At 33.8% G+C, this 144179-nt stretch overlaps 1 protein-coding gene across 2 annotated transcripts; it reads left to right on the top strand.

Moving 5' to 3' along the window:
* The first annotated feature begins 42305 nt into the window (after positions 1 to 42305).
* LOC131844923 (protein vein) lies at positions 42306 to 142525 on the top strand. Of its 2 annotated transcripts, XM_059193920.1 has the most exons (6): positions 42306 to 43392; positions 129361 to 129529; positions 132686 to 132855; positions 135761 to 135863; positions 136776 to 136838; positions 142341 to 142525. In XM_059193920.1, exons 1-6 carry the CDS (start codon positions 42972 to 42974, stop codon positions 142342 to 142344), a joined length of 930 nt encoding a protein of 309 aa, XP_059049903.1. In that variant the 5' UTR covers positions 42306 to 42971; the 3' UTR covers positions 142345 to 142525. The 2 variants fall into 2 exon arrangements, with proteins under 2 accessions (XP_059049903.1, XP_059049902.1); XM_059193919.1 differs by lacking the exon at positions 142341 to 142525 and having other exon boundaries at positions 136776 to 137604.
* The last annotated feature ends 1654 nt before the right edge of the window (positions 142526 to 144179 follow it).

Genomic DNA, 144179 nt, shown 5'->3' with positions numbered 1-144179 from the left:
TTAAGCTTAAAGATTAAGAACATTAATAAACAATTAGTCCGGTCATAGAACCTAAAAGGACTTAACTGTGCCCTAACAATCACAAAAATCAAATACCTATCTAACTTATATTTAAATCAGTCGGAAACTTCTTTAGTAACATCAGTATTTAAAAAGATTACAAGTTCTTCTTCTTCTTCTTTGTAAAAGTCACCGATTAACAATTTTTTTAGAGCTTATCTTCCTTACAGGTTTCTGTGTCAGGAGTTTTAGGAGATAGAAGTATATTACTGAAAATTTTAATTTTATTTTCTTTTGATTTCCACTAAATCACAGCCTGTCTTTGTGCATTTTACACTCAATTCCTTATCATATTCATAATTTTTCTTCTTTGTAGTCTCCTTCACTTTACTTTTGGTAGAATCTAGATCTGCTTTTTTTCTTTTTTTTGTATAAAAAACAATTTAAATATGGACGGTTGAATACTGGGTCTACTTTCACCAGTACTCAGCCAGGTAACAAACTCTAACTATTTTAGTGGCCGACTATTGAGTTTTTGGCAAACAGCGTTAAAACCAGTAGTCAGCCAGGGGTGGTTGAGTACTAGATAATGTATATAAAAATGGGACCCAGTAGTCGGCCACCTCATTATTTAATAATTCTTAAGAAAAACACGATACTTTTCATTGCTTACAATGCCAAAACTCTTAATTAATGTAAATTTTAATACAATGTGGCCTAAAACTAACAAAAAAATGAAATAAATTACCATTTCTGTGAACGCTTCTCACTAATAAAAAAATGGCGCGCACGCCGCATGTCGCCTCGTCAGCCGATGACGTCGAAATAGATTCATATTTAATGTACTTCGCAGCCACGTAGCTATTATGTTTGGATTTAATTCTACCAATGAGTAGTCATAGAAGCAATTTAAAATAATTTGATTAGGTATTTTCTGTTATAGCGCTATTCCTATTGGTTTTAAACCGAAAAAGGCTGAGTACTGGTGCGGGGCCGACTACTAGTGCCAGTACCCTACCTACTAATAACGTCTTTTGTAAAGTCAGAGTCATCAGTTACCGGTGTTATTGTGTAGTAGGTATATCGGTAGCATATTAAGTAAATGAAGGTGAGAACTACTATAATTCTTTTCCCTTTTCTTGATTTTTACTAACCCCATATTATGAAGGTGTAAATGACAATAGAAAACTATAAAATAATTCTAAGACACAAATTCTTAGAGAATATAATGCTTTTAGTATACTACTGCCATCTTGCGATATTTAGCAAAAACAATTGACGATAATGTAGAGAGCTTTTGGAACTGAATATAATTGTGGCGCCATCTAGTAAAACGTAATGTAACTAGTACTTTTCTACGTCAGTATCCAGAACTGTTTAATTTACGAATCCGCCAATAGATGGCGCAAATTAGTAATAAGTACTATGGCATATTTTTCCTATTTTCTACATGCACTTTATTCAAATTTGAAATTTAATGTAATTGATACGAAATTCGTATTATTCATATTATAGAACTTAGAATCAGATATAATAAAATACTTAAAATTAAATAATTTTAAGTATACTATACATATGTATTTTAGAATCATTACATTGTTTTCATGGCTAATTTAATTCCGGCAGTTTCAATTAGATTTTCCTTTATTTGCTCTGTGGCCTATTCCTATTTCCTTTAGTTGATCTGTGACTTATTTCCTTATAACTCAGAAAACGATGTTCCACATTGACTATATATTCTTTAATATACACGTGTGTATTTGTATTATCCACAAAAACGCTTCGTAAAGAGACATCTCTATTTAGATTTTACGACTAAGGTGTCCACAGAACAACTATAAAATGGTTGTCCACAAAAAGTAGGACACACGTTCTAAATCGGAGTGATCAAAGCAGTATTATGCGGATACGGAAGTATCTAGCAGGCTGCATTAGAAATATTGTCGACTCCACACTATAACGGCCCATTAGGGTTTAGGAATCCGTTGCAACGAGTTGTATTTTTTTTATATACCTAGTATGGGAAAGCTCACGACGATGGTATGTCGTAACCATCGCAGAAATTCAAATTCAAAATATATTTATTCATTTAGGTCTATAACAGACTCTTATGATATGTCAAATCTACATAATATTTTTTTTCTTAAATATAATATATTTATTTATTTATTTAAAACTTTATTGACCAATAAATTATGGTACAAAAGGCGGACCTAATGCTATAGGCATTCTCTATCAGACAACCTTCAGGAAGTGCAGAAATACTTGATGGTGGCTTAACATTAATTATATAAATAACATATACACACAACATACATACAATACATAATATATGTACATACATTCATTATGATGAATACATTACTTGTTCTATGACAATAAACTTAGAAGATGAGCATGAACATTTTTTTTAAAAGTATACTTATTTATTACAACTTTAATGCATAAATAAAGGTGCACATGACGGTCTTAACATCTAGAGGTATTTTCTCCCAGTCAACTATAGGGCAAACAGAGATTAATGTGGGCGGTGCATTATGATTAACATGTAATACATAATACTTACATAACTTAATAATATATATACATATCTACCAATACATATACAATATATATACAAATCAACAATGAAAGTCAGGTTCCTGAATGAGGAGGGGTAGAGGAATATTATACATAGAAAACACCCAGACCGATACAAACAATAATACTCATCAATACAAATGTTTGTGCCGTGCGAGCAATCAAACCTGCGACCATTGGAAGTAAGGCGGTGTGCTAAACCACTGGACCACCTAGGTCGTCTGATTGTTTTATTGATTAACCTGTTAACCGAGCGGGACGTATAAATACGTCAAACGTGAAACTTTTTTGTGCATGTAGGACATATGTATACCTACATTTTTTAATTTCTGTGTCCTGGAACCTGGAGAGGGTGGAATATTTCATATCAAAATTATATTGTGCTGACGTACTGACACCTCCTAGTGATTTTGTTTTTCGGACTACTCTAATGCTGTTGGCCGCAGCTGGCCTTTACAGCTTCACCGGACGTTAGGGGGCGAGTGCAGATGGCACTCCAAACCCGCGGAAGTACTTATGGAGCGGCTGAAGGCCAACTCCTGCCTGACGGATACGACTTTAGTCTCAGGGCACCACTAGGGGTTCGAACCTCGGCTCAGGCCGTCGTAAATTCGAACCCCGTTTGAATTGGACGGGGGATCGATCGGAGGGGTCCTAGTGAAAGACAGTGCCCATTATATGGTGCGTAATTAAAAAAGGAATTACCTGGTTAACGGGTTAATGTTTGAATTCTGCAGAACCACCACTCGTAAAATATATTTCAATATACAATATATACTATATTTAATAGTAAACTAGATAAATATTGCTCTAAATCCTTTCAATAAAATCATATAATACTCATAATTGACGTGCGAATGCTCATAGATCTTCATATATGAAATCAAAGTAAACATCGTTCCGTATAGGCTTAGAAAATAAACCTACCAAATATTGTTGTTACTATTTTTGACGGCCTCGTTGGTTAAGTGGTTTAGTACACCGCTTTACTTCCGATGGTCGCGGATTCAATTCCTCGCACTGCACAAACGTTTGTATTCATGAGTATGATTGTTTGTTTCGGTCTGGGTGTTTTCTATGTATAATATATATGTATGTATTTGTATCAGTTATCTAGTACTCATAACACAAACTTTAGGTAGCTTAACTCAGATAGTCGCTGGTTTAATAAGGTGGAGGAATCGAACCCGCTACTGGTCGCGGGTTCGATTCCTACACCACTAGACCACCGAGACAAACATTTGTATTTATGTTTGTTTCTTTATACTATGTTTTTTTTTCAGAGATGTTAATGGAATGGTGCACCCGCCTGCGCTAACAGTGTACGCTGGCGGGGCACCAGTGGAAGATAATTGTATGAGCGTGGAGTGAGGTCAGGTGGTCTAGCGGTTTAGCATACCGCTTTACTTACAGTGGTTGCGGGTTCGATTCCTCGCACGATGCAAACATTTGTATTCATGAGAACGATTGTTTGTATCAGTTTGGGCGTTTTCTATGTATATTATATATGTATTTACAAAAAAAAATACAAAACAAAATAATATTCATAGTATGTAAGTACAGAAGGCGGTCTTATCGCTTAAGAGATTTCTTCCAGATAACCTTTGGGTAAGGAGAAACGACATAAGGTGGTGGATGGCGCATGATGGAATGAATAAACATAAATAATAATAGTAATATATCAAATATAGTGTAAATATAATATACATACATACATAAATATATAATTTAAAATTAAAAAAACATCTACACACAGTAATTAAAAATCTATATCAGTTGTCTAGGACACAAAACACAAACTCTGCTCACCATGGGACTAGATGGCGCTGTGTTAATTGTCCAGGGTTATTTGTTTATGATTATCATTATATAGTATAAAACAAAGTCGCTGTCGTTGTCTGTCCCTATATATGCTTAAATCTTTAAAACTACGCAACGGATTTTGAAGCGGTTTTTTTTTAATAGATAGAGTGATTCAAGAGGAAGGTTTATTTAATACATGTACACCCGTGCGAATCCGGGATGAGTAGCTAGTTTAATATAAAAGTGAAGTGGGGAAGTTAGGGGACTACAGGTGTTCTTCCTCGACGGAGTCTATTTCGGGGCGCGTTGTTACCGCGAGGAGATCTGGGTCATCCGGACTACTCCGCCGCTACACGGACTATTTTGGGCAACATTTTTCATTTCTATATTTCCCCGTTTGATTTTAGTCCACGATGTTCTTTTTGGGGTTCCGCGTCTTGATCAAATTTAACAGGTTGAAGAAATAGAAATAGAAATTAGTAGCTATGTACGGTCAGGTTGATCTCCACGCGGTTCCCCTCGGAAAACATCGTGATAAATTCCTGTCATATTGGTCAGAGGAATAGGATTGTTAGTAATGTGGATTAATAAGCCCATTCCTAGAGGAATATTTAAGCGGTACAAAATAGAATTCAGCAACATCGTCTCTGAAAAGCACTAGAAATAGAAATAATCTTTAATCAAATAAACTCATTACAAGCACTTTTGAATAGTCATATTTTGATTCTACCACTCATTCGGAATGCAGATTCATCACAAGAAGAATGAGCAAGAAACTTGTGTGTTGCTCTTTTTAATAGGTGTTTTTTTTTTAATATAAATAATTACAGTATAACAAGTAAGAGGCATGCGATAATCAACATAGAAGTCGCTACGCACTCATTATTAATGTAATCAGATAATGTTGTCAGTGCTATAGATTTAAAGTCTTTCTATAAAAACATTATTATCGTTAACGAATTCTTCAATTTTATAGTAAGCTTTTTTGCGAAGGAACTGTTTTATTTGACATTTAAATCTTTTTTCTGGCATATTTATAACAGACTCTGGTATTTTATTGTAAAACCTTACGCAATTGCCATAAAACGAATTACTAACTTTAGCCAAACGACATTTAGGTAAAATCAGTTTGTTATTGTTACGTAAGCTTTTATTAGTGCAATCACTAACTCTTTTGAAACTGTCTATATTCCTTCTGGCATAGATGATATTTTTATAGCATAGAAGAATATTATTTCTCACATAGAAACCGGATTTTTTTTATTGTTAACTAGCTGTTTCCACAACTGTGAAGGATGGAGACCAAGATGACGAGCAAAAGTAAAACGGCACCGGTAGTTGAAGAATATTTTTGTATTAAATTGACTTATATAATATAAAAACAATATAATATTATAAAAAAAACATAAATAATAAAAAAGGTGAACCCACCCGTGAAGCACTTTGCTACACAATTGTGTCTTGGTGCAATAGGGCCAGTTTGCGCACGGGTCTCCTCAGCGTGCCCCCTTTGGTGGCCACATCTGCTACTCGCACGACTCCATCTTTGCCTGGGAAGACCCTGGTTACTCTTCCCATAGGCCACACTCCTCGTGGTAAATCCGGCTCGAAGGACCAAATGTGAAGGATGGAGACCAAGATGACGAGCAAAAGTAAAAAAAAATTTTGTATTAAATTGACTTATATCATATAAAACAATATAATATTATAAAAAAACAAGTAATAAAAAAGGTATAAAAATAGTTTGCAACAGCGTCCGAGTGGTTATACTTTATTTTTCTAAAATAAAAGTAGCCTAAGTTACTTCTTATTACAAAAGCTACCTACCAATAGAAGTCTCGTCAAAATCGGTCCAGCCATTTCTGAGTTTAGCCACAAACAGACAGACAGACAGACAAAAATTGTAAAAAAAAAATATTTTGGTGTATGTACCGTATTTATATTCGTATGCATGTAGTAAAAAACGGTTATTTCAATATTACAAACAGACACTCCAATTTTATTTATATGTATAGATTAATGGCGTTATGTGAATTGTTCAGGGGTATTGTTATTATTATTATTACTTCTGAACTAGAGATCGGCTTTCCATTGTTGTCTTAGTGCTGATAAAATAGAATAGAATAGAAAACTTTCTTTATTCAAATAAACTTAAATCTAAGTAATTTTGAATAGTTATACTTATTTTTTTTAATAACGCTCTTTCGTAAAGCTCGTCCATATAGAGATCAAAAAGAAAAAGCGTGTTGCTCTTTTGAATAAATGTTGTTCTAAATAAATACACATTAACAAGGATTAGGCATGCGACAATCAACATGAACTCGCTACGCACGCATTCCTTGTGTCCTTGTGCAATCAGATTATTGTCAGCGCTATGAATTTTAAAAGTTTTTTCTACAAAAAATGTTTTATCATATACAACCTCTTCAATTCTAGCCTAGCTTCACATTAAACATTGAAACGTTTAGTTGTGATATAGTCCAAGAGACAGATTCTTATTTATAATGTTGCTATGTAATGGATGACTGTAGAAACGTAAAAATGGCGACTTGCCCTTAAATTACTTAAATTCAGGAATTTGGCCCAGAAATCAACTGCAATACCAATTTCACCACAACTCTCGTTTAATCAAAATAATTAACTACTCAAATGATTTATTACCTCCGATCGGGGGGAGCGGCGCGGGGTGGCGCGGGGTGGAGGGGGGAGAAAATATCCGCCACCGGCGACGATGTGAAATGCGTCTGATAACGCGTCAATTTTTATCATTCCCGGTATTACAGTTACTGGCTAACCTATCCGTTATATTGGTGTTCTGCATCTCGCTATTAAAGTTTTTTTGTAATTAGCTATATTAAATGTACGTGTCGTGCTTATAGTGGCACAATTTTCTCGGGTACACAGATAAAGAAAGAAATATACATAGATCAAGTACAATAGATGTACTCCGTAATTAAATATATATAAATATATATATTTATATTATGTATATTTCTTCCTTTATCTGTGCACCCGAGAAAATTGTGCCAAATGAGTATGACAAATACTTATAATATATATATGTATATATAAATACATATATACATATACTATCTACTCGCCCCGGCTTCGCACGGATACATGTATTATTATATATGAAAACCTTTCTCTTTAAACACTCTATCTATTAAAGTAACCGCTTGAAAATCCGTTGCGTAGTTTTAAAGATTTAAGCATACATAGTGACGGACAGCGACAGCGACTTTGTTTTATACTATGTAATGATGAAGATTATATATATAACAATAACTATGACTGTAATAGATGTACACCCCTCAGATCGATCCCCCGTCGGATTCAAATGAGGATCGAAATTACGACATCCTGAGCCCGAGCCTCGAACCCCTACTAGCCCGGGGGGTGCCCTCAGAATAAAGTTGTATCCGTGACGTAGTTGGTCTTCAGCCATTCTAAGTTCTTGCACGGGTTTGTAGTGCCATCTGCCATCGTCCAGTGAAGCTGTAAAGTCCAGGTGCAGCCAACAGCATTAGAGTAGTCCGAAAAAAAAAAGATAGATGTAAAAAAATGTACCTTATTATTATGTGCAATTGGTCTATTTAAAATATTTATAAATTTGATCTATTTATAATTGTCGGTTATGATGAGGGGCAAAGAGAGTATTTTTTGGCTTGGGTAAAAAAATTAACGAACACGCGACTTCGTCCGCGTGGAATTTAACTTTATTTTTCTAAAATAAAAGTAGCCTAAGTTACTCCTTATTACATCAGCTTCCAGCCAAAAAAGTCCCGTCAAAATCGGTCCAGCCATTCAGAGATTAGCCGGAACAAACAGACAAACAAAAATTGTAAAAAATGTTATTTTGGCGCATGTACTGTATTTATATTCATATACATGTAGTAAAAAAACAGTTAAGTCAATATTACAAACAGACACTCAAATTTAATTTTAATGTATAGATGTATAGATAATGCAAGCAAACTAATAAAGCAATATGCTTAAAGACAGAAAAGAGGTGGAGGAGCACGTCCAGATTTCATACAAATAATGCTGTTGTTTCTATGATATAGTATAATCATAGTAAATGATATAATGTTTATAGTATACAGGAATTATTAATTTCTTATTCCCCAGGAATAGCCGATAAAGCATGAACGGAAGCCACGTCCCCTTCCGTTCAAGTCCCGAGTCCATTAGTTCTGTCCATACAATTTTGGTCGTGGTAATCCATGACCAAAACTGTATGAAGATAGAGAAGAATACAATATTTTTTTAATAATAATAAACACTAATCTCAATCTTTAATTCCTTAATTCCTTAATCCTTACTAATTTGTTACGCTTTCCCGCAAAAACTACTGAACCGATCATCATGAAATTTGGTACACATGTTCTTGGAGGTATTAGAATGAACATAGGATACTTTATATTGAAAAAAAATAATAATTTTTTTATTTAATGGATTCAATGCAAGCGAAGCCGCGGGTAAGAGCTAGTAACATTATAAACGCAAAAGTTTGTGAGTATCGATGTTTGTTACTCTTTCACGCAAAAAAACCAAACCTTACAGTAATATAATAATAATAATAATAATCGCAGGACAATTCACACAGCGCCATCTAGACCGAAGTTAAGCTAGCTAAAGCTTGTGTTATGGTTCCTAGACAACTGATACAAATACACAGATAATTATTTTTTTGTAAATACATACATATTGTACATAGAAAATACCCAGACCGATACAAACAATCATACTCATGACTACAAATGTTTGTGCCGTGCGAATCGAACCCGCGACCATCGGACGGAAAGCGGTGTGCTAGACCACTAGACCACCGAGGACGCCGCATCAGAATAACACATAGGCTATATTTTTTATTGAAATTTAACGCAGGTAAAACCGCGAGCACAGTTAGTACTATACAAAAAGGTACAGCCGTACCAACCGGTCACCCTTCACCCAAAATTATCGTTCACATTTAAACTCCCATATTATGTGGAAGATTGAGCACTTTAATTATAAACATCGATTATTAAGACGCCGAAACGAGCACCTCGCGACTTCGAAATCGGTTAATAAATAAATAAACATACAAGTGATTACCGCCGGCCGCCGACCGCCGGGGAGCGGCGAAAAGGAAAAAAACATCGCCAAAGCCGTACAACTCAATTTTGGAGGCGCAGCGCGGTAGAAATAAAGTGGAAAAAAAACACCACGCGGTCCTTTATTAGTGTCCTATCAGCTTAAACCAATATTCTTATATATATAAATAATAAATAAACAAATAAACCTGGACAATTAACACAGCATAGTTCCACGGTAAGCAGAGCTCGTGTTATGGGTAACTAATATGAATATTAAGATTTTTTTTGTAAATATCTTGTGATCAACTCACCACGCGGTTTTATTAGTGTCCTATCAGAGGCCAATATTCTTATATATATAAATAATAAATAAACAAATAAACCTGGACAATCAACACAGCATAGTGACAAGAAATTAAAATATGAATATTAAGATTTTTTTGTAAAAAGCACAGAAATTAAATGGTAGAAAAAAGCACCACGCGGGCCTTTATTACTGTCCTGTGAGCTTAAACCAATTTTCTCTCATATATAGCTACTCGCCACGGTTTTGCACGGGTGTATATGTATTATATATATATATATAGCTTCTAGCTATCTATAAAAAAAACCGCTTCAAAATCCATTGCGTAGTTTTAAAGATTTAAGCATACGTAGGGACAGACAGCGACAGCGATTTTGTTTTAGACTATGTAATGAAGATTTATATATAAGAGATATATTAATATTATAAACCCGAAAGTTTGTGAGTATGGATGGATGTTTGCTACTCTTTCACGCAAAAACTACTGAACTGATTTTGATGAATCTTTACAGTAATATAACTTATACATCAGAATAACATATAGGCTATAAATTTCACGCGAGTAAAACCGCGGACACAGCTAGTAATAAATAAATAAATTACCCTGGATAATAATTAACACAGCGCCATCTAGTCCGACGGTAAGCAGACCTGGGTGTTGTGTTCTGGGTACTAGACAACTGATATAAATATTAAGATTTTTTTATAAATATCTCGTGAAAGCCATACAGCCGGTACAGCTCAATTTTAGAGGCGTAGCGCGGTAGAAATAAAGTGGAAAAAAACACTACGCAGCCCTTTATTAGTGTCCTGTGAGCTTAAACCAATTATTTCTTATATATACATACTAACTGTGCCCGCGCTTTTACCTGCGCATAAAACAATATTGCGACTATAAATTGAGATGTAAGCTATCCTATCTTTCAAGTTGGATCATGTTGCACACGATGTGCAAATCAAAAATGCAATCGATTCAGTAGTTTAGGACCATCCATCGCGGACAAACAACGTGACACGTAATTTTTATAAGGATATAGAGAAACTAAGTCGTGCACCCTAATCTTTGACATTAGGGTACACTACTTTATAATGACCAATTTAAGTGCAATTTTCAGTATTTTTAATTTACTTTAATCCAAACGTTTAACAAACAACAAAATTATACTCGCATGAAGACGCGGTCTCAGCTTTTTAATAAAGTGAGACATATTTTGATGACTGGTAAAAAGTAACAATGAGCTGGTCCATCGTGAGAAAGTACACGAAACACAGTTCTCTGCAATAATGTATTTAAATATACAAAAATATTTACATACTTGCTTTTGTATAGTTTGCATAGAATGATGTTGAAATTAAAAAGAAATTTTAAGTAACAGGTGCGTAAAAGAAAATTGTAACTTAAGTTATGTTATTAAAAATTTATAATTAAAATTATATTTAGTTTTTTCTTATTGCCTAGTTTCCAAACCCTTTCTTATTATAAGCAGGTTGTAATACAGGCTCACTAACTAAAAGAAAGAGCGTTCAACAATACTGGCCACTATAAAACCCATGGCCACTTGAATTTAGAATAAAAGTTTTTAATCTATAATTAGAATTTGTCACTAAGACTCCTTTTAATATATTTCTTAGTGAGATAGAGATCTTAGTGAGACTTACTGATACTAGCCACCTAGAAAAGTTACTTGAATTTAGAAAAACATACATATATAATTAAAAATTAGAATAGTTGCAACAAGAATGCTTAGAATTTATTATTTTACATATTCAAATAATATATGTTTAATTTCAATTTTATCCTGTTGCAATCCTGTAAGCAATATTTTAAAGAATACAGAATTTGACTGTCCATGCCTATACATATTGGTGCTATTAACAGAGTTTGTAAAAAGTATTGTTGGTAGTGAGACTAGGGAGAATCGAGACCCTATGATTACCTTAACATAATAAAACCTACCCTTAATATTGTGAAGCATATAACTCTTTGCCCAATAGTTTAAAGAAAACACATAATTGGAAGCTTTTTAGGGAGAGGTTGCGTTGTCTGTTGGAGCAATCCTATTACAGTGTTGAAAATTTTCTTAGCAGCAAAAATTGTATAATTTCAAACACAATATACACTGTTACTGAAGAAATATCATATATCAAAAATTAAGCCTACAGTCTCTAGAGTAGGTGGCCATTAAACATAGAAACGTTTAAAGGTGAGTGAGTTTGGATGATGATGAGTTTGTTTTACTTTGTAGTAAGTAGTGGAGGATGACTTGACAGCATGAAGTCATGTCTGTTAGTCCATCCTTAACTTCATCAGGATTTAACCACGATTGTTTCCAGGATTAACCGCTTGGTTGGTTTAAAATTAAACATATATTATTTTAATATGTAAAATAATAAATTCTAAGCATTCTTGTCGCAATTATTCTAATTCCTCCTTCAAGCGAAGGTCGATCTGTTAGGGATTTATTGCTATTGCATGTAACATTCTCAATTCAGAATAAATCAGTCAACACAATGAGTATCCGATCGGTCGAACTCGTGAACGGGTGCTGCTTGTGGGGACTGGTCTGTTCGGGTTGTGAACACTGGTTACACTATTTGCTTTTGCAATAGCAGATGCTGGTGGATACTCTATTCTCCCAAATATTCTTGAAATTAAAAATGTATCTGTATTATCGTAAACATGTAGACACATTTATTTGAAAAGAATACGAGTAGAGTTTCTTGTCAGATCTTCTTATCTTCTTCCGAACTGACGGTAGATTTGACATATCATAAGGGTCTGTAATATAATAATAATAAACCTGGACAATTAACACATTGCAATCTAGTCCCACGGCAAGCAGAACTTGTGTTATGGGTACTAGACAACTGATATAAATATTTAGATTTTTTTGTAAATACATACAAATATACATAGAAAACACCCAGAGCAATACAAACAGCCATACTCACGAATACAAACGTTTGTACCGTGCGAGGAATCGAACCCGAGACCACCGAGGAATAAAGGTAGAATTAAATATAATAAAAATCCTTCACAAATGGCACAGTAACAAAGTCCTCCCTTTAGTGCGTTGCGCGCGCACTCAGATTACAGAACGGCGCGCGCGGCGGTGGTCCGCCCCGCTCGCCCCCGCACCCCCGCCCCTCGCCCCTCGCACCTAACGAGCCGGGATTACGGGGAGCCCGATTAATTTGCGAGCCCGGCTGTTTGTGCACTGGTTAAGGGCAGGCTCTGTATGTAGGTATGCGTGGAATTCAGTTTTTTTTTTAATGTTTGAATATGGAATGCACCAGTTTGTGGTAACGGTATATGCTAGGCTGCCAGTGATGATGATGAGCATGAAGGTCAGGTCCGTCCTGGATTAAGTGAATTAATACCGGTGATCTAGCGGTTAGCACACCGCCTTACTCCCGATGGTCGCGGATACAATGATAGGGATGAGAAACATATGTACTTTTATATAAAAAAAAATGTATTTAAGGGATGAGAAACATAATTGTTAAAATAAACAATAATCCTAGTTTTATCTCTCATAAAAAAAAATGTATATAAGTATTTATGTCACCCATAAAATACAAGATTTGTAAGCTGCGTAGCTTGGGACTAGAAAACGGGTCAACTAGTGTTACATAAATTGACGCGGGTGATTCCTCAATTGTATTTATGACTGTTAATTGTTATATATATTATAAACAATATATATATCCAAGTAGTTATATCAGAAAAAAAATATCTGTGTATTTGTATCATCGAATACTATATATAGGCCATAACATCACGTGATCAATAGGAGCGGAGCATGACACAAGTCTTTTCTTCTGACGATCTAGATTAACTTGGTATGTATTTACGAAAAAAATTCTAGATGGCGCTGTGTTAATTGTCCAGGGTTATTTAAAAAAAAGTGTTGCAAAAACGGCTAAAGTTGAATATTGAATGTTATATAAGACAACCGATTCAGAATTATAGGATTACCTCATTTCCACATCTAGAATTCAAAACTAATTGACAACTTCAAGCCATTTTCGAGATGTGATTGACAAGTGGAGCACAATTACCACGTTTCTTGATGTAACACAGGTAACAAACACAAATCACAGTGACACGCTGGTTATATTTAATTAAGTATAACAATAATTAAAGTAATTTATAAGGAGGTATTACATTATCAAATGTTAAGAGATCAAGTGTTAGGGAGGAAAGAAAAAAAGAACATTTTTGACAACTATTGTATTCACATGTTCATATAATAACAACTAAACATTAAGATATACATACTGACATATATATAGCATTACATAGTATAAAACAAATAGTGATAAGGGTTGTCCACCCCTAGCATTTTAGTTTTATTATTTGGACATAATTTTATTATTTTATGTATTATAAACCTTTCTCTTGAATCACTCTATCTATTAAAAAAACCGCTTCAAAATCCGTTGAGTAGTTTTAAAGTTTTAGGCATACATAGACAGACAGCGACAGCGACTTTATTTTATACTATGTAATGATTACACTAGCTGTGCTCGCGGTTTCACTCGCCTGAAATTTCTAGCCTGTCATTCTGATATATCTTAATAATATTATATACGCGAAACTTTGTGAGTAAGGATGGATGTTCGTTACTCTCTCACGCAAAAACTACTGACCGAATTTTGATGAAACTTTACAGCAATATAGCTTATATATCAGCATAACATATTTGCTATAAATTTAATGCGAGTCCACGGGCACAGCTAGCTATATTACTGTAAAGTTTCAACAAAATGAATTTAGTCATTTTTGTGTGAAAGTGTAACAAACATACATCCATCCATACTCACAAATTTTTGTCTTTATAATATTAGAAAGTTTATATTTCATTTATATTGTTATTTATTTATTTTGATAATATCATACCCTCTTAATTAAATCAAGGGTATACAATAGTGTCAGGTTTTTTTAGTTTGTAACTATTTCATCATAGCCAAGGACGGAACACGGTAATATAGGTGACCACTGCCACTTACCATCTAATGGTAAATCAGCTCGTTAACCATTTGAATCTAAATATTTTACAAGAAAAAATTAAGAAAGATTTCTTTTTCCATAAAGCTAATGAGTAAATATTTTACATGAAGAAAAAGTTAAGGAAGTTACGCGGATTTCTTTTTCCATAAAGCTAATGAGTAAATATTTTACATGAAGTAAAAATTAAGAAAGATACGCGGATTTCTTTTTCCATAAAGCTAATGAGTAAATATTTTACATAAAGAAAAAATTAAGAAAGTTACGCGGATTTCTTTTTCCATAAAGCTAATGAGTAAATATTTTACATAAAGAAAAAATTAAGAAAGTTACGTGGATTTCTTTAGCCATAAAGCTAATGAGTAAATATTTTACAAAAATATTTTAAAAATGTAAATTTTTGTAGTCATATCTTTCTCTCTCTCTTTTATTCTTTTTTATTTAATATAAGAACAATACACAATATCTTACACAACTAAAATTTCAAATAAATTCAAATAAATATACAATTACATTATTTTTGCATACAATAAGCTTGTTTGTTTTAATTGCAAAGGACACTAAATAAATAAACTACTTAAATTAAAATAAATATAAAATAACAATTTTGTAGTCTGATCTCTCTCTCTCTCTTTTATTCTTTTTTATTTAATATAAGAACAATACACAATATTTTACACAATAAAATTTCAATAAATATACATTTACATTATTTTTGCTTACAATAAGCTTGTTTGTTTTAATTGCGTAAGACACTAAAGAAATAAACAACTTAAAAGAAAATAAAAATAAAAGAAATTGAATAAGAAAAGAATAGAATAGAAATCATTTATTCAAATAAACTTAAATTTAAGTACTGTTGAATAGTCATTACTTATTTTTTTAATCTACCGCTCATTCGGAAAGCTGTCTTATCACGAGAAGAACAAGGGATGGTAGCCCCATTGCTATCAATATACCATGTCATGCCGACCTCCACGCGGTCCCCCCTGGAGACCATTGTGGTCAGTTTATATTATATTATATATTTATAAGTTTATCAATCTATGACATATCAACATTCAAATACAATGTACATTGTTCATGAATAAATATATAAAAAATCTTATATATCTTATAATTTAGCCACGGACAAACTGACCTGACTTAAAACACATCCTATCATCCTCCACTGGTGCCCCGCCAGCGTATACCGTTAGCGCAAGCGGGTTCACCATATCCTTATCATCTCTGAAAAAAAAACCATCACTTCGAGCAGAGAGGAATAAATATAGATGAAGCTGTACTGTACATGATGAAACAAATACAGAAAAATGCTCTATTAATACTCTATTCATTACGAAATATTATAAGGCTATTTTATTGTTTTTTTTTATAATAATAATAATAATAATAATCTTAGGACAATTCACACAGCGCCATCTAGACCCAAGTTAAGCTAGCTAAAGCTTGTCTTATGGGTACTAGATGACAGATACAAATACATAGATTTTTTTCCAAATACATAGAAAACACCCAGACCGATACAAACAATCATACTCATTAATACAAATGTGCATGCGAGGAATCGAACCCGCGACCATCGGATAATAAACCACCACCACCACCACTAGACCACAAACAAACATTTTCTAGATTCACAATTATAACGTCCTTCACTTTCGCCGCGCCTAATTGTGTTACAGTAAATTCGTGACTACCGACAAACGGCGAAACGTCCAAAAAAACAACAAACGCCGCCGAGAGGTCCAGACGTGTCCTTTTCGGATTCCCAAAACGTCTTTACACAAACGTTGGTACCAATACTCCAATACATTTTCATAATTTATAATCCTCGGCTATGTTTCATGGACACGTACGTTTGAATTTGAAATATCTATTAGATCAGGGGTGTGCAACCTTTTTAATCTACGGGCCATTTTTTTTAGCGGGCCGCACTTAAATTATTAACTAATTGGTAATAATGCACAAAACTTTAATAATACATTAAACATTAGAATAAAATCAAATTTAAAAAGTAAAGATTTTCTATTTAAATTTTAACACTCCAATACATTTTTATAGTTCATAATCCTCGGTTATGTTTCATGGGCACGTTCGTTTTCGGTGAGAAGTCATTGAGCGTGAATATAATTTGATATATCTATTAGATCAGGGGTGAGCAACCTTTTTAATTTAAAGCAAATTGAAATTTTAAAAAAATATGCCGGTCCGCACTAATTTCTAGTACCAATTAATGATGTATTTATAATGATCATTACAGTAAAAAAATATGAAATTTTAAAATGGATAAAAATCCTATACAACTGTTAATGTAAACTTACGTATTGCATGTTTGAACAAGAGGCCGACAAATGAGTAACTCATCACAAAAAAATTATTTCGGTTTAGTATGCACTTACATGCCATTTTCATTATAATTAATTTTGTAACAATATGTTGAGGAGAGAAATTAGAAAAAATAAATTCAAATATAGAAGTGCTAGGCGGGCCGCATAAACATGTTTAATGGGCCGCAAACGGCCCGCGGCCCGCATGTTCTTCATCCCTGTATTAGATGATGATTTGAATGAACCTAGATCCTTAAAAAACAATACTGTGCCATCGACTAAATACGTGTGGTATTCATAAAAACTTTTTTTGTGAACCAGTTAGAACTTACTAAAAATATTTCGATTATGAGATGTACTAAAATTTTATTGTAATTAATTTTATACCAAAATGTTGATGAGAGAAAGTAGAATAAATATATTTAATTGTACAAAGCTTGGCGGGCCGCATAAACATGTTTAACGGGCCGCAAGCAGCCCGCGGGCCGCATGTTGCTCAGCCCTGTTAGATGATAATTTGAATGAACCAAGATCCTTAAAAAACACTAACTGTGCCATCGACTAAGTACGTGTGTTATTACTTACTAAAACTATGTAATATTTTATCTTATCTGTGTTAAAACTAAGAATACACATATACAAACATGAACATAAATATTTGCAGTGTGCGAGGAATCAAACCCGCAACCTTCAGAAGTAAGGCTGTATACCGCTAAATCGCTAGACCACCGAGGACATTAAAAAAATAAATAATAATTAATTTGTTTTCTTTATCCAGTCGTAGTAAACCATTATTTTTTTAAATAATTTATAAAAATATACATGTAAATAAAATAACCTATTATTTTTCCAACAACAAAAATTGCCATATACGCACATATATAAATAAAAGACGCAACAACAAATACGAGATATACAAACTTTGTCCCACTAGAGGCTGCGTCGGCGCGTCCCAAGACCATTCGATGCAAATTCTCACATCGGCCGTTTTGTAGCTTGGCCCAAGGCACAAGCGAGCGACGTTTAATGAAATATTTATCTTAGTCCTTACTCATATTTTAAATTCGAAAGTAACTCTGTCTGTCTCGCATTCACGTCAGAACTACTGAACCGATTTATATGAAATTTGGTAGACTGATAGTCTAAACCCTGAGAACGGTCATAGGCTATGTTTAATGCAATAAAAAGGTTGTAAGGGGTTGAACGGGGAGATGAAAGGTTGTATGTATGTGAATATCGTCATTTTACATGGACGAAGTCGTGGATACAGCTAGTAATATTACAATTGCAAAAGTTTGTGTGTATGGAATTGGATGGATAGATGGATGGATCTTTATTATTAGATATCCTTTCACGCAAAAACTACTGAATAAATATTTATGAAATTTGACACTAATATAGTTGGACACAGACTTCTTTTGCGAAAAGAAAAAAAAAGAACGATTACAAATAAATATAAATAAAAACGTTTAACAGCAAATTATGATGAAACAACATATCTTTTACATCATTACTTATTACTCACTTGCATATCGCTAACAAAAAATCTTAATGCGTACTCTATTATAGAATATGTTCTTATGTATAGTTTTGTTAACAAAATAATAAAGTTAAAATAAACCACGTAACTGCTCGAGCTTAAGTTAGTCATACATCCTTCAAGTTCATTAACTAAACGTTAATGAAAAAAATAATCGGTACGCAATTATCTAAGTAATATTACTTTACACTACTCTACTTTGTAAAATATTATAGTTTTTAGTTCCAATAAAGAATTATTATACTCGTATTGTTACACAGAACCCCTATAACCGTATATTAAGGTTTCTCAAGTGTCGTCAACGCACATGTGATACTCCTGGTGTTTCAGGCGTTCATAGACTACGGTAACCATTTACCATCAAATGGGCCGTATGCTTGATTGCCACCATCGTAATAAAAATTTTTTTTTTAAAAAAAAACAGAAAACTATAGGCCTTGGATTATACGCTCTCGCCATGTACACCAAACTCGTTCCCTCTCGTAACTTGTTCCATATTAATATGGAATGTCGAGAATGCAATATTCGCTTCTACGGCGTAAGAGCTGAGTTTAAATAGCGGTGTGTGCGGATGAAGGACTATGGGAGCGAGTGGCGATTGTTTTGGTTCGTGGTATGTGTGTGAACAATTTCAAAAGCTGGCAATCACACATTTATTGTCACGTCTTTGTACTTATTTGGTTTATTAATAAACGCTTCTGCCCGTGACTTCGACCTCGTGACATTTATATACTTGCACTAGTTGTGCCCGCGGCTTTATCCACGTGTTATTCTTATATATAAGCTATATTACTGTAAAGTTTCAACAAAATCCATTCAGTAGTTTTTGTGTGAAAGAGTAATAAACATTCATCCACACTCACAAACTTTCGCGTTTATAATATTAATAAGATATATCATTTTCCTCACCATTTATATCTTTTTTTTATATAATACGATAATGAGAAACCTTATGTTGTCTCAATTGATGGTAAGTGGTAACCATCACCTATGTAATACTATAATATATATACATTCAATTCAATTCAAAATATCTTTATTCATGTAGGTCTATTACAGACTCTTATGACATGTCAAATCTACCGTCAGTTCGGAATGATTTCGAGATGAGAAGAACTGACAAGAAACTCAGCTCGTATTTTTTTTTAATGTTGTACATATTTACAATAATACTATTTCATTTAAATTCAAATTTGGGAGAATAGAGTGACCACCAGCATATGCTATATAAAAAAATCAAAAAAATCAAAAAATCTAATCAGTGTTCGCAACCTGAACAGACCAGTCCCCACAAGCAGCACCCGTTTACGAGTATGACGGATGAGCCAGCTATCATTGCACTCAACCATATTAGAGGGAGCACATCGACCCGGCCCACCACGCCGCCACAAGTTTGAACATGTAAATAAAATTGGAGTGTAAATATAGAAATAACCGTTTTTTACTACATGCATATGAATATAAATACGGTACATACACCAAAATTACATTTTTTACAATTTTAGTCTATTGTGTCAGTTTGTTCCAGCTAATCTCGGAAATGGCTGGACCGATTTTTACGGGACTTTTTTCGGCAGGTAGCTGATGTAATAAGGAGTAACTTAGGCTATTTTTATTTTTTGGAAAAATGAAGTTAAATTCCACGCGGGCGAAGTCGCGGGAACAGCTAGTAATAAGACACGATGACCACAGACTATAGACAGACAGGATGTCAGTATGCGATACCCTTACCACTTACGCATCGCCATTCTGAAGTTCTAAGATTTCATGCTTCTCTAACATGAAATCTTACTTATCAATAGAAACAAAAGTCAAACCCGATCATTAATAGTTAGAATTAAAATATATATAATAATTGATTAAGTATGAATGAAAATGAAAAAAGGAAAAAATGTTTATTTCTTTAAAAACAATTCAGTTACAATAACATAGTGTTGGGATGACCTAGTAAGCATGGAAATGCCTGTGTCAGGTACATCCCGCTCTTCCATATACATTGTCATATGTGTTTGTTTTTTTTTTAGATTATTTAAGCCATTTAATAACTAATATTATAAACTAAAGCCACGGTTACTTATTAGTATAAAAAAAAGAAAAAAAAAATATAATAATAAGTATACAAGCGGCATATTTGTATTAATATCAATGTGCTAGTTTGAATATATATAGTGTAATGTGTGTGTGTATGTGAAAGTATGTGTGCGTGATTGTGTGTGTGTATGTGAGTGTGTGTGTGTGTGTGTGTGTAGTTACTGTGGTAATTCATAGCATTGCAGTAGAGTTTCGACGTCTGTGTAGTTTTTTAAGTTTCTTAATATTAATGGATACACCTATATTTCTTTATTCATCTTAATATAGAGATCTGCAGATTTGTACATATATTGATGCCTTGCGAAAATTGTTTTCGTAACTGGTTTGCGAATTATGTTATCTTTCCTTATATATATGAATATTTATTTTATTATGTTTATTGTATATAAAGGTGTCCGCTGAAAACCAGCGTCGTGGCACCCCGTCACGACATATGCTGAGCGGAGACCTAGTTGGTACTCTAATTATTAATATAAAATGTAAATCAAATTTTAAAAATTATTTTCAGTGTACCAAATAAACAATTTTCTTTCTTTTCTTTCTTTTGAATATAAAACCTTCTTGGCCATCTAAGTATATTTTACTTTTTATTTACGTAATGATTCGAAATTCGAAATTTGAAAATTATTATAACAAAAGTTTGATACCTTAACATGGCGTATTAAAAATTCATTTTTATTTGGAAATTACTTGATTATTAAACACTAGTGAATAAAAGGAATTGCTATTATTTTATTGTTTAACGGATCCACCGTTAAGCAATAATAGTAATAAAAAAATACAAAACTTATGTAAACATTTATGCATTCAGTGGAAACCCGTAATTAAGTCAACACTATATACCTCAAAAAACTTCTTTCAAGTGATAACTAACTTCATAGTGGATGATTTGTTGGTCGATCAACAAAAAAAATTAATTTCATCAAATAAAAAGACTCTTTCTTCAGAATCCTCTTAAGAATAGGTAATGTGGATGTTTATTTCATCACCTTATTTCACCTTTCAAACTTCCAAATAAGTGAGCACAATATTTATTTACTGCTTACAATGAATCTTACAATGTAAATAAATTATATTTAAATTTAAACATTCAAGTTATCCCATGTGAGAGTTTGGAATCTGAACTAGATCGAAACCTTAACTACAGATAAGAAGGCCCTCGCAATACGTCTTTAAAAATATTAATAATGCTACGATTACATTCAGCCGCTTCCCCTGCCACTCGCGCTGCCGGAAATATTGCCGGGCGACAACTGAGCGAGAGGGCTGAATGTAAAAACACGCTGCCACTCGCGCTGCCAGTCCTTTGACTCGCGCACGAAAAACCGACAATCGAGGGAGCGCCGGGCAGCGCGAGTGGCAGCGCCAATGGCGTGGGAAGTGCTTCCAATCGTGTTTACACTCTCGCTGCTCACTTCCCTGCCCACTCGGGCTGTGTGTAAATTGGGCATTAACAAATGTGAATTAGGTAGAGACGACTTTGTGGAAAGTCTATATCAAAGTCTAATCACATCTCTATATCTTAAGGTAGCTAGGATAAAGGGCGAGTGCAGATGGCACTCCGGAGAACTTTTGTAGCGGCTGAACGCCAACTCCTGCCTGAAGGATAGGATTTCATTCTGCGAGTACTGCTAGGGGTTCTTAGTGGTCGTAATTTCGATTTACGTTTGAATTGGATGGGGGATCGATCTGTAGCGACTTGGCAATATGCCAATCATAGGCACAGTGGTCTAGCGGTATAAAACGCCGCTTTTCATCCAATAGTCGCGGGTTCAATTCCTCGCACGGTACGAACATTCATGAGTATGATTGTTTGTATCGGTCTGGGTGTTTTCTATGTACTCGTATATTATGCATGTATTTACAATAAAAAATCTAAGTATTTATATCAGTTGTCTAGTACACATAACACAAGCTGCTTACCGTGGGACTAGATGGCGCTGTGTTAATTGTGCAGGATTATTTGTTTATTTATACTTAACATATATATGTTTAGGTCGTTCGTCGCCAAAAACAATGCAATCGAATTGAAAACCGCCATATTTGGAGTCGGTCAAAATTCAAATTCAAATTCAAATTCAAAATATCTTTATTCATGTAGGTCTATTACAGACTCTTATGATATGTCAAATCTACCGTCAGTTCGGAATGATATCGAGATGAGTAGAACTGACAAGAAACTCAGCTCGTAATTTTTTTCAAATAATAGTGGAACATGTTTATGATAAATACAGTTATTAAAATTCAAATTTGGGAGAATAGAGTGACCACACAAAACACAGTCGTATACCTAAATCAACTATGCAAAGTGAGACGAAGCGTCCGATGGATTAATCTTGCGGAATCTGCGAGTTCCCACGGTCGACGGGGGCTACACGGCGCCGTTCATTTCGATTCGACGGCTCTATGGTGTATCGAATAAATTAGTGAATAATTGTTATATATATCACGGTAACGTACGTGACGAAGGAATGAAAAGGTTTCCATGTGATAAACATTAACACCGAATGGTTTTCCTACACGTGAGAATGCAGTAATTACAGTGCGAGGTTCCGTGCATAGTATTTGTTTAAATGTAACATGTAACCTGACCACCTCGGTGGTATAGCGGTCTGGCACACCGCTTTACATCCGATGATCGCGGGTTCGATTCCTCGCACGGCACAAACATTTGTATTCATTAGTACGATTGTTTGTATCGTTCTGGGTGTTTTCTATGTATAATATGTATTTACGGAAAAAAATCTATGTATTTGTATCAGTTATCTAGTACCCATAACACAAGCTTCAGCTAGCTTAACTTGGGTCTAGATGGCGCTGTGTGAAATGTCCTGAGATTATTATTATTATTATGTAGCCGTTATATTTTTTACATCATACCACATAAATTTGTTTTCCCCTCTTTCAATATATATAACTCAAAGGTGACTGACTGACATAGTGATCTATCAACGCACAGCCCAAACTGCTGGACGGATCGGACTGAAATTTGGCATGCAGGTAGATGTTATGACGTAGGCATCTGCTAAGAAAGGATTTTGATTAATTCTACCCTCAAGGGGATAAAATAGAGGATGAAAGTTTGTATGAAACTTTGTCAATATTAAACCGATCGGGCTAAGACTTTGCATGCATAAAACTACAATGACGTAGGCATCCCCTAAGAAAGGATTTTGATAAATTCCACCCCAAAGGGGATAAATTAACGCGCACGAAGCCGCGGGCAAAAGCTAGGGTATAATATAATAACAGTAATAAAAACAATTAGAAGCCTATTTTTCACTTTAATTTCGGGACATAGAAGTCAATGTTATTAGATAGATATATATAGAATATAACATAGTTTATTTGTAACGCACAGAAAAGAAAGACATAAACAATATATTAAAGAATACATCTATACTTACAATAAGGCGGCCTTATTGCTAAAAGCAATTATTCCAGGCAATCTTAGTGGAACGGATTTAAATATCGAACAAGTAGATAATATGCACATAGGAAATAAGAAAAAAATAAGAAAATTATTTATTTAATTTACAATGTTAATAATTTATGGTATTTCTTGAAACTGATGTCGATAGCGAATAGAACTCGATAGGAGCAGATTCACTTACGCACACAGCAAATAGCGCCGACGAACGACACTCGACAATGGCGTTGGGTGGTCGAGGCGAGGGGCGCGGGCCGCGGGGACTACTGGTCACTTCGAATTTTGACCAATTCGGAAACTTTACAGTCACCATTCTGGCTTCATTTCTGGCTTCTGTCATACGGCTAATGCTAGTTCAGAAGCCAGGACTACACATAAATACTGAAAGGATTGATATTGTCTGGAATGTGTACCTATTGTATAAATAATATTACCATTTTCGTCTAAAAATCAAAATTTCTCACGAAGTAAGAATACAATACTCTACTCCTTTCCTCGTATAAAACCGATTAGGCAATAGTATGCTAAATACTTTTCCCACTGTTGGGTACAGGCCTATCCTCGTAAGAATATTATTCAGGTTGATATGGTTCTTTATGTCCCCTCCGATCGATCCCAATTCAAACGGGGATCGAAATTTCGACGGCCTTATCCGAAGTTCGAGCCCCTAGCGGTGCCCTCAGACTAAAGTCGTATCCGTCAGGCGGAACTTGGCCTTCAGCCGCTTCATAAGTCTTTCCTTTGGTTTGGAGTGTCATCTGTACTCGCCCTCTATCGTCCGGTGAAGCTATAAAGGCCAGCTGCGGCCAACAGCATTAGAGTAGTCTGAAAAAAGGTGTATTTATGTTGCCATATATATTAAACAAAATCATATCACTTTGGGGTATGACAAATAATTTACGTCCTATTCTCAGACTGAACTTACCCACAAGAATTAGGCTGATGAAAAGTTTTTTTTATACAAAACAAGATCAAAGATATTTGCAAGTAAAATTTGTTGCTGTGTGCTAAAAACTAGGATAGCCTTATGCGTACACGGAGACGCAGTCTATTATGTAGTAAATAGAATAGAATAGAATAGAATAGAATAGAAAATCATTTATTAAAATAAACTTAATTTAAGCACTTTTGAATAGTCATAACATTTGTTTTTTATCTACCACTCGTTCGGAAAGCTGTCTCATCACAAGAAGAACGAGCAAGAAACTTGTGTGTTGCTCTTTTAAATAATCCTTGTAAGATTACATTTACAAGTCGAAACGTGTGAATACATAAATACATACATAAATAACATACATGTATATTAAATTTATTACAAGTATATAAATATAAAATTTTACAGAAAATTATTATTTACCATCATTAATCTACCATCATACATATTTATGATTAACAAATATGAATAATATTACTGGCATCTTGTCCACCATTCTTTTTATGATTTTTCATATTATTTTAATATCTGTTTTATGTCAGTTTATGACTTCTTGCTGTAAGTTCTTTTGGGAAATATACACATTTATTACAATTATTAAAGATTTTTATTTATAGTCATTGTGTTCCCACTCCAGGACCAATATGACTGGAGCGTGAACACAACAAATTATTCAATATTAAAATAAGAATAATTAAAATTATTCTGATGTTTAATAAAACAGTCATTGTGGGAACACAGCTCCATTCAATTTACTAAATACCTTTTAACAACTTTTTTTTTACCTTTTTTGTGTTAATATGAGTTGAAGCGATACTCGGTGTGTCTACCTTCAAAATGATCCTATTTCCGATGCACTCAAACAAAAATTATGGCATAATTTTAACTGACCATCGCTCGTTGCGTTACCAAATCACATTCGTCGTGTAAACGTGACAGTAAAAACCATCGTAAACGCTTCTTTACCACTGTACATAACGTTTTGCTGTGTTAGGAAAGGTTATAATACGATGGTAGGGTTGTCACAATGATTCATCCCAAGCTCACCACGAAGACATGGCCGGAGGTGGCGTGCAGAAGCTATTCATGCACGCCTAGATGACAGGTCCCTTCGAGGGGAACCACGCTGGTGGTCTTGGAGAATGCATGTGCGATGGCTACGGCGATCTGTTGGACGTGAATAGTCGTCAGGTTTTTGGTCGGTAAGAATCCGGCAGTCCCCATTTGGCCCCTAAGCCGGTGGGCTTCTATGAAGATTTTCCTGAAGTAAAAAAAGGGTTGTCACAAGGTCGCCGGAGTCGGTGGACTATCATTGCTATTCTCTATATATTATGTATTTATTTACAAAAAAAAAAAACAGTCGTCTAGTACCCACAACACAAGCTCTACTTACCGTGAGACTAGATGGCTCTTAGTTAATTGTCCAGGTTTAATTATTGTTGTATATTATAAATTTCAAAGGGCATCCCAAGAAGGGCTGTTTTGCCACAGTTCAAAAGAATGTTACCAGCACTCGTTTCCCCTAAGTATGTACGTTTTTAGTAACACATGAAGAAATATTTAATATTAATTCGCTATATTTTTCAATGAAAGAGATTTGTAGTTACCCTGTATAGATATTTAGAAATGACAACCCTATATTTGGTGAACACATAAAAGTATCAGTAAAATCATAAACATATGTATAAAATATAAGCGGTATAGTATAAATAATAGACGATAAGCATAATTCATAGTATAAAAGAAACAGTTAAATTAAGATTTTTTATATAACTTTTGTATATAATTTTGTATGCTGTGTTCGCCTATAAATAATTGTACAATTACACCATAACCTACATGTAATTAAATTAATTGTATAATTGTAAATTGTTGGTGATCCTGAAAAAAAAAAAATAAGCGGTGAAAATGAATACAAATGTTTGTATATCAAACCTGCGATCTTTAATGAAGCGGTGTACTAAACCGCTGGACCACCGTCACTCAATTAGTATTTGTAATTAGTTAATAAAAAAATTACTTATCTCTCAATATTATGAACTTTGTTGCACAAGTGGGAAAACTTAGTCTATCAAATTGCCAGTTTACAACTTCAGCCAACTGGTATAATATAACTAGTTATCGCCTATTAAACCGGTGCTTCACGGCGTTACAGCCTCCGCGGCGCCGGTTGGTTGCTAGGCAACGAGACGCCGCGCCGTTTGGGCGGCCGCCCGCCCTCGTTAAGGTTGTATCACAATACGACTAGAATACCGATAAGTGGCTATCAGATGTACATGTTACTTAAAAAACAATTAAGACGAGGAGAGAGGAAAGCTTTATATTTCTATATCTAAATATATATAACTCAAAAGTGACTGACATAGTGATCTATCAACGCACAGCCCAAACCACTGGACGGATCGGGCTGAAATTTGGCATGCAGGTAGATGTTATGACGTAGGCATCCGCTAAGAAAGGATTTTGATTAATTCTACCCCCAAAGGGATAAAATGGCGGATGAAAGTTTATATGAAACGTTCTCAATTTTAAACCGATTGGGCTGAGACTTTGCATGCATAAAGTTACTATGACATCCCTTAAGAAAGGATTTTGATAAATTCCACCCCTAAGGGGATAAATTAACGCGAGCGAAGCTAGTGTTATATATTTTTTAATCGATGATTATGGGATAGTGTATCCACCTGTGCTAATAGTTTACGCTGGAGGGGCACTAGTGGAGGATGATAAGATAAGCAAGAAGTTAGATCAGTTTGTCCATCATAGCAAATTCACCAGAAATAATTCCAGGGGGAACCGCGAGGAGGTCAACTTGACATGGTACATTGCTAGCAGATGACTCATCTGTCTGGGGGGAATGGGTTTGTGAGTAATGGGAACTAGTAACCCTCATTGTTGTTTTAATCATGTCCAGGTAGGTATGCTGAGCAGACCAGTACTTTTGACCCTGTGCATCCAGGGAAAGTTTACACTCTTTCCTGAGTAGATAAAAACCATCGCTCCTAAGAATATCCTTCAATTCTTGTCCCTGACGGGTCTAGGTAGCGAACTTTGAAAAAGGGCGAGCACAATAGATCTAAGTAGGTCGCAGTGCTACAGGTGCTACAAACATCTGACAATAGCCCAAACAACCCAATAAAATAAAAAAAATCCCAGTGCTAGCAATGTACCATGTTAGGTCGACCTCCACGCGGTTCCTCCTGGAAACCATCGCTATAAATTCCTAGTGAATTTGTCACGACGTGCTAACTGACCTGACCTCATATTCATCTTATCATCCTCCACTGGTGCCCCGCCAGCGTAAACCGTTAGCGCAGGCGGGAGCACCATTTCATTATCATTCACAAAAAAAAAGACTCATCTGTCTACAATCCCCCTAATATATTTAAAAAAATATAAATTCATTAAGTAATGCTATAATTGAATTGTATACCGTAAAATTGTCCTTGACGCTATATACGTACAATGGTATTGGAGAGCACTTTTTGTCTGCCAATTGCCAGACACACACTTCCGGTGCCAGTGGTCACCTGCCTACAATTTCCGGAAGTTACGCTTCAATTCACTCAATTGATAAACTTTAACAACATTCCTTGTTGCGGCCTCTTTGACAGGACTGTTTGCTTGATTCTGCGTTCTGAGTGAGTGGTAGAATAAATAAAATATGACTATTCAAAATTGCTTATATAAAGTTTATATTCTGTACATGAGAGTATTAATTTTTACTAACGTAGAATAATAAACCAAAATGACTGCAACAGTAAGTAGCTTTGCATGTGGAGACGATACGGTCGGACGCAAGGGAAGATTGCAACTGTGATAGCGAACAATGAAACCAAAGGGATGATGCTTTCACTGGGAAATGTATAATGAAAGGCCATATTTAACACTATCTGAGCCCGCGGTTTCAACCGCATGAAATTTATAGCCTACTAGCTTTTAGCTACTAGCTTTGCTCCCATAACTGCATTACTAGCTGCTAGCAAAATTCTACAAAGCAATTTGCTGTGTAAAATTTGCTTAGGGGCTTGCGGGGCGGGTATTAGATGTGATAGTGGTACTCATGCAAACGATTTAGAACCTCTACCTTAGTACAGAGTACCTATAGTATACTTTTCCGTTGACATGTATATATAAACATATTGTCGAATATGTTCCTTGTATGTAAATGATTTCTATCTGGTAGTCTGTAAGAGATTATTTATAACAAGTAAATCTATTGTAAAGTTGTTAGAATACTTTCCTGTATTTTTCGCAATATAGAGTCATTATTACATTAGACTATATTTTCTGTATCACCTTGTATAAATGAATGTCCAGCCAAACATTGCGAAGCTCGAAAACTTAATCATTCATTCTTACTTTCACACCGCCATCAAGATTCCCGTTACGGTGTGTGCGTTCGTTCCACGCTGTATAGTCTTGTGTAGTTCGCCTACGAACTAGTCCAGAAGAGCGTAGGTAAAGACGAACACTACAGACAGATCCTTCGCTCTTTGATTCATTTGATAAGATTCTATAACTATATTATTTGTGGGCTGAAAAAAGACTAAGTGGTATGTTGTAAAAATCCAAGAATTTATAGTTCTTTAGATTTTCAATACATTGAAAAATTACTAAAAATGAGAACGTATTTATTACAAGAAGATATTATTTCAGAGGTCTAAGAGAACGAAACTACATTTGTAACTTTTTTTTAGGACTCTTCTAATGCTATTCGCAATTGGCCTTTAAAGCTTCACCAGATGATAGGAAGCGAGTGCGATGGTACTACAAACCCGCGGAAGGAATTATGGAGCGGCTGAAGGCCAACATCTGCCTGATTTGTGACTTAAAACGAGCTACGAACTAAATAGATCTAAGTTTTAAACTATTACGTGCAATCTTACCATATTACATACTATAGTCGCAGTAGTAGTAGCATTAATTCCTACGGAGTAGTCAGGGATGCCTGAAGGTCAGCTCCTGCTTAATTTGCAATTTGAGAAACAAGAACATATAACCAATAAGTTGACTAGCCTCTAACTCTCTCTGATTCGAAATGGAAGCGAATGAACTACAATAGTTGAACTAACTAAACTAACTGAACTAAATTGAAGGCTCCAAGTCCCAAAGTATTACGCGCAAGCAGAAGAACTAACTGAACTAAATTGAAGGCTCCAAGTCCCAAGGTATTACGCGCAAGCAGAAGAACTAACTGAACTAAATTGAAGGCTCCAAGTCCCAAAGTATTACGCGCAAGCAGAAGAACTAACTGAACTAAATTGAAGGCTCCAAGTCCCAAAGTATTACGCGCAAGCAGAAGAACTAACTGAACTAAATTGAAGGCTCCAAGTCCCAAAGTATTACGCGCAAGCAGAAGAACTAACTGAACTAAATTGAAGGCTCCAAGTCCCAAAGTATCACGCGCAAGCAGAAGAACTAACTGAACTAAATTGAGGGTTCCAAGTCCCAAAGTATTATGCACAAGCCTACCACATTGGATACTATCGTCGCAGTAATTAGTGCGTCTGGGGGCGCGCGCCGCGATGCGTGGCGGCGAGGTCGCGACCGCGCGACCGAGACGGTTCACTGGCGGCGAATACACCGGCGGCAATGAGAGTTCAAAACGAATCTTTGAACTTAACTTTTTATCAGTATTTATAACTTTACACGTGCAAAGAAGTCAAGTAAACTAAAAAATTTAAATATCATGAAAGCCTGCCAATAGGAAATTACATAAAAATAAAAAATAAAACTAATAATAAAACGACATCCTCAACTATACTGAGATAAATGATAGTAATAATAATATCTCAAAACAATTCACACAGCACCATCTAGTCCCAAACTAAGCAATGCTTGTGTTATGTACACCAGAAAAACTGATATAATTCATAGATACCTAAATTTTTTTGTTAATATATATATATGTAATACCAGAACCAATACAAACAATCATACTCATGAATACAAATGTTAGTACCGTGTGAGGAATCAAACCCACGACTATCGAAAGTAAGGCGATATGCTGAACCGCTAGACCACCGAGACTGACAAAATTCAAAAAATTCAAAATATCTTTTTTCATGTAAGTCTATTACAGACTCTTATGATATGTGAAATCTACCGTCAGTTCGGAATGATTTCGAGACGAGAGAACTGACAGGAAACTCAGCTCGTATTCTTTTCAAACAAATGTGGTACAAGTTTACAATAATACACAGTTATTAAAATAAAAAGTTGCCAATACAAAAAATACATATAAAAACCAATATATAAATAAATACAAATATGTACAATGCACAGAAATCGAACCTCCAACCATAGTAAGATAAGGCAGTGTGCTAAAACGCTACACGATCGCGGTCAGAAAAAAAAAGAAAACACCTTTATGTTACACAAAAAGCCTAAAACACAAATGTAGTTAATTAAAATACTTCACTGTTGCATTCCAATAAATCAGCAACATTAGTTTGAATAAAGGTTTACATTTTTATTTTTGTCAACGTAGGTGGCGATTGTTCGGGATTTCAATTCGTTATTCGAAAGATAATGGAAAAACAATGACTAGCTAGTTCGAAATTCGAATTCGGTATTCGAAAAATAACGGAAAACAATGGAAATTCAATGAATAGCTATAACAGTATATAATAATACCTAAAGACTATAAAAAAAATTAAGTGCGGTCGAAGTGGGAGGCCAGGTATACCAATGAAGTCTAAAACTGCAGTAAGTTCTACACTAGAACTTATGTCAAAAGCTGCACTAGCAGGCTCCTACCAGATTTGACTGGGGACGGAGAGAAACACGAGTGGTAAAGCTGAGTGTTAAAGTACGTCCGCAACGAACACCTTTTATCTACACCCGGGTCACAAGTCCCGGGAACTGCTCGAAGTTTCCCTATCTGCCACACAATGGACCCGAAACTCGTACGGTGAATTCATGGAATGTTAAGAAAGTTTTATACTACGATGGTACCAAACAAGTATACGATCCATCTGATGGTAAACGGTTACCATGGTCGTGGCGTGAAATTACAGGGTTTAAAGGCCTTCTTAGACCTCCGCAATGGCAACTTGAGTGGTGCTGCATGATGGGCGTGATAACGTGATGTCCTTGTATATAGTGACGGTTTCTGCTTACTCACGTACGCCGTGAGCTTCTTTGTCATTTTAATAGTATAAAAAAAAATTAGTACGCTATTTTATATCCAATTAGAGAACCGAATTCATAATGGATTGGATCGGTAACGCGTACGTCACCCTGGGTACCTCAGGCATCAACCATTTACCATTAGATGGGTCGTATGCTTCTTTGCCACCATAGCAGTAGAAAACCAAATATCGAGTTAATATTTTTACTGTATCAATGCAACACTGGCTCATATTTTACAGGTCATTTGCTGATGAGATGACAGCCTTGATGGTCTAGCGATTTAGCATACTGCACCGTCTTACTTCCGATAGTCGCGAGTTGGATTCCTCGCACGACATAATTGTATTCATGAGTATGATTGTTTGTATCGGTCTGGGTATTTTCTGTGTATATGTATTTACAAAAAAATATATATATATGTATTTGTATCAGTTATCTAGTACCCATAACACAAGCTTTAGGTAGTTTAATTTGGATCTAGATGGCGCTGTGTGAATTGTGCTGAGATTATTATTATTATTATTATTTACCAACAGATGGACCGTATGTTTGTTCGCCACACATAGTAGTAGAAAACCAAATATCGAGTTAATATTTTTACTGTATCAACACAACACTGGCTCATATTTTACAGGTCATTTTTTATTGTGATATATTCGAGAAATCGATTGCCGGTGATTGGTTTACGATTTTTACAATGTTGCACTCGACACATTACCGGTTGAAATTGTTTGCATTTAAGGTTTATTAAGGTTTATCGATACAATTATCATCGTACGTGATACACGTGTAGTAATTGCCATCTGGTGATCTCAAGCTTGATTATGTAACAAGGTTGTTCAATCATTTGTCATTTGAAACAGATATGAAATGAACATTTTTGTGATATAACATACAAATAAATAACTTACTTACTTCTTACCATAATATAATAATACTAGCTTTGTCCGCGGTTTGATACGCTTGAAAATTATAGCCTATATGTTATCCTGATCATAATCTGTTCAGCAGTTTTTGCGTGAAAGAGTAACAAACATCAATCCATACTCACAAACTTTCGCTTTTATAAGTAATATACTAAAATCAAGTTATCCCTAAACAATTCACACAGATCTATCTAGTCCCAAAATAAGCAGCATGCGTTATGTGAACTATATAATTGATATATTATACATAGAAAACACTCAGATAGATTTTAATATATACACTAATACATTTAAATATTAAACATCTACATAATATACATAGAAAAACCCAAAATTTATACCGCGCGGGGAATCAAACCCGTTACCATCTTAAATACAGCCGTGTGCTAAACACCTAGACAACCCGCCCGTCAAACAAAACGTATATTTGTCTATTCTTAATCCTTATAAGACGAGGGAAAGGGGATTGTTAGTAATGGGAACTATTGTTAGTAATGTCAATGGGGGTTCTAGCAATGGAACCCCCATTAACATTACTATGTACCATGTTAGGTCGACCTCCACGCGGTTCCTCCTGGAAACCTTCGTTATAAATTCCTAGTGAATTGGTCACGACGGGCTAACTGACCTGACCTCATATTCATCTTATCATCCTCCACTGGTGTCCTGCCAGCGTAAACCGTTAGCGCAGGCGGGAGCACCATTTCATTATCATCCACAAAAAAAAATCCTTATAAGAAGATAGAAAATGATATGTCATATTATCATAATCATGATTAAATGATTTGCCTGATCTCCCCGCCGCGTACTCTGATCTGCTGCTTCTGTACTTGCACCAGACGTATAGAATATCAGCACCAGCTACCAGCATCAGGACTGTCAATACCTACGTACATGGTGGTGTGATAAAATGGTAGATTGATAGCCCCGCCGGGGCTGATAAAGTAAGTGAATAGTAACATAAGAAGAATGTGTTCTTTATCAATTCTTCTCAATTAAATCAGTTAGCCGATATACGATTTTGATAATACTTTTACTATTAGATAACCCAATGTCGCGTACAGCAAGCAGCACCAAAACGCAAACAATGGGAGCGTTCTGAATGGAGCGCACACCCATCCAATCCAATTCAGATAATGTAAAATATATAATATATATGTATATATTGGTCTAAAAATTCCATATTTACAGTTCACACAATCGGTTATTATCATAAATCGAATCGCAAAGTTCAATCAGTGTAAAGTTTTGCAATGTCGATCGGAATCGATTGGCGAAATGCTCGATTAAAATCGCGGCGGAGCACACATGACCTCCCTTTAGTTAAGGAATTTTTATATTAAAAGCGATGCTCAAACATATTTCAGTTTATATAAGAACTAGCTACTCGCCCCGGATTCACACGAGTGTACATGTATTATATATATATAAAACTTCCTCTAGAATCACTCTCTTTTAAAAAAAACCGCTTCAAAATCCGTTAGTTTTAAAGATTTAAGAACACATAGGGACAGACAGCGACAGCGACTTTTTTATACGACGTAATGATACGTATAATTAGGAAAGATCACGGGGTTTTGCCAATAGAAATAGAAATAATCTTTATTGAAATAATTCATCACAAGAAGATGGAGTGTTGCTCTTTTGAATAGATGTATTTTTATATAAATAATTGCACAATAACAAGTAAGAGGCATGCGATAATCAATATAGAAACCGCTATGCACTCATTCTTAACACGTTTTATATATTCTTATTCAGTTCCCGATATTTCGACAATATTATGTAATTATATGTAATACTGCCAATTTATTGGAAACTCTATAAAAATATATAAAACGTGATTCCTACGTGATTTTTATCTATATATATATCTTATATATATATATATATATATATATATATATATATATATATATATATATATCTAATTATATATAAATAACGACCGCGTCAAATTTAAAACAGTCAAGTCACACAGCGCCATCTAGTCCCAAGCTAAGTAGAGCTTGTGTTATGGGTACTAGACAACTGACGTAGATTTTGGTTCTAGACTATTAGGGTTTTAGAAAGACGCCTAAACTTATCTAGTTTAAAGGGGTCCCATATTCAAACAGTTCAAAAAACACTATATATGTTATAGTTATACCAGAGAACAGATTCTTTTGTTTCTTATTTCCTTTCTTTTCTTAAATAAACAGTAAATAAAGTCGTTTTAGTTATTTTTTCAATCTCGTGTAACAGTGGAGATAGACAACCTGAAATTGACACAGTCCCGTAAAAGCTTGTGTTATGGGTACTAAACAATTTTTATTGTAAATACATACATAATAAACAACAACCAGAGCAATACCTACAATCATACTCTTGGATACAAACATTTGTATCACGCGAAGAATCGAACCCGCAACTATCTGGAGTAAAACGGTGTACTAAACAAGACCACCGAGGTTTTCAAATATCTTTCATATATCACGAGCATCTCTTTCGGTGTGAACATACCGCGCGCGATATCCCCGGGGCGGTAGTCGGCCACCCGCCGAATTTATGAAAATAACGTCGTAAGGTATTATACCATACTACGTATTCAGGCTGGCCCCATCATCAGTCAATGTACAGGTGCGCGCCGACTGTTTGTAAGCAGAGAAATACGTGGAGTCGAACAGTCAGGCATCGTGTAACGGTTTTATTAAGAATTCTCATTTGAAATTGATTAAAATCACTTTGATAATTATGTGAGCAAAGGGTTAATGTTATAATCCTAGTAAATATAAATGAAAGGACGGTGGGTTTTAGGATAAACAGTATTTTTTATTAAGAATAGAATTTCACAATTATGTGAGCAAAGGGATTGTATTTTGCTAGGATATCTTACTATGAAAAAATTTTTGGTGACTACAGAAAATTTTTGTTATATAAAAAAATATAAACAGAATAGAATGTAAAAGAATTATTATATTTATATAAAACATTTTTCTATATAAAATAATAAACGAAAAACTTAAATAATGTTTAAAAATTACACAGTGAACATACAACATTATGCTTGTGGAATTTTCATACGGTTTATAAAAAATCTCTAATTGAGGTTGTCACGTCAACATATAAGATTATAAGAAATCTTTATTCAAATAAACACATTACAAGCACTTTTGAATAGTCATATTGTTTATTCTACACCTCATAAGGGACGCAGATTCACCACAAGAAGAACGAGCAAAAAACTTGTGTGTTGCTCTTTTGAATAGATGTTAGAAAAAAATATATACACACTAGGGGGAAAGAGTTTGATAGTAATGGGACTAGTAATTCCCATTGCTAACAACGTACCATGTTAGGTCCACCTCCACGCGATTCCTCCTAGAAGCCATCGTGACAAATTTCCACTGAATTTGCCACGGCATTTGGCTAATTGACCTGACCTCATATTCATCTTATCATCCTTCAAAGGTGCCCCGCCAGCATAAACCGTTTTAGCTTTTAGTTAAGTTGTATTATATAAGACAAAAAAAGAATATACAAAAATGTCTTTACACATTATTATTATTATTATTATAAACCGTTAGCTCAGGCGGATTGCGGAGGCAAAAAAAAATATACAAACGTCTCTACACATTTTTGTCCTGAGCTCTAATTAAGTCGGCCGCTGACGCGACACGCGACTTCACGCAGATGCGCGCACACCGCACACGTATACGCGCCGCCTTTTTATTTTTACCTCAAACACCGTAGTAGCCTAGTGGTTAATACCCTGGCTTGACCTCAAAAGTAGTGAGTTCGAATTTGGCTACATGAATAAAAATCAGTTTTAACTTTTTTTAAAGTGATGGAAACATCGATTATAAAAAATAATGAAATCATGATAGATAAAGATAGATAGACTCACCCTGGGATACGTTACCCTATACTGACTGTCAGTATGTATATTTATTTAACTATATGTCCTTTTGATTCTTAAAAGGTAATCCTTTAAGAACCAAAACCAAACGGAACTTAATGTATATTGAAATTTAACATGAATATAAATCACATCAGAGCGTAGGCTACCTCAAAAAAAATCTGTAAGAGGTGAAAAAATATTTGCAGACGAAGTCACGTGAAATACCTAGTATCGCAATATTTAGGGTATTTACATACACAACAACATTATGACTTATTATGTCATAATCCATATTAGTGATAGCAATTTCTAATCGAGATAAGATAGTGATGGTAGTATGTAAAGAGCGATAATAGAGATAAATATGGAAAATATACGTCACAGCCACACGTGCTCGCGAAGGTGTGAGTAGCAAATTACTGGACCAACCACGGTAACTCGATTCAATACCCATACTTACAGAGCAACACTTCAGGCCTGACAGATGCATTAAACATGTTGGCGCATACGACCATCATTACAGAGTATAAAATAAAGTCGCTGTCGTTGTCTGTCCGTCCCTGTATATGCTTAAATCTTTAAAACTACGCAACTAATTTTGAAGAGGGTTTTTTAATAGATAGAGTGATTTAAGAGAAAGTTTTATATGTATAATACATGTACACTGGCGAAGCCGGGATGAGTAGCTAGTTATTTTATAATGTATTTAGTTATACATAATGTACATATACTCAATCGTTACTCTTATATTGTTGTAATAACAAAACTCGCATTCGAGTAACTATCGAGTTGGTACCGATGGTACGGCATTCGATTCCGGCAACGTTGAAGTTATATTTACTAGCAGGCGCGAGAGAGATAAACCAAGCGCGACCTACCGACTGGATGCTTTTGGCCGAGATGTAGGTGTTGCCTGTACAGTTGGTAGCTCTTGACGGGTCCTTTGACTTCCTATGATGCCCTTGAAGTAATGTGAATCATGATTCTTTCTTTTGATGTTTATACAAAACACTAACGACCCACCTCAGGCTCACAAAACTTTCAGTGTTATTTTTTGTTTTTTTATTTATAGCAACTACTCTTTTTTTATTACAAACGAGATTGTTTGCTTGTCGGGTCACTTGATGGTAATTGACCGCCCATGAGCACCTGCAACACCAGGGTATTTGCGACTGCGTTGCCGTCCTTTTAAGAAAGAATAAGATCTTTTCTTGAAGGTTTCTATATCGTATCGGTTCGGAAATACCATTACTGGTAAGTGATAGCACAATGTTGTTGTGCGTGGCAAAAAGTTTGCATGAAATTATGAAAAAAATATTAGTTTTGTTCATCGATTAGATATCTCGTATAATAAAAGTATATTGTTAACTATCTGATCCAGCGAACTACGTTTCGCCTCACTATTAAATAATGTCAAAGAATTTTTGAAATTTAGTTACACAATCAATTTCTAAATGAAACCTATTTGATAGGTATGTACGGTTTGTATGAGGAAATAAAATTGTAATTGTATATTTTAGTACTTTCCTAGCAATTTATTCAAATTGTATCACCGTTTAAACCTTCCCTGAACTTCAACGAACATTTTAAAACTAAAATTAGCCAAATCGGTTCAGCCTTTCTCGAGTTTTAGCTAGACTAACGAACAGCAATTCATTACAGTCTGTTTATTAGATAGATATGCCTGACGTTCATAAGCGGCTAAAATGTCCTACATTAATAAATGATTTTTGAATTTGATGATTTACGTAATACACGTGATGCGTTACTATCGTGACGTTACATTGTTATGACATAGAACAGACTGGTATTGTATTGTATTGTATGTTGGACTCCAGTCTCCGCAATTAGCCTCTCATTCGGGCCGTTGTGCGTGCAGAGCCAGACTACTAAAGTAGCCAGCCAAGCTCCTCCCAGAAGCGCAGAACACTCCTGGTGTCTTCACAGGCTTCACGGAGCGACCTCACCGTTCCGAGGATTTGTGTTCGTTGTTGGGCCACTGCCGCGCACTCCAGGATTACGTGAGCAGCCGTTTCTTCAGCTTCAAAGCAGCCCCGACAAAGGGGACTGTCTGTAGCATCAATTTTGTATAAGTGTTTGTTTAAGGAACGATGGCCTGTTATTGTCCCTATTATTATTTTGAGGTTATGCCTATCTAGATTAAGTAGGCGTGTTGTTAATCGATGGTTCGTTTTTGGAATTGCCACTTTAGATTATTTGCAATCAGTGGTTAGGTTCCATCTGGTATTGCAATGATTACTACGTCAATTGATAATTCCTGTGGCTCCCCCATCTGGGGTTATAGTCGTACGAATATATACACTATCTGTGCCCGCGACTTCATCTGCGTGTAATAAACAACGAATGACGAATTTCCATACAAACATTCATCTCTTATTTTCTTTAACATATTTACAAACACTGAATGTTATATTTATTTATATTAATCAACAGCCTAAAAAATGAGTTTAAACCTTCTAGCTTTAAAAATGACGATACTACCATACAACGTTTCATCCCCTCTTTCAAGCACTTACAACCCTTTTTACACAACAAATAATAGTTTACGTCCTTTCTCAGGGTCTAGACTATCAGTGTACCAAATTTAATACAAATCGCTTCAGTAGTTTTGGCGTGAAAGCGCATTAGATAAAGTTACTTTCGCATCTATAATATTAGTAAGAAAATATGTTTTTTTTATTAAAAAAATAACTTGAATATGTAATTATAAACTAACAAATAGAGATAAATATATATTTCTAATTTACTAACACCATGATTTTGTAATAAGCAAGAAATAAAGCGGCTTATTTATTTTTATTTTTTATTATTTATTTATTATACCTATTAAAATTTTCGTATTAAAACCCGTTTAAGTTTATTGAAAATAATATAATTAATCCAACTATACTCTCCCAAGCTCCCCTCACTATATTATGTGGATCATAAATCAATCTTGTAAATGATATCAGCCGCTAAAATCAAATGTATGCCAGATAAATAAATATTTATGTAGTATGTAATGGTATGCGGGCGAAATTATACAATTGGTGAGTTTAACTGCGCTATTCGATACTAATATTTCCATAGCCTAGTTCGGACTGTTTTAAGGAAAAGACATAGATATACACGTCGTAAATATCTACTAATAAAATGGTAGTATTTTTGTAGATATTTACTTTTTAGTAGTAGTAGTAGAAAATTTAGCTAAAAACGAGTACGATTTTACCTAAATATTACTTTGGACTATTTTAAGGAAAGACATAGACGACGTAAATATCTACTAATACAGTAGTATTTTAGTAGATATTTATTTTTCAGTAGTAGTAGAAATTTTTGATAGAAACGCGTACGTTTTTAACTAAATTTTACTTCGGACTGTTTTATGGAAGAATATAGACGATGTAAATATCTACTGATACTGTAGTAGTTTAGTAGATATTTGCTTTTTAGTAATAGAGCAGTGGTAGAAAATTTAAGTAGAAACGAGTACGTTTTTACTTATATTTACTTCGGACTGTTTTAAGGAAAGATATAGACGACGTAAATATCTACTAATGGAGTAGTAGTTTAGTAGATATTTGTTTTTTAGTAGTAACAGTAGTAGAAAATTAAAAAAAAATAATTTCACGTTAAAATGAGCACGTTTCTAACGTGCTTGTTTTCAACGTAACTAATGTATTTATGTATTTATTGATGTAAATAAAGTAAATATCTATCTATATATATATTTACTAACTGTACCTGCCATTTCAACCTTGTGAAATATATAGCCTATATGTTGTTGTGATATATAAGGTATATAGTAAAGTGTAAAGTTTCATCAAAATCCGTTCAGTACTTTTTGCGTGAAAGAGTAACAAACACTCACAAACTTTCGCTTTTAATATTAATAAGATTTAAAAGAACTATGTGCATAAATATTTCTTTCGATTGTTTAACATATTACAAAATATGCTTAACTTAAGACTTAAGGAGTTATATGAATGTATTCAGTTATTATTATTATATTCTACTCCATTATTTATTTTTTATAATTCCCATGGATTTAGTTTTAGATCGTTACCAAAAGAAGTGGCCAATATTTCTCACAGTCCGAGACCTAACGGTGACCAATTTGTCTCACATCCGGCAAAAAAAGGGATAAACAAAAATGTAAACAGCCAGGTAGTAGCGTCATTCATACGTATGAATGAATGGTCATTTTTTCCCAAACACCGGAACTACCTTCATTGTGGAATTTACCTTTGAGGTACGCACGTGCGTGCAGATTGTATTGTGCCCGCAGTTTGGGAACGTAAGGTACAATTGTTTTTGACGCATTGGTTTCATGGAAGGAATGTAATTAAGATGTTATACGTTTGCCACCTTTTTCTATACAATTTGTATGGGAAAGAAGCTTACATCATATTTGTATATATCTACTAGCTTTTGCCCGCGGTTTCGCTCGTGTTAATTTATCCCCTTAGGGGTGGAATTTATCAAAATCCTTTCTTAGCGGATGCCTACGTCCTAATATCTACCTGCATGCCAAATATCAGCCCGATCCGTCCAGTTATAGCACTGTAATTTGACTACTACATTTTATCAGTCAATGAATGTCAGTCATATGAATGAATTCGAAGGACTGTAAGAATATCTAATTTACCATAAGATTATTCATGTTATATTTATTTACCACTAGCTATGCCCGCGGTTTTACGCTAATGAATCTATCAATTATATCAATTTAGAAATATACGCAACTTGTGTTCTAAATTGATATATATATATAACTAGCTGTCACGGCAAACGTAGTTTTGCCTTAAATAAAAAAAAAATAGGGGTGGACTACCCCTAACATTTAGGGGGATGAAAAATAGATGTTGGCCGATTCTCGGACCTACTTAATACGCTCACAAAATTTCATGAGAATCGGTCAAGCCGTTTCGGAGGGGTATGGGAACGAAAACTGTGACACGAGAATTTTATATATAAGATTTAGAACACAATTCGCCAAGTAACTCGCTGGCGATAGAAGTAAATAAAATATATCGGATTCGGCTGATTATCTTGACTTCATCCTTATATTCTTTTTCTTCACTAATGACTTGCCAAAGCATGCTATTTTATATATTTGCGTTTATTAACAGGTTTATCATTTCATTATCGTGTCAAAAAAAATGGCGTAGAGTACACAATAACTAATTTATTAGGATGAAACAAATGAATGTTGAATTACACATAAATTCAGTATTCGTCATATTTTATATTCAAATTATTATTGAGTGAGTACTAAAATTTATCGCGTAACTTGTTACGTCCACACTTTCAGAATTATACTTATAAGTATAACGAAAAACGATATAATATTATAATGAACATAAATAAAAAAATATTAGAGTGAAAGTAATGTTTCTATAATAAATTTGAAATTCCACTATTAGTATAAAGAAGCGTGTCTACGACAGAGGTCAAAGCTACGAGCCTACGCGCTACGGACCTCGTAGACGGCGCTACAACATGAAACTTTTACATGAAAAAATTACTACAATCTCCACTACTCGAACATACACTCACATTATACATATATCACTCCCCGAACGCCTAAAAACGTCGTCACAAGAAAATCTATAACGAAATTAATTAATTCAAAGATTAATTGAAAGTACACTACGCAAGCTTTAAAAGCAAACACGATAAGAAAACTTTTCAATACACCCTTAATCAGGTGCTAATCAAACTAATTACATGTAACAAGCGCAAATTAATCATCGGACGAGATAAATCAGAGACGCGTGCTCTACAGTGTATCGAGACTATTTCGGTGTGGGCGGGGCGAATGATTCAGTGAGTAGAGGCCACGGCAGTCGCGCGCCGGCCGCCGACGGGGTAACGACGCTTTCGTGAGCAGAGCGGAAACGAATCGCTGCGGCGATGGCGCGATGAAGACGAGCGGGCGCGCGGCGATTTGCTGGGCCCTGCTGTGCCTCGCCGCCAGCGCTGCAGCTGCGCCCCGCCGCCTCTACTGCGAGCGCTCCGACGTGGCCTGGCGAGCCTACCGCGCGCCGGCGGCCTTCGTGGCGCGCGTGCAGTCCCTCGCCAGAGACAGCGCCACCGTCAGAGTCAAGAGGGTGTTCCGCAGCCAGGGCCACTGGCCCCAGGAGGACGCCGTCATCAGCCTCAAGCTGCCGCGGCAGGGCCCCCGCGAGTGCACGGGACGACATGAAGTGCGGTTGACGATCCGACGTAAATATATCGTGTTCGCGGAGAGGCGGGATCACGCGGCAGTCGCGTTGGGACCGCCGCTGAACAATACTCCGACGCTGCGACGCAGGGTCGAAGCGGTCTACAAGCGTGGTTACAGTGAGTGTCTAGTGATAAGCGTGTTATTACGGTCGCATGCGCCGCCGCTAGCACCGACCACGGCCACATGGAACTTGGACACCGGTCGCCGATACCATTTCGGGATCACTCTTGAGGTACATTTTCCTATTCGATAATCACTTTGAAAGCATTGAAGCAAGTCTATCTCATGTTTAGAGACACTCATATGTCAATTTCCATGTGGTTTCTAACTGGTGCATGCTAACCGTTAAGATATAAACCCGTATCTATTTTTATGTTAGATTTTAAAATGATGCGAGCATATACTGCAATTGCAGAATACACGCAAATAGATTTTAAGATAGCAATTAAAGGTACTGGTAACAAATATGTGGTAACGGCAGGTGCATGGATAAAACAAGTGGCTATTATGAGTCCATTTTAGGTTGATAGTGAATAGTGGTCTAACGTGGCAAGTGCAACAAAACACAACACACTGTAGTTATAAATGCGGACCTCATTTATGCACCCTTCGTAAGTGCTGCGGAGGAAATTGTAATATAAGTTTTATTAAGTCTTCAACCCGACTGACGTTTGAATTACGGAAAGTACTAATTAATTAATCATGTGCTTAAATTATTATGAAATCTTCAATATTTTTTTTCAAAACTGTTTTAAAACGATAATAATTATAAACCACGGTAATATAATCACTGGAAGATTCTTTAAGCGGATTTACACTACATTACTTTTAACGTCTATATACTTATGTAAATTTTGACAGATACCTGTCAAAATTTTAACATTCTAACCATATCATAATTTAAGTGACTTTCATCACAATGAACTGAAAAAGATTCGATAATACAATATCAGACTCTTATTAAATTACTTGAAATCGTGAGAAGCAATGAACAATTAGTCATATTATTAAATTTATGTTCATCTTGTTTGAAATATGAAATTCAGTAATTAGCAGAATTCATTGATTCCATTTTAAAAGCTAATAGTAGCTTCTATGCGAATGTTCTTAAGGACAATAATTATATGTAGAAATAAATAGATTTCTGAATAACGACACCTATTTCCGAGACATTAGAGTACATTGAATAGAATAAAACACCGGATATAAGCAGGCAAGTGCCAAAAAACAATGAAACTGTAGCTGACAGTTCACGTAAGAGATCGTAACGCTACATTTGACAGACGGGCTGCGACAAGTCAGAACTGGAGCGTGTCGTGACGTCACCACCATTGAAGCCGTGGCAGACCCGCATCGGCAGACCAGAGATCAAAACTCCTAATTAAACTCCGCTATATGTAATCTACTATCAGATAACGAATAATTGACATTACTAATCTGAACCAATTTAAATTCTAAATTCTAAATTCCAAAGTCCAAACTAAGAACACTTAACTTGTCTCCTATATCTAATAATTCCAAATTGATATTTTTGGCATGACCAGTGGGACTAAAATCTCTTTTTAATATGCATATATTTATTGACTTACCTGGGATGAAAATTTCAAATTCCATTCAAGAATATAACTCCATGGACAATGTTTCGGCGAATGTTTAAAATTTATTCGATATCATTCAATTATAAGATCAATCAACGTAAGTACTTGGTATGTACTAAACTTGAATATTTATTGCTCGATTAATGAAATCAACTAGTCTTTCAAAATGTGGCGCTTGGTGTCTTGAGACTTTCTGTTTACACTGCCTACGTTGTTAGCAAAATGTTTATCTTTCTGGATATCATCCGTCGTTTTTTCCTTTGTTAATGTTCTTTTCGCTTTCATTATTAGATTGTAAATCTATCGCATTGATATTGATGTACGGAATACTTAAACTTTTCTCTTCAATTGCTCTGTTTAAAATTATGTCTTTAGTCTCGTTAGTTTTCAAAAGTACTTTATTCGTTTTGGCGTTTTTATTTTGTATAAAATTGACAGACATACTTACTTAATAATATTTTAATTGGAACCTTCGACCGTTAGAATTAAATAAAATAAATGAAACGAAATTTTACATACTGTTTCAAAATTATATGTATTTACTTAACAATTCATGAATGCATCATTTTGATAATGTACAAGAGATGTTATGATAAAATTATGGCAGTTACTATATCTTGGGTGTATATTTAGAAAATATCAAAGAAATGAATGATTTCCTTATCCTAATCTAATAAATTACAAAAATGAAATAATATGTCACAAGACTACGGTTAGTTCATTTTTCGGACTGTCGCTATTCGTATATCTTAAGTCTTAATAATGTTTAAATATATAAATTAATCTGAATAATACCTCAACGCCGCTAGTTCCCACCTTATGTACTTCATATTTTATTTTATTGTTCATTTTCTTTGTACTATTAACATGAGTTCTCAAGTAATTTCTTTGAATAATGAAATTAATTTCTTTCTTTGAGCATAGATTTCATGCTCGCATGTATGTACACCAAGGAACATTTATCAGTAGTAAAGTGATCTTTTAATTTTTTAATAGCAGTCTAAGCAATGTCGTTACGCCCTGCCAATTCTCCATTATTCTTGCTCCGCTCCGATGAATTTACTGTCCTATTAAAATATTAACATGCGTTAGTATTATAAATTTTATGATCAGCGTTGTTAAGATAGTAAATTAAACAGAGTTCGCTATAATAAGTACAGTAAGTGTATATTAAGGAATAAAATATATGTCTATTGATTTGGCAACGACCAAGTAATGCAATGATATGTAATTGGAATATGAAAGAACACAATGGTGCTATTGTTTAAATGATTATGAAACTGAACAGAAAATTATGTACTTGTAGTACAATCTTTTTATATCTCAAGAAGTACAATATTAAAGTTACTATTACATATGGCAATTGAGGATGACACCCGATGGAACTCAAGTTTTTTTGGTCTCCTTAGTTTTGTCTGATTCTGCATATGCCTGCTCCCAGTGTCTGTATCTACAGTACTTAACCTGTAAATTTATCGATATAGTAATAACTACGGAGCGCTGCAGATCGATCCACTAAATGGTGAAATTAAATTTGCTTGCAAAATGTATTCTTTATGTCCCCGTTATGATGCACTAATCAAAAGAAATTGAGTTCATGAGCCACAATATAAAACTAACTCCAAATGCATAAATAAAGATAAGATAAGAGATAATGTTGTGGATATAACTATAAACTATACTACATAAATAGAATCTAATTCAATACTTTCAAACAGAAAAAAATCTAAACTAATATCAACCAATCCATTTCGAAACTACATCATTACAAACCTAAAAACAGATAAAAGCGATCTTTAGCGAGTATTATAACACCACCCTTTTTTCGTCGGGATTCAAATAAACAAAATAGCAAACACTGAAACACGCAGCAGCAACGGTTACTATGCGCTAGTTCTCATTATCAAACTCACATTCTGTATATAGTTGATTAAATTCAGACATTCCTATGTGTGATTTTACGTCATCAATATATGATTTTTCCTTTAGTGTTACTTACAACCTATTCATATAATATAATAGCAAAATTAATTTGAAATCAAATCGCTGTTGCAGATTGTTTGTGTTAACTATTAAAGAAACATAAAGGCACATTACTAATCTATGTATATTGAAATCCAAAAGATCCAAAGGCAGATTTCGTATGAACTTTCTAGATTTGTGTTAGTCATACAAATGTATAAACTTCACGTGGAGCATTGTTGCTACACTACAATTATTATGTGTTCTGAAGTACTAATATGTCAGTCAATCGACATATAATAACAGTCGTGTTACCCTAAAATATATTGATCGCTGAAAATATGTGAAGACACAACTCGTCTAAATTCGATAATGTATTTACGTTCTAAAGTCTATTCCTGTGATGTTTCTGCACAAATGTAAATTCACGTAAGCGTCAGTGGATAAAGTGAATAACAATTCTTAAAGATGGAAATTGAAATTAATAATTGCTGTAAGTGTCTACTTTGGTTTTCTTTTGTTATTGGGATTAAGCCATATTGTTAATAATAGTAGGAAAACTTGGTTCATTGCTAACAAATTCAAATCTTTCCTTATTATTACAAGTATCCTTTTAGATTTGGCTATTGCCATAATCATTATATATATCTAATTTTGTACATCTAAACCATCCTAGAAGAATTTTCTAAAAATTCTCGTAGAGAAACTTTATTAAATAATTTAAATTTATTTCGACGTCTTCGGTGATTTAGTGGTTTATCATACCGCCTTACTTCCGATTATCGTGGGTTCAAATCGTTGCAATTTATAAACATTAATATTCATGAGTATGTAATACCTTTGAAACTTTAATAATGTATTTTAGTCATCATATTATTTTTTTTAAGCTGTGTGAAATGTGCTGAGTTGTTGTTGCTATTATTATTTATTTTTAAAGCTCACAATCCTAAAAATATTAGTAACAGTACATTTGGCGGATTTAACACCCTGTGGCATTTTCTGCCAGTCAACAATTCAAAAGTACAATGAATAATTGTTGGCGGTGCAAATATAATAAATTAAAAACAAAATATAAATAGATTCCATTAGATCTTAGATCAAAGTACAGCTTCCAAATTTATTGTATTCGTAATGCTTTTCAAAATATTTGGTCGTATAAAACTTAGCTATATACTGTAATATAGCTGTAATTGTACACATAACATTGCAAATATTTAAATCATCCTCGGGTAATGAAAAATTATTCGAAATGAATGTTTATTAACAAAATATTGGTATTCACAAAGTTGGTCTTCATTACTTAGTATAAAACAAAGTCACTGTCGCTGTCTGTCCGTCTCTATATATGTTTAAATCTTTACAACTACGCAACGGATTTTGAAGCGATTTTTTTAATAGATAGAGTGATTCAATAGGAAGGTTTGTTGTATAATACATGTACATTGTACACCCGTGCAAAACCGGGGCGAGTAGCTAGTATATAATAATTAACAAGTGTTCAGCAATATATACCATTTTATAGGCGTCTAAATTAAACTATACAATTATTATGTTTTATAACCGTATTTAAAAGAGAGGAGATATTAAATTCTGCTATGTTTATTTTATTTGTACGTTGCGCAACATCTTCATCAATTTCAATGGTAAAGATTGATATTTTTTATAAGTTTACTCGCACTTTCTGATGTATTATCTGTTAGTGAATGAGTATTTTCTTTCTTTCTTGTTTCTATCTCAATTATGTGTATATATTGTACATTATTTGGTTTAATTAACAGAATTTATTTAGAAGAATCGAATTTAGTTTTATGTTTGCGATCACTGATCATTTCTTTAATTGTAATACATTTTATTTTTTGTAGTCTCTTAAAAAAGGGGGGAAATGAAACGAGTTTTTCTGTGATTACAGCAGCTCATGATCACCTACAAAATCAGAGTTATTACAGGTGTTGTCGGACTTGTAGGAAGCTATATACTTCGATTTATTTATCGCATCGATTCGGAAATACCACTGCTGGAGTTAATTTCGTAGTATGGTTATGCGTGGCGAAAATTTCTGGAAATACGTTCGCGTAAGGACCGCCATCCATCCAGATGGTCAGTATGGAATTTTAATTATTGGCTTATTACGCGATGATTGAACTAAGCAGCTGTTATCAATCCGAACAATTCCTTAGTTATGGTGCTTTGTACAGCTTTAACAGATGTATTAAGTATAATAAACAATTTGCTTCGACGCTGGGTGGATGCGGATATGCGCGTTAATTACGAGTACAAGGCCACACGACCATTGTGATCGACGGTCGGTGACATGATCCTAAACGCATCAATGATGGTCGCCATGTCAACAATATCGATGCTTCGATATTTGTCGAACACAATTTCAAAAGTTATATAGATCAATTTGATACTTGAACCTCTATTTTTTTTAGAATAGAATAGAAAATCATTTATTCAAATAAACTTAATTTAATCACTTTTGAATAGTCATAGTTATCATTTTTTTAATATACCGCTCATTCGGAAAGCTGTCTTATCACAAGAAGCACGAGCAAGAAGGTTAGGTTAGGTTAGATGTGTTACACTTTTAAATAATCCTTGTAAGTTCATATTTTACAAGTCGAAACGTGTGAATACAAACTACCAACCAGCACTAATTTATTAGGGTCAAATACAAAAACACAATAAGATTAAATCAGTCGTAGTGATAAGAGCAGACCAGTCCCTACAAGCAGCACTCGTTCACGAGCATGACGGATGAGCCAGCCATCACTGTCCTCGACCATATTTTAGGGAGCCCAATCAGCCGGCCCACTACGTCGTCACATGTTTGGACATTTTAGTGAACATGACTATTGGTCAAATTTACAATATCAACACGATTATATCCTGAAGCAAATAGCCCAACTAACGTTTTGGTGAATCCAACACTTGAAATGTCCACACTTTGCTCAGTATATTTGGATCGAATGTAGCGGTGGGCGAAACTATTACCATCTATCGATTTAATTGCTATTGGAGTATCTAACACCGGATAGTCAGAATTTCAAATTAACACATGCATATTTTCGATTTCGGAGGGCTCGGCCGGTTAGTTAGGATAGTATACCAGTAATCCGCGACGCTCTCAAATTTAGAGTTTTTTATGGATGATGATGATGATGTGGTCAGCATAATGAGAATTGATAAGGTTAGAAATCCAACTTGACAAATTAATCAGAAGTTGACCATGTAGGTTACCTCTTTGTCTTGTGTTTTTTTTTATAATTTTGTTAATAAATGTCTATGTAATGGTATTTGCTGTGAGAGGAATAATAAATCTATAATAATCTCAGGACAATTCACACAGCGCCATCTAGACCCAAGTTAAGCTAGCTAAAGCTTGTATTATGGGTACTAGACAACTGATACATATGCATAGATATTTTTTTTTTTTGTAAATACATACAATTTATACATAGAAAACACCCAGACCGATACAAACAATCATACTCATGAATACAATTGTTTGTGCCGTGCGAGGAATCGAACCCGCGACCATCGGTCGTAAAGCGGTGTACTAGACCGCTAGACCACCGAGGTCGCCGAAATAAAGGAGGAATAAAGAGTTTCATTCATTCGTTCAGGTTTCCTTCGGAGACTGCAATCTTCCTGATACACCCTATATTAAACGCTTCGCATTGTGTCAAATTTTTAATTCAATTAATTGCTAAATAAATTACTTCTCAAGATTTGCACCGGATGGAGACCAAATTCAATAAAGGAGATAAGGGTTGCGGCCTGTTGATCAGTCTCCCGGTCTTATATTGGTAATTACACGCCGACGATAGTGAATTAAAACATAGTCTTTCTAATTCAGCAGCATGTGAATCGGTCGTAGTGAAAATAAATTCAACACCTGATTCAATAAAACATAACGTAAGGTTAGTTCGCAACAATACACAATAATCTATTTATCTTTGACTGTCGAATTTTACGTGTGTTTACAAAATTTGGTAAAAACCTTTGGTATTTTCGTGATAAATTATCCGTTTTTTTCGCCAGTACTGTATGGCCGTTAATTATTTACATTTAAAACATGCTGTCTGTTCTTTTTCTTATACGCTTTGTCTAAATGAATTTTATTGTATTTAGTTCATAATGATATATTGATTGTACAATAAAACATCAAAATTGGAGACCATAAATATAAATATAAATAATAATAATCTCAGGACAATTCACACAGCACCATCTAGACCCAAGTTAAGCTAGCTAAAGCTTGTGTTCTGAGCACTAGATAACTGATACAAATATATTTTTCTTCGTATATACATACATATTATACATAGAAAACATCCAGACAAAAATTTTACTCATGAATACAAATGTTTGTGCCGTGTGAGGAATCGAAGCCGTAACCATCGAAAGTAAACCACCAAGGCCGCCGAATATAATATAGTCAGAAAAACTGTGAAATTAGTAGTAATATAAGATTTATATAATTGTATATGCATATTGGTAAAAAAATCGTAATAAAGATAGGAGACACTGCATGTTGTCAACTCACCCGGCCGGCCAGCGGTGGTTCTGGGCCAGACGGATAAGGTCTGCCTTGGTGTCACTGTTAGGCAAATTGTAACATAACATCTCGGCTGGAGGCTCCTCTAGAGTTGCACAAAAGTGGAAATTAAAGAAATATAATATTAAAGTAAATTAAAAAAGGCACGAACGAATGTCTCTGGAAAAAAAATAGTCGGATACAGTATGATACTTATAATAAAGATTTTTCTATACTAATATTATAAAGAGGTAATTTTTGTTAGGTTGTAGGGGTAATAATCTCTGAATCTACTAAACCGAATTTGAAAATTATTTTACCATTTTTTTTTTAAAAGAAAGTTACTTTATTTATTAGACTAAGACTATACTACTATTAACCTCAACAATGAAAAGATTTCTGATACTCGGAAATGTTTACCACTCTACGATGTTGGTATGGGTCAGCTAGTAATTCATAAAGTACTTCCAATTATCGACGAAATCACACAATATGACTCCCGTGAAATCGGTTAAAAAGCTAAAACTGTTTACAATGAATCGCTCCTAAAATAAGATCCGTAATCGCTGAAACTATTCCCGTCACCAAACACCAGACTGCAGTGTTAATTTTTTTGCATCCAGACTCTGTTATAAATAATGTTTTTTCTAAAGTCCGCGTCTCGTACCGGACCAATATATTTAAACTGTGGAATTTTTATCTGTCACATAACGTCGTCTAGGCATTTCTGCGATTTCCAATTAGACGACGGAGCGTCTGCTCCGCTCTTGTCTGCGGTTGCGTACGGGAACGTTTGATCTTTGATATCTGGATCTGAACACGTTAGGTGTGGTCCTATAACTTTGGTAAGGTTAGTTCCTAATCTAAAGGTATCTACTCACGGTACGTGAAAAATATAATATACCTTCACATCTATTCATTAGTGTCCAGATTATGTATTCTCAGATACCTCGTATTTGCCAACTGGATAATGGCAAAACTCTCACATTTCGATATATATATATATATATAGTATATAAGCTGTGGCCGCAGTTTCACACGCGTGTAATTTATAGCCTATATGTTATTCTGATGTATAAACTATATTATTGTCAAATTTCATCAAAATCCGTTCAGTAAGTATTGCGTGAAAGAGTAACAAACATTCATCCATACTCACAAACTTTCGCATTTATAATATTAATAGGATCATAAAAAAAATACTACATATGATGAGAATATTGACAAATGATCATAAATATTTTATAGGGATTAATATTAATCAGTAATCATACTCGGGAACTTATGCTAATACAGATATAGAATCTGCTCTAGTCGCTACGACTGATTATCAATACTTAACACTAATAATACGTTTAACATCGTGATTTTTATAATTTTACTCTGTCTGGCTATTTGTATTTGCAGGTCATCAAAAGCATGTAAAGGTCCATAACTTTTGTTCAATAAAGCACCAGTCAAGTGCATTCATTTTTTTCTTAAACATTTCTTATTCTTATAGAAGCAAGAATGCGAGAATTTAATTTCAATTTGTAATTATGCACTGTTAAAAGTATAAATGTAAAATAAACAAAAAATCTAGGTCACATATACCTACGTACTTGTTTGAAATGACATCGATCAACAGGAAAAACGCTTAAGGCAATGATGCTCAATGATTCTCATCATCATACATACAATAATAGCATATACCTATAGTACATATACACTTGTAAGTATTAAAAATAATTGGTCCCGTATAAATAATTACTGATGCGAATTTTAGAAGAGAAATTGACAAAAATACAGACATTTTAAGTTAAATTAGGAAGTGAATTTTCTTATTATTGCATTTTCGTCAAAAAGAAACAAACAGAAGATCCGATTTAACAGACCAGTCCGACCGACACGTTCACGAGTATGACGGACGCCAGTCAAACTTTGTAAATAAATATATAAACTACAACAATTACTCAACTATAAAAACTACTCAGTCCGACACATACTTGTATTATTCGGGAATCAAACCAGGAACATCGGAAAGTAAGGCGTCAAATAATTATGCTTACTTGTATTGTATTTTTTTATAACTATTATATCATCGCAATATTGATGTGCTATGTCAGAAACAACTTATCATTTGTGGGAAACAAATCTATCTATATCTATGATATGGCCATATATGTGAAGTGGTGAGCAGAAGATTATAACATATACAAACAGCGTGGAGATAACAATAGAAAAACAACATGAACTTCAATACTCTATAACAATATGAACAGAGCACACTGCATTGTTATACCTACAATGCAGTAGTGCAGGAATAGCAAACTGGCTGACGCCATCTGATGGTGAATGGTAATCACCACCTATATACTTGAACAGATCGCACTTGACGCCATCATGGAACACGCGTGGTAAAGTCCTGACTTTACCCCGGGTATTGTCCCATGGGACACTTTCTGGAAATAACAAAAAGGTCGACATCACAGAAGACCGAAGAGCTGGTAGCTACCTTGGACAAAGAATTAGTCTACCCATTCAAAGAGGGAACGCTGCCAGTATCTTCGGAACCTTGCCTAATACACTCCTTTTAATAATATATTTTCGTTATATTATATTTTTAAGGTTTTTAATTTTAGGTTCTTAATTGTACTATTAATTTATTATATAATATTTTGAAATATACTAGAAATAGTCATACTTGTTTATACATATAAGTGTAATTTTATGTGATTTGTACTAATAAACTATATTAAATAATAAATTTATGTGAATTGTCCAGGGGTATTATCAACCCCTGGACAATTCACACGCTATATAACTAAATAGAGCTAGTGTTCTGGGTACTAGACAACTTATGCAAATACCTATATGGTTCTTTTGTAAATATTATTCGATACAAACGAATAAGATCTTTCGTTGGACAATCTAGTAAAGATAATGGTAGTGAGATAAATACCTTTATTTACTATAGAATTAATTGCGTTAAAATCCGGTTAACAATATAAGTAATGTATTCAAACCCTATCGAAATATTGCAAAAAGATAATAGAAGATAATAGTAATGTAATCCTATAGAAATAATAATTTTGACGGTTGACGTTTTTATGATACAAATCTTACTAACTACATGAAAACTGGAACACATTTCATGAACTCCTCTCTAGTTAACTGTTGTGAATATAATGACTGCCAACCCTGGCAAAATTAAATTTAGTTTTGAGAAAAATAGACCGTATGCTATATAACTTTAAAGTTCATTTCAATTCTTATTTAGGAACTAGAACACTTATTTTATTAACTCCACTCTATTTTGCTATCGTGAATATAATGACTGCTAGCCCTCGCAAACTTATATTTCTTTTACAATAATAGACCTTATGCACTATAACTTTAAAGTTTATATCAATTCTTATTTTGGAAACTGGAACACTCACTTTATGTACTCCACTCTATTTTACTTTGCTAACCCTCGCAAACTTATTTTTTGTGAACAATATAGACCTTATTCGTCATAACTTTAAAGTTCATATATACTGAATCCACTGCACTCTATTTTACTGCCGTGAATATAATGATTGCTAATGATAACCTGCGTACATTGCGCAACAGTTGATCAGGCTTCAGGCGGTTTCGGTAAATTTAACCCACCGCAAATGTCGAGGGCATATCGGCGTCATACAAGTCACAAACGACAGCGGGGTTGATATTTCCAAGGAAATTACAAACTGATGCGATATTTAAACCTTCAAAAAACGCTTATACCTTCTTTAAAGGCTGGCAACGCACTTGCAATTCCCCTCGTGGGCAGCGGTAATCACTTGCCATTAGGTGAGCCGCAAGATTTGTCCCTTATGATAAAAATAGTAAATACTTAAAATATAGCTATTTAAAGTATTACCTGATCGACGTAACATCATCTGTGACATAATCTCCTTGTTTTTTTTTGCAAAATTTATCTTTGCAGCTTCGCTCCTATTAGTTATAGCGTATATAACCTATATCTTTCGTCGATAGATGTGATATTCAAAACTGAAAGAATATTGGAATATGTCGATGGCGAGCGGCGTGATGGTAAAAGGTAGCCGTAGGCTGGCCAACAATTCCTCAGAACACAAAGGTGTCACATGACGATGTTATGTACATTTTAGCCATGTGTACGATAGTTCTTTCTATAATATGGTCAGGTCTATAAGGTGCTTGCAATTCCAAATGCAGAAATCAAAATTATTTATAACTAGCTTTTTCCCGCGGCTTCGCTCGCGTTAAGGAGTATTATTATTAGGTATAGTTTTTGCGGCTTTACAGTACTTTCATATAAACTTTCATCACCTATTTTATCCCCTTAGGGATGGAATTTATCAAAATCCTTTCTTAGCGGATGCCTCCGTAATAACATCTACCTGCATGCCAAATTTCAACCCGATCCGTCCAGTGGTTTGGGATGTGCGTTGATAGATCACTATGTCAGTCACCTTTGAGTTATATATATTTAGATAAATAAAAATTAAACTTAATGTTTTCATATTCATTTATCAAAACAAGTTTTCTTACTTTTATTTTAGCATCAGTACCACTTTTGTTTCTTTACTTTTATTATTTTATAACTTTTTCATAAGAAAAGGGAACTCATCATTTTTAATCCTCGCGGGGTTCGCTATTGTGTCCGCTTCAGCCTCTCACTTGTCCCAATTGAACCTGAATTCATGTGACATTTAGAATTAATTGAAGGGCGCGACCAAATGAGTGAAAATGTCTTATACGTAACGAAGGAACTTTCTTCGGCGGCTTCTTTGCGACGTATATTTTAAAAAAGGTAATTACCTACTGCCCTTTAATTCAGAACATCGGTTGTCGTGTACTGTATAATATCTGATTAATTTTTATTTATATTGGTCGCGATTTCATATTTAATTCTTATAACACCGTCTTCAGTTACTGTTAACTCAGTCGGCTCTTGACCACAGCTAGTGCAACCTAATCGAAATGTCGAGAAAGGTAAATTGTTTTATTTACCATTAAATTATTAGTTTTAAAATCCGGTTACCAATATAAATACTGTTAGATGTTTAATAGTACAATCGAGTCACTCATTTTACTAATTATGGGACACAGTCACCTAGATACATCTAAATAATAATTGCATTTAATAATGTCTAGTAAGACAAATTCAATATTGTCTACTAGGCATTATTAAATGCAATTATTATTTTGATGTATCTAGGTGACTGTGTCCCATATTATGACTCGTTTATTTTGTCACTAAATATATTTAATAATTTATTTATTTTATTAATCTTAGAAAAATATACTATCTTTTAATCTATATTCACACAAAATCTTAATATTGTGAAACTGTACACTTCTTTAAAAAAGAAACAGGTTGCTGACTTTTCATTTCAAATTAGTGGTAGAATAAGAAAAAATACTACTTAAATGTGTGTAAGATAAAATATCATTATACAAGCTTTTAACTCGTAGAGAATTATTTTGATAGAAATAGTAATAGAAATCATCTTTATTCCAATAATATTATAAAACATAAACGCGAATTATTGTGAGTATAGATGGATGGATGTATGTTTGTTACTCTTTAACACAAAAACTACTTGTAATTTTAACAAGAATTGTAAATTTTTGAATAAAGGGCTTTGTTATTATTATAATAAGTGTGCAGACGAAGTTGCGAGGGTCAGCTAGTATAAGATAAGCCCGGCACGTACGATCTGTCGCGAGATCGACAGATCAACGCCGTGGCGCCGTGCCCTATACGGATCATTGTTTTTATAATCATTTGAAAATTAATGTCACATTTTTAACCGACTCCAAAAGAGAAGGAGGTTCTTAATTTGGCTGTATTTTTTATATTAGTTACTTCATAGGTGACTTTGTAAATTGAATGTGTTTACTATCCAAAATTATGCCTGAGCATAACAACAATCTGCAGATTTTGTCAAGCTGAAGAGGAAACAATACTACACATCCTATGTGGTTGTAGCCTACTCATGCATAAACAAAATATCTCCTTTGGAAAGTATACACTCTATCCTGAGGAGATAAAAACCATCGCTCCTAAGAATATCCTTCAATTCTTGTCCCTGACGGGTTTAGGTAGCGAACTTTGAAAAAGGGTGATCACAATAGATCTGTGCAGATCGCAGTGTTACAGGTCTTAGCATCAGACAACAGCCAAAAATCCTCAACAAAAAAAAATACTTCATAACTACGTCATGTATAAACCGATTTGAATTTTTTTTTATAAGAGTATACCTATAACAGTATTTTTTTTATAATAACTTCAGGCTGATCCCATTTTAGTGTTCGGAGTCTATTTTTTTTAATTTTAGATCATATTCTTACAGAAAGTTCTGACAACTGTTATATCAACGCCCGAATTTATGTGTGTGTTTACACTTTGACATTAATTAACTAATAATTAATTAAATTTAGCGAAAGGTTTTTAATTCGGATAACAGTGTATGTTTCTAAGAAGTTGTATGTATCATTAGACATTTGAAAATAAAGTGTGTAGAAGTGGCCAAGATTACGGATTACGTGGTGACTCAAACGTACAATTTAAAGTTGCTCTAATTTTGTTATTAGTCTACTTTTAATTAATATTTCACTGGCTACTCCCCGGTGTTGTCCCCGCGCGAACCCACCATCTACCATTCCCGTGGGATTTTCTATTCTATTAATATTCTAAACGAGTATCTAAGGATAAATGTATGGATATTGTACATTTTCACATAAAAACTTACTTTTAATCAATCGAAATAGAAATCATTTTTTTTTAACTTTTAACAATCGAATTTTTTTTTATTCAAATAAACTTAATATTCATTCATGACTTTTGAATAGTCATTAATATTTTTTTAATTCTATCACTTGGATCGCAGACTCATTATAAGAAGCATCTTGTCCGTTTAAATAAATATTATTACTAATACATTATTTTTAATATAATATAATAATAATATGAATAATCATATATCTCTGATGAATATACTAGTTTAGTACTTAGATATTAATATTTGGACATGTAATAAAAGCAGATTTTCTAAGCGCCACGTATTTCATATCTTACTAAATAAAAATTTTATTAGAAAGTACTGGCTGGATTAGCATTTCATTTGGTACACAGATAAATCAAAGATTAACAATCTAGGATATCTAGAATAATTTATAGACGTAAGTGGTACTGCGGGATATTGCTAGTACGAAATAAAGAGAAATATTAAGTTAATTGGAATTATGTCAGAAAATTTAGTGGAAAAAAATACTTGGACTTTGTATAAAGTCGTTTGCGTGTGTTCTCACATCAATTTCTGCCGCCAAACAGCTTACTGTGTAAGATGTGTTTTGGTTGATAAGACATGGTAGTGAAATTACAGTACGGTATAGCTAGCACTCTACTATTGTCCTCCGGAATGGCAATATATGAGAGTATTTTTAATTCGTTTTATTTATTTAAGCTTTGCATTCCATAATTTTATAGTAGATAGATAGATCAGTATAATTCAAAGTAGTTATATTATGTACCCTGTTGGGCACAGCAAGCGGAAGAGAAGTTAAGTTTAGTGTTTACGGTTTACTCGAGGCTTGATAGTTCTGATGACATCTAACAGACTTTTTTATGGATTAAAATGGAATGACACACTCGCCTGCGCTAACGGTATACGCTGGCGGGGCATCAGTGGAGGATGATAAGATGAACATGAGGACAGATCGGTTAGCCCATCGTGATAAATTCATCAAGGATTTATCACGGTGGTTTCCACAGGGATCCGCGTGGAGGTCAATTGGTCCATTGCTCGCAATGGAGTAATTAGATCACAGAAATCTCTTTGTCAGCTGACAGTTGTTTCTAGACAGTTATAAAAAAAATCAATAAATACAGTAATATCACACGTAATAATAAATTTATTTTATTAAATAATGTTTGGATAAAGTCATATAGTAAAAAATAATTGATACTTAAAATCCTTCAGATTATTAATAACATGAGATTTTTTATCAACATCTCTGCCTTAAAACGTCATCCTAACTTTAATTATAACAGCAGTTACGCAACATCTAGAGTGGTTCGAACTGAAATATTATTTTAGGAGTTCAGAGATTACAGCCGCGGTGCATCGCCACGCGAACTATCGACCTTGTGCTTCACCTGTTAAAGTTTGTTTTGCAATGTCCTACGGGATCGTATTTACACCGTTGTGTTGGTACGACGTCGTCATGTGTCGCATATCACTCAGCGCGGCTCTTCCTTTGGCCAATAAAAAAGGAACACATTTGGAACCGGGACGATTTTAATTCAAAAAGGTGAGACATTCTTTTACGAGTTTTATATGCGATTTAATGGATTTTTGAGTGAAATTACTCGAGGGGAGGTGTCTAAATTAAATAACTTGGATACGTTTGTACACAAATATTTTAAATGCTTTAAACTTTTTTGGAACAGAATTTAAAAATTAGGTATACCAGTTGTCGGCTAGTGTTCGAAATTCAATAATTTCATTTTTAAAATAAGAATGTTGTTAATGTTCCTATGATATTGATATTACTGATGATGAATGTGCATATTTTGATTTTGGAAATGTCTCAAATTTTATCAGTTTATATATTCCAATTTTGAAATTGTCCATTCTTTAGTAAATATACAATTCTTATTTTGAATTTTTTTCTTTTATATTGGAGACACAGATTTATTATGACGATAAAAGTGCATGGCAATAGTTATTTAAGGTTATGAAGTTAGGTTATGGCAATAGATATTTAATGTTAAAAGGTAGGTTAATTAATGAATTTCAATTTATGATTTTCATTTAATGTTAGACATGGTTCCTATATAAACATTAACATTAAAATGTAAATAAAATGACTTTAAATAAACAAATTCAGTTGAGTTTCTTGCCAGTTTTTTCTCAATAGAATCTGTGTACCGAACTGGCCGGTCCGGAAAAAAATATTAATTACAAAAAACTTGACGTTCATATGATGATTTTGATTTTGTATGTTAGCTTTACTTTAATGAAATAATAAACAAATAAAGACTGAACATTTTCCCACACATTGCTTTTTGAATGTGCTACGAATGTAAAAAATAAGCATGACTCGATTTTACTCAGCTACCGTCATTAACAGTACTTTAAGTTAATGATAATTTGTCTCCGATCAATCACTCTCGCGGGCTTAATTTTCAGTTGCAAAATTGATTCAGATAAGACCCCCAGCGTTCGATAACTTGAGAATTAACGATCGATAATTATCGTACGATTTTAATTGCGTCATATTAATAATACGAAATCACGGAGATAAATCAAGACGGAATGGCCATACGGACGTGAAGTTCGTTCAACCAAGTAAATTTAGGGCAGCCTCGAAAATATTTTCGCCACCTAATCGTGTCCCCGATTTTATAATGATATCCCGTTTATTATTAACAAAAGCCATCATTCTTGGCTCAACTATATCCATAGAAATGTAGGAACAACAACATGTTATATATATTTTGTAATAATAATTTCGAATTACAAATGTAAAGTTATACTGATTATTTAAAAGAGCAACACGCAAGTTTCTTGATTGTTCTTCTTGTGATGAGACAGCTTCGAATGAGCGGTAGATTAAAAGAATGTTAACTATGACTATTCAAAAGTGCTTAAGTTAAGTTTATTTGAATAAATGATTTTCTATTCTATTCTAATTATGAAGTCTTGACGTCACTTTATTAAGCTATTATTCATTTGCCGGCCTCTATGGTCTAGCGGTTTAGCACACCGCTTTACCTCCAATGGTCGCCAGAACGATTCCGATACAAATGTTTGTGCCGAGCGAAGAATCGAACCGGCTACCATCGGAAGTAAACTGCTAGACCACCGAGACCGTGAAACTTACTGTCCGTTCATGATTTCCAACGTCTACATCCAAAATCAATGACACGTGCATAATTGTAGTACGAAGAGTTAACGGGTTCGCGGCCGGGCAGGGTATGTGTGACAGGGGCACAAAAACTAACCTTACCATAAACACCAGTAACGATTATTACCCGGCCGTATGCGGAGACAGTGGCCGTCAAACCAGGGTATTTGTCAACGCGTGCCATTTCAATTTGTCGCGGCCTACTTGCTTCTTCTCGGAGCTCTCTTGGCTTAACCAATTTTTTTTATTCGTAGTTTTATATAAAATCGCACTCGGGATAGTCGATTGTTCTGACGTTCTAGAATGATTGGTATAGTTGTTCCACGATCTAGAAGTGTGCCCAATAGACAAACTTTTAGTCTATGTGCTGCTTTTAGTTCTACACTTGGGGAGTTCATTTTAAAATATCCAAGATCCATCATCACAAGCACCACTTGGGGAGATTAAAATCTCCCCATCATCACAAGAAGAACTTGCATTTCGTGTAATGTGTCTGCTTTCTCAATGAGTGGTAGAATAAAAGAAACATTTGTCAAAACAGGGTATTTGTCAACGCGTGCCATTTGAATTTGTCGCGGCCTACTCTCTTCTCGGAGCTCTCTTTGCTTAACCATTTTTTTGTTCGTATTTTTGTAGTCGATTGTCCTAACAGATTGGTATAATAGTTCCACGATACGGAAGTGTGCCTTATAGAAAATCTTTTAGACTATCTACTTTAGTTCTACATTTGGGGAAATTAAAATCTCCCACATTATCACAAGAAGAACTTGCATTTTCTTGTGATATGTCTGCTTTCTCAATGAGTGGTAGAATAAAAGAAACATGACTGTTCAAAGTGCTTATATTAACTCTATTTGAATGAAGATTTCTATTTCTATTCCTACCATATTCCTTCCTTACCATAAACACAGTGGCCGTCAAACCAGGGTATTTGTAAACGCGAGGCATTTCAATTTGTCGCGGCTTACTTACTTCTTCTCGATGCTCACTTGGGTTAACCATTTTTTTTATTCGTACTTTCGTATAAAATCCCACGCAGGATAGTCGATTGTTCTGACATTCTAGAAAGATATAGTAGTTCCACGATCATCCAGCTGACTGTCCATGAGAAAAAACTTTTAGTCTACGTAGTTTAGATCTACACTTTCCCCAAATGTGGAAAACTAAACTCCATAGACTAAAAGTTTTTATTTTCTCCATTCGTGTTTTTATACGTAGTATAAAATATTACAATACTTTTCTCCTTTTATTTAGATATTACTCTAATTTATATTTATATATCTATTTTATATTTATATTATTTTTTAAATTGTAATTTGTGTGCGCTCAACTGAAAATCAGCTCTACTCTGCATAATGCTATATAAACTATATTTCCAGCATTATTCTGAGTTGTGTGTGGTCCACATTGATTCTGATTTGTAATGTTGCACACATTACAAATCAGAATTATTGTTTGTATTATTTTTATTGTTATTATTGTGTCAATAAATTCTATTCTATTCTATTCTAAAGCGATAACATCTTCTTAGGGTCAGCACGTCACTTGCTATGGTCAGATCCGGTTGGATAAATACTTTCTACTAACTAATCCTATTTATTGTACATTACTTTCTATAAATATTTATATATTGTATTAAGATGTACTTGATATACTAAGTCGATAATAAATTATCATATTTCACTGAATTTCCTCTTATCATCTGATATTTATTATCAATTGTGGCGCCTAGTACGTAATTTGATACGAAGAGAGTTATCCAAGAAATTGTGTAATATGATTTCTTTATTAAAATAGTTAAACGGGTTTTAATACGAATAATTTTGTGGAAAATAAAAGTTTTTGACGGCCTCGGTGGTCTAACGGTTTAGCACACCGCCTTACTTCCGATGGTCAGGGGTTCGATTCCTCGCACGGCACAAACATTTTTATTCATGAGTATGATTGTTTGTATCGTATAGGAATAAAAATATCTATGTATTTGTATTATTTATCTAGTACCCATATATTACATTTTTTGAGCTTTATAAAAAAAACGTTTTAAAACAATATTATAACTTTTAACTTTTTTTATGGGTCTAGATGGCGCTGTTTTGTAAATTGTCTAATCTAATTGTCCTAATATTATTATTATTATTATTTACCTCTCATGACGTTTCGATTAGATTGCCATGGTCTGCTCGTCATTATAGCTGGTGCTTCTATCCCTATTTTTTCCCTATCTATGTCCCTATCTTTCTGTTAGGGATACATATTCAACATTTACATTTCAATGCAGTTTTAAATTCAGAATATAACATACCTTCACGATTATTGTCATTTTTTTAGTTTTGGATGTTTCTTACGAACACATAAGGGTAGTTAGTAGGATTCTCAACTGTCGATGTTATACTGAACTCGGCACTTGATATTTGGCTGGATACCCATATCTGAATTTAATATGTTTTCTTCACTGGAGATCAGAAAGAAATGTAACGTGACAAATAAAGTTATTTTTTCTCTCTGCCAGATTTGAACTTACGACCCCTGACTTAGACCCAATAATAAAGAGTAGTGAACCAGTAGGCTACGACGCTCTCTTAAATTGAGAAACCGAAAGAAAAGCTATATTTATAGAATTGATCGGGTCGAATATACAAAAGTCAAACAAAACAGTCGAAAACATTCCTTGCGTACTCACAGAGCCATACAAAGCGGTCCGCGTTTGCCCCATAAAGGGACTGCAAGAAATTACTACTGGCTTCCCAGCGATGTGATCCGATAGTGAATACTATGGTGCATTCACACTGACAGAAACTTAAATATATCGACAAACAGAGATGTTTCATTTTTTGATTGGTAAAGATAATAATAATAATCTCAGGACAATTCACACAGCGCCATCTAGACCCAAGTTAAGCTAGCTAAAGCTTGTGTTATGGGTACTAGATAACTGATACAAATACATAGATATTTTTTTCGTAAATACATACATAATATACATAGAAAACACCCAGACCGACACAAACAATCATACTCATGAATACAAATGTTTGCGCCGTGCGAGGAATCGAACCCGCGACCATCGGACGTAAAGCGGTGTGCTAAACCGCTAGACCACCGAGGTCGTCAGATATAAACAAACTGTTTTAAAACAATATTATAACGAGGAATTATTTAATTTCCAGGATTTTTTATAAAAAGTGCTTGTACTAATTGTAATCTGTTTTGTGTGCTAATAAATAAATTAATTTCCTATTTGTAATGAATAATCGCAAAAAAAGGACCTTCGATTTGAAAAATTCTTACATGTATAATAACTACAGTATCAGTAAGCAATACCAGTTGCTGTTACTTGGGCAGCATCACACTGCTTATTAATAATAGGAATATTTTTTTACATATTCAACTTCAATGCACACAATATAGAACGTAATACAGTAAATTTTGCCTACTTAACAACATTTTTCATTATAAATTGAAAAGTATGCGTTATAAAAAATAATGTGCTTGAAATGCAGAATTGAAATTTTCATATCATACTGCAATTAAGTTAATGAGATACAATAATTCAATTAAGTTATTTTAACGTTTCAAGTCTCTCTCTTCTCTTGGCAAAGAAAATAGAAATGAGAAAAAAAATAAAATTAACAAAATAGTATCTAACTATAACTATTTTGTTAATTTCATTCACTTCACTGACCCCTTTTTTAATATTTCATTTTTGTAAATACGTAACTTAAGTACTGTTCTCCCATTATGATTACATAACTAAAATTACTCCAAATTTCTTTACAAGTTTCTGAAATAAGAGCTATGTCAGACTGACAAATCTTTAAGTTTGGAACCTTAAAAATAACCTCAAAGTTTAATTACACCTTACAATTCTTGTTTATCTATGTACAGTATTAATGTCGCGTATACCGTTCAGTGTGAATGCACCATGAGCGCTCACTTGTGGTACAGTAGGCCTCATTACGTACACGCGTCACATAGTCTGGTCACAGCCTAATATGTAAGGTCGACCTCGGATGGACCGGGGCTGTGGTGGAAGTGACAAGATTTTAGCGATTGTATAGCTTCCATATAAAAAACATATTCCGAATAAAATAAAACATTTCTCGCGGAAGACGATTTGTAAGTTGATTCAATATCATTATATACTTATAAAAATATTATTTACAATATAGGAAATCCTGTCACAACTGCTATAGCGGATAAGGTAATTTTGCAAGTACAAATATAATATACATAGAAAACATTCACACCGATAAAAATACTCATAAATACAAATGTTTGCATCATGCGAGAAATCGAACTGGCGACCATCGAAAGTAAATCGGTGTGCTACTCCGCTAGAGCACCGAGGCCGTCAAATAAAGCGTTTCGATAAATCTACTGTCACCATGATCATCAAATAATGTAGGAAATACTTATTTATTTATTTAAATTCAATGCACACAATATATAATACATAATAATAATATAATAATCTCAGAACAATTCACACAGCGCCATCTAGACCCAAGTTAAGCTAGCTAAAGCTTGTGTTATGGATACTAGATAACTGATACAAATACATAGATATATTTTTTTTTCGGAAATACATACATATTATACATAGAAAATACCCAGACCGATACAAACAATCATACTCATGAATACAAATGTTTGTGCCGTGCGAGGAATCGAACCCGCGACCATCGGTCGTAAAGCGGTAGACTAGACCGCTAGACCACCGAGGTCGTATAAAATAGTACAGTCAATTTGGAGGACTTAACACCTTGCGTCATGATGTTAATTGTTATACGGAATACGGAACTCGCTTCAGTTTATGATTTGGACACGTATAATGCGTGTCAATCAGAGTGTCTATAGAGTTATGACTTGATGACAGTTTTTGTAATGGACAGCAATCTAGAGGCTCGTGGTAAATGGTAGGCGTCACCTGCGTTGATCTCTACGGCTGGACTTGTAATTATCAGTTCCACTATTTCTTGTACTTGATACGTCCTCAGATCATATTAATAACGGTCTCAATGGCGTAGTGGATTAGCACATCGTTTTATTACCGATGGTCGCAGGTTCGATTACCCGTAAGGTACAATCATTTCGACAGAAGGAAGCGGAGTTTTCGCAAATTGAAAACCTAACTTCACACCAAAACTTCCTAAGCCATATATTTGTGGTGATAGTAAATGGTTACCGTAGCCTATGGACACCTGAAACACCAGGGGTGTCACGGTAATTGGTATTGGTTAAATATATACCTATTTTGATAAATCTATGAGTTCTTAGGTATGAGTTTTTTAAAATAAATGACTCTATAACAATTTTATAGAGTTGAGTTTGATAAATAAGATGTTGATTTACCTCTCTCAAGGTTTCGACCAGGATATACTATGCGTATTCACGAGTGACGGTTAAACATACTGTTGACACCTGACATTGCTGTATTCCAATCGTTTCGTATATTAATAAACACGAAATTGCAGATTTTGCCAAACTGAAGAGGAAACGCCACTACACATCCTATGTGGTTGTAGCCCACTTATGTATAAACGAAATATCCCTTTTGGAAAGTTTACACTCTTTCCTGGTGAGATAAAAACCTAAGAATATCCTTCAATTCTTGTCCCTGACGGGTCTAGGTAGCGATCTCTGAAAAAGGGCGAGCGCAATAGATCTATGTAGGTCGCAGTGCTACAGGTCCAGGCACCTGACAATATTCCAAATAACCCAATAATAAAAAAACACGAAATTTATAAAATCTAAAATACCCGTAATCTGCGCAGTAATCGAACAGGTGGATCACGAAACGTCTAAAAGAATAAGCAAAGATCGCAATGATTTATGAAAATTATGCAAACAAGTGTTACGCAAACACTCACAGATTCCGTATATGATGCATCAAACGGAGAGTGCACGCTCTGACTAATACAGATCTCTTGTATTTATAATTCGACACTGAACGTTTGGCTTCATCTCAACTGTTCGATACGTTGTCACCATTGACGCATTATGTTACTAAAGTAGTAGAGAAGGTGCTCCTTGTGGTAGTAAAATAAGACTACAGCGATTTCAGTGAAAAAAGTTAGTTACGTCGGTAGCCCTTTTTATCACTAGGATACTTGTTACGTGTACGTCGTACGTTTGTGTTAATGTGAGTAAATCGATATATAGCGAATGAAGTATTTGTAAGAGAAGAAATAGTTGAAATAAAACTGCTTACCAAATATTCTACGATAGGAAACATAATCACTTGTATGAATATTTATGTCTAACAATATTGGTGAACAAATGGCAATTAACAAAATCTCTGTCTAACTATTAAATACAATTATTAAATTTTCTGTCCTGTAACAGAGTTTTAAGAATTGTAATCAAAGTTTCGATTTTCTGTAAAATCAACAGTTTGATTACAATTTTCATTTGAATACATTTTACGAATTAATTATATATTTTTATATTGCACTGCTATGTACAATATTTTACGTATATATCTAGTCTTGTATAAAAATGTATCATCATGTTAATAAGATACTAGCGAATGGTTTTAAGAATTGTAGTGACAACACCGCAATTGCGATGTCTTCTCTTATACATTAATACATAATACCTCAATGGATGTGGCAGAAATATCACCATATTCTTGCTTCAATTTATCCTACCTGTACAAGTCCAGTCGTAACTATACTCAGTTTATTGCTTCTGTATGAAATGGAGAGAATACCCTTGTAAAGGTGACCGCACACTTAACACTTTGAACTTAAGCATTGCTGATGCATCGTATGAGGAATAAATATCACGGTATATATATAAATGTATCTGACTAATGACTCGCCCCGGTTTTACACGCAATCATAATAGGCATTTCATTTTTTTTTTCATAAATTATAACTAATATTACTTACTGAGTAATATAACTTTCTATAGGTCAAAGATATTTTAAGATCAAGTAAAATCCCATCTTATTAAAACAACAATAGTTTTTATGGTATCTGTATTACAGTTTCTTATTTGTGATTCTTATTTAAGCACCTCAGTAGTCTAGCGGTTTAGCGCACCGGTTACGATGGTCGCAGTTTCGATTCCTCGCACTGTACAAACCTTAATATACCACAAACCTTGTAATATATACATGAGTACGATTTTTTGTATCCGTCTGAATGTTTTCTATGTGTAGTATGTGTGTGTTTACAAAAAAATAATAACTATATATTTATATCAAAGGTCTAGTACCCATAATACAAGCTCTGCTTAGCTAGCAACAAGATCTGCTTAGCGTATTAGAACAGTCCTATGATATAAAAAAAAAGAAAATTGTTACGTAACAATTTTCTTACGTACGTACAAATTGTTACGGTAGGGACCGTAATAATTTTCTTGTTTGTAATAATAAAAAAAATTACAGGCATAAGAATCCGAATGTGTCTTGTATGAATTAACAATTTTAACTTTGACTGTGACAATTATATAAAAAAACACCCAATTTTACTTCTCTTGCACTGGTTTTTAAAAAAAATATTCTTTCCTCTTGCGGCATAATTTTCCAGGCAAAAAATATGGACACATTCTGCATTCTACACATTATTTGGTTTAATTTGATTATCAAAAGCATATTTCTAAAAGAATGTACATTAACAACTTTCTTAATTGAGATATAAAGCAAATATATAGAACAACTAGGGTTGCCAGTAATAGAAATAGACTCTACTACGTGAGTAAAAAAACTCATCTACTACGTGAGTACCTCAGTCTCACCTATTTCAGCTAAGCAGCTTGCTTTGTAAGCTGTTTCGATTGTAGTGTGCAGATTAGGTAATGAAATAATCTTATATATAAAATTCTCGTGTTACTTACCAGACTCCTCCGAAACGGCTCGATCGAATTTTATGAAAATGTTCAGTAGGTTTGAGAATCGGCTACTATCTATTTTTCATACCCCTAACTGATAAGGGTTGTCCACCTCTAACATTTTTTTTATATTTTTATAGTGTGGCATTAAAAAATACATACAACCCTCTATTTTCACCCTTCTTTCACCAACCCCTATTTCTTAATAACGATTTTAATTTATATGGCAAAACTACATTTACGGGATCAGCTAGTAAGATATAAAATAAGAGAATAAGAGGTATGACAGTTTAGTAATCATAATGAAATAATTAAAATAATAAATAATGAAAACCATATTATGTAATTACAATTCTTTTCATTAAATTATAAATATTATACAAAATCTTTTCGTCCAAAAAGTTTCCGCAGTGTCTCAAGACGAAGGTTTACGACCAATGTGTGTTGCCAGTGATGACTTACGGAACAGAGACGTGGTCGCTAACTATAGGCCCCATCAACAAGCTCAGTCATTCAGAGGGCAATGGAGAGGGCTATGCTCGGAGTTACTCTGCGTGATCGAATCAGAAATGAGGAGATCCGCAGAAGAACCAGAGTGACCGACATAGCCCGAAGAATTGCGACTTTGAAGTGGCAATGGGCAGGGCACATAGCTCGTAGGACAGATGGCCGTTGGGGCAGTAAAGTCCTCGAGTGGCGACCACGGACCGGAAGACGCCGCGTGGGAAGGCCTCCAGCAAGGTGGACCGACGATCTGGTCAAGATCGCTGGAAGGCATTGGATGCGAGCAGCGCAGGACCGATCGTCGTGGAGATCTTTGGGGGAGGCCTATGTCGAGCAGTGGACGTCTTCCGGGCTGCGATGATGAATATTGACTACTACAATAGATCAAATACATCACAATATTCCACCAATGTCAATAAATATTATTAAAGTATAATTATTTAAAGTCAAAATTGACAACCCTGAGTACAACGAGCAGTCTAGACGCGGTGCAATCGTAAATTCTTCTCATATACCAGCATTACAATTTTTTTTTGGGTTTATGTAACGTAAACATATGGGTCAACGTAACAAAAGTTTATTCCAAGAAAACAACGCGATTCGCACAATAATATGATTTTAATAACCACGATCAAGGTAGATGGATCGTAAAGCAGCCTACGCTTTGTTCCATTTTTAGAGATCCCTTACGGTAAGGGAGTACAGAACCCTCAGTGTCGTTCTATGACCATCTATTTATCAGTTTGTCATAGCATACTTAAGACATTAAATTTAACTTAATTAATATGTATGTAATAATTATATGATGAGACTCAATTCTCTCATCTAAGAAATGAAACAACGATTACTTAGATAATTTACGATTTAATAATTAATATAAATAACCACGTAACGTCAGTTCCCTTTGGACCACAAGCTGTTGGGTCAAGTCACGCAAAACCAACCATTCCCAATAACGGACCTCATTTACGACAGATATACTGACGTCGTGATTGACTGGAGACTGACAGTGTCTATTGTCGTAGAATGACACTATCAACGTAACGTATGACATGACACAATTATTACAAATATTACTGAAGACAATGGCTGTATGGGCTGAGTCCTTTTGCCTTTCCCTAAAAAGGTAAAAAGCGAAACAAAAAAAAAATATGTACATAGTTATTATATAGTTATTTATATAATATAGTATTATTGTCACAGTTTTCCGCCATTACTGCCCTACAATGCTTTCTATTTCCACCTAGGTATATGGTAGCTGGTAGAGAATACCATACGGCATGAAACTCGCATGTTATACACGAGTTATTGTACAATAACAAAAATTACTATAAAAATAAGTATAATATATTGAATTAAAGTTACCGGAAGGATTTTATAATATCAGTTATATTATTACATTGGTTAATAATAATAATCATATAAGTTTATTTCATCATCTCAGCCCGGAAGACGTCCATTGCTGAACAAAGACCTCCCCCAAAGATCCCATAAGTTTATTTGTTATTAAGTATATCTTATATATAAAATTCTCGTGTCACAGTTTTCGTTCCCATACTCCTCCGAAACGGCTTGACCGATTCTCATGAAATTTTGTGAGCGTATTGAGTAGGTCTGAGAATCGACCAACATCTATTTTTCATCCCCCTAAATGTTAGGAGTAGTCCACCCCTAAATTTTTATTTTTTATTTTTTAGACAAAATTTTTAGTTTCTATTTTTTTATGTTACATCATACAATCCTAAATTTTCACCCTTCTATTATCAACCCCTATTTTTTTATAGCGTTATTAATTTATATGGCAAAACAACGTTTGCTGGGACAGCTAGTTTTAATTTATAATTAAGTATATTTGCTAACAAATTCTACCTCAACATTTGTATACAAAATATTAAAAAGTAAATATAATTGCATCATACTCAGCAATAGCAACACACGCAACGTTCTTCTTGTGATGAGTCTGCGTTCCGAATGAGTGGTAGAATAAAAAAAATTAACTATTGAAAAGTGTAAATAAAGATTATTTCTATTTCACATTTGTCCAGAACCCTCGGTTTGCGTGTCCGACTCGCCAATCTTAATTTTCCGGTTATTTCAATCGGTTTCGTGAGAGGTAGGACGTGGGCTGGTCTGACGAAAATCAAACAAGGTAATGTTTATTTGATTAGTACAAACAAACGTACACAATTATTGATGTAGTGACTTTCTGCGGTCTATTTATGCTGAAAACGCTGAAACAACATCGTCATATTCAATTGGAATCAGTCGACTGCTAGACAAAGGCCTTTCTAATGTTTTATATAATACTAGCTGACTCGCGCAACTTCGTCTGCGTTTCATTACCCCACCTTTTGCAATATTTTTCATTGCAGCTCCGATCCTATTTGTCGTAGCGTAGTGTCTATCCAAAACAAAAAAAAAATTCAGTTCGAACCAGTAGTTCCTGAGATTAGCGCGTTCAAACAGACTCTTCAGCTTTATAATATAATAATATTATTATATTATTATTATAGATTATTATAGATAACAAGGATCACCTGTTGGTGATTACTGCCCATTTACAGGGTGCGTAGTAATCAAATCAAATCAAAAATAAAAAAATGCGCTGTATGAATAAATTACTTTTGATTTAAATTGATTTGTGTACTTGATCTGTCCTTCACCATATGAAAATCGTGGTATTAGATTTCGTTCTTATTTCACATCTTACAATTTTCATCAATATAAAAAGCTCGCCAGTTACGCGTACTTGTAATTTGTAAACATCTATACTCGCGCTTAATGCGCAGTTTACCTTCCTACATGTATTGTGAACATTACTGAAATTATAACAAAAACTTATTTTCCTCCATTTTTATACTTATAGACCACGCCGAAGAGTTTTTTGCTTGACTGAATCTCGTCTCTAGAGACTAGCCAGAGTTCACACCCCCTCCTATGGGGAGGGATGAGGATTGTTAGCAATGTGGACTGTTGATCCTATTGATAGGAATGTACCATGTCAGGTTGCACTCCTGGAAACCATAGTAACAAATTCCTGGTCAATTTGTCACGATGGGCTAACTGACCTGACCTCATGCGCATTTTATCATCCTCCACTGGTGCCCCGCCAGCGTAATCCGTTAGCGCATGCGGGGACACCATTCCATTAATGTAACTTAAAAAAAACCGCTCCTAAGATGCCGTGCAGTCGTCAAATAGGATGACGACGGCGGTAATCAAGGGGAAGTTGAGGTTCCGTGGATCACAACGGAAGAGTTCCCTGCCCTGGACAAGCTCCGGGGCAAGAAAACTGCTCCGGGACCTGATGGTGTTCCCAGCTGGGTTCTGTGACTCTAGTCTCTAAAGACTAGCGTCATTCAAGCAAACAAACTCTTATTCAAATCCTACCTACTTCTAGGATTTGAAGAAATCTGTATTGCGTTTTTAATGTATGATAATGTAATAGTACATCCGCTTACGCTAATAGTATACGCTGGTACCAGGTTGATGACGTGAGGTCAAGTTATGACCTGATCTTATGCTCATAGTATCATACTCATAAACTAGCGTAAGCCAATCGTGAAAAATTTAACAGGAATTTATCATGATAATTTCCAAGGGCAACCGCGTGGAGGTCAACCTGATATGGTACATTGCTAGCAATGGTTAACAATCCACATTCCTAAACAATGCCCTTTCCTCTAATCTTTTTGCATTGAATATCATTAAATAGTTATGCAATAAAACATTTAATAGTTTAATTATTGAGAAGAAAACTGTATAGTATGTGATATAAGAACTATATGTGACGCAGCCGCAGTAGCGTGGGAAACAGATAACGTTGCCTGATTATTTTGATTGGCAATCGGCACATTCCATCAGTTGATAAACGAATTAGATGAGTTCTTTCGCCTTCCTATCCGGAACAGAAATAGAAATTCTTTTAGATAACTTCATTTTAACATACATATTACATAATTACATAATAATATTATAAATACGAAAGTAACTCTGTCTGTCTCGCTTTCACGCCAAAACTACTGAACCGATTTCAATGAAATTTAGTACGCAAATAGTCTAGACTACGAGGAAGAACATAAGCATACTTTTTAATGTAAAATAAGGGTTGTAAGGCGTTAAAACGGGAGATGCAAAGTTATGTTATGCGGTATATTTTTTAGGCTATTGATTGAGTTGTATAGAATTCTGTATGGAAATTTTGAAGCTAGAACTTTTTGTTAGGTTAGATTAATAAACATTTTTTCATTATTTGGTCAAGATCACTATTTTATACGGACGAAGTCGCGCGGGTACAGCTAGTACATAATAATTATCAACCTAAAATTTAAATAAAATATATCTCAGGGCAATTAACACAACGTCATCTAGTCCCAATCTAAGAAGAGCTTATGTTACGGGTACTACGCAACTGATATGAATATATGGATACATTTTTTTTGTAAACACATACATAATATACATAAAAATCACCCAGACCTAGCTTTTTAACTTTGAAGTTAAAACCTGGTAAGGCTGAAAATGAAAAAGGAAGGACATTCTATCCCAGCTAAACTTTGGATGCAAAAATTCACGATTGCGGGTAAACCTTAAGAGGCGTGGCATTTTAGTCCTCAGAGATGACAACCCATCACATCATAGTTATATGATAACGTGATATCCATAGTGCTGTTCATATATAGAAGGTTACCACTTACCATCATATAAGCCGTCAGAATGTTTCAGTAACATTCTAATTACATAAACAAAATTGATGCAGAACACAGATCCAATAAAAAAAGGTTACTCGCGCACAAGGTAACGCACTTGCAATTCCCCTGGTGTTGAGGGTGCTCATGGGCGGCAGTAATCACTTGCCATCAGGTGAGCCGCATTCTTCTTTACTATAAAAAAAATATTACCATTTATCTCAAAGAATCATGGTCGCGAGCAGAAGCGAATGCATTTAAAACCAATTGGTTTAGTATGCTTCGCTTCTAAAGAGAGAAGTATGTAATAAATAGTAGTAGAGAACTATGTAAAGAGAAGCACGTGAATACTAAATGAATATTCCAGAACGATTCACGTTGCAATCAACATGATAAAAAGAGATCTGACAGCCAATACACGCTGGAAACACGCTGCCCACGTGACTACAGCGTATCGCCATAAACAAACAGTAGACTATACCTCTACATGCTCTATACTCAGTTATAAATAATTTACACTCTTATAATAAGTATTTTCCAGGAAGATCGCCGCCGGCGCCAACATTCTGTGGCAATGGGATAAACAAACGAAACTCCTGGATACCCAGCTAGTCTTAATAAATTAAGGTCATAAATTGATTGTATTGAATATATGCCTAGAAAAGTACATATCGTTATGATTGCGTATAAAGAATGTTTATAGATAACCAATTCGTAATATAAAATTCTTACGCCATCTAACAATTTAGTTTTTTTCGGAGTACTCCAATGCTGGCCGCAGCTGGCCTTTACAGCTTCACTGGACGATAGGGAGCGAGTGCAAATGGCACTCCAAACCCGCGGAAGGACTTACAGAGCAGCTAGGTTTTTTCGGACTACCCTAATACTGTTAGCCACAGCTGGCCTTTACAGCTTCACCGGACGATAGGGGGCAAGTGCAGATGACACTCCAAACCCGCGGAAGGACTAGAGCTGCTGAAGGCCAACTCCTGCCTTATTCAATTCAATGTTTCCATCCAAAGCTATTTGAGGACATGGAACACGAAATTATTCTTTACTACATTTTAAAAGAATAAGAGCTGAGATTGAGTTTTGTCAAAGCAACAAGAGCTGAGTTTCTTGTTAGTTCTTCTTAGTTCGAAAGCACTCCGAACTGACGGTAGATTTGATATATCATAAGAGTCTGTAATAGACCTACATGAATAAAGATGTTTTGATTTAACTATTCAATTAACACTTTATGAATAATATTATTTTTATTTTTAATGAATAATTTTTTTTCCCTATAAAAAAAACATTATTTTTATAGGGAAATAATAAAATTTATTGCGCTGACAATATTATCTGATTGTACATGAGTGCGTAGCGGTTTCTATATTAATTATCGCATGCTTAATTGCATGTGAAATGAGTATTTTATTGAGGGATTCTATACTTTTTTACATTTCATACGTTCATTATTTTTACATAAAATTAACAAAGTCACGATATTTAATGTATTATAAAATATTTATTTTTATTTTTATGATAGAAAAGAAATATCGGGAACTCAATAAAAATAAATAAACTTGGTAAGTTCCGGTGATTTTCTTAAATTTCAAGTTCGCCTTTCTTAATTAAGTTTCAAGTTCACTACCGAAGAACTTTTAAGTAATCATTATCAAATCTTTACTTCTAAGTAATCTACAATACTTCTGAACATCCCATCTAGGCCTACAGTCGTATAGATATTTTTTTAAACGTGTAATATAGATTATAATGATTGATAGTGTAATATGTTCATATCAAGTAATCAACTTTATTGGACATATTAAATCATGTAGCGCGTCGCTGCCTCAAAATTCCATATAAGTCATCATCAATGCAAAATCGATGAATAATACGACCATAAACATCAACAAATTAACATGACACCAGGGTTGCCAAAGATGCCAGGTTTCGCGCTTTTGAGTAAATTTTTCATAAGAGTAAAAATTTAGTACAAAGTAATAATAATAATAATGACTCTGGACAATTCACACAGCGCCATCTTGATCCAAGCGAAGCTTAAGCTTGTGTTATGTATGTATATACACACATACAGACTTAGAAAACACCGAGACCGATACAAACAATCATACTCATAAAATACAAATGTTTACCGTGTGAGGAATCGAACCCGCTACCATCGGGTGTAAAGCGGTGTGCTAAACCGCTAGACCACCGAGGCCATGAATCTTATCTCATGATTATCTGTAAAAGATTGTTTATAGCGATAAGACTGCCTTTTGTTTTTACTTTGCTGTTTTTTATTTTTCTTGCTGTATTTCTACATACTAGTAGCTACCCAGCTTCACACGGGTGTCCATGTATTATATATATAAACCTTCCTCTTGAATCATACTATCTATTGCTAAAAACTGCACTCCGTTGTGTAGTTTAAAAGATCCTGAAGCAAGCCTGCAGAAAGAAAGCCCTCTGCGTCTTTCCTTTTCTACAACCATCTACATTAATATGTAACAGCTTCCTTAAAATAATATCTTCCTTCGCATTAAACCATGTTAAAAAGATTGGCAACCCTATAGAACACATAGAATTTTCCAATGCGATGCATTTGTAAAACATTTCAAAGACACACGTATGTGTTTATGTGAGAACAAGCGTCGCATTCATCACGGCTAAGGCGAGAGCTGGTGTCGCAATTCTATATAAAGTCCTAATAAATATGTAACTAGATTGCTCACCTGACTACAAAGCGAAGCGACATTGTATTGCCTCACTTTGTTTATAATCAACCTGTATATATGTGACAGCCTGTATATGTGATGATAATGCGTTAAGTCTAATAGATTAAATCTTAAGTCTTCAGCTGAAGGTGCAATTTCAAGTACCTGGTTGATGTGCATTAGATTTATTTATGTTAAAGGGAGTGTGTCCACTCTGAAACATTTGGCTCTGTGTTTATTGTTCTAAGTTTTTATTATTTTTTTTATTTCCTTTTAAATTTAATACATATATATATATATATTTTTAAATATAGGAGCCAACAGAATATCAGCGCTGCAGATTTATCTTTAGCTTTATACTGAGTTGGTTGCCTATTTAACTTTGCGGTACATAAAACTGTTTATTTTTTTATGTACCTCAACTATGCTATGTTAATTGGTGAATACACAATTTATTTATATATTTGTATTTATTACTAATTATGGAACCTTTGAAATACATAAAACAGAATATACAAAATGTAGTTTTCGTCGCTTAAGCGATCTCTTCCAGAGAACCTTTGGGTAGAGGAGAAAAGACAGATCTAATATTATTCTATCTATCTAACCATATCTACATTTCTTTGTACATAGATCAGAGTGAGGACATATTCTGTACCAATATGGAACATATATTTTCTTACCACGTTAGACAAATGGGTATGGCGTGTTTGAGTTATTTATTGACCAATTTCATAGTAATAATGTGACATAAATTATTACTCTTGCTTGTGTGCCGTGTGATTTTGTTATAATTCTACTATTGTGACGGTTAGGTGGTCTAGCGGTTTAGCATACCGCTCTACTTCGGATGGTCGCGGATTCGAATCCTGGATACAAACATTTGTATTCATGAGTATGAGTGTTTGTATCGATCTTGGTTTCTTTATGTATATTATGTATTAAATTACAAAAATATATATATTTACGTTTCTATCAGTTAGTCTAGTAGCCATAATACAAGCTTTGCATAGCTCAGGACTAGCTGGCGCTGTGTGAATAGTCTAGGGGTAATTATTATTATTTATTAAGTATGGGCCTACCAGTGTTTCAACTACTGCATTATGGTCAATTTATGATTTACATAATCGTATACACGACCTTTGACTGTCGAAACCTTCACCTGGTTACCAGTAAACGGTTATATATCACCGTCAAATAACCCTTATATAATCTTGGCAGTTTATTATGTGGACATTGTGTTCTTTGAAAATTTATTTAAACAATAAATCAATTAAATTATACAAGTAACTTTTAATCAACATAAATTGTAGTACATCGTATATCAGCCGCCAAGCAGTTTGCTTTTGTAAGTTGAATTTCATTTGAAATCACAATATATATATATATATATATATAGTCATATAGAGAATATACAACATATTGATTTCGTTTTAATGTGGAAATTTCTTACCGTAACCTTCGTCCATCTAGGAATTTACTTCTCCATGTTCCTGCTCATCGTACGAACTTTATTCTATAATTCTATGTTTCACCTATTTACCTCTTGACATAAAATCCAGCGCTATTAAATTCATATTTAAATCATTTGAAATCACAAGATATATATATAGTTAATTACAGAATATACATACATATTTATTTCATTTTAATGGGATTTTTTTTACTGTAACCTTTCCATCTAGGAATTTACTTCTGCGTGTTCCTGCTCACGTACGAACTTCATTTCTAAATCTTTCACATTACAGGCCCATAAAATACTGGAATGATTTACCTCTTAAGATAGCATCTAGTGCTACCAAATTCATATTTAAATCTAAATAATAATAAATAGAAAAGATATTAACGTATAATATCTTTTCTAATACCAGAATAGTTCTTTTTCTAATGTCATTGTTAAATAGCATTTTATTTTTACTTACGCATCTGAACATTCACTGTTGTTTGTACATATGTACTAGTATATAGTTATAAATATTGTATATATATGTAATTATTTATTTAATATTATATATAATAATAGACTCGAATAATCTGAATCACAGTTTTTTTACATTGATATTTTTATAGGGGTTGTATGTATATATACTAGTATGTAGTTATGTTTATAAATATTGTGTATATATGTATCTATTTATTTAATATTATGTATTATATACATATGATTATGGACTCGAATAAACTTAATCATATTTTACATTGGTAAATCAAATTATATACTCGTACAGAGGAGATGCCTCAAGGTGTCAAGTCCGCAATATGTGTCTCGTAAATATTTGTGCATTAAAGTCTTATTAAATAAAATTTTCATAAATACTTAGCGAGTAGCTGTCAATTTGAAATTAAAAACAGACACTTCAGTTTTATTTGTTTGTGAAGTTTAATTTATTTTTTTAATTTTAATTCTATCAGCCCTTTCTCGTTAACTTGAACAAACAACAAAACAAAATTTCTTTCTGAATATTATTATTCAAGCATTTGCGGACTCATTTTTTTGTATTGCTATAAAACTAGTCACATCATGTTTAATTTAAAATTTTACTGGACTAGATGCTATCTCATGATGAAGCTACCGTAGTGTTGATCGCTTGCAGCATCTGAGGGACTCGTACTTTACCGACTTAGCTCTATAAATACACACAGAAGCATCGGCAGTTCACTAGTCTAATAATACAAGTAACAACTCATTTGCGAAACAGTGAGTAACTGGCCTATTGTTAACTCAGTCATAGAGTATAGACGAGTGCAGTAATGACAGTGGTTCAGTTCAAACAAAAAAGAAAAAGTATACAGTAAATATTTGTTAAAGAAAAATCATTCTCTGCACCACTCATGGTTGCCTGGTAGATAACGCCGCAAGGTGTTGAGTCCGCCATATGTACACTAGCTTTTGCCCGCGGCTTCGCTCGCATTAATTTATCCCCTTAGGGGTGGAATTTATCAAAATATTTCTTAGAGGATGCCTACGTCATAGTAGCTTTATGCATGCAAAGTCTCAGCCCGATCAGTTTAAAATTGTCAAAGTTTCATACAAACTTTCATCCCCTATTTTATTAAATTAATCAAAATCCTTTCATAGTGGATGCCTACGTCATAACATCTACCTGCATGCTAAATTTCAGCCCGATCCGTCCAGTGGTTTGGGCTGCGCGTTGATAGATCACTACGTCAGTCACCTTTGAGTTATATATATTTTGATTATTTTTGTGCATTTAAGTTAAATAAATAAAATAACAGTATAAACAATAAAAATATAAAAAGTATATTGTGAATTGCAGACTTCGGTGGTGTAGCGATTTAGCACTATCTCACTTCTTCTAGTCGCGGGTTCTATCAAGAACGTATCGAATAAGAGTCTGTATGTGTGATTCTTTGTATCTAAGTATTTTTTTAGTTATTAATTGTTTAGCACCCATAGTACAGTTTTTGCATGAATATAATAAATGTGTAATTACATCAACAACGGTACATAAATTTATAGAATTATGAGTTCATTGTTACATTTATCTCGTTAGTACAGAATCATTTATCACATCTACTTTCACGGTGTTAGTTTTAGCATAACTATTACCCGTTTAAAAGAAATAATAATAATAAGCAAACAGTAAAACGTGAGAAATTGAAGCAAAATAATAATAATAATTTATAATACCGATGATCGAAATTCTTAAGAATATAAGGAAGGAAGAATATCAAATTAATAAATAAATAATAATAGTAATAACAGTTTATTGTGATAAACAAAGAACAATAAAAGTACAGTAAAAGCGGCAATCTCTTACAGACAACCTGGTATATATATATATATAGAGAGAGAGAGAGAGAGAGAAAAGGTAGGAGATACACACTAGACAATATATATTTTTGTTATAATGTTGGCTAAATTTTAAAGGATGTAACGGAACTACAAGATCTTTATTCAGATAACAAATTATAACAAATTACATGACATATATACATATTCTTATAGTTATTATAATTATATATTATATATATGTAAGTATATATATAACTTGAGCCAAGAAAAATGTACAATAAATTGGATTGTTGCTCTTTTTAATGAAAATCTTTACATAGTATATAACAAAGTCGCCGCCGCTATCTGTTCGCTTATATATTTTAAATTACGCAACAGATTTTAATGCAGTTTTCAGCAATAGATAGAGCGATTCAAGAGGAAGGTTTATATATATAACACTTGCATGTTACAATATAGAATATGCCGAGAAATTTAAAAAATGTAACCCATCTGTGCGAAATCGGGACTGACCGTTATAATATAAAACTTTACGTATATGAGTGGGCGAAAACTAATACATAAAAATTAAAACATTATTCTTACAAATACAATTAAGAAACACAATAAATCAGGTAAAGAACACAATGGTGTGCAAAACTGCTTTCGTCTCCCGGATTAATTAGTGCCGGTAAGGTGTTTGTTCGGCCTGGTAAAGCTATTCTGTAAGCATCACTTACCAATTCGAAAGCGAAATTCGCGGTGAGTTGATACCAATCTACAATAGATTGGTTTTGTTTGGTTATAATATTTTATTGTACAATAACATTATAAATAAAAGGACACAATTGACTTAAAAAAATGGAAGAAACGGATTTATGCCAAAAGAGGGATTTCTTCGAGTCAATCTTTGAGTTACTGAGAGAAATTGATTTTTGTAAAACTCGATAGCGACTGCAGCGCCACACGCTCGAAAGCGGCATGAAGGTAAAACAGGCACTAGTGATTTTTTTTTTTTTAATATAGACTGTTGAAAATTGTAAACCCCAAATTATATGTGACACGTTAGAATATGACAGACTGCATATATGTCTGTACTGCTTACACAGTTTAGTCTTGAAATCTATGAAGTTATCTCTGTGATTACTTAGTACATTAGAAAAGTGTTTTTGTTAATTGGATTCGGAAGTGTGGTCTATTACTGTAGTTCATATCTAGATGTACTGTGTGTCTTGCAATAAAAATCGTGTTACTGGAGCGGGAACACAACTACTATTTTAATAAAAACCAAATACTAGTAGAAATGTGTATTCTTCCCAAAAGGGCTCACAGCGAGAAGTAACAAAACAATATGTTAGTCAAAAGTGACGTATAAAAAATAGATAACCAAAATATAAAGTTTATAAAAAGAATGGTAGACAAGCTGCCAGTAACAAATTGTATTAGCAAAACGTAATTCGTGTGTGTTCATTATCTTCAATAGACAAACTCGTTAGCTCAGTAAGAACTTTATATTTGAAAATGGATACGAGTGGCTCGAGTGAAGTGATGAGTGAAAGTTGATAAAATGCTTACAGAATACCAATGCTGGACGGTCTATTTTAGTGATTTAGCTGAGGGATGAACATCTTAGCAGCTAAACACGTCTAAACAATACTGTATCTATTCTAGTCAGTATTATTTGACTGTTTGATGAATAATTAACCTTATGTGTTGTATGGTTTAAATGAATTCATATTGTTCATTACGCAGATTATCTTACTAATATTAAAAACGCGAAAGTTTGTGAGTATGGATGGATGTTTGTTACTCTTTCACGCAAAAACTACTGAACGGATTTCGATGAAATTTTATATATATAGCTTATACATCAGAATAGCTATAAAATTTATAAAAGTGCAACCGCAGGCACATTGTTTAAAATTTAAAGTTAAAATATTACGTAAATTAATTAAATGTAATATTACTTTATGAAACGTTACTTAATCGGAATCGATTACATGTATAAATAATAATAATAATATCTCAGGACAAGTCCCACAGCGCCATCTAGTCCCAATATAAGCAGAACTTGTGTTATAGGTACTGATACTGAAAACACTGATATAAATACTTAGATACATAAAAAACAACCAGATCGTTATACACCATCAAACTCATGAATACAAATGTTCATACCGTGCGAGGAATCCGCGACCATTGGAAGTAAAGTGGTGTGCTTTATTACTAGACCACCAAGAGTATGAAATATTTTTTATAAATACAGTATTTTAATATGTTATAAATAGTATGGAATAAACTGACAAAGAAATTACGCATAATTCCGACTGATTTGGTTGTGTAGTAATTTAGTAAATTTTACTAAATTACTACATCAACAAATCAGACAGAAATAGGCTTCAATTTTGTTTTTGCAGTGCTGACTAACTCGTCAATACAAACCGATTCACACACATAATTATTTTGCAATTTTATAAATATGTATTATTTTATTTATATGTTTTTTTTTGTAAAGAACTGGTTGGTTTGTGTCTTTTTTTATGCTACGTTTACATTCAGCCGCTTCCCCTGCCACTCGCGCTGCCGGAAATATTGCCGGGCGACAACTGAGCGAGAGGGCTGAATGTAAAAACACGCTGCCACTCGCGCTGCCAGTCCTTTGACTCGCGCACAAAAAACCGACAATCGAGGGAGCGCCGGGCAGCGCGAGTGGCAGCGCCAATGGCATGGGAAGTGATTCCACTCTTGTTTACACTCTCGCGCTGCTCACTTCCCTGCCCACTCGGGCTGAGTGTAAATTGGGCATTAAATACATAGAAATAGAAATAACTTGTATCTAGTGCATTTACTAATATTATAAATGCGAAAGTTTGCAAGTATGTTTGTTACTCCTTCACGCAAAAACTACTCAACGGATTTTGTTAAAATTTTACAGTAACATAGCTATACATTAGAATGAGACGTAGGCTATAATTAGAAAAGATATAATAAAAAATGGGTGTGAGGCAGATGAAGTTGCGCGGGTCAACTAGTATTTCATAAATATGAACTTTTCTATAAAGACATGTGGTTATGGTTGGCGTGTTGATATACAGAAGGAGTGATATTAATAAAAGATTGAATATATGACAGTGTATATAATAACAGAATTAAAAATAACAAATAATAATTAATTTAACAACTCATTTAGATCAGTAATTTGCAAGCGAAACAATTTGACATTTTGAGAATATACTTTTTATTAAATGTGTTTGTGTTATATGGCTAGTTTATGCTAGGAGGTTGGTAGCCTACAGACAAACAAATGGCTAGTTATAAATATATAGAAACAGAAATAAATTGTATCTTGTGTAAAAATAATAATTTTAATTTCAACCGAATGCATAAAAAACAATTAAATAAATTCTTTAAGCGATTAAATATAAACACGAATAGTGATATTTAAAATAGAATGAAAATAATTATTAATAATTATTTAAACCTGCCCGACGGTTGTCACTTGCGCCCAATATAGATAGGCCCAAAAAACAGCGTGCGGGCTGCTCCACGCTCCGCCGCATCGACTATCGATTTCGTTCGAGGCAACAACACTAATTACTCGCCGATTATAAAAACGTCTGACCCGTCTCCATTTATCATGTACTTCGGATAAAACATAACATTTTTGCTCAAAAATATTATATTTTATTATACAATTCTGATCGTTTTGCGATAAAGCAATAAAAACTATAATTGGTTGGTCGGCTTAACCTCAGATTTTCTAGCGTAATTGGTCTCGTTCTCACTGTACTATTTTTGAAAATGATGTATTTCTGTACTGAAGAATGGATTTAAATCGGATAGAAATAATAATATGTATATATGTATGGCACAAAAAATATACTAGACAGTGTTGTTTTTTGTATTCTCATTACATAATAGACGTATCTCTCATATTCATTCATCGTATCAATGTTAGAGTTCTTCGAGATTAAATCGAGATGAACAAACAAACATTTTTTTTTATGTTTCTGTTCTACGTAGACATAAATCTGAGATATATTTACTATAATTCCTACTAGTGGACTTTATAACATTTGATATTTATTTACGTCATAATACGATAATTTTTCTCTGCATCACTCATGCTTGACTGGTAGATAACGATGCAAGGTGTTAAGTCCGCCATATGTACACTTTATTTTTGTGCATTTAAGTTAAATAATGTTATAAATTTATCAAAACAGTTTCTTTTATTGTTATTAGATGGACAGGTCGATATCGTTTACATGCCTACGCTAACAGTATAAGATAATAGGACATATGTGAAAGATAAATTAATTATAAAGTCAGGTTAATTAGCTCATTGCAACCATTGGGAATTTATAATATTTATTAACCATCCTTACGCCACCGACTTACTTTATAATCATAATTCAGTTCGTAATATTTGTAGAACAATTGAAATGTTTCTTTCAATTTTCAACTAGTATAATAATAATTCTGTAGTAGCGTGAAACATTAAGAATTATTATCCACTAGCGCCACGAACAGACAGTAATTAGTGGGCGCTCACGGCCGCGTGTTTCCGCCGGCGAAAAAACACCAGTCACAACAAACGGCGGGTCTACACACAAAAGTGGCGTAACGTGACACCTGCTAGTGACGGTCACATCGAGTAGCGTGATATCGATAAATGTCTCATATCTCACGTTGACTAGAGTGATTATCGATAAATGTCTCATATTATCCACCCACCACTAATTCGTAGGAATGCAATTGTGTCTAATATTTTTGAAAATAGAATACGGTCCATGTTACATGCTTTTAACGTATTTAGTTTTAAATTTATTCATAGCTAACATAATCTTATTTCTTTTTATAATAATATCTTATTGATATTATAGGTAAAATTATACGTTAGTCCTTTCCCACCACAGCTCATCAACCGCTTTCTGTTCTTACTAATGGTTAGCTGGTAAAAATGACATATGGCGTTCGCCAAATTGTACAATATTTAAAAGTGCACTAAAGAATATTATATATCTTCTTTATGTATATCTATTCTTCACTGTATATTATCTTTTTATCTATTACTTACACTACTTCAGTTGAAAGAAATGTGTCACATTTCTGTCACAAATGTCAAAGACACATTCTTTCATACGTCATGGGGAATGGAACCCTATAAGAACAATATATTTATTTATTTATTCTTTGTTACACAATAAAACTTGTACAAGAGGCAAGCTTATCTTTAAGTGTAAAGAGAAATCTTTGTGGGGCAGTTATGACGAAGTTAGGACGATCATAGTTGTAAAAAGAGATAAAATAATACATATTTCAATACAAATAATTTACATATATATACACAAAATCTTTCTTAGTAAAAAATGAAGTGGTTTCCGCTGTCTGTTCGCTTATATCTTTTAAACTACGTAATTTGAATGCAGTATCTAGCGACAAATAGAATGATTCAAGAGGAAGGATTATATATATATAATACATGTACATCCATGGCGGGTAGCTGGTACATCATAAAACAAAATGACCGGCTACTATTAAGATTAGGACGTAATATTGAATACAAATATTTGCACTAAGAAAGAATTTCCTGAAATTTCAAAGAGAATTATTGATAACTGAATCGCGTAGGTGAGGTGGTGATAAACGTGTAATCAATTTTTATTAGTTGTCGTAAATTAGTATGTATATCTATATATATACGATTTAATATGACCTGCGTAATATCTATTGCAATTTATCTTTAGATTTACGATACGTTTCCACAATTAGAACATCATCGTTATATTCTGTGTACAATTTATTAAAAAACAATTAGTATAAAATAAGAAACAACGATTAAAAAAAATCGTCAAGTTTAATGGTTCTATCCAATACTAGTATAATATAAAAAAAATGCAGACTAATACTAGAAAATAACTAGCTGTTGATCCAGTACAATATTGTCGAGTATTTACAACAAAACTGTAACGAAACGGCTTGCCCGATTATTATGGAATTTTATTTTCGTATTCAGTAGATTTGAGAATAGGTCATAAACCATTTTTCATACCCCTAAGTTATTGTAGTACACACCAAAATTTTGGTCATCTGTACATTGACCACACACACTTAAACTTAAATTGTAAAGTAACAATAAAATTATTTAAAAGAGCAACACGCAAGTTTCTTGCTCGTTCTTCTTGTGATGACACAGCTTTCCGAATGAGCGGTAGATTAAAAATGTGATGACTATTCAGAAGTGCTTCAATGTAAGATTATTTGAATAAATGATTTTCTATTTTATTCTATTCTACTGATTAATTCATATGGCAAAACAATGTTTGCAGAGCTAGCTAGAAAAAATACAAATTGGACAATACAAGAACTAAGCAGACTCAATTAGACTGAGTTACGTATACCTAAATCAGTATATAACAGTGTTATGTACTTACAATTAAGGCTATTGACTCCTACAATCATAAGAATAATCTGAATATCTTAAAAGATAATCAAATATTATTATCACTTTATTAGTAACTAGTATTTCGCACATTGGTCGACCACTAGGGTCGACCAATGTGCGAAATTAGACCATAATGACTAGATCATAAGCTTGAATATTATTAGGTTATATTGTCAATGTGCATGTGTCAAATACATGGCGTAATGAATGTATGTATTTATAAGTGATTTAATGTATTTTTATGGATAATAAAAAAAAAAACATTCTGCACTATTTCTCTATCTAAATTATAAGTGTTCGAAATTTCATACTCATCCAACTGCGCTTTTTTCATAAAAAGGTGACAAATTTTTTTATATATAGGTAATACCATATGTCAACATCAGATTGCAAATATTTGTTTTAATCATGCATAATATTACTTTAAATCAATAAAATAAAGGTTTAAACACACTACCATTTATTTGACACACACGCATAGTCTTTCACAATAAAACCTTAATAACGTACAATCTTATAATTTATTTTAATTATGACTTTCGACCGTTGTTTAAATAAATATTGTACATTTAATGTCGACAACCGTCGATACAATAATTATGTCGACACAGTACATCACTATTTAAAAAGTAAAATAAATAATGACCAGATTTGTTTGCTAAATATAGGTTAGAATTTGTTTACGTTGTTACGTACCACTTTTTATGGAAGGGCCCGGGAGTGGTAACCGTCTATTTTGAAACTAATATTAATGGTTGCTGACGTTATATTTATGTAAGTAAACAAAAAATGCTAATGGATAGTGAATCATTTACTATAGATATTACGCTATTATGGTGAGAAAATTGATCATAGAATATGTGGAAGATTTTCTTTATTTTTTTATTACCACGTACCTGGCAACCCCACGATCTCATTTGACATTTATTATTATTTGACATTGGACATTGACTTTAATTTTTGTACTTTATATTGTAAAACTTTAAGTTGGGCTAAAAAGGACTTGTATCCAGAGCCGTAAAACAAATAAATAAAAAAGAATGTTTTCCAAGTAGGCCCAGGCTAACTCTACGGCTTCGCGATAATCTATAAATTATTGTCATTTGTACTCTGTGCGATGTGTAATTGTTTTCTGTTTTAGTAGTTAGTCTGTGCCGAAGATATTGTTATATTGTTAGTGCCGGCATCTCTTCTTCTGTAAAATAGTACATAATTTTCTCTATTTCAAATTATATATAAATATTTTTTTTTTTCACTCCATTTTCTCTATAGCATATTCAAAAAACAACTAGCAAGCAAATAAATAAATATTTTTTTTTTTATTTTCTCTCAGATTTCGCTGGTTTTTTTTTATTTTATTATTATTATTATTACAATGTTAATGAAATATTGTACAAAATGGTCTGCATAGGTAACAGTGTTACCACTTACTACCTTGTTTTGTAAGCTATGTTTTGAAAATGACATACGACAATGATTTCGACTTTATGCCAGGAAACAAAGCTATGTTACCAATTTATATTATTTTTAAAAACCATTATTTGACAGCCTCGGTGGTACAGTGATATAGCATACCGCTTTATTTTCCGATGGTCGCGGGTTTGATTCCTCGCATTTTGTGTTTATAATATTAGTAAGGTAGTTTTTCGTTTATACAAGAGAGAGTTCATAGAGCGGCACTTGTTATTTATCTGATACGATATCTTCAGTCAATTCAGTAGACGATATAGTGTTTTTGAATCTTTCTTGTTAAGAGTGAAAGTTGAATTGTTTATCGGTTGTTTATAAGCACTTATAAATCGTCACATCTACTATCATAATGCCAAGTCCGGTTTTTAAATGCTTATTATCTACCGAAAAGAACCGGCATGAGATACAATTTGATATAGCAGTTCCGGATTTCGATTACGGCACTCAATTGAAATAAATAATATTACTATAATATCTCAGTACAATTAACATAGGCCCATCTAGTGCCACTGTAAGCAGATCTTGCGTTATGGGTACGATACTAGACAACTGATATAAATACTTCATTTTTTTATAAATACATATATATTATATATAGAATACATTAATATTAAAACTTAACTACACTATTGAAAATTTATTTAAATTAAAGTTCAATCATCTCATCTTGATAGTGATGTGCTGTGTTAATTTACGATTGTTTGAACTGACGAGATGTCGATAAGTAGCGACCACTCGATAAACTCGAGTGGTTTATTCCGATCACTGACAGATGGGGAAACCACACGAAGTGTATATGAAATACTCACCGTAACATGTGGTTGAGCGATTGTGAATGTTGTATTCCTGTGATATAGTTGTATTTTTTAATGGTTGATAACGGAATGGTGCACTTTTCCGCGCAAATTTAAATACGAGCGTAAGCCGTTTAGATTTCAGAAGTATACGAGCATGTTATAGTTTGTTTTTTAGAACAACAGGTTAATGTTACAGGTGGTTGTATAGATTTACTTTATGTTGCGTTTTCATATAGTAAACCAAACGATTTTAACGGCCTCGGTGGTGTAGTGGTATAGCATACAGCCTTTATTTCCGATGGTACTGGGTTCGATTCCTCGCACGGTACAAACATTTGTATTCATGAGATTGTTTGTATCGGTCTAGGTGTTTTCTATGTATAATATGTATGGATTGTATATTGTATCAGTTGTCTTGTACGCATAACACAAGCTATAGCTGGCTTAACTTGGGTCTAGATGACGCTGTGTGAATTGTCCTGAGATTATTATTATAATTAGTATTGACTACTGTACACTGTGCACAGATCAACAAAAATAAATCCAAAAATAAAACAGAACAGGCAGAATAAATATATAATTGCCTAATAAAGTCTATACATACAGATAGATTTATTATCAAACATTAAATTTAAATATGATATTTTTATGTGATTAGTAGCTATCCATAGCTTTAGCCACAGATTAACCATAAATCAGATTGGCTTTAAATGCCCATAAACACCTTATGAACATAATATATTATTCTCAAAGTGAATGATTAAGTGATAAAATTGTTACGATCTATCAAACATCTTTCAAGCACGTAATTTATAAATAAATATCGAGAAATGCTACATTGCATTGATGATATAAAAAATTATATAGATCATAAATCTCTTTTAAGTTAACTCCTTAAGATGAATATGTCTAATATGGACCGTCTTTATATGCTCAAATCGATAACTCTAATATGGAGAGGCATTACAAAAGTGTATTAAACGTTGTTTTGCCATATAAATTATTATCGCTATTAAAAAATAGGACCTGATGGTAGAAGGGTGAAAATATAGGAGAGCCTGTGTAATTTTTAATACCAAATGATAAAAAAAATTGTCACGTAGTATATTTTTTATATACAGGTATTTTTTGTAACTTGAAATAGTATATTATTAACTAATTACTACTTAACTATTATGTAAGAAAAATATATGAAATAGTTATAAAATATCGTATGTGTATTTCAGCTTATAATGGGATAAAGATCTGCTAGGTTTAAAACTAGATGGCGTTGTACAATTAATTTATTTATTAGCACACACAATAGAATACAATCAAATGTACGTACAACAAACGTACAAAAATGTACCAAACCAAGACATTATATAGTGTTTAGAATAATAATCTATAGATTAGGTAATACGTGAAGCAAAAACTTTGCACCCCTTTTTAAGAAAATTGCGAGTGGATATGTGTTTCACACACTTATAACTTATATAGAGTAGTGTAGAATGCAAATATATATATATATATTTGCATTAAATCAATAAAAAATACATTACACACATTACCATGTATTTGAAACACATACGTATAGAGACTCTTTTGTTTATTGATAAATTTTGTGGTCGAATTGAGAATTGGTTGATAATGTTTGTATTTAATATTTTTATGTGTTATAGTCTTACTGGATTTTAAATTAATTATAGTCGAATTTCGACCACTGGGCGACCACTAGATAAAGATATACGGTTCCGTAGTGTCAAAGTTCACCAACCCCATCATGTTTCTTTAATGCGTATCATAAAACGCCCTCGGCGAGACAGATTAAAGTTAACTATCATATGGGAGATGACTAATACAGTTAATTATGTTTATCTCACCCCTTTACGATAGTTTTACCATCTAATAATTGCGTCATTCAATAATTAGATATTTTTCTTAAATTAATTATAACTATAGTATTATTAATCGCTAATAATGACGGCCTCGATGGTCTAGTGGTTTAGCACACCTCACATCCGATGGTCGCGGATTCAATTCCTCGCACAGTACAAACATTCACGAGTGTGATTGTTTGTATCGGTCTGCATGTTTTCCATGTTTGTATATTATGTATATCTTAAAAAAAAAGTAGAAATACAATAGATATGTGTATCAGTTGTCTATAACACAAGCTCTGCTTAGCTTAGGACTAGATGGCGCTGTGTGAATTGTCCAATGTTATTATTAGATCAATAATAATAGCTGAGGAAAAAGAGCAGACATAGTCTAATCACTCCTCTCCATCCTAAGGTTGCCTGGAAAAAATCGTTAGTTAGCGATAAGGCCGCCCATTGTTACCTCTGTATTGTAATGATTGTTTTTTTATATTTGACTATCTACTCGCACCAGCTTCGCACAGGTGTATATGTATTATATATATAAACCTTCCTCTAGAATCACTCTATCTATTTAAAAAAAACCGCTACAAAATCCGTTGCGTAGTTTAAAGATTTAAACATATATGGACGTGCAGACATCGACAGTGACTTTGTTTTATACTATGTAATGGTATACATATATTAATTTATATAATTGTTATTTTCTTTCTGTGAGAGGAATCATAAAGAGTTTTTCATTCATTTATTCAAAAGCTCTTAAATCAAACTTTGAATATTTGTCCACAAGTTAAGATAAGAAATGTCAGACATCATCTCGTTTGTATATCTGTACGTTTGTGTAAGGTGAATAGCCGGTGTTACAAAACAATAGGTACGGATACTGACACCTCGGCGAAATTTCCGGAACAGCGATAACCAGTGTAAACATACTCGGGAATGCAACTCCGTCTGCAATGTGTCTGTATTGTAATCATACAGTTTAATTTTATACAGTACACCAACTCAGAAGTGAAGAATCACTTTTGAAGTAAATTCAAAACTTAGCCATGAGGTTTATCTTTGGTCTGCGCAAGTTCGATACAGTACACCGACTCAAAAGTGTTATCTTATATTCTTTAATGCTGTTGGCCGCAGCTGACGTTTACAGCTTCACAGGACGATAGGGGGCGAGTGCAGATAACACTCCAAACCCGCGGAAGGACTTACAGAGCGGCTAAAGGCCAACTCCCGTCTGACGGATACGACTGGTCTGAGGGCACCGCTAGAGGTTCGAACCTCGGCATCGTAATATCGATCCCCGTTTGAACTGGACGGGGGATCGATCGGAGAGGACGTTAAGTTATCTTGGGTTCTGCGTAAGTTCAATAATGTTTCTGTATTTCGTAATCAGTTAAAATCGCTCTCTATTCATCTTCAACGTGGTAAACATTGCATATCCTTTCCACTCTGTATAATATATTACATAATCCCAACTTTCCATCATACTTTTTCTCTCCGTTTCTATTTCTCCTTCTTCCTATTTGTCCAAAACGAACTACGTCCAGAATGCTGAGGCTACCCAGCTGTAAAACCCATTTTATGGGAAACTCGTTCTCTTTCCGAGCTGCTTCTTTGCAGAATAAGCTGCAATGCAATGTACTTGGTACATTGCATTGCAGTTACTTGGTACGTTCAAGAGTGTCCTTCAATCACTATGTTAAAAAAATCTATTTTTCTATCAATACATAAAACTGTTTCAAATATAATCATCTAATTAATATTTTGTGGCTGTATTTATGTACATACTTAGATATTATATAATAATAATAATAAAATTAGTTTTTTCCATTCTATTCTATTACAATTCTCGATGTTTTTAACAATAAATATATGATAGATTTTGTTTTAGAAAATGTTAATATATAATACATAGAAAACACTCAGATCGACACTAACAATCATACTAATAAATACAAATGTTTCTACCGTGCGAGGACTTAAAAATTATTATTAAATTTATTACTTGGTCAACTACTTAACTCTACTCTGTGGTCTGATATCGTATGACTTGTTTAATACACCGTCAATCGTTATATCCTGTTTATATAATGCATTTATTATAAACAATATTATTGTCAAATTGTCTGTCTGTGAGATAACCTGTGACTTATGTTTTCGCGAGAATCATATCGTATCTAATATGGTAATGGTAACCATCGAACTCCTCGCCAGAAAATAAAATACCATCCTGATCATCTGGATGAATGGCGGTCCTCCACAGCGCGGAAATCTAGAAACTTTTTGCCACAACCACATTGTAGTCACCTTCCAGCAATGGTATTTCCGAACCGATACGATATTGAAACCTTTAAGATATGAGCTTATACATTCTTGAGAGGCCGACAACGTATTTGCAATTCTCCTGGTGTTGTGGATTTTCATGGGCGGTAGTAATCACTTACCATCAGGTGAGCCGCAAGCTCGTTTGTCCTCTAGGCTATAAAAGAAAAGATTATACTTAGCTTCTAAAGAGAGAAGTATGTAATAAATAGTATTAGAGTATGTAAAGAGAAGCATGTGAATACTAAATGATTATTTCAGAAAGCATAGCATAGAGCTATAAAAATATGTCCCACCGATGTGTAGTAGGGGTTTATTATTAAATGACTGAAAACTTCCATCGGACGTTTTTATGAAAACTTATATATATGTTTCTGTGCGATATTTGTTGTATTTATAACATAAACGACTGCCAATAGTAATTTACAATTCTCGTGGTGATGCAGGTGTTCATAGGCGGCAGTAATCACTTACCATCAGTTGAGTCGCTCATTTTTTCAAATTCAAAATATCTTTATTCATATAGGTCTATTCCAGACTCTTATCATCTGCCTCTTTCTTATCCCATTTATTTGTGGTCGACGTTAATATGTTTTTCTCTTTCATTCACCCCTGTGCGCAGTCATCTCGTTATTTACTCCCTTTCTTACCATATCATCTTTCACACAGTCCATCCATCTCTTTTTCGGCCTTCCTCTGCCCTTATAACCATCTACATTCATATGTAACACCTTCCTTAAAATATTATATTCATTCCTACGCATTACGTGTCCATACCACGACAGACGATTACTCTGCAGCCTCTCCGACACCGGCGCCACTTTCATACTTCCTGTAATGTATTGACTATTATAAACTCTTATGATAAGTCAAATCTAAGGTATCCTATGCTATAAAAAATTGTCCTAACGATGCGTAGTGGGGGTCTATTATTAAATGACTTTGAAAGTTTCAATCAGGCGTTTTTATGAAAACTCTTATATATGTTTCTGTACGATGTTTGTTGTATTTACAACATTAACGACTGCCAATAGTAATTATGTGGCAGGTAGGTCAAGGATCCGGACCACATACATATGATTGCCAACTCGACACATAAATGTTTTCTTTTAAAATTTTCTTAAGGGGAGTGTGTTTAATAAAATTACGATATAGATAAGATATTCTTCAGTATGCATTCTATCTCTATTCAGAGACCTTGCTTCTCCACTCATCTGAGCACGATAGCAATACATTCAGTATTCTTATTATTGTACTAGCTGATCCCGCGACTTCGTCCGCGTGGAATTTAACTTTATTTTTCTAAAATAAAGTAGTTTAAGATAATCCTTATTACATCAGCTACTTGCCAATAAAAGTCACGTCAAAATCGGTTCAGCCATTTCATAGATCAGCCGAATCAACTATATTTGGATGATTAATAAATAAAATTGGAGTGTCTGTTTGTAATATTGAAATAACCGTTCTTATATTCATACGCATGTAGTAACATGCATATGAATATAAATACGATATATACACCAAAATAACATTTTTTACAATTTTAATTTTTTTAATAAAAAAGTAATAAATACAAATGTATTCATTTAGACCTTTAATACTAACAAAGTGACAAACAAATCCATTTATACGTATTTAACTTCGTGGGAAACGGCGTACAACTATAACAATGGCTGTTTAGAACCAGTCTGTGCCAGTTATTACTGCTAATTAACTTAGTACATAGCAGGTAACTGCACTTTATGAGATTAGCATAATAGTTATATTAATTTTATAAAGAACAGCCAGTTAATGAGATCATTTTTAAACAACCAACAGAAATGTAATGTATACGAAAATATGGAGCTGACTGTACACGTTAAACAGGTCTGAAATAAATAAAACTCTTTCGAAAAGAATTGAAAAATCTTTATTCAAATTGAACCGTTCATTCGAAAAATTGTCTCATTACAAGAAGAACGTACAAGAAACTTTACGTTTTTAAGTTGAAATGATTACAAACTACCAAATAGCACTAATTCCTTAGAGTAAAATCTTAAAAGTCGCAACTTTTATAAAACCTAACGCTAATTACTCTGTGAAATATTTTTAATCTATGTACCATTGATTCTGTATAAAAAAACATTGTATATTTTCAAATCTCATAAGTCCTTTGGCAACTTTTATAAAACGTAACGGTAATTACTCTGTGAAACATTTTTAATCTATGTAACATTAATTCTATATAAGAAAACATTGTACATTTTCATTCAATAAGTGTTTTGATCAATGAAAATCTATCCAAATAACTCTATAAAAACAATAGCTTGCGAACATACCTTAAAAAATTGGTATCACAGCTTCATATAAAAATTATTTAGCTGTAAATGCCGATAGCCTGGTCAATTTCATATTCTTAGGTAACATAGAACGCAGCTGCGCGCGCATCTGCCGTCCCGCGCGCGCGGAATACCGAATTCAAACTTTTTACTTTTTTTAATTCGTAACCTTGAGAGTAAACAACAAGGTGCATGCTGCCATATTCCTGGCCTCATGGCGTTTTGGTATTTGCGAATAGAGCAGCTTACGTGTACATTAATATTTATAATTGAATATTTTTTCTGTAATTTCGATATTTAAACACTACTCATCGCATATAACCAAAACTACATGTGTTGAATTATAAGAAATAATATCTGGTTATGATTTGAAAATCTGTACAAAACTAGTTCATAGATGGAGAAATTTTATAACTATCAAACAATACAATTTTTCAATCAATAGTGTTACTAGTTAATAATAATGCTAATGATAGTAATAATATTGTTATAACAATATAATTATTGCGTAATTTATTAAATTAAAGGAATTATTTTTTTAATTATGGCCACCCTCCAACCGAACCACAGATTAAAATGCAAGCTACTTGGCGGCAACAAGTGAGACAGTGGTTCAAATGCAAACGATATTGTACATAAAGCCTTGGTGATAAGTAAGAGTATTTATTGGCCGCTAATATTCCGTGTACCTATTCCTTTATATAGCATATTTTATTGCTATATGTAGCAACAGCACCAGGAAGAGGGAGATGAAAGGATCAAACAGCTATGTACAGATTTTCAAAGAATATTTAATAACAAGATATTAATCTATATATATATATATATAACTCAAAGGTGACTGACGTAGTGATATATACTGTGCGTTGACAGCCCAAACCACTGGACGGATCGGGCTGAAATTTGGCATGCATGTAGATGTTATGACGTAGGCATCCGCTAAGAAAGGATTTTGATTAATTCTACCCCCAAGGGGATGAAAGTTTCTATGAAACTTTGTCAATTTTAAGCCGATCGAGCTGAGACTTTGCATTCATAAAGTTACTATGACGTAGGGATCCCCTAAGAAAGGATCTTGATCAATTCCACCCCTAAGGGCATAAATTAACGCGAGCGAAGCCGCGGGCAAAAGCTAGTTATAGTATAAAAGAGATTCGGTCCATATTGACAAGTTTGTTAGTCTTAGTGAAAATCGTAACTAGACAACGGTTTTTTATAACTGATAGTAATGGAATGGTTCACCAGCCTGCGCTAACGGTATACGCTGGCAGGGCACCAGTGGAGGATTATGAGATGAAAATGAGGTCAGGTCAGTTAGTTAGTTAGTGACAAATTCACCAGGAATTTATCACGATGGTTTGCAGGGGAAACCACGAGGATGTGAACCTTCTATGGTCCATTGCTAGTAATGGGGTCATCAGTCCACATTACTAATCCATTTTCCTCTCAGAAAATAGTTTTGCGCACGCTACCGTATATTCGCTACATGTACGAAGTCAGTGGTGACAACTAGTGTTGTCGCGTTGTGCATAGTGTACGGAAAGTGTGGTGAGTTTTTTTTTATGTATGATAATGGAATGGTGCACCCGCCTGCGCTAACGATTACGCTAGCGGGGCACCAGTGAAGGATGATAAGATGGACATGAGGTCAGGTCAGTTAGCCCATCCTGATAAATTCCTGGCGAATTTGTCTTTGCGGGGAGAACCGCAAGCCGATATGGTTCACAGTCATGGGGTCAGTCCACATTACTGATCTGTTTTCCTCCCGAAAACCATTTTCCTCTCAGAAAATCGTGTTGCGCGCGCTATCCGTATATTCGCTACATGCACGAAGTCAGTGGTGACAACTAGTGTTGTCGCGTTGTGCATAGTGTACGGAAAGTGTGGTATGTGAGTTGTAAAATCCGGGTATAGTGCGGAGTGTTAGGCCGAGTCAATAAACTTGGCTGGGCGGGCGCGGCTAGAAATAACGCGCGGCCGAGACGGCGCGTCGGGTACCGACAGCACACCACTCACCACACACCGCACCGTTGTCCTTTTTATTTGCCGACATCAAATTCAAATTCAAAGTCGACTCAAAGTCAAATTCAAGTCAAATTCAAAGTCAAATTCAAATTGAAAAATAATGTATTCATTCATTTTAGGCGCTTATGAACGTCAAATTTTATATTATAATTTTTCCCGACCTTCATCAAGAAATTCATCCTTATCCTTATTTATATAAAATCTAAATTATATTTATTCATAGTGCTAACAATATTATCTGATAGCACAAAATTGAGTGGGAGCTGTTTGTAACGGTTTTTATGTTGATTGTCGTATGCCTAATCCTTGTTAATGTGTATTTACTTAGAACAAGATTTAATCAAAAGAGCAACACGCAGTTCTTCTTGTGATATGCGTTCCAAATTAATGGTACAATAAAAAAAATATGACACATCTGACCGAAATATGACAAAAATATGAAAGTGCTTATATAATTTTTTTTTTGTGTAAGGATTATTTATCTAACTATTTTTAATTATAGTATGGTTAAAGTTAATAACGAGAACAATTAGACTTATTAGTTTTAAAACTTTTTCTTAGGATTTTATTATTATCAGTTTTTTTAATTAGAATTGTCTATGTCATAGGGAACGTAATTTTTCAGAGTAATTGAATACAATATAGAATGGGCGAATCGTGTTCTTTGGAATTAATGATGGATTGTTTGGTAGACCGAAATGTACTAATGTAAAAACGAACCTAAACCAACTATGCGTCAAATATATGCCTAATCCGATCTCGACTGATAGGATACAATGATTAACCAAAACTAATGACTTAGGTTGCCTCGCCTGTTTATTCCACAACGGTAGTAAACAAACATACGACCTATGAGATTACTCTCCTTTTATACATATCATCTTTCACAAAATTAATCCATACAAAAAATCCATGAAATTCGTTGACTGATTTTTTTGCTAACCGTACCTAACTTTATATTTCCCATAACGCATACATTGGGATTGAGACATTACGCTTTGGTACATATAAAAGGAGGTGAGATGAAGTCCCATTACGTGTACGAGACTATGATTAATATGTCTACTATAAACTGGCGACATAATCCGCGGTAAATTAAAAAAAAATACCTACCATGTTTTGGTTACTATACGTAATTTTAGGCGGACTATGTCGTAATAAAGTTAGATAATAAAAAATATATATAGCCTTATAGCGATATAGCCCGCGTAAAATTAAAAAAAAATACCCTAAGAAACTATTTTTTGGTTACTATACTTTTTATTATCTTGCGTGTTGCTGGCAGCTTGTCCACCATTTTTCACCATTTTCATGTGTATGTGTAAGTATGAGTATGTGTGGATAGGGGTGCGGGGGATGTGTGATTTTGCATACATTTATATAATTTAGCTTCTAGTCATATATAGTTCAACCTGTTTACCTTTCCGATTACATAAAAACTCATTATATATTAACAGGATATAGAATAGAAAACATATCGCTACCTATATATAAATTTGTTCAAAAATTAAGAAAAATTATAAAATATACCACTTAAGTTGTCTGTTCTTCTATTTAAGTGGTATCCTACATTATTATATAATTTTGACTTTTCCTTTGCCTTTGTTTTGTCTTTGCCTTTGACTTTGACTTTATTGTACAGTAAATACAATAGACAGTTTTGGCTCATGTCTGATGAGTCTGTAATTCTCTTCATAATATTAACGTAAGTCACACTTCACAACTCCTGACATTCGTTTTGGATTCGTGTAAACAAATCCGATTTTTATTTATCAATGTTTACTAAATACTACAAAGTAATATATACTTTATATATATAACGCAAAGGTTTCAATTCAGGATTTTGTGGGGAGAAACTTTGTACAACGTGGGCTCTAACAGGTTGTACGATATTGTCTGGCACTGTTTGAAATGAAAATGTTTTACACGTATGTCAATTTTCTATAATGCTATGGCGACTCTGCTTACTGGTAGACACTTTATTTTAGTTTATTACTAGCTATCCACCCCGGCTTCGCACGGGTGTACTTGTATTATGTATCACCCTTGAGGACATAGCTGAAAATCAGTGTTTTGCTCGTTGAGTGATTCTCCACACTGAGCTATGTACCAATTTTGTATTGCTGTAGCACGCACATGCAGGTTTACCCAGGAATTGTTATATTGTAGGTACTTGTCATTTGTGTTATAATTAAGCCTATATGTGTGTACTAAGATACAAATAAAAACTATTATCTATCTATCTATCTATCTATTATACATATAAACCTTCCTCTTGAATCACTCTATCTATTTAAAAAAACTGCTTAAAAATCCGTTGCATAGTTTTAAAGATTTAAGCATACATAGGGACAGACAGACACCGACAGCGACTTTGTTTTATACTATGTAATGATTATGATACACTATGGTATTGCCATGTAATGTGAAGTGACGTGGATTCTATGGTCAAAATAGTCTTACAACCCGATTTCTAAAGAACGCGAAGGACGTCCTCCAGCTACCTGACTAAACTTATCGCTATGGAAAAATTTCCCTACTAGACAACTCAGGACCAGCGACACCAGTAATCTACCTAGCTCCTGGCGTCTCAATTAGGAGAGCCAACCCCATATAAAATAGGACAGTGCTAAGATAGAGACGATTTTGATAAACAAATAAATACGAGTATATATAAACAGCGGCACCAGAACCCAACCTAGGTCCTGGCGTCTCAAAATTGGAAGAGCCTACCCACATAAACTGGGACAGCGCCAAGAAAGAAGAAAATTTTGATAAACAAATATATATAAACAGCGGCACCAGAACCCAACCTAGGTCCTGGCGTCTCAAAATTGGAAGAGCCTACCCACATAAACTGGGACAGCGCCAAGAAAGAAGAAAATTTTGATAAACAAACAAATATATACAAACTGCGGCACCAGCACCCAACCTAGGTCCTGGCGTCTCAAAAAGTTATAAAAAACCAAGACAATTTTTTTATTTTCTTAAGTTAACAAGACCTAATATTGTAATTGTGAAAGTTTGTGAGTATCGATGGATGTTTGTTACTCTTTCACGCAAAAACTACTGTATGATTTTTGATGACACTTTACGGTAATGTTACCGTAAACCTGTGTCATTCTGATGTATAAGCTATGTAGCTTATACATGAGAATGACACAGGCTATAATTTAAAGAGATATTATATAAATTGGGCGATATATAATGATAAGTGTAATGCAGACGAAGTCGCGCGGATGAGCTAGTAAAGAATATTTATTTTTATTAAAACTTCACAAAAGTTGCCAGTTCACTACACGTCTGAGTATTTTCCCACTGCAATGCGACTAAAGGGTATTTTGCAACTAAAATACCTTGAGGACAAAAAAAACATCACTTCGCCTAAAAATAAATCGTCTGCTCTTCAAGTCTGAGGCGATGTTCGACGAATATGATCCCAACGCAGACTAGACGTTTATGAATGAAATTTATTAACGTTACATAAGTTACCCGACTGCTCAAGAAAGGTTTCATGCTGTTAATTTTTACTAGTGATGCCCCGCGAGTTCGGCCGCCTGCACGTCTGTATACGCCACTTACTAACGACAAGATAATCAAACGGCGAAAATAAATGTAGTATTTTAATAATCCTGGACAGCACCATCTAGTCCCAAGCTAAACAGAGCATATTATGGGTACTAGACAATTGATATAAATACATAGATTTTTTTTGTAAATTCTTACATAATACACATAGAAAACACGCAGACCGATACTAACAATCCTACTCATGAAGTCATATGGTTGCATCGAAAGTAAAGCAGCGTGCTAAACCGCGCCGGGTCCGTCATTTATACAAGAACATCTATTGGTTCGATTTTATTAATAAATATAAATTAATTATTAATAATAAAAATTAATAATTATATTATTAATAAATTAACTATCAATAGTAGATATCGTATTTAAAATTAACAAGAAAATTACTGAAAAAAATAAATTATTTACACGTAATACAATAGTCCATAAATTTTTATTACTCTTCAAAACATTTACAAATTTCAAAATCAATTTTCAAATATGGAGAATTCCTTTTGCATATATTCTATATAAATTAACTGATATTGTTCAAAAAACCATTTTTCGCAATTATTAATTTGAAAATCGAACATCGAACATAGTTCTTTCTTTATTAATTCGTATTAGAAATAGCATTCTTATTAAATATTTAAAATACAATTTATAATTTACGAATTAGTAATTTAAAAATGGAACCAATTCGTAGAACTTTTGAGCCGCAGACTTGTTTGTGTTTATAATTAAAATTATTTAAATTCAAAAATGGAATATACTTATAGAATTATTCATTAAATACCTAACATTACTAAATTTATGCATTGTTTATTTAAAAATCGAACAATTTGTATTCGTTTTTTATTCAACACCTAATATTATTTAAATTACAGATACATAAGTGTCGGTGTTGTCTGTGATACTGGCGACAGCCATCACTTACTTGTTGAAATACACGAGTGAAATGTTTGAATTCCGATTCAACGATTCATTTTGACACCGCAAAGTATTCGTTATTACCGTGACGTGAGTGTCTATTTTGGTAATTTAATTTATATTTATAAATTTTTCGTCTACACCACAGTCTGTCATATTTTTTTTTATTACTTGTTTTTTATGGAACCGAATACAAACTAATTTTATAACTACGAAGGTGTGTCTGTGTATCTGATTGTTATTTTTGTTCTACCACCACCAGGGTATGTTTTTTTTTATTTGATCTGTATGTATATTTGATAACGAGGATAAACTTTTATCTCAAAAAAAAACACAGCGAAATTGCGGGTCATCTACATACATTTATACATAAAAATCAATCATACACTCAACCGATTGTGAACGACATAACAGAAAGAAATCCTTATTTTTTTTAATACATATGTAAACAAATGAAATCAAACATACTCATGAATGCAAATCTTTACATCATGCGAGGAATATATATATATAAAATGGATAGAAAACACTATATACTAATATAAATAATCATACTCATGAATATAAATATTTGTACCATGCGAGGAATTGAACCTTTGACTATCACGAGTAAGATATGCTAAACCGCTAGATCACCGACGCCGTCACTAATAAGCAGTTGGCAACGGCCAAACCTGTACGATTTGTTACGTAAAATTTTCATTACAAGAGTGCAATATTACTCATCCCAACGGCATATTCGTTACGTTCTGAAAAAAGGGAGGGAAGATCCTATTTGACATAAGATGGAGCGAGATGGACGATTGGAGGAGCTAATTCTAGAGTTGGTCGCGGGCGGGTCTAGCCGGGTGCTTTGATAAAGCATAAAGTTCTTTGACCGATGGTTTTCGAGCTGAAATGACAATTCACACCTCTCCAATAATACAGAAAAAAAGAAAAAATGGGGAAAACGACGTTCTGAATTTTTTCAACTGGTAATATTTGAGATAAAAGTGATGATTAGAACTTAAAAGGACATGTATCCAGAGCCGTAAAACACTATAAATAGTAATAAAAAAATTTTTAATAATTAAAAAATCAATCATTACATTACATTTCGTCCAATTTACAGAATATCTTTTTAAATTATATCCTATGTCTTATTCCGCTGTGTAAGCTATATTCACTGTAGATTTTCATGAAAATCCATTCAGTAGTTTTTGAGTGATAGGGTAACAACAAACTTTCGCGTTTGTAATGTTAGCAAGGTAGAGGGATGGGGTGGATGGAGACAGTTTTTTTGGTACACCAGTTGCATAATAAAGAAATAAAATTCATAATAAATAAAAACGTTTATTAATTGTGGTTTCCGCACGAAATTTTCTTCGTGGCAAACACGGTTTATAAATAATATCGTATTTTCGTTACAAATATTGTCTCGGCCCAGTGTAAATTGGGAATGGTAACTCGGTCGGCGATGTCGTTATGTGTACTATTGAATCATAACATATATATATATATATATAAATATATTATTTTTATCGTACTACATATTTAAAAATGTACAATTCAATGGCCTCGGTAGTCTAGCGGTATAACATTCCGGCTTACTTACGATTGTCGCGGGTTCGATTTCTCGCACGGTACAAACGTGTATTGATGAGTATGATTGTATCGATCTGGGTGTTTTCTATATATATATTATTCATATATTTACTTTACAATATTAATTCAAATTTCGTTTAAAACATTGCCTTCTGACAAAAATGCAACAGCATATGTGGTCTGTGGTCAAACCTTCTCCCTAATTGACTTTAAAAAAGATCTATGTTGTTGTAATCATGACAAGCTTATTTGAAAAAAATAAGAGCTGAGTTTCTTTGCAAAAGAGTAGAATTGAAAGAAAGAGAAGAAGCGAAAGAATAAGAGCGGAGTTTTTTTGCAAAAGAGTAGAATTGAAAGAAAGAGAAGAAGAGAAAGAATAAGAGCGGAGTTTTTTTGCAAAAGAGTAGAATTGAAAGAAAGAGAAGAAGAGAAAGAATAAGAGCGGAGTTTTTTTGCAAAATAGTAGAATTGAAAGAAAGAGAAGAAGAGAAAGAATAAGAGCTGAGTTTTTTTGCAAAAGAGTAGAATTGAAAGAAAGAGAAGAAGCGAAAGAATAAATAATAATAATTTATTCTTTCGAGCTAAGGTTCTAAAGCACTCCGAACTAACGGTAAATATGACATATCATAACAGTCTCTCGCTTCTTGTCCTTTTGGCTAAGATCAAACTGTATTCTATTGCCGTAGTAGAATCCTAACTTCGCGACCCAGGCAATGGCTATTGGATTGTTTGGGCTATTATCAGGTGCTTGAACCTGTAACACTGCGACCTACATAGATCAATTGTGCTCATAAGTACACAACTAAGCGCTCGTAGGTACGCCGTGTGGTTTTTTTAGTGAGTAAGAATTCCACACATCCTCTCGTCACCCCTCTGACGAGGGAACGGTCTTTTGTAGATTTTTCCACAGGATAAAAAAAGAGGCCGTAATAGACGAGGCGGCAGCAATGCAGGCGGCAATTTTAAAAAGGCAATTTAATATTTGAATCTGTGGTGGTATTGGTTTTGCCATTTGCCATTTTTGGACCCATGGAGCCCGGAAGCTAAATTGGTCTTAATGTGTCTTTCAGCGCGACTCATCGAGGTTACTTGTAACCCGAGAGCTGGTAGCTACTTTGCCCAGAGGGTAGATATGGCCATTCAAAGAGGCAACGCTGCCAGTATCTTGGGTACGGTGTCTCGATGTGCCGCGTTTGGTTCCAATGTGTTGTAACTGGCTAATCAGATATGTATTTTATATTCTAAATTTGTATTTGAATTTATAGTTCAAAAATTCAAAATATCTTTATTCATGTAGGTCTATTACAGACTCTTATGATATGTCAAATCTACCGTCAGTTCGGAATGATTTCGAGATGAGAAGAACTGACAAGAAACTCAGCTCGTATCGTTCTTTTATATTACATTCTTGTTTTTTGATACATCAATTCATTCTTTCTGTTCCTAATATGTTAGTCTATTATTAATATATTTTCTCCGTTTTACCAAGTCTTTTTTCTTATTACTACAACACAATGATTGTTTTTTTTTAATATGTGATTGGATGTTATTATGTCTGTAATATGGACATATATGGACATAGATATTTTGTTTAGACTATCTAGCTGGATAGCTGATTTCCCGTTGAAATCGAAAGTCCAATCTTGCGTCGACTGGTCTGGACTGGTCGAAATCGAAACCGTAAGGTCGATCGGGCACTAGTACTAAAATAGAAACTATAATTTATAGGAGACCCTGACAACAAGCGCTGTTAAGCCTAAGGCTAAGCACACATTAAGCGGTTTTAAACGTATTTATCGCGTTAAAACGCCTAACTTCACCGTTGCATACTGTTGCACGAATTACTAATAATAGGTGTAAGGTGGAAGTGGAACATTCTACTAGTGATACAGTTTCTATAGATTCACGACGTGGGTTCGATCCCACCAGAATACTTTATTCATATCAATGAATATGTACTATTCTTCGTGTTGTAATATGTACCTTATGAATGTATACAGAAAAGAGTTATGTTTTAATAATATTTAAGTATTAATAACTAGACTAGACTAGAGTTTAAAGTTTGTTAATATAAAGTATTAATATATTAATAAACTTTAAACAAACTTTAAAAACCTCTAGTCTAGTCTTTAGTAGCGTTTGACTGCAATCTAATCTGATGTTCATTCTGCGATCTAAATTTTTTTATTCTTGACTTGAAAGACCCAATGTTGTAAGAGGCAGCTAACACTGACGCTAAGAGAGAGTTCCATGAGTAAAGATGATGGAAATCGGTTGATACGTGCCGCTTGTATTTGTATATATACGTATATATACGTTGTGATTCGCAATTGTTAAAAAAATACCGGCGTGGCGGACGCGTTTAAACCGCTCAGTGTGTGTTCAGCCTAAAACCGCAAAATTCACCTTTATTGTTAATTCCTTGACGTTTTATTTACACCGCGCTGATCTGGCGCCGACTTTTTGACAGTCGGCTCCTTTGCCGATTTCAAACTGTCAGAATCTAATTACCAAACCCATTCGACGCATATGCAGTGCAATGAGTCCTTGTGCTTACGTGTTAAAGTTGGTTTTTGCTTGTCGGCGGTGGTGTAATAATTTATGGAATATGAAGTTTTTTGTAAGCCATTCTTTATAGTAGCGGCGTTTGTGGAAGTTTTTTTATATCCAAATGGGGTGTTAGGGTCAGCGAAAAGACGGCGCCACTCTTGGATAGATTGATGACCTGTTTGGGTTCGACTCCCGGGCTCGTCATCGAATGTAATAAATCCAAAGTAATTAACTTATTTTTGTGTGTTTGTAAGAATTTTTTATAGAATGTATTCTTTAATAAAATAAGTTTTGGGTTCTGATGGATAAAAAATAGCGGTAAGTACGAAATGGATTGCTAGCAGATAATAAGTAACTCTTAGGAAACATTTTTATGAAAACTGTACAGTACACAGGAGATATATAAAATTTCGCAGTATATATATATGTAGAGAAAGAATAGTTTATGTAGAGAAAGAGTGCAGAATGTTAATTTCTTTTTAATTTATATAATTATATACATATATTACAAAAAATACAATAAATAAATAAAAAAAAAAATACACCCACTACTATGTAACTAACACACACAAGCATTTCTTTTGTTTATTGTTAAAATCTGTGGTCAAATTGAGAATAGATTAATATTGTTTGTCTTTAAAAATAATTTGTCTATAGTCTTACTGAATGTCATATTAATTATTTTCCAATTTCAACCAGTTGGCGACTACTGGCGTTAAAATAACTTAAAAAAAAGTTTCAGTTGACATAAAAATCAAATTATATTGTATAAATATAATAATATGAAACACAAATAACCAATCCTTAGTAAATATGGGCGTGGTCTATTGGTTTGCCTGCAACGATTGGCTATTTTGCTGTTTGTTTAGATAGATGTTATCGCTATGGACACAGCATAATATTGACAAAAAATTGTGAGTTAATATTGAAAAAAAATGACATCGAAATACTCGTCAGTTAGAAATTGATGCTTCGGTTATGAGTAATGAAATACTACTTCTGTATAAATATAATATGAATAATATTTTTTTTGTTATATATAAATATCCTAAAATGATAAAACAGTGCAAGTAAAAAATTATATGACTTTCCAAAATTGATTTCATTTTGTAATTGTATTTATTTTTCTAATTATAAGTAAAGAAAAAAGTAACTACACAAATGCCAGTATAATAATAATAATCCAGGACAATTCAACACAGCGCCATCTAGTCCCAAGATAAGCTGAACTTGTGTTATGAATACTAATAACTGATATAATTCACTTTAAATAATTACTTCATTACCCCTTTTTTTTGAATGCACACAAAATATATGTATAATTAGGCAAGCGATTGTTAGTAATGTGGATTATAAACCCTGGAAACCATCGCAGTAAATTGCCATATAAACCTAACTATTCATAACTAAACATTAAGATACACATTTATACATACATACAATACATACACATACATACATATCCATACACGCACACACAATTATATATTAATCGACTAAGATGGATAAGATGTGATCACTGATCTGACTTCATGCTCATTTTATCAACTTCCACCGCTGCCCCGCCAGCGTAGACCCTTAACGCCGTTGGGTTTATCATTACATTATAATCCATAAAAAAATGTTTATATGACTAGATCATACTCCTTGTAATTAGCTGTAATCTTTTAATTAGTTCAAGATTAAGTGAGGATCTTGTCTAGTATTAATCCGATGTTAATATCTAGTTAAGACGTAATATGAACATGGTTTAACCTAGTAGCACTTGTAGTAATGTAGACCGTGAGGCGAAACGAGGATTCCGGCAATTTAATTTCGGCGCGGTACGCTAATAAAAGAAAACAAACACACGTCCCCATGCGCACCAGGGCTGCCAACCCTGCAACTGTTTACCTGTACAAAGGTGTTGTAACCTCGTAAATCAGCTCTACAATCACATGTACAAATTCGTACATTATCATTATATTAATACCTTGTTTTACGAAGTAATCTAATGGTATTGGCTGCAGCTACAGCTTCACCGGAGGATACGTGGCGAGTGCAGATGGCACTGACAATGGCGGCTGAAGACCAACTCTCGGCTGACAGATACGACTTTAGTCTGGGCACCGCTAGGAGTTCGAACCTCAGCTCAGGCCGTCGTAATTTCAATCCTGTTTGAATTGGATTGGAGATCGATCGAAAAGGCTATATTAATACGTGAAGCAAAAATTTTGTACCTCTTTTTACGAAAATTGCGCGGAGGCATGGATATGAAATTTCGCACATTTATAAAGAGAAGTTTTTATAGAGGCTTGCAGAATGCTTATAGTTTTATAGGTTCGGATATACCATCGCTGGAAGATGATTCCCCGATGTGGTCGCACATAGCAAAAATTTCTGGAAAAACGCACGGTGGAGGTCTGCCATTCATCCAGATGATTGGGATGGTATGTTAGTCGCTGGCGGATAGTAAATTCGGCAGCTGGTATTAATCTGAACAAATTCTCAGAACACTCTCCGAGATACATGTAGTATGAAATACACTGCAATGTCTCTCTGCAAAGCCAATGGTTCCAGTCTGTCACAAATACGTTGTTTACCAATGATTCTACACGCACAACAGTCCAAATGAGAGGCTAATTGCGGAGAATAGAGTCCACATTACATTACCAATGATTCTGGCTGCTCGTTCTGAATGCGGTCAAATGTTAGGTAATTCAACAATGTGGTTGTGCATGGTAAAAAAACTATAGAGGGTACTTCGTACAATTGGCAGCCCTAGCTCTCACGTAACCAAGTACCTGTTCCACGGCGCCTTAGCGGCTGCAGGCGGTTGCACAAAGAACACTCGGCATTTATGTAAATGCTTGAATTCCCAAAATGCCGCCGCATCCAGCGGAAACAATGAGCGAAAAAACGTGGGATAAGAAAGTTTGATTTTTCCATTTGTGCCAGTTTTGCATGCGGCGGTGGTCTCTTGCGGTATTGTGATGGCTTTTTCGTTGCGATTGCATATTGCTAGTTGTGACCGACGACTTCGTCTGTATTTTTGAGACAAAGACAACCCAAGGCATACAATCTATGTACACGCCAAATTTCAGTAAGTTTCGGTTTAGGTCCAACCATTTAGTCGTGAAAACATAACAGACAGACAGACACAATTTCGCCCCTACTTCACATAAGTGTATTTATTATAGGAGTATAGATTTTTTTATTCAAATAAAAAAAATATAATACAATCTATAAGCGGAAATAATGCTTTATTTAAATTATTAACCGGGTCTTAACACGAATAATTTTATGGCAAATATTTATTAACAGAGAGGATGGCTTAAAATTATCATTTGCGCGGAATCCAGTCATAAATAAATTCAAGCAAAGTTCAGTAGCATCAATAGTCAATAAGTGTACGGATACCGTGAGTGCTGTGTGTCGCGAACTTTCGTTAAACAATCTAGTGACGGTAGATGAAGAAAAAACTGCTGTCACCTATCTACATTGACATCGTTGTTACACCAGTCAGCTCGTGACCACGGCTAGTGCAACCTAGTCGAAACGTCGAGAGAGGTAATTACCTTTATTTACCATAACATTATTCGTGTTAAGACCCGGTTAATAATTTAAATAATGGAAATAATGCTGCTATATTATAGCTTATAAAAAATAACTTATGTTTATAATAAATTTTGTCATATTCCCAGTGCTGTTTATGTAACGATCACCACTTATCAAGAAATTGACAGAAACAAATAAATCGCCTCGGTGGTCTAATGGTTTAGCTCTCCCTTACTTGCAGAGACGCTGATTTGATCCCTTGCACTATAAAAACATTTGTATTCATGAGTTTTAGTCTGGGTATTATGTATATCCAAAAATATATATAAGATCCATAACACGAGCTCTCCTTAGCTTGGGACTAGCGCTGTGTGCATTGTCTTAATTTTTATTTTTTTTACCAAAATATGCCAAAGTACAGATTCCTATATACTTAGGTAAATCTATTTCCCAAAAATCTAATAAACGGAATTTGCGAACAAAGCCTTAAGAAACAGTTGTTTTACGATGTAACAAATAAAGCTCACAGCTTACCGTCTCTGAAGCGGCAATCACTGACGGAGGCTCGCGCCCCCCGGCAAGGACTAACGGATATCTTTCTACAGAACTAACAGTATTCCAATTTTGTTGTACATTGCCTTTTTAGCTGTCTTATTGTGTCTGGCGTCCAAAGATCCCAATCTTTGATATAAGGAGCATGCGATAAAAACAGCCACTGAAAAGATGTGAGAACGCATATTAGATTTGTGGAATAATTTTATTATTTTGTTTAAAGCCGCTACCATTAGCATGTGAGACCACAAATATTCAGTGCGGAAACTTGACCAACGCTACTGGAAGCGTTACGACCTTCTCTATTGGTGATCAAATACCGACCGTTATTGAATCTACATATATCCATATTGCGACACGTATTTCGCCTCTAAAGAAGCCATTATCAGGGAATGAATATAGTTCGGATATAGCTTGATCGCCGAACAGTGAACATTTAATTTTTGTGATCTTACATATGCTAATGGTTGCAGAATTAAATAAAATATAAATCTATTAAATAATGCAATGGACTTTCAAAAAATAACAACAAATTGATCAAAATATACTGTATGTGGGATTTAAGTGGAAAAATATTGTAAGTTAAAATAAGAATACGTAGTAGTCCAGTGATTTAGTAAGTTAAGCTGAAATATCGTAATTTCAAATTTGGCTGAAATTAAAAAACTATGTTTGTTAAATTATATTTCGCTAACCTTGAATTCAAATGTTCGTATACCGAGCTAAATATAAGCATGTCAAATATTGCGATTAACACGGCATCAACAGTTGCAGTGCTTCTGACTAGTCCATCTGCTATAACAGTCGTTAAAATTAGGTAATCACAAATAAATCAACCATTTTATATATTAAATGTAGATATGGTTACTTTAAAATAAGAAACTGCTGAAAATTGTTCTGTTACATTTTTTTATTGTTACCACCAATTATAAAGTTCATTGCAGTTGCACTCGACGCTAACAATATAGCGAAACCTTTACTTGGTTTAAATTTATCCGTCCGTTTGTCTCTGTACCAATTAGAGTTGCCTGGAAAATAATTCTCAATCAATACCAAATAATCTATCCAGAACTGAATCCAGATCTTTAATTGTACCTTTAATTGTCTCAGACATTCGTTTTAACTGTCTTATCGTTAATTTTAAAATCAAATATCTCACTGTCCTTATACTAAAAAAATTAATCTCGTTTTCCGCATCTTAAAATATAACATCTCCTTTAATGTTAACATCACATAAAACCAAAAACCAAACAAATAAACATAACGGTACCAAAGAAATAATCGACTCTCAAAATAATACACGTTACACTAGAAACAACACAATAAACGTATTGTGAAACCGACAGAAAGTGGGAAGCTGAAACGCACGCGTTATATATTTATCCCATTCAAAATAGTGTAACGTTGTAACCTACATACCTACGGGATGGACCGACAAGTCAGCAATACGGAGTGGGCGACAGCCTTGACACTTCTAATACCCTGACCTGTGTTTCAAAATATTCAATTATTAATCTAAATACGAGTTACCAAAAGTCACTATTACCTAATTACCTTAAAGTAAATATCTATCTATGAAAGTAAACTTTTATCTATGTAGTCGAAACTAAACACTTTTAAGATACTACAAATTTAAATAACGTTTATTATGACAGATAAAAATGTTAGATTTAGAACATCATCAGCTCTTGTAATATATTATGTCTACGAAGATAATATAGCTAAAAAACCCTGTAGAATGGTAATAATTGAATATTTATGATGGCATTTCACTATAACATACTACATTAAAATACGATCCTCGAAAAAATAGAATACAATAGAATACCACCCCTAAATATAATCCAGAAAACCTTAGCACCAGCTCGACTAAATGGGACAAATGCAACATTCCCAATGCATTTAGCAACGATGTCGCATCAGGATTCTATCGGACAATCGGTAAAAGGTTCCAATTAAACAGTTTGGTTAAAGCGGCTGAAAACCGTGTTTTTGTCATCAGCACCATAATCGGTTTTAATCGGGGTGTAATTAAGACGATTGTTATCGATTTAAGGCCATGAGACATACCGACACGTACCGTCCGTCTGTGAGGCCAATTTTTTCTAACCTTTCGACATTAGCAAAATAATGCTAACTGTTCTCCTAATATGGGGCTTATTATCATACAACGAGACCGTTTTCTTTTCTTGGAAATAAATGTAAACATTATTGGAAGTTTAAAAAATATGTACTTACTTGTTGTTTGTAAAGAAAATTGTGCAACCAATAGCTGGTTATTAATAGTTCACGTAGATGAAGACAGTGTATGAATAAAAATGAAACTTATATCACCTTTAGATTCTATGTGAATAGAAGGTGATATAAGTTTCATTTTGCTTATTGTACTTGATTATTATTCCAGAATCGTATTAACATCACCATTTTAATGTACCCAACTCTAATTACAGTAATAAGTGACAGGCTCACCTTTTAACCTACTTGCTGGTCCACTCTAGATTCCATTGCATTGTCACTACTCCTCATTTGTATTCCAGACGTTCCTTCATCACAAACCGCTGTAGTCGCAAGTGTTCCTTTCACCTGTCCCTTTCCATCTTCAGAAATGCATATAATAATATCTCTTTCGTTGTAATATGCCCAATCCATTCGAGTATCGGAAAATAAACAAACGGTAGCTTTAGGTGCGTGATCAATGCTTGTGCAAACAAAAATGGCTAGTGATACTTACATGTAACGTCGTGGACAATTGCTAATGTTTACATTGGAAATGTTTTGGTATCTTTGACTCAAAAGCCGCCTACTTATGTATGCCGCTGACGTATAAATATTTCGATTTCGTTTATTGGTTCAATTGTTGTAAGCTCGCATTCTTCGGACTCTCTTTTGTCGATGATATCTTTATCAATTTGTTCTTATATATTCTTTTATTTCAACCAATTTATCATTCATCGGCCTTTCACATTTGTGGCATGTTTCATCCAGTGTGAATGGATATGAATATCTGAGCTTAAATTTATATCTAATCTACGAATGTGAAAATTAAGATGATTTTGCTATTCTATATGATTAATTTACTAAATCAAATTGTATTAAATTTAGTGCAGAGATTGCGAGATTAATCACGTGATATTTTTTTATCCTAATTCAAGTGGTAAAGCGATATATTTGAATGTTTTTTTCAATATCTTAGACACTTTGCGAAGTATCAAATTTCGAAATGGGTGATATTTGAAAAATCGTCTAGTTTTAGACCCATGTGTAAGTTTACAGCACAGAAGCGATGTGCCATCGTTTTTCGAAGAACACAATTTTATGTATCCACATATCGTCACGCTATGAGTAATTCGTGAAAATTGGGACAGATTTCAAAAACAAAATTTATTTTTAACACCTACTTTCGAGTTTCTAATACAGTCTATCGTCAGGGTGGGTATATAAGTGGATTTTGATAAATCACGTTAACAATTATTATAGAACTTATTTAACTGCATTTTATTTGTTCTAAATACTATACTACTGATTTGACTTTCCGTTGCTAAGTCATTTTTAACAAAAAAATATATGTTTTCAAACTCGGTGTATACATTTGATATCTAAAGATTTATTACTTCGAGTTAAAATCTGGTAATAGTATATTTATTCATTTACATTACCTATTGCTTTCGTTCAACCTACATTCAAGAGATAGATCGGCGGTCCTCTACCGTGCGTTTTACAGAAACTTTTTGCCACGCACAAGCAAATTGTGCAATCACCTTCCAGCAATGGTATTTCCGAACCGATACGATATTGAAACCTTCAAGAAAAGAGCTTATTCCTTCTTAAAAGGCCAGCAACGCATTTGCAATTCCCTTTGTGTTGCGGGTGTTTATGGACGGCGGTAACCACTTACCAACAGGTGAGCTATAAAAAAATCTAATCAAAAAAAAAATATTTTTGATCTAAGCACGCTATCATCCCTGCTGTCTGCATCGACCCCACCATCCCACATCCCAGTCGTATTAATTCATTTAGTATTCTACCTTTACAATGTTACACTCGCATTAGTCTAATAGGGGCGACTGAGATCATTGTAAATTTCATCAATTCCGTTGAAAAAGCAATTGGGAATTGGTCTCGTCCTGTGAGTGTGCATGGCAACCCATCGTTTCGACCTCTAAACCAGAGTCATCGAACTCGAAAATATTTCCTAAATCGGTTAACGTCCCAAATATCACGCAAGAACAATCTAGATGAATTATGGAATTCGAAATGTTGAAATCCGCTACCACGCACGCGCTGAAAATATTCAAATGGCCGCCCGGGGCGTTTAATATTGTTAATGCAATATGAAATGTATCATATACCATAATACTAATTTGATAGGCCGTAATTGTTCGTTTATTTTTTGCATCATGAGCATGCGAAGTATTGAAATTTACATACAAAACGGCCATAATACCAATATTATCCGCGGGTGTAATGAGAGGCTGCGGCTAACATGGAGAGGTTGCTTCTTGTATCTTGCATAATACAAGTATGGTCACTTGTATGGCCGATGATAATATCATTATTTAAAACAAATTACAATAAGAAATGTGCAAATGAAAACTGACAATTTAATTTATTGATAATATAATTTTAAAAAAAATGTTGTTCCGAACAGCCTCTATAACGAATTGATTAAATTTATACATATAATAAAAATTTTACCGATTGTTGAAGTCAGTACCAGATATATGAGAATTATGGCATTGTATCAACCTAATAGAATCCTTTTATGATCTATTAAGTTGGTGTTATTATTTTAGAACTAAAATACCATCCCAATCATCTGAATGAATGGCAGTTCTCCATCGTGCGTTTTTCCAGAAACTCTTTGCTTTGCGGAATCATCTTCCAGCAATGGTATTTCCGAACCTATACAAATATAATCATTCTGCACTCCTCTATAAAAACTTCTCTTTATAAGTTTGCAAAATTTCATACTCATGCGTCCGCGCAATATTTGTAAAAAGAGATACAAAATTTTTGCTTCACGTATTAATATTGTCTCTCCAATCGATCCCCCGTCCAATTCAAACGGAAATCGAAATTACGACGGCCTGATCTGAGGTTCGAACCCCTAACGGTGCCCTCAGACTAAAGTCGTATCCGTCAGGCGGAAGTTGGCCTTCAGCCGCTCCATAAGTCCTTCCGCGGGTTTGGAGTGCCATCTGCACTCGTCCCCTATCGTCCGGTGAAGCTGTAAAGGCCAACTGTGGCCAATAGTATTAGAGTAGTCCAAAAAAAATTACTACGGAAGGCAAGGCTTCTGTGTAAACGTCAGCATTTTGGACCTTACCCAAAATTGAGTTCAAGAGATGCAATACTTGAATAGTGGGGTAATTTTCATAAAGCCGCAGTGTTATATTGATTTATATATCTATATCCTCAGGCCATATCCCTTACTGTACCTACCTACCTGTAAGGGATATGGCCTGAGGATACGCCTACCCTGGTAGGCAGTGACAACCGAGTACTAGGCCTTATATATAATTGCCTCATGCACATTTTAGATTTACTATATTTTTAATTTGCGCAGTATCTTTCTAAGTCTATTAATACCCGAATACAGCGAAGCAAAAAGGACGTAATGATTTTGACCAGTATATATATATATATATTCATCTGTCTCCACATAACTTCTAAACTACTTTGAATTTGAAAATTGAGAAGCGTTATGATAGTCCAGTTAACCGGGTTTTAATTTTAAAAACGATGTTTTAAATGAAAGAACAAAAGAAACACGGTACTGTTTCGTTTCCAGTTGATTATATATACTAATTTTGTCTAGATTGACGTCTGTGTTTTTATGGAGCGAATTGTTAGATTGCAGCGTGTAGTTTTTATAACGCTCCATGTGAGAGATGTGTAAACACAGATCATTATGTAAACATATGCGCCGACCCCAAATGTTGTAATAAGGGCAAGGTCACGGTATAATATGATATTATTATTAATTTCGAACTTTATTAGGAAACTAGTGTTCCCCCAGATTGAAACCTATAATTAGATATCACTAATACGTGAAGCAAAAAGAAATTTATTTTACGAAAATTCCGCGGACGAATGAGTATGAAATTTCACGCACTTATCCTTATATATAAAACTGTTATTTATAAAATTTTATGACGACCTCGGTGGTCTAGCGGTCTAGCACACCGCTTTACGTCCGATGGTCGCAGGTTCGATTCCTCGCACGGCACAAACATTTGTATTCATGAGTGTGATTGTTTGTATCGGTCTGGGTATTTTCTATGTATAATATGTATGTATTTACGAAAAAAAAATATCTATGTAATTATATCAGTTATCTAGTACCCATAACACAAGCTTTAGCTAGCTTAACTTGGGTCTAGATGGCGCTGTGTGAATTGTCCTGAGATTATTATTATAATTCACTCAAAACGACAAAGATTTAAGTCACAGATATATAAATATATAGTCAAAAAGTAAAACCGCAATTGGAAAAAAACAAAAATATAATAAAAACGGGTGCACTGTAACGTACCGTACGCGTCACCATGTCTGCGCGCACGCACACACCAGTGTGGTCATTTAAAAACAATTCTACGGGGTTGCCTCGCGAGTATAACTGTATACGGAGTTGCCAGGCCATACTGGGCGTCGAAAAAACCGAAACCCAAGTCAAAAGGAAACCCGATTGAAGTAAAAACATGCCGTCGACTCTCGTAACGTAGAATGTGCCCCTCTCCGCCCATGACATGCGCGCGAGTAGCGCTTGCGTATACGTGTCGTACGATGAGCAGTGTTGCCAGTATTTTTTTTATTTTAATACCCCAAGTATAGCACACACACATGTAAAGTAGGTTAAGTTTAATTGTAATACTACTGATTAGACTGGATTGGACTCTGTATGAATTTATACAAAAAACTAGACTATAAACGGCTACAATGTCCAACATGATAAATGTTTTTTTTTATTTGATTTGAAAATAAAAAGAAAACCAGCCACTAATAGTATCAAGTCCAGGGATCCAGGGATAGTTATTCCCGGAGAAGAAGCCGAAGCAAAGGGCCTTACACCTGCACCATCTTCAGTGGATGAAGAATAGAATAGAATAGAATAGAAAATCATTTATTCAAATAAACTTAATTTAAGCACTTTTGAATAGTCATAACAATTTGTTTTTTATCTACCACTCGTTCGGAAAGCTGTCTCATCACAAGAAGAACGAGCAAGAAACTTGTGTGTTGCTCTTTTAAATAATCCTTGTAAGTTTACATTTACAAGTCGAAACGTGTGAATACAAACTACTAACGAAGATGATCAGTGATCAGATTATCAGTTTAGTTTTAATGGGTGGAACGGTGCACTGACCTGCGCTATCTGTATACGCTAGCAAGGCACCAGTGGAGGATGATAGAATGAGAATGAAGTCAGTTACTCCATCATGACAAATTCACCAAGAATTAACGACGTTTCTATTCACATACATTAATCCTCAATATTAACATTCATTACTGTAATGTATAGCCAACTGAAAAATATTCAGTTATTTCGGTTTTTCAGTTCATATTCAGTTGTTTTTGTTTTAGCACAAGCCAATATACTATATGTCAATTAAGTGAAATCAATATTTATCGTTGTTATTACCACATACATTAATGTAAATATAAATTATAACGTCGTTAGTTTCTGATAAATAAATTAAAAAAAAAACCACCTCCACCAATTCTAATGGTAAAACTACTAAGATGGCAACACTGATGATGAGTACCTACTATTCCCTGAGTTGTCGCAACCGTGAACAATTATGGAGTGCAACTGTGTTTGTCGTATATGTAGTTTTTACAACTTGCATATTTTGTGGTAAGAAATATAATATATTAAAATAATATTGCAATGTACCATTCCCACAGAAGGAGATTGCACAAAGTTATATGCGTTAGTTACTTTTTAAATTATTGATTTGCTTTTAAAAAATAAATTAATGTCATTATGAATAATAAATCTTAAACTAAAAAGAAAAAACAACACATTAAATATATCAGAATGTATAAAAATACATATATTGGTACTATCGTGTGAGGGATCATCAGCTAAAAATGCACACCGTTGATTAATGTTTGATTTACCTAAGGCATTTAAACTGAAACGAAATGTTAGAAACGAAAAAAAATATTTATTCAAATACAGCCTAAATAATTATAATCTTTGTGGGCAATTTTTTTATCCTTATAGGAAAGGCAAAGAGTCTAAGCCCATACAGCCGCTTAGTTGGCAATTAAAAAAGAGAAGTGTCTGTCATTATAAAATTATATTTCAACAAATAAAGAAGGAAAGGTTTGAATTGGAGTTATATTTTAGAATTATTTTTAGCACTTCTTAATGTGCTTTGAAATTATTTTAAATAAATATTCTCCTTGTTATTCAACGTGAGTAAAAAATAAATTAATCAAAATTAATCCAAGCTGTTAAACATTACTCTGTCAAAACGTCATTATTAAAACACTCAATTTATTTCGTCCTAATCCTCTATCAATTATTCAGTAACAAATTGGCGGGAAACATTCTAACCTACAAATTGCTTTGATGGTAGTTGTACACGTCAATTCAATTACAGAATCATACATTTCTAAACGGAGACAAATTGATAAAACACATACAAAATGACGTCACGCAATGATTAATACAAATAAAAAGTCAACGGCCGGCCGGTACAAAAATATAAATGAACGACCACAGTATTAAAGTGCCATTTTTATTTGATTCGAATTTACGGTCGGATCATCTGCGCAATCCTTAATCCTCGTAACGGGAGGGGCGACGATAAAAATCAGGTGCAAGCCGGTAACCTTGCTGAAGAGTTGGCACTTGGTTGGAGAAAGAAATTACGCTTTTTTCTGTGAAATGCTTGACTCACGCTCATATATTATTGTAATACCCATTATTTGGATTATACGCTAGAATAAAGAATGTTCTCTTGGTATAGTCCAAGAGCCCACGACGGCCAGACATACGTCTTATTAGTAAATGTGAAAGTTCTTGAATATGTCTCCGACACCTATCTATATACATGTATAACTCAAAGGTAACTGACATAGTGATCTATCAACGCACAGCCCGATCCGTCCAGTGGTTTGGGCTGTGCGTTGATAGATGTTATGACGTAGGCATCCGCTAAGAAAGGATTTTGATTAATTCTACCCCCAAGGGGATAAAATAGGGGATGAAAGTTTGTATGAAACTTTGTCAATTTTAAACCGATCGGGCTGAAACTTCGCTTGCATAAATCTACTATGACGTAGGCATCCCCTAAGAAAGGATTTTGATAAATTCCACCCCTAAGGGGATAAATTAACGCGAGCGAAGCCGCGGGCAAAAGCTAGTATAATATATATAAATTTCAGCTTTAATAAAATAACATAAGTTTATTCATAAAATAATATAGTTTAGGGGTGTCCGGCGGGGGGTTGGAACCATACTAAGTGTCTGGCAATGAGCAGCGCAAGTTATGATACTGCTACCAACAAAATGTGAAAAAATTAGTTTCTTAAAATAATGAATTTGATATGAAAATAAAAATTTTCATATCACCTTTGTTACCTGTTACTTGATAGGAACCACGATCCAGGTTTCATGTGTGGGGATCGTTCTTACCTGTGTTGGGGACACACATACAAGAACTTTCACATTTACTAATAAGACGTATGTATGTCTGGCCGTCGTGAACTCTTACTCTAGTAGTAGTATTCAGTAGTTTGTATACATACATTTAAATTTTTTTTTATCATCAATATTGATTTTGGGGTTTTCATTTCCTAACAAATCAACCCCATTATATCAAACATAATTATATCAAATCTTAAAAATACTAAATAATTACCGTGAAATTATTACACAGTGATGACTGACTCATACGTCATACTCGTGAACGACTGGTCTGCTCTGATCACTACGACTGATTTAATCTTATTGTATATATTTGACCCTAATAAATTACTAGTTGATGGTTGAATGTTTACTACACTTTCACGCAAAAACTACTGAACGGATTTTGATGAAACTTTACAGTAATATAGCTTATACATCAGAATAACTCTTAGGCTACAAATTTCATTCTGGCAAACCACACAACTAATATATCCCTTAATAATAGTATAATTGCAAAAGTTTGTTAGTAAGTATGGATGATTGTTGCTCTTTCACGCAAAAACTACTGAACGGATTGTGATGAAACTTTACAGTAATATAGCTTATACATCAGAATAACATATAGGCTATAAAGTACATGCGGGTAAACCGCTAGCACAGCTAACATATATACATACATGTATAGTGCCCTGCTCATACTCAATCCAGAGTATGTATGGGTTGTATTGGTGGTCTGCAATCGTCATAAAACTTTAAGTGCCCAAATGTAATAATTCTACGTATATATTATAAAAGCATCATTCAATCGTAATGGTCAGACGGTGGCTTGTTTCATTTATATATATATATATAGTCATAAATTGAAAGATTAAATTACTTCGATACTATGACGGTTTATTTATGAGTTTTTTTTATAAACATTGTGTGTCGAGTTATATTATAAAGAGGAAAGTATTTTTTATTTGTAATTAGTAACGGCTTCGCTCGCTTAAAATAGAATAGAATAGAAAATCATTTATTCAAATAAACTTACATTGAAGCACTTTTGAATAGTCATCACATTTTTTTTTAATCTACCACTCATTCGGAAAGCTGTGCAAGAAACTTGTGTGTTGCTCTTTAAATAATTTTATTCTTACTTTACAATTTAAGCTTAAGTGTTAGTTAGTTAGTTAAATAATCAAATAGAAAAAATATTGAATACACAGCAACTGGTTAAACATAAATAAGAGGAAATCAGTCATATTGATTAGAGCAGACCAGTCCCTACAAGCAGCACCCGTTCTTGCAATTTAACTTAAATTTAGCACTATTAAAAAAAATAGAAATAGCTTAAGTTACTTCGTATAACATTAGTTACCTGTGAGTAAATATCCCGTCAAAATCGGTCCAGTCGTTTCAAAGATTAGCAAGAACAAACAGTCAGACAGAGTTTTATTTTAGCTAGCTACTACTACTACTAGCTGTGCTCGCAGTTTCGCCCCCATGAAATTTATAACCTATATGCTATCAGATGTATAAGCTATATTACTGTAAAGTTTCATCAAAATCCGTTCAGTTTTGCGTGAAAAAAAATGTTTCAAAACATTTTGTTTATAAAGTATATTAACATTTTGTTCATAATATTAACACCAAAAGATTATGGCCATGTACCAATATATACCATACATGTACCATATCGGTACATGTCCATAATATTTTGGTATCGTTAACAGCTCACGTAATAAATTGTAAGTGCTATAACACCCGTTTCATTGCATCGGGATGAAGATATAAAAGAACTTTTATGGGGATTGGATCGTCGAATATACGGAACACACACGCTGTTATAAAAATACAATAATATTACGAGGCTGAAGGGCTTACTTGTTTTTAATGGATAATAATGGTATGGTGCACCCGCCTGCGCTAACGGTGTACTTTGGCGGGGCACCAGTGGAGGATAGGATGAGCATGAGGTCAGGTCAGATAGCCTATCGTCGCTGATTCACCAGGAATTTTTCGCGATGGTTTCCATGGCGGATACATTATCATCCAATAAACGTGGAGGTACACCTGACATGGTACATAGCTAGCCAATGACCCCTCAAATGACCCTATTAGAACCCATTACTAAAAATACCCTTCTCCTAAAAGGTCTATTTGGTCCGTCTGGGCATTGTTGAATAGCAATTAAAATCAATTACATTAAATTACTTAATACTTAAAAACATCATATTAACACATGATGCAAAAATATTGTACCCTTTTCACGAAAATACGGACGGAAGGGTAAGAAATTTCGTACACTTATACTTTACTTAGAGAAGGAGTGCAAAATGCTATTGTTCTATTTAATTATTATATAATTATTAGTAAAAAAATCCTTACACACACTACCATGACTTTCATACATACAGACGCTAAGAATTATATATAGTCTTTGATCATACAACCTTAATAGAAGTATAGTCTTTGACAATATAAGCTCTATAATGTTCAAACTTATTATTCACATTAATTATGGTTGAATTTCGACCATTGCGCGACCAATAGTAGTTACAATTATCATCTAAAATAAACACCTGTTTACAGTACGGATCTCACCGCCTGCGACGAGAAAATGCACTTTATCGGTTTTTTTATAGATTTCATCACTAACCATCTGTCCCCACAAACAGTTGGAGTATTATAAAAGCCACCGATGCAACTATTGTGGTTGCACTTTAAAAATAAATACGGTTTTATTTCGGGTACCGCTCTCGTCTGCTCCGCCTTTAATCGTACCACTTATTTTTAACTTCGATCACTAGCGCCCTCTTCATTTCATTGCCCAGTAAACAAATCTGTTTCAAGTATAGTTTGATTTATATATCCCATTGTTTTCACAAATAGTTATTACTTTTTACTCAAATGAAATTGAAGTGTTTATGATTTCAGATTTTAGTATTGAAACTAGCGCCATCTCTTAACGAATAGCATAAAACTATTATCCGGAACATAATTTGAAAAAAATGGAGAATGTACTCGAACTATTGACTTTTTTCTCTTCCTGTCCTCTTTATCAATACTAATATTATAAAGCTAAAGAGTTTGTTTGTTTGTTCGCCCTAATCTCAGGAACCGATTCGAATTGAAAAATTATTTTTGTGTTGAATAGTCCATTTATCGAGGAAGGGTTTAAGATATATAACATTACGCTACGACCCATAGGAATGGAGCTGCAATGAAAAATATCTTAAAAGGTGGGGAAATGAAACGCAGACGAAGTTGCGCGGGACAGCTAGTATTACATATTCACGTATTAAAAAATCACCTATTATCGTAACGTGATGAGTAAATTTGGCTGCCAGCCAGATCATACCTGTAGGTACATATCAATTATGCTATTTTCCAATTTTTCAAGGAAAATTATGATCAATTGGGTTTCTCCAAGTTATTTTATGATTAAATAAGAAAGAAAATAAGTTCTTCCTTCCTTTCTTCGTTTTGGATAACTTATTTAACATTTTATCTATGACTTCACACTAGGCTATGTCTGTATTGTGGAAGTCAAAGCAAGTTTAACAGTCAAAGTAACATTGGTACGGCGATCAGAGATCATAACAATTTTGCGTATATTGATCCTTAATCCTTAATCATTATCATTACAGATTATAAAACAAAGTCACTGTCGCTGTCTGTCTGTCCCTATGTATGATTAAATCTTTAAAACTTAGCAACGGATTTTGAAGCGGTTTTTTTAACATATAGAGTGATTAAAGAGGAAGGTTTATATAATACATGTACACCCGAAATGTGCGAAGCCAGGGCGAGAAACAAGTAACATTATAAATGTGAAAGTAGAGATGTTTATTACGCTTTCACGCAAAAACTACTGAACTGATCATCATGAAATTTTGTACACATGTTCTTGGATGTATTAGAACGAATATTACATACTTCTTATTTAAAAATAACAAATATTTTCTATTCAATACGAGCGAAGCCGCGGGTAAATGTTAGTAATATTATAAACATGAAAGTTTGTGAGTATGGATGTTTGTTACTCTTTCACGCAAAAACTAGAAAGAAAGAAAGAAAAACTACTGAACTAATTTTGATGAAGCTTTACAATAATATAGCTTATACATCAAAATAACACATAGGCTATATTCTTTTATTGAAATTTAACGCGGGTGAAACCGAGGACACAGCTGATACAAACATAATATACTTACAAACAATCATACTCATGAATACAAATGTTTGTACCGTGCGAGGAATCGAACCCGCGACCATTTGATGTAAGGCGGTGTGCTAAACCGCTAGACTGCCGCGGTCGTCAAAGTAAATGTATATTATTATTATTATAAGTAAGCGACATTTCTTTCTATCGTACCTCAGTAGTATGAGTAAGCTTGGCTGGCAGCCAGGCTCGCTCACCTGGCTGGTCCAGTTCGGTTTCCGCTCGATATATTGAGACAAACCTCTATTTATATATGTCTGCTCAAACTTGTGAATAATAAAATTGACTGGTTTTTCCGCAGGCCCTTATGCCCAATTTACACTCAGCCCGATTGGGCAGGGAAGTGAGCAGCGCGGGAGTGGAAACACTTCCCATGCCATTGTCGCTGCCACTCGCGCTGCCCGGCGCTCCCTCGACTGTCGATTTTTTGTGCGCGAGTCAAAGGACTGGCAGCGTGTTTTTACATGCAGCCCTCTCGCTCAGTTGTCGCCCGGCAATATTTCCGGCAGCGCGAGTGGCAGGGGAAGCGGCTGAATGTAAACGTAGTATTACGGACCGTTGCGTTCGGGCCCCGATCTTGCGCTCTTTACCCGGGCAGTCTGCTGGGGTGTACCACCTCAGCGTAACCTCCAGGCAACCTTCTTATTCAAAGTCAAATTCAAAAATTATTTCCTCATATAGGACAATTTAGCTTATGAACGTAAAATTTTTTATATTGTAATTTTCTCCCTACCGTCCAGTTCAGTATATAGATCCAATTGAGAAGAACTGGCAAGAAATTCAATTTAATTACTTATTTTTTTAACTATATGTATATTTATATAGGTGTCTATATCTAATATTAAATGAAAATCCCGTGCACTAACAACTATTGCATGCACGCTCGTCATTCAAGTAATCGTTTAGTGAGTAATAGGCTTTGCACAGTAAATATGATTTAACAGATGTTTTGAATTTATTTAAGGGTCATTCCAGTATATCCTTTGGTATCTTATTGTAAATTTTTATACCCATTCCCATAAAGACCTATTGACTTTTTCTAAACGATACTTGGGGACAGCAAGTTTGTCTTTAAATCTAGTATTAACATTATGAATATTATTAGTCTTCTTAAGCCTACTTTTAAGTAGTCGGCTCAATGGAATTATGTGGTGGATAATAACTAGCTGTATCCGCAACTTTATCCGCGTGAAATTTAACTTTGTTTTTCTAAAATAAAAGCAGCCTAAATTACTCCTTATTACATAAGTTACCTGCTAATAAAAGTCTCATCAAAATCGGTCCAGCCATTTCAGAGATTAGCCGGAACAAACAGACAAAAATTGTAAAAAATGTTATTATGGTGTATGTAAAATATATTACATTCATATGCATGTAATAAAAAAACGGTTATTTCAATATTCCAAACAGACACTCCAATTTTATTTATATGTATAGGTCTGTACTTATTACGAAAGTTAAAAAATAAGACGTCATCAGAAGCCTAAGAATAAGGCCTCATAGGGCATGTCCGAAACGACGGGAATTTTTATGGCGTGTCTTCCTTGCCTTGTCGTAAAACTAAACCATTAGAGCTTCATTCATAAATCTGCCATGCCGTATAAGGTCGACATCCTGTGACGTCAAATTGTCAGGGTAGACGTGGGCGACGGAATTGGCAATTGACGGGAGATTAGTCACTTCATTCATAGAAACGACCAAATATGCTTACGAGCCTGTAGAAATTTCACCAGGCTGTAGTGCTATTTATTTCCATCTTATAGGACCATTAGCTACGTTTGTTCGATGGTCTTGTGGAAAATTTTGCGATGATCGCGATTCTGATTCCCGAGCAAACATTTTTATAACTACATAAGTATATGTAGCATATTTATCTTTGTTTATTTAAGTTAGTAAGTCATAGCCCATTATGACGGTTCAACTACGATGATTTGTAGCGTGGTTGATGATTTCAAGTGGATTATCTTAGTCATCATCATTGCTAATAATGAGTCGTCTAGTCTCCATTGCTGATTACGAAAAACTGCACTGTCAAATGTATACTTGGATATATATCTAAATACTATAAGCCATGCCTGCAATTTCACCTGTATGATATTGGTAGCCTATGTGTTATTCTGATGTATAAGTTATATTACTGTAAAGTTTTGCGTGAAAAAATGGCAAACATCCATCCATACTCACACATTTTTGCGTTTATAATATTAATAGGATATAATGTATCAATATAATTCCTAACACATATAATAGACATGTAGTCTCAATCTACAATAGAATCCGAACTCAATAATGAATGGGAACCAGTGGGCGTAGATAATGGTTAAGTTCTTGAATGAAATGACGTCATAGGATTATTAGAATGGTTATCCGAGCGAGACGGACATTAACAAACTTCAGTGAGTTCGGCAATATATCACTTTTGTTTTTTTTTAATTGATGACAATGAAATGGTGCACCCGCCTGTGCTAACGGTTTACGCTGGCGAGGCACCAGTGAAGGATGGTGAGAAATAATATGAACATGAGGTCAAGTTAGTTAGCCCATCGTCACAAATCAACAAGAAGTTATCACAATGCTTTCCATGCATGTCACAATTCCAACATGTCACATTGCTAGCTATAAGCATTAGTCCACTTTTGCTAAGAATATCTTTCACCCTTCACATCACTTTTGATTTGTCTACTAAATATTGAAAGATTGCAAAATTTTCACCCAAACTCTAAACTCTTTACCCATGTATGAATTACTTTATATTATGCATTAATAGAAAAAACCATGTTCAACTCCAAAGAACTGACCTGACCCGCCTGGGTTAGAAGCTGCGTAGGACCATGTTTAAAGCCCATTATTGCAAAAAAGAAGAGGATTATTAGTAATAGTACTATTAGTCCAAATACTGGCAATGAACCAAAAAATATGTATGACATTTTCCAGACTGACCACATAGAGATCAGTCTGACAGATTGACCTCAAGCGGTCAGCTTGGAAACGAAATATATCTGACTGATTTGAATTCACGTGACCTGAAGTATGTGGGCTACTCAACTTTAAGAGCCAACTAAAAACAAAAAACATTAGAAATAATAGCACGTGAAGAGCTATAGTAGGTTGATGGCGGGTCTGCATCTGCACTGCATCCACTATTTCTTTTAAACTGAAAGGCATAGGCTTATAAGCAAGTCCTATTGTAATAACAATTTCGATATTTTCCTCTACGAAATTGGTATCAAGGTCCGATCGAGTCGTCCTTGACTATTGAGGTCACATTTAAATATAAGTTTGTGGACGTCATGAAACCTAGTCACCTCGTTCAATTGCCACCTATTTGGTCTAGTAACGATCGTATATTCGTAACTCTCGACACGCGACGATCGTTGCATACAAATAAAATAATCCGTTTAATCAGAGAGTTGACTGACCTGTTCAGACGTAATCAAATTATATATACTTGGAGAATCTGCTACATCGCAGTAACTGCGTCTCGCAAACGGCTGCCCAATCTATTACAAACAAATATTAATTATGACACATACTGAAGATATAGTACATGATTTACTAGTGGCACAACTTTTTTTACACACCGAAGTCGAGCCAATTTTTTTTCCGTCTCCATGGATGGGATCTTGTCCAAACGAATGACTCTCGTTTAGATAATACACGTTATTTCTGATCTTACAAATGTTACCCGTCAGACGAAATAATAAGGCCATTGGCCTAATGACAGCACTTTATTTTTAGTTCGGGACTTTTGAAAGCGACTCATTTAGTGCTCGGAAGGTGGATTAGGCGTCTGGAGATTGGATCGTTTTCAGAACTACGTAAATGGTCATGAAATTTCATTAGTCAAATGTCACATGCGGCGATTGGGGCTTTGGGTTGAAGATAAGTTTTGTTTGTAGATGGTAATGAAATAGAAATTTCCAGAATGAATACCAGTATCCGTGATATTGGTTCCGCTTTTTCCATACACATGTTAGAGTATACCAAGCCTAAAGTGGTAATCCATGAAACTGAACGAGTTTCCTCAAGAAGTAAAGTGAAAAATGAAAATCTTTTTTAAAACCTTCACGTGGTCAACATAGGAAAAAAAATCCAAAATTAATTTTCATTTTCACTTTTATTCTTGGTGAATTTCTTTGCAGTAGGGTTGGATTCAGATTAACCCTATATAATTATTCAACATGACAGTAACAGAGTTTTAAAACTTCTCATTAACAAAGACTCATATGATACGCAGCGGTGTTGTATCTATTGAGAAGTACTTGCTGAAAGATTGCTGTAAGGTGATTATTATAATTAATGTAAAAATCTAAATTTATTTTCCTAATAGGTAGAACATAAAGTGCTTTATTACCTATATTTATACTGTGTATCTTTACATAGTATAAAATGAAATCGATTCCGCTGACTATCGCTTAGATCTTTTAAACTACGCAACGTATTTTAATACGTTTTTAGTAGTAGATAGAGTGATTCAACAGGAAGATTTATATGTATAATAGAATAGAATAGAAAATCATTTATTCAAATAAACTTAAATTGAAGCACTTTTGAATAGTCATCACATTATTTTTTAATCTACCGCTCATTCGGAAAGCTGTCTCATCACGAGAAGCACGAGCAGGAAACTTACGTGTTGATCTTTTAAATAATGTTATTGTTACTTCACATTTTGAGTTGAATTATGTGAATACAAACTACCAATTAGTACTAATTCAATTAAATACTCAAATATAATACATGTACACCCGTGCGAAGCGGGGACGAGTATTCATAAATAAATAAATAAATAAATTCTTCTATGGCCAGGTAGTCCAGCAAAAGTGGGACCAATGCGGTTGGTGTGGAGGACACAGGGCTCTGAGGTGGAGCTGGAGTGCAAGGCAAGCGCTCGACCACCGCCGCGCATAACGTGGTACAAGGATGGGAAACCAGTCACCGATATTGCATTAAGAAGACTCCGGGTGCAAAATTTCAGGTAACGTCAATATCATTAATAACTAGCTCTTACCTTTACCTTTACCGCGTCTTTATATGCATAAATTGACGGTGGTCTAGCGGTTTGGTCGTCTTTCTTCCTATGGTTTGTGTTAGATTCCTCGCACGGTACAAACATTTATATTCATGAGTATGATTTCTTGTATCGGCGGGCGTTTTCTATTCATATTATGTATGTATTTAATGTATTTAAACTTAATATATTTTTTTAAACACCCAGACCAGTACAAATTTTCATGCTCATGAATACAATATCCACCGTGCGAGGAATCGAACCCACAACCATCGGAAATAAAGCGGTGTGCTAAACCGCTAGATTACTAAGAGTACATTATGATGACATTTCTCATAGAGCGACGATTGATACACCCTATGCTCCAAATATTATAAATGACGTAATGGAGTAACTTGAAACAGTCATGCTCGCTATAAAGTTCAAACTTTTAGCGGAGTGGTGGGCCGTCCTCTAATATTGTTGAGTGCAATCTGACTTATCCGTCATACTCGTGAATGGGTGCTACTTGTAAGAACTTGGGTTACAGCCACTCATTAAATTATTTTCTTCTGAGAAGAACGCAATATCATATGGTCACTACATTCTATGTATTTCTATAATCATGTACAAGCTCATTTGAAAATAATAAGAGCTGAGTTTCTTTTGACAAAACATTCCGAACTGACGATAGATTTTACATAAGTCTGTAATAGACCTACATGAATGAAAATATTTTGATTTGATTTGATTTGAATTGCATTTATGTCAATGTGAAGATTTATATTATAATTACTATGACCTACATCATCATCATCATCATCATTATTATCTGCTTCTTCCTTATTCCATTTATTTGTGGTCGGCGTAATATATTTTTCTCTTCCATTCATCCCTGTTCGCAGTCATCTCGTTATTTACTCCCTTTCTTACCATATCATCTTTCACACAGTCCATCCTCTGCCCTTATAACCATCAACATTCATAAGTAACACCTTCCTTGAAATATTATCTTCATTCCTACGCATTACATGCCCATAGCACGACAGATTACTCTTTAACCTCTCCGACTATGACCTAGATCACTGTTTGCAATATTGATCTTGATCCGAAGGTACTTCAGATGCAAACAATGCGTTAGTATGAACAATCAAATGAGGCATGAGTTTATCTGATGCTAATGTTCATTGCACACTCGCAGAATGCAATCATGATGCACTAATCTCAACTACAGGCGACTACCATTGACCCGTAGTACTTATACGACAGTTTACAAAGCAAAATCATTCGATAACAACCCTTATTCCGTTGCATCTAGAACTTCAGCTGGTTATTACGTGACTGTTAGTTCTAATTATAATGAAACGATTCGGACAGCAATTTCACGGTTTGTTGATGTGATTATTACGTTTATGTTCGTGGACTGCTTTTTTGAATTTAGAATTGTAAACAAGCAGACGACCCGCCTGATGGAAATGTCATATAATAACTATACATTATTACTAAAAGCAAGACATTGAGTGACAATAATAATACAAAAGTAGTGTTAACTAAAAGAATCGCTTCGTTGACTTTTAATACTACAATTGAATATAACAATTAGAGAATAATACTAATTTTTGAATATTTTATTAATGCATAATAGTAATAATATCTCACACATCGGCATCTAGACCCAAGTTAAGGTAGCTAAAGCTTGTGTCTTGAGTACTAGACAACTAATACATAGATTTTTTTCATAAATACCTACATAGAAAACACCTAGACCGATACAAAAAATCATACTCATGAATACAAATATTTGTACCGTGCGGAGAATTGAACCTGCGACCATCGGAAGTAAGGCGGTGTGCTAAACCGCTACACCACCGAACAGCATTACGGATATTATCAAATGAAATTACACTTTTAATTTTATACATTTTAAATAAATTTATTATTATTATTTACATAACCTAATTGTACAACTAAGAACCTAGAATTAAAAAGCTTAAAAAATATAATATGATAACTAAAATATATGATTAAAAGGGGTCCCTTTAGGCAATGTTCCGAAGATACTGGCAGCGTTCCCTCTTTGAATAGCTAGACTAATTCTTTGTCCGAGGTAGCTGCCAGCTCTTCGGTCTTCTATGATGTCGACTAACCTTTACGTGAAATAACACTTATTTTGTTTAAGGATGATAATGAATGATGGAGCCACTTAGGTGGCCCTCATCATCATATGATTCATTAAAAAATGTACACAGATATATAGTAAATTTAATTTCAATTTGTCTTCCCAATATTAGTCCCATAACTAACGCCATCTGTTAACGAATAGCGTACAATTATTTCTAAATTGTTCCGATTAACCCCAATAGTTGCAAGCGACTTATCGCTAGAAATACCAAAATCGGTCTTTGGTAATTTCATATTCTTTATTAATATAGTTAAACAAGTTTTAACACGAACAATTTCATGGGAATTAATTTTTTGACTAAGTTGCACTAATCGTGGTCTTCAGCTGCATAAATTGTTCGTATCTATTTATTTATTTTTATACCTACTATCTGTAAAAATATTTAGCCATATTTTTGACAGCCTCGGTGGTCTAGTGGTTTAGCACGCCGACTTACTTCCGATGGCCGCTGGTTCGATTCCTCGCACGGCAAAAATATTTATATTCATGAGAATATGTATGATTTTTGTGTATTTGCCGGTTCTTTTATATATTATATATTATACATTATTATTACATTTTTATATAGTATATATTTCAATTGTTTTTATAATGTTTTTAAATATTTATCTACAAAAAATTGTTTGCATCGTCTGGGTGTTTTCTATGTATAATATATATTTGTATCAGTTATCTAGTAGCGATAACACAAGATTTAGCTAGCTTAACATGGGTCTAGATGGCGCTGTGAGAATTGTACTGAGATTATTATTATGAATATATTTCTTTTCTTTTATCTTCTTTAAAAGAAGATGATACTCACCTACACGGGTCTTAGCCAAGTGTGGGAGAGGTTGTGCAATGTGAAGATGTTATTATTGTGGAAGTCAGAAATGTTATATGGCTTTTTATAAGAGATATGTTTTACTATGATTATTATTATTTAACTATACTAATATGGATATTGTATGTCATGTTTTCAGGAGGCGCTCGGTATTAGTAATAAAGCACGCCAGGCGTAAAGACTCAGCGACATATGAGTGCAGAGCGCAGGGTGCAGTGGGCCCGCCGGCCATCGCGACTGCGAACGTCAGTGTCCTACCAGTCGGGGCGGTCATCACCACAACCACCACCACACCACAACCTGACACAAGTAAGATACATAATTATTATTTATTTAAGCCCTTATTACCACCACACCACAACCTGACACAAGTAAGGTACATAATGATTATTTATTTAAGTCCTTATTACCACCACACTACAACCTGACACAAGTAAGATACATAATTATTATGTATTTAAGCCCTTATTACCACCACACCACATCCTGACACAAGTAAGATATAATTATTATTTATTTAAGGCCTTATTACCACCACACCACAACCTGACACAAGTAAGATACATAATTATTATTTATTTAAGCCCTTATTACCACCACACCACAACCTGACACAAGTAAGATACATAATTATTATTTATTTAAGCCCTTATTACCACCACACCACAACCTGACACAAGTAAGATACATAATTATTATTCATTTAAAGCCTTATTATCCTGCCTCTTATTTAATTAATTATTTATTTTAAATAACATCCTGATCACAAATATTCAAAAGAGCAACACACAAATTTCTTATCATCCCTTACTCGTGAACGGGTGCTGCTTGTGTGGACTGGTCTGCTCTAATCACTACGACTTATTTCCTCTTATTAATTGTTTAACCAGTTTTTGTGTATTGAATGTTATTTCATTAAATTAGTGCTAATCGGTAGTTTGTATTCAGACACTTAAACTAAAATTGTAAGTAAGAATAAATTATTTAAAAGAGCAACACACAAGTTTCTTGCTTGTTCTTCTTGTGATGAGACAGCATTTCGAATGAGCGGTAGATTAAAAAAAATGTAATGACTATTCAAAAATTAATTGCTTGTATTGAGTTTATTTGAATAAAGATTATTTCTATTTCTGTTTCCTTGCATTCCAAAATTTTACAGTAAGTTGGTAGGTATATAAATTCGAAGTAGATAAATTATGGTCCCTATTGGGCACAGTAAGCGAGAGAGATTTTATTTTATTCATTACTAGCTGTACCCGCGACTCCGTCCGCGTGGAATTTAACTTTATTTTTCTAAAATAAAATATTTTTTTTGAAAAGAGTATCCTAAGTTACTCCTTTACCTGCCAAAAAAGTCCCATCAAAATCGGTCCAGCCATTTCAGAGATTAGCCGAAACAAACAGACAGACAGACAAAAATTGTAAAAATATAATTTTTGTGAATGTACCGTATTTATATTCATATGTAGTAAAAAATGGTTATTTCAATATTACAAACAGACACTCCAATTTTATTTATATGTATAGATGTCAAATCACGTGATCATTTACGGATGTTATGTTTGCATCATTTCTGCTTATGGGAAACCGCTATATCGCGATTTCCTTGAAAAGGCATCTTGTAAACAATGCCACTATACCGATCAAGAGATCGCTTGTACAATAATGAGGTGCATCGGTTTTGTTTCATTACACATTGTTTATAATTGACACAGTTTATAAAAGGTCGTTTGCATCTACAACGTAATTATACAGTACAGTTTTAACTGTTTCCAACAATATTTCTACTATGGAAGCATATTTATTCTTTATTGTACACACACATAGGAAAAAAAACAGTAATAAGATAAAAATAATGTACAAGGGCGAGCTTTACTCAATGCCCAATTTACACTCAGACTGAGTGGGCAGGGAAGTGAGCAGCGCGGGAGTGTAAACACGAGTGGAAACACTTCCCATGCCATTGGCGCTGCCACTCGCGCTGCCCGGCGCTCCCTCGATTGTCGGTTTTTCGTGCGCGAGTCAAAGGACTGGCAGCGCGAGTGGCAGCGTGTTTTACATTCAGCCCTCTCGCTCAGTTGTCGCCCAGCAATATTTCCGGTAGCGCGAGTGGCAGGGGAAGCGGCTGAATGTAAACGAAGCATAAAAAGATTCTTTTCCAGCAAACCTAGAAAATGTTATAGGATAATTTAGTCACTAGATCAGTCATACATACGTGTATGAGAAAAGAAAAAAAAAGGAAAAGAATAATAATTATATATATAATGATAAGTCACACTATAAGAATGAATAAACATACACAAATATATACTACTTACTTACTAGTTTTTTGACAAGGCTTCGCTCACGTTAATTTTCGCCTAGGGTTGGAAATCTTAGTGGAAGCCTACGTCATAGTAGCTTTAGGCATGCAAAGTCTCAGCCCGATCGATTAAAAATTGACAAAGTTTCATCCCCTATTTTATCCCCTTGGGAGTAGAATTAATCAAAATCTTTTATTAGCTGATGCCAACGTCATAACATCTACCTGCATGCCAAATTTCAGCCCGATCCGTCCAGTAGTTTGGGCTGTGCGTTGATAGATCACTACGTCAGTCACCTTTGACTTATATATTATAAAAAAAAATATTAGGAATATTTTTATTGATAGAACTTATTAAAAATATTACTCCTTTACACAGTAACTCTGTTTTTACTAGTGAAATTGAGAAGACAAATATAGTTTTACAATTTTATAGGTATTAACAAACAGAAATCACAGAACACAAGCATAGACAAAATGAGCAAGCGCTCCACAAAAATATAATATAGTGAAGATATAATACTACAGATAAACAAATGTTTTATCGCATCAAAATTTGTTTATGAAAAGAAATTCCCTACATTCTAGTAGTGCAATGTAATAAGTGCAAAATGCATGCTTATCTTTCGGACTACTCTAAAACTGTTAGCCGCAGCTAGCCTTTACTGGTTCACCGGACGATAGGGGGCGAGTGCAGATGGCACTCCAAACCCGCGGAAGGACTTATGGAGCGGCTGAAGGCCAACTCCCGCCTGACGGATACGACTTTAGTCTGGGGGCACCGCTAGGGGTTCGAACCTCGGCTCAGGACGTCGTAATATCGATCCCCGTTTGAATTGGACGCATTTTGACCCTCTTGACCCCTTTGATATATATGTATAGGTATTAATAGTATTGTTTTTTTATTCACAGCGCCGTCGGGACCGCCCTGTCCGACGGCCAACCCTGCGTATCCCTACTGCCTCAACGGAGGAACGTGTTTCTTTATTGGAGCACTTAAAGAGCAGTTTTGCAAGTAAATTTATTTAATACTAGCTGTAGTAATTATCTTATAAATAAGTCTAGAATATTCTGAACAGAGCATGAATGAACGAGTTTTGACTGAGAATTAAGCAAGAGTTTATTCTCTGTCTATCCTGTAAGAGCTTCATTCCTTCTTAATAGGCCGGGAGCTTGAAATTACCCTAGTATTGCGGGTATTCACTTACCATAGCCGCCTGCTAGTTTGTACCCTATGCTATAAAAAAGACATGAAACCTATATATAGATAGTACAGCTATCTATCTGTACACTACATAATTCATATAAAAGTGTGTCTATACAATTGACGGCCTCGCTGGTCTAGCAGTTTAGCACACAGCTTTATTTCCGATGGTTGCGGGTTCGATTCCTGGCACAGTGCAAACATTTGTATGATTGTTTTTATTGGTCTGGGTGTTGTCTGTATATTATGCATTAATTTACAAAAATGTCTTTAAGTATTTATATCAGTTGTCTAGTACCTATAAAGCTCTGCTTAGCTTGGAACTACTAGGGTGACTGTATGATGTTACTGTTTCACGCAAAAACTGTTGAATCTATTTTGATGAAACTTTACAGTAATATAGCTTAGCTTATACCTACATCAGAATAACACATGCTATAAATTTCACGCGAGTGAAAGAACGGTTACAATTTTTTTTATAGCCTAGGGGACAAACGATTTAGTCTTAATAAAATTATAAACGCGAAAGTTTGTAAGTAAGATGTTTGTTGCTTTTACACGCAAAAACTACTGAACGGATTTTAATGAAACATTACAGTAATATAGCTTATATATAAGAATAATAGATTATAAATTTCATGCGTTTGAAACGGCGGGTACAATATTTTTTTTTATAGCCTAGGAGACAAACGAGTTATTTATTAATATATTCTTTACTTACAGATGTCCAGAGGGCTTCGTGGGGCAGCGCTGTGAGAATAAGCAAGTACCAAATAGCAGTAATAGGTATCACTATTTGTACTTATGCAAACTGGGGCTTTCCATGTCGTACTACTGTTAATCACCAACACCCCACCGCGCCATTTTAAAATTACGGCACGCTCTTACGGGGCTCTGTGGACTGCATTTTATGTTTTTTTTTATATAATTATCGTGTAAATAAATAGATATAGTTAACAAATTAAGTAGAACAGTTTGAAGTTGTGTTGAAGCATGATTGTAAGTTGCGAATTGAGTGTATTGTTATAATGGGTATAAAGATCAGCTGTTTTTTTTATCTAGTGATTTAAAGAATCTCGTATATCTCACAGCCATTGAGAAGACACGACGGTTCTGTATATTGTTTTTTCATGATTTAACTTTTTTTTAATTTGACTTTTTCATTTCTTTTTTTTTATTGTGAATAAAGCTGGCCAGTGAGATTTTTAATTTTAGTCGTCTTAATTATTCGTATATATTGTAACTGATGTTTTAATTATTTTATCTAATTATATATATATATAATAACAGAACTGAATTGCACACGATATTTAATTATATAACGAATTGTCAAAACTAAAATCATTATCTAGAAAAAAATGTTTCTACTATTCATTTAGCTATTATATTTCAATAATTTTTCTTTTTTAATTGAATAATTAAAAATAAATCATATTGAAATATTTTTTATTGAATTTTTTTTAATTCAATATTAAAATATAGTAGCTAACACTATTTCATATACAATTTCTACATAAAATTAGTTATGAAGTTGCAAGTCGAGGGAACAAGTAAATATATGCCTGTAGAAGAAAATAAAAAAACTATACTTGAATCATTAAATGAAACAAAATTTACAATAAACCATGTCAATATTATTATAAACACAACTGACAATTGAGGAAGCTCCTAAAGAATGAAGCTTATTTTCGTGAACAATAAATTAACAACAAATATCTGTAGGATATTAATAAATTTAGATACAATTCACATTTGTAATAGTAACAACTGTTATAGAAATTGACTAGAATAATGTTAACAAGAAACAAAATAGTAATTTATGTTTCAATTATAACGATAATAAATGTTCTGGAATTAAGTAAAAGCCAAGAGAGGATTTTTGTTTTCTTTTTAAAGCGAATGACAAATTTGAGGACGCGAATGTTCTTGTTATAAAATTTAATAATATAAACAATGTGTATAAACTTGGAAGTGCTGTTTTTATCAATACTACTGGGATTGAGGTGTCCATTTTAGTGTATGGAGCTCAACAAAAGGTTAAACCATCCTATAGTAGTGAAGAATTGAATATAAATGTATGAGAAGATAATAGCATTCAAGGTGTGACACTGTTACAGTATCTGAAAATGATAACTTTATCCCCGGAGATACATAGACCCACATAGATTATATAACCACTGCTTTAAAGAGGATCTAGAAAAGAAATTACGTAGATGAAACCAAATTACTGCAAAAACTAAAAAGTACAGTTGTGAATGAAATCAGTCTCATATATTAACGAGATAAAAGGAAAGAATTACAGAAGTTATTCATATTAAATATTGTCATTATTGAATTAAGTAAAGAAAATGCTGAATTGTGTAAATAGACTAAAATTAAACAATTACAAAAGAAGATAGAAACACGTGGAAATCATAAAAAGTATAATACAGAAAAAGTATATAAAAAACTAACAGAACATTTAAGTGGAATTGATCGCAGAGATGATTAAAAATAAAAATCTTGGGCATAGAGATATTATGATCTCTCTTACTAAAGTTTTGGAGTATGATGCACTGTAACAATGGAATTAAGGACAGAAGAAATAACCTGATTAAAAGATATAACTAATTACTCAATTCAGCAACAATCCTATATCTTGTATAAATACATACACATTTATTTCATGTAAAACCAAAACTAATCCATTTTGAAATATATCATTAAATATTGATACCGAGAGAACTATAATGTTGGTGGTATTGATATTTTAATTGTTAATAATGTTAAATATATTGAGTCTACAGACATTGTATCTACAGATTGTTTAAGGAAAAGGTCAGTTGCACTTTCAGATTATAAGACTATGGAAATTTCTGTATAAAGGAATAAAAGGGAAGTAATAAACCAAATTAACACATAATACAAGGACATAAAAATAACATAACAAAAACTATATAATATACTAGCGGTTCCCGCGACTTCATGCGCGTGGAGTTTAACTATATTTTACTAAAATAAAAGATTTTTTCTAAAATAAAAGTAAGTTACTCTTTATTACATCAGCTAACTGCCAAAAAAGTCCCGTCAAAATCGGTCCAGTCATTTCAGAGATTAGCCGGAATAAACAGACAGACAGACAGACAAAAATTGTAAAAAATGTTATTTTGGTGTATGTACCGTATTTATATTCATATGCAAGTAGTAAAAAACGGTTCTTTCAATATTACAAACAGACACTCCAATTTTATTTATATGTATAGATTAGTACAGATATTTGTAAAGCAAATTACAATATAAAAGAAAATTTAGAAGGAAAATATCTTTAGTTAAGTCTACATCTATTTACTTCTATTGCTTTATATATCTAAAAAAGTACATGTGTTTACTCAATGACTGCGTATTCTTTTTGTACAGAAAGTAATAGAGTTTTAGATATATTTACTTCTTTTTTACAACCTTTAACTTACATATAATCACGTACATTTAATTTATTATTTTCTTTCTAATATATATACATACTTATTGATAAAGTTGTAAATATTTTACATACATTTGTAATATTGCGATTAATTGTATTGTTATTATTAAATATAAGGTTTGGATAATTCTAGAATGTAATGTTCAAATAGACTTGCAGCTATGTACATATCTATTAGGGTAAGATTTTTGTAATTAAAAATACGACCAGTCCACTGGGTACTGTTGAAGGATCTACACACGATACTAAAATTAGGGTGAGTATCAGAGGTGTGGTGGCTCTGGACCGCCTCGTGTGTAGCGAACTCAGGACCGATTTCACATAGTATATCTACTATATGAAATCGGTCGGATATAACTGATTCTAGAGTTGTGTGTAGATCGTTTTATTTCTATTTTGCGGTAGCTCGCTTTATACCACCATATCGTACGATTTTGAAACATGAAACGATACAAAAATCAAATGTACGCATGTGTAAAGTCATACGCTTTTAATTGTACGCCTGTAAAGGTCATATCTTACGCTATCATTAGTAGAATTATTCGCGATATTGTAGAGTAAATTATGAAAATCCTGAACATTATACTATGTCACCAAGAGCTCACTTTGCACATTGCGTTTCGATTTACAGGCTGAAATATGGCAGTGAAAATTCTTGGTCCGTTATCCTTACACTGTAATACTCTGGAATGGCATGAGGTGTACTATCTATCAGTGTTCTGTTAATGCCCATGTTGCTATTAACGTGGGCCGTATTTGCCATTCCAAGAGGCATACTAACTACAGAAAAGTAAACAGCTATGTCGGTAGAACATTTCATTAGATAAAGCATACTGTTTTCTTTTCTTTATGTCTATATATAACATAGAATACAAAATGGCGGGGTCATACAATACACTCTGATATAGGGATGATCGATGTTTTATAGACATCGATGTTGTGTTCGATGACACCGATACACCGATGACGTGTGTTCGATATATCGATACATCAATGATATATGTTCGATATATCGATACATCGATGTTTCTTATAATGTATCAAAATAGGAATTGAAAATTAGAAAGTCGTGAGAAAAATACTGGCGTTCTAATAAACAAGAAGAATAATAGGCCAAGGAAAACATTAATATTTTTTATCAACGAAGTTTTTCATTTGATACTATATTATTATTTGATGTCGACTCGATGTTTTCTATATATCGAACATCCCTACTCTGATATGTTATTCCCTAATTTGGCGGCCCAATATAGGTACTTTACCTAGTCAGAATGCAGTTTTAATATAGCTAGATAGGTCTGAATAAATTAATTTATATACTATAATTTTGAGTGATTAATTGAACGAATGGTTTGTGGATGTACCGTATTTTTTTTATTGTACGATATTTATACCCGCCTGTATTGAACAATTTCTCTAAATCACTATTTTTGGGGCCCAACATAATTATAAAATATGTTTGTTATTATTTTTCAGTTTGTATAAAGGTCGTAGAATATTTAAGTTTAATTAATTTATATAATTAGTGAAGGGAATATTTATTATTAAACAATTTGTGGATTCTAGGGCATTACAACTAAGGCCGAGTGACGTCGTTGACTGTACACATTTAGAGTTTTTTTTTTTAAGAAAATATGCAGTTTCTCCAATATGTTTATCTGAATTGTGACGTCATTATGCCTTAATAACAGTCTCACAACAAATATTAAGAAAACTTAATTAAATATGACAATGTAATGGTTTACCAAATTAAAGAATGAGTGTTGCAATTAACAGAAAGGCGATCATTTCTTTTGTTTTTTCACACATAAAACCTATACCCTTGAAAATAGATGAATGATGCAATTGGAAAGGCGCTACTTGTTTGAAATGGTATGTATCATTCAAATTTTTTTTTATCGTGCACAGAAATAACACTCCGCACTCATTTGCTAATAAAAAGGAATCCTTTTACTTTAAAAGAGCATTTCTTGTATATATATATATATATATATATATATATTTATTTATTTATATACTTATTATTTATACATATATTTCGAAGAGTAAAATTTCGTATTTACAATATTTAGTTCTATTATTTAAATTTATCTACATTGGTAAAACACCGAATGCTAAAATGCTAAAAAAATTGTCCATTTAAAATCTTTAATACTTTTTTTTTTATAGCGCCATCTCGTAGAATTTTCTGGTATTAGTACACTAACAAGAATTGCTCATTTAAACTAATTGGATAACTAATAAGTAAAATTTTACGAAATGGTGTTACAAAAATATGTTTTTAGAGTTTGGAGTGTTTACAAAAAAAATACTGGTCGCCCAGTTACCTATATCCATTTATACATTTAATTATAACTGGCTGGAATATAAAACTTTTATTTTAATTAAATAAAATAATAATTCGATGAAAAAGTTTGTATTTTGACACATAGAGCTACTTGTTCGTAATTTAAATAGGTACAGGTAGGCCGGAAAACATGTATCTATTGCTTATTATTATTATATAAAATCATCACGTTAATTATTAAATTATTGTGATTAGTGAAATATACATCTACCGTAGAATGTTAAACCTACAAAATTACAATAATAAATCTTATTAAAGTTACATTTTATAATTATTTAATACATCTACTGACTAATGCTTCATAAAATTATGTAGTGACTAATAAGGGTATAGCATGCTAGATGCATGTACTATTTACTTGAAATCTATATATTAAAACTTATTATTTGTTGTGAGATAATATTTTTTATGTAGTTAACTTGCATGTGGGGGAAATGTAATGGTGAAATACGGTGTATGAATATTTTTTTTCTGTCAACAGGTAAAGGGCGAACCGCCGGTGATGAACGAAAAAAACGATCCTACTGATCCCAAACGGAATTGTGCTAAATTAAGTAAGAGAAATTAAGCATTCCTGCATAATTGTAACTTGTTAGTGGCCTTGATTTGTTAAATAGCTTATTATCAAGATTTAACGTAAGCGGCCATTCAAAAATTACGTCACATGTCACATTTGTGAGACTTACCCATCCCTAGTGTCACATATTTCTCATATTAATACCTGGAACTGATTACATTAACAAACGTACAGCAAATTTAATTGTAGGTATATCCATTAAAAATATTTATTGTTAAAATGTAGATTTCAAACACCTAATTCATTATTCCTCCCACCTTTTGTCACGGTCACACTTCCATGTGACGTATTTCGTACAGCAATTTTGAATTTCATTGTATTTCCATTTAAAATGTTTATTGTTAAAATGTATATTTGGAAACACCAAATTCATTACTCCTCCCACCTCTTGTCACTGTCACACTTCCATGTGTCGTATTTTTTGGATGACCCCTAAATAATTATTTGTAAACAACGATATTCAATTACAAATAATGACTGAATGTAGTGGGGTGACCCCATCACGCAAGCTTCATAGTTTGCGTTCTATTTCAAGTGTAAACATTGCATTTGATATTTAGCTCTAAGATAAAGTAGGTACAATCCGCTTCATATAGAACTTAGCGTGTAGATGACCATAATTATCTTATACCTTACAACGGTACCACTACGGAAACGACAAATAAATGTTTAAATATAAAAATGTCGAGGATGAATTCTGAATTATAATTTAATTTTATGACGCCGACTGTACCTACTCTTCTGTCTATGACCTGTATTGCGACTTATATAAAAATCCAAATCTGTCTAGTCTGTAATCGATAGACTATCAAAGCGATTGAATCAAGCGCGTATTCTTCAGGAATACGTTGGATTCGCGGCAAATTTCGCGCGATTGTAGAGGGCGCTATATGAGATTAACGAATATAATTGACAAAACTAATTCGTGTCAATTTCATACGATTTAGACTTTTTATAAACGATATCGTTAAAACATTATACCTAGGTGCAGATTTAAAAAAGAGTAATGATTTGATTAATTTGAATTCTTTATTTGAGTCAAAATCAAGACTCAATCAAAGTACTTTTATGATATAAAAAATGGCGTTGAGTCATAAAGACACTCGGTGTATTATTTGTGATAATAATAAATTCGAGCTGTTCGTCAGCGTCATGTGGAGTTATAAAGCCTTAAACTGCACCTATGGTATAAAGGTACAATCATGTGCTATGTAATATAATGCAGGCTAGTTTATAATATATACTTTGTATACTAGCGACGCGCCGCGGCATTACACGCGTAGATAGGTAGAAAAATTAATTAATAATTTATTTGAAATATAACATCATTCCTTGCAGTATTTTTTGTACTATTGTTATTTATAAATAAATGCTGCAATCTTTTTCAATAAAATGTCCATATTAACATACTTTTATAAAAAAAATTATTAGAATAGATCAAGAATTTTTTAATTTATTATTTTACAAAAAATCTTTCCTTTATTAGTTTATGTATTAATAATAATAAATATATACATTTGCATTAACTATTTTCATATAAATTATTATATATATAAGATTGTGTACAGTAGTGATATATATTATTGCACATGACTGTACCTATAAAAATTCGAATAGAATATTTCAATCAACCGAATATAAAATGAAGTTCCTCAAACGAATGGTGCTTATTTTTATTAGCTAAATTTATATTCTTAAATTCGATGTATATCTATTTATCTAAGTATTTAAAAAATTGTGAAA

This window comes from Achroia grisella, unplaced genomic scaffold, assembly GCF_030625045.1.
Source record: "Achroia grisella isolate CSIRO2021 unplaced genomic scaffold, CSIRO_AGI_Agris_v1 utg4290, whole genome shotgun sequence".
In the NCBI taxonomy this organism is placed as follows: Eukaryota; Metazoa; Arthropoda; class Insecta; order Lepidoptera; family Pyralidae; genus Achroia; species Achroia grisella.
Note: the sequence above shows the minus strand (reverse complement) of the source record. Positions and strands in the feature narration are given on the sequence as shown.

Excerpts from the sequence above, each read along its gene's own strand:
- LOC131844923 (XM_059193919.1), top strand. The coding sequence starts at position 42,972 with ATGAAGACGAGCGGGCGCGCGGCGATTTGCTGGGCCCTGCTGTGCCTC. Across the intron at positions 43,393-129,360 it reads GGTCTACAAGCGTGGTTACA|GTAGTCCAGCAAAAGTGGGA; the intron begins GTGAGTGTCTAG and ends TTCTATGGCCAG. Across the intron at positions 135,864-136,775 it reads CTTAAAGAGCAGTTTTGCAA|ATGTCCAGAGGGCTTCGTGG; the intron begins GTAAATTTATTT and ends CTTTACTTACAG.